Source organism: Ursus americanus, chromosome 5 (genome assembly GCF_024610735.1).
Source record: "Ursus americanus isolate L20-20 chromosome 5, mUrsAme1.1.p, whole genome shotgun sequence".
Taxonomy (NCBI): Eukaryota; Metazoa; Chordata; class Mammalia; order Carnivora; family Ursidae; genus Ursus; species Ursus americanus.
The window spans coordinates 31,824,596-31,968,774 of record NC_142131.1 but is presented as its reverse complement, the minus strand read 5'-3'; the positions used below and the strand labels follow the sequence as shown (position 1 = coordinate 31,968,774).

Sequence of the window (144,179 nt, the reverse complement as noted above, 5' to 3'; positions counted from 1 at the left end):
CCCTGCCTAGAGAGACTGTGGACCTTTCAGCCCAAATACGCCCATCCCCTCTCGGCCACACACTCAAAGCCCAAGAAGTCATCAGTTCTCTTCTTCCTGTGCACCCCTGCAGTGAGATGGGTGCGATGGACACCGTGCTGCCCCCACTCTCACAGGTAGGACGCGGGCAATCTCAGCCTCTTTGCAACACTGTAGCGATGCCATCCGAGAATGGGGTGATCTCAGGGGTGGGCCCTGATGTCGGGTCCCACACACATGGTCACACCCCAGCTGCACTACCTGTGAGCTGTCAGGCCCATGGTGGGGTCTCCCACCAGCTGGGCAAAGCCTCTCCTCTACCTCTTGTCCACCCCAGTTCTGCCTTCTGGGGGGCAGGTGGGAAACAAGTCCATGAGGACAGGCTGAGCCCCACCCCTCCAGAGCAACAGCAACTGTGTATAGATGAGGGAGCAGAGCCTAGATAGGCCCTTCATTCCTCTCTTATAAGGCTCTAATGGGCCATGCCTAGGGTAAATTCCCAAGAACACTGCCGCCTCTGCCTGTGTGGACAACTCCTGGCAGGAAGGAAACCTTTGGAAGGTTCCAACTCGGTGCTTCTGGACTCTGAGCTTTTTCCTCATCTTTCCCGCACAAGAAAAGGGGATGCTGGGCCAGCTTTGAAGATCTGGCCTGATTGTGGTATAAAGGGGTTTGTTCCCAACTGCAGGAGTGCCAATGGGGCTGGAGGGGCTGAGGAAAAAGAGGATGGAACTGTTTATCTTTCAAGAAAACCCAGAGGGCAGCAACAATCAAGATTAGACCAGGCAGCTGTGCTGCAGGAGATGGGAGGGTAGGAGGGGGACCTGCCTTGCAGGTCACCATGATCCAGGGTTTTAAGACTTTTACAGACATTTGTCTTTACTCCTTAAAGTAGCTGTGGGGAGAGGAAGAGTGAGTGCTTAATATTTCTATCCTTGCCAATCTTTATTTCCTCCTCGAAAACCACCCCCACTGCTGCCCACCGTGCCTAGAAGAGCTGCCTAGTGTCGATGGGGGCCAGGCGGTGGTTCATGAGAAGCAGCTGGAGCACTGGCCCCAGCTGACGCTGCTTAATGTAAAGAACCTTGGGAGGTATATAAATGGGAGCCAGTTGGCTGACTCCTGGGCCAGTGGTGGGCTGGGTACGGAAGGAGCAGCAGGAGCTCGGGGAACGAAAGCAGCCAGAGATCCAAAACAAGCGAGTTAGGCCTGGGAGAGTGGTGAAGGAAAGGGCCAAAGCACACAAGCAGAGAGAAAGTGAAGAGCCTGCCCTCAGAGGAAAGAGAGAGTGGGGGGGGGGGGAAGGAGGAAGAGCGGAAGAGCAGGTAACAGGAGAAGAAAATGTTAGAAACAAGGAAGAGAAAAAACAAGAGGCTTGGGAGGAGAGGAATTAGAAAGAAGTGTGACATTAAGAGAAACCGGTGAGGAAGGGAGAAATCCCCAAATGATAAACAGCTGAGCCCTGTGAAAGGCTTTTTTGTGCAAGACTAAAAACCCCTGTCTGTCTAAAACGTGGAATCACACGTTGACTAAGTTCCTAATACGACCCCCAAACCTGGGCCGATATGCACCACGAAAGCAAGCACCACCTTCAGTTGTGTCCCTAGAGGCCCCCTGTGTCTCCCTCCAGTCCTGGCCCTGCCCCAAAACCCCAGGGCCCTCCACCCTGTCTGCTTTAGAATTTCCAGGGAAACTTATTAAAAGCACCCATGCCTGGGCTTCTGCTTGGAGCAGTTTAATCCAACTCTGGGGAAGGGCCCCAGGCAGGGTTTAAAAGCACCCCCACTTAGGTGATTCTAATGTGGAGTCAGAGTCTAAAACCAGGAATAGAACTTGTAACGTTTAGCTCTAGGAAGGTAAAGTGGGCTTTCTGGCCTTCACAGATAATCTTGTTGTAAGGGAAAATGCACCGAGATCTTAACTCCAGATGTCAGGCACACACCAGCCCCCCCAGGGTGTTGCACCCACCCACACACTACAAAGTTTACTCAGCCAGGGAGGGTGGGGGACAAAGAACGTCCCCCACACCCCATCTGGGACCCACTAGCGGGCCATTCAGTCCCGCGGGGAAACATTTCATAACTTGTTTACAAGTTAGGAGGTTTTATGCAAGTCGGGTTCAAGCTGAGTAGAAAGGGGGAAGAAAACGTGTCAACAATAACAGAGGGAAGGAGCTCTATAAGAAATGGCAGAGCCTTCAAGTTAATAAATAAAGAAGACATATGCCTGGAAACAAAGTTGAAATGTGGCTTAACAATTCCATAGTCAGAAATCTGCTGAGCCAAAGTGTCAGGGAGGCTCGTTCTTAAAGCTGCATTAACGTTGTGTCAGAGCCGCTAGACAGGACGAGATCATCCCAATCCAACAAGCCCCGCCATTTCTCCTGGGGAAACAGGAAGGGGTCCGGGTGTGCATGCGAAGTTCTGCAACCTGGGGGGCCCCTGAAGGGGTTTCTCAGGAACCTTCTGTGGCTCGCGCTCCCCACCCGAGGGCCCGCTACTGCAAGGGTAGGTCCCCCCCAACCTACTTCCTATGGATCCCTCGGAGATAGGCGCCTGGGAAACAGGATGACGCTTGTGAAAAACACCCAGGGAGACAGTTGGCAGCAACACAAAGCTTCGTGAAATGCTTAAAGCCAACAAGACAGAACAGAACAGGCCAGAGGGTACAGCCAAAAACCTGTTGTTTCTTCACCTCTTCCAGCATCACACAATATCAAGTCAATCAAGTAATCGAATTACCCAAGCAACAGTTGAGGGAGGACGGTACATGGAGCCAGTGTTGGGGGGTGGAAAGTGGGTCTCTTGAATTCCCTTCCAACGACACTCCCAGTTCGTAAACGGGGGGCCCTAGGGTCCCGGTGGCCGGGCTGATGAGCCACTGTGACTGTACAAAACAGAATCTCTGGCGTCGTCAGAGAGGTTTCTCCCACTGAGAGTGGCTGGTCCGTAACAGGTAACTGGTGTGGGAGATAATGTGGAGGGCTGCTCGAGGGTCTCCCTCCCTCTTACTCCATTAGGAACAAAATAGAACTTTGATGCCTAAATTATATGAATTCCTTTGTGAGCCAGGCTCTGCAGTTACCAGGATTGGAGACTTTCGTAAGGTACCCCAGAATGGGGGGTTAATTAGAGGGACATGGGGAAGCGAGGAAGGTGGTACCAAGCCAGGGTACAATTGGGACACGGCTCATGACATAGGGTAGCTCCAGGGATCTGGTTGTCTTGTCCCTCACTGTGCGGGCTGCTGTTGCCATCACGGTTGCCCCGCCACGCCCTGTTCTGCTTTCACAGCTTCTGCAGTGACCTCAGCCATTGACCTCCTATGCCCTGCACCTCCTCATGGCTTCTGCTCCTCGCGGCATCTGCTTACTTGTCCCTTCTCTGTGCCCCTTGGTTTCTGCACAACTCTAGAATCTTGCATTTAAGGAGTTACTCTAAGATGGTGGGGGTGGGGGGGGGCTGGGAGGATTATGTCGGTTAATGACTACCCTGTGTGGAGGTTTTGTACTCAGCAGAAATCTCACTGCGGCCTCTTGCTAGCTGCCTTTGGGTCAGGCACCATTCTCTGGTCCCTACTCCTGAGGCCAGGGTAGAAGGGCGCATTGTGCAAAGCCTAGCAACCCACCCACGCGTGAGGAGTTCCCTGTAGCTTTGTCAGAAGGGGGCTCTGGGTAGGCAAAAGCACAGTCCAGGATAATCTCTGCCTACTCTGCTACTCAACATTTTTCTCATCAAAGTATGCTGTGCATGCTCCTGCACGACACACTAAAGCTAGCGCGAGCAAAGCACACGCCGGAAGTAACGCATAACTGCAAGGGAACGGAGTCCAATAACTTCCTAGGACCAAATACCAATGATTCTGGATTCACCTACTATATATATGGTTGAAAATCACTGTAGTGAGGCTGAATCAGGTGCAAAGGAAAGAAAAATAGGTTCTTAGAGAGTCCTAGCTAACAGTTACCATGCTGGCTCTGGGTCCGGGTCTGTGCTAAGGGCTCAGCTAGAATGCACTACGATTCCCTCGTGACCTCCTGCCATCGCTGTGGGGCAGTGTCACACCTGTTTGCGGGCAGACCCCATAGCACCCCCCACCCCCTTCTCCTTTAACTACTACCACAGAAGCTGAAAAAGACTTTGCCAACTTCCCTCACAGATGAGGGGCTTTGTGGCCCTGTTCTGGCCAATGAAATTCAAGGAGAAATCATTTGGGAGCTTTTGGGAAAGTTTTTTTCTTTTTGGAGAAAAGGAGGAAGCAGTCCTGAAACATGGACCTTTCCACTATGAATACCACTTTTCCCCCTAAATCCTGCCACCACCCCCAGCCCCCCACCCCTGCTGTCTATTATGAATGAAAACGCTATCTGGAGAGACCTCTGCTGTCTTGCAGAGGCAATAAATATGAAGGGAAAATTAAGAATGGTGAAGTTGTCAGAAAAAGTCAGGGTCCCTAAGAAGTTTGAGCCCCTGAATCAATACCAGCTGCATATCCAAACCGATACAGGAGGTTATTACTATTCCCATCATGCAGAGAAGGAAACTGAGGCACAGAGTAACAGTCTAAGATCTTAGCTGCAAAGGGCTTAGTCAGGATTCCAAACCAAGCCTGCTGATTCCGGATTCCTAGTCATCATGACACAGGACTCTCCAGCCAGAAGGAATCTTAAAATTGAAAAGACTGTATTTGGAAGTACCCTTAAGGACTCTATTGTTCAATTCCTTTTAATATTTTTTTAAAGATTTATTTACTTGAGCAAGGGGAGGGCAGAGGGAGAGAAAATCTTAAGCAGCCTCCGCTGAGCATGGAGCCTGACACGGGGCTCCATCTCATGACCCTGAGATCATGACCTGAGCAAAACCAAGAGTCCCATGCTTAACTGTACCACCCAGGAGCCCCCCTTTTAATTGATAAAAGCCCACATTGGTTAAATGCTGGGCCCAGGTTCTGTTGGCTTCCCCCCTCCCCCACACTTCAGTATGAGGACTGAATCCCCATACAGGGTTCTTGACCTTAACTTAGGCTTTGCAGCGCCCTGCGCTTTCTCTCCTGAGAAAAACAATAGACTACACATCCTGTATGGAACCATGGTGGCTTTTATGTTGCCTTAGCTAAGGATTTATCATCTTGACTCGTTGTGGACCTTTGACACTACAAAAACCAGGACAGCAGTGAAGGGGATAGCATTGTATGTCAGAACACTATCATGATGACCACATTACACTTCAGTGTATTTAGACTATATTAATCCAAGCTATTTTATAGCAGAAAATGTTACCTGAGAAGGACCATTATTAGTAGCTTTTGCAGTATTCACTCTGGAAGCTTGTGGCACAGTCCCTTAGGGAGAACAGTATTGCCTGGAAAAGCAATGACAGACCCCCTTCCTGAGGCAGTTTCTATTAAGCTGCTTAAAAAAAAAAAAAAAAAAAAAAAACTCTCCAATTTCCTCAGGATCTCAAGAAAACGAAAGTTCTGTTTACACATAAACTTGCCATCTTTCCAAAGGGTGTTGGGCATGATGGAGACTGGGGTTTTGAAAACCAACTCTAAGAATCCTTTTATTCGGCACTCTGGCTTCTTTTCCAAACATCTCTTAACTCTCCCAAAAACCTGCCATCATCCTGTGATGGATGTGTTTCTGGAGATTCGGCTGAACTTGTCTGTTCACATTATCCAGCTGTTCGGTGCCTGTGGTTTTCACTAATGGTCGTTACATTTGATCATTCCCTCCTTGCCCCTAAATTTCTGGCAGTGCTCAAGAAAAATGTAAAATGCAACTGGTACGGAGAGCCTAGCAAACATAGCAATGTTTAGGATAAGAAAATGTCGTATGTTGGAAATAATATGGAGAGGTAGGAAATCTGAAGAACCGTATGGTCATTTATTCCAGTATTCAGTGAGCACTCACTGTGTATTGGGCTCTGTGCTTAAAACACTGACGTGTGATCCCATTTCACAGTGCCTCAAATGTATGAGTTAAGCACTAATCTACTCATTTTATTGATCAGGAAACTAAGGCTTAGCTAGATAGAGTAACCTATAATCTAAAAATGAGCAGATAGTACACACACTCATATGCACATATAAACTCCAACACAACGCAGGATTGTATTAATTTGATGATCCAGATGTCCGGGCTCAGATAGAGAAAAGATTCCTTTTTAATGAGGGTCTAGAAGATGGATAAAATTGCAGCTAAAAAAAAAAACAAAAAAACCCTGGAAATCCAAGAAGCAATGATATAGGAAGTCAAAGCAGAAAAATATAGAACACATTTGGAAATGGTGAGCCATCCAGTTTAATAAGAGCAAAAGGCACAGCAGTGAAGGTGTTGGGGTTGGTCAGATAGATTGGGCACAGGTCATGGAGGACCTAGAATGTCAAGCTACATCTGGAATTTATGACTAGCCTAAAGAGGAGCCACTTTGCCACTTTGGGAAGCCAAGAAACTCTCAGTCTGACCTCCAGTAAAGTGTACTTCACAGTAATTTGAAGGCTGGGAAGGGGGAGAGACTGGTGGCTGGTAGCCCAGCAGCCACCAAACACTCTGGCAAATAGTGAGGATCCAAACCACCCGTGGTGGAAATGGTGGGCATGGAATGACGACCATGCAGGCAAGAAAAATGGCCAAAAAGACGTGGCAAGTGCTACATGGGGGAATGAGGTGTCTGGAATGGTGGTGCTGCCAAAACACCTTCAGGCAGCTGCAGTGTCCAGGAGGCAATGTTGAGTGGAAAATGCAATGTGAAGAATTGCTAGCAGTCCCTGCCTCAACCTCTCCCAACTTCCCACTAAATAGACCTAGGATTGCACTTGTTGAAGAATGGAACTCAAAAAGAGCCCCCAAATGAAAAATGAATTGCCAAAATATGGAAAGAATCTCCACGGACTCCTGTGTGGCTGAGGGTAGATGAGGAGAAACGAGGAGTGGCCAGGCTGTGGTTGCTCCCCTCAAGTGGAGAAGCTCGCACATGGCCAAGAAAGTGAGGTGGGCCCTGGTCCTTTCCCCCTGTCTGCCCTTTCTCACAGGCCCAGGTCCATGCCAAAAGGACAACTGGGTGACTGTCCCCCTACTGTGCAGGTGGCTTTTTCTAAGGTGCCCAAGTGAAACACCAATCATCTCTTCCCCCCATCTCGTCCTCTTTCCCTAATTCCATCCCGCCCAAATTTCGATCCCATTTGTGGACTGAAAACAATAAGCAGGGAGTTGACAGGGTCTGTCCTGCTGCCTTGTATCCTAGAGGGTGGAGCTCTGACAAGGAAGTTAGATTTTGCCGGTCCTCTCTGTTGCTAACCGAGCGGCACTGCAGGCTGAAGTCATACATTTCACAAAGCCCCTTGGTTTCAGGGTATCGGAGAACCCAAGCAGTGCCGTGAGACGATCCCATTTCTGTACAGCAGAGCCACAAAATCTGTTGGCAAACCCCAAATCCGGAGGGAACTTGTCTAATGTAAGGATTAGTAAACAATAATCGCAACAGGAGGCCTAGGAAGAAAGGGCCAAAGCTCAAGAGAAAGAGCACCGTACCCTATAGTTCCAGAAGATGAACATGCCTTTGAAAAGGATTCACTACTAACAAAAAAAAAGAAAAGATTATGAAGTGTTTTGTATCTCCAATAGGATCTGAGAAGGCCTGGCCTCCTAGAAACAGGAGCCCAAAGCTCAACAGTTCAACTGCAAGAGCATGAGGGGATGAAAAGGCAACTGGAAGGGGCATAGAGAGACCACGGACCCAGAGGCAGGGAGCCAGGAGAGCTGGAGGCTGCAATTAAAATGGGATACCCAAAGTCATCACCCAAGATGGTGAACTAGACGCTGGGAAATCGAATCAGTAATGTGTCAGATGAACTTGGAAAGCTCTCCCAGAAAACAGGAGGAGAAGGGAGGAGTAGAAGAGGGAGGCAAAAAAAAAAATGTGTTCATATTTTGAGGCCAAAAAAGGTGTATGTTAAGACAAAAAAATGGGATGTGCAGAGGATGAAGAAAAGAAATTTGATCCACAAATAAGAGGCCAGCCGCGCAGCACGGAAGCCGGGAGTGCAGGTGTAACTTGGAGGGTGTGTAAGTAAACCTCTGCTATAAGCTATCTGCTCCATTTCTCCGTGTCTCGGGGTCGTTGTCTCTACAGTGGGGTTTGAAAACCATAACACAGAGTTCTGGGGAGTCCCAAAGGAGATTTGGCCTGTCCTGCGCCTGGCTTCAGTACTGGTACCCAGTAAATGCTTAGTACCATCAGTTGTCACTTACTCGCTACAAATCGCTCCAACAAATTGATAAGCAAAGTTAAGTAAATAAATGACTGAAGGCCTGAAGAGGGAATCCATGAAAGAAGAACTACAAATAGCATATCAGCATGCAAAAAACCTCCACCTTATTAGGAATCAAACCCAAATTAAAGCAAAATCTTCTCTAATCACCCATTAGCTGCTGTTCTTTCTTTAACGATCCTGCTCTGCTCTGCGTTGATAAAGATGTGCTGAAAGCTCGCCCCACCTTGCTGGCGGCACTGAAAATTGGTTCAACCTTACAGTGGGTATTTACAGATCAAAAAGATGAAAAGGATTTATATTACGGGTATGGACTGAATTGTGTGTCTACCACCAAAGTTCACATGTTGAAGCCCTAACCCTCCTCCCCCACCCCACCGTGTGGCTGTTTTGGAGACCGGGCTTGTGAGGAGGTGACAAAGGTTTAATGAGGGTATAAGGGTGGGGCCCTAATCCAATAGGATGGCAACCTTATAAGAAGAGAAAGAGATATGTCCTATAAGGACACATCGAATACCCCACCATCTACAAGCCAAAAAGAGTGCTCACTAGAAACTGATTCAATCCGCACTTTGATCTGGGATTTCCCGCTTCCAGAAGTGTGAGAAAATAAGTTTCTGTTGTTGAAGTCCCCCAGTCCAAGGTATCTTATCATGGCAGCCCTAGCAGACTCCTAAAATCCTTCAAACAGAATTTCCATTTATAGGAGTCTGTCGTAAGGAAATCAGTGAGGTTGACAAGAATTTGTGGATGCGTCCTACAGCATTACTGGAATAGTTACAAACAACCTAACAATAGAAGAATCTTTTTAGAAAAATGCAAAATGCATATTTTGCAACCGTTAAGTCCGGGATTTTAAGCCTATGTAATGATGTAGGAAAATGATTCTCATACACATACAAAAGCAGTAGAGAAAACAATATCTGTCTGATCCTCCTTTTGTCAAATTATGTATTTTTCAAGTATATACTCACAGAGAAACCAGTGAGAGAATATACACATTAACAGTAATATTCTTTTTGAAGGTGGAATTACAAGTAGGTATTTATTTTTTGAGTTTTCTAAATTTCCAACAATCATCCCATATTATTTTTGTAATCATAAAATAATTATTTAAAAAAACAAAGTATATGAATCCCACTTCTGATACTAGCTTACGATAGCCTTTAAAGAAAGTCTTGTTTCTTCTTCTTGTGCTTGTTTCCTGGAAATATAATCAGCCATTCACCTGCATTCATAAAATAATAAAAATTATAAAGAAATTATCACTACAGGATGCTGGCATTGTTACTTTGTTAGTAACTCCTGAGTTTTCTTTCACCCACTGTCCCCAAACAAATATGTGTGGTTTCCATCCAGGGGTTCTGTGATAGAACCTAACAAAATTCTTGCTTTTGGCTTTAAGATGCATCAATGCAAAATCGCACCAGGCTCCTTGGAATTTCAAATGTTGAATAAAGTAAACATGTTTGTTTTTTTAAACAAATACACCCAACATGAAAAATATTTTGTGGAAGAAAGAAGAAACTTGCTGTTATTGTTCAATGACAGTCAAACGGTGCAGGCTAGGAGAAGGAAGATTTTCAAGTAGAACCAAGAATTCCTTAAATATTAGAGGTCCTATGCAAAGTAGTGAGTCTCCATCAATAACAATGGGAACAGCAAACGGAAGACCACTTGTCTAGAAAAAGGAAACAGCAGAAAAGTAATTTCTACATTAAATTTGTACCAAACTGAAAGCTGGACTCGATAACATTTCAGGCAAAATAACCACCTAACTTACGGTCCAAACTGAGCACATTTGAGAGAAAAGAGGCAATCCTAATAATTGCTCTTAGACAATGGGCATCCGAGTTAAATGTAAGGTCATCCTGCTCTTGTGTTTCTTCTAACTCTTAAGCACTAACTGAAATTTTACATTCATGCTTTAAGTCTGTAATCCATGTTTCAAGGGCTAAACTCTTTCAGTGTCTACATTTTAATGGCTTAATGCAATGGTCAGACATTCTGGTGTGTAACAATCTTTCTCTGAAGGGCTGGGGGTGGGGATGAGAGGTAGAAAGGCTAAATTTCCCCCAATAATTGGCCCTTGGAGAAAAGAAAGAAGTAAGCAGAGTTAATTGGAAGCCTACAAGGCACATGGCACTGGCAACCCCAGAATTATTTTGAGCTGCAGTTAGCATACCTAGATGATTACTACTTGGATATTTCAGTGTTTCCTAAGCAGAGCTGGAATGTGTGGCTCTGATTTGTTTTCCAGCTGGAAATGTTACAGAAACAGGAAAACTTCTGCTTTGGTGTGTCTTGTTGTATCCTGCCTCTGTTTGGCAGGAGTTCTGGTCTGACAGTCCTGTACATCACTTCCGCTGTGCTCTGGGCTCAACAAAGGTAATTTAGAATGAGCCCCAGCAGCACCCATAGAATCTCCCCATCAACAGACAAGCCCATTCACAAGCTGATTCCATGCGGTTTATTGTCTATCATGACTACAGGTCTTCAGCTGGAAAGGTGTGAGAGAGAAGAGGCACAAGGTTGGCTTTTGTAGACCCCCACTGATGTCATGTGATTTTAAGGGTTCTTGCCTCTTCTGAATATCCCTGTTGGCCTACCAAAAAGTACCATTAGGCTAAGTCATCATATTTCTGATTTCCCCCATGGAAATGCAGAAGTGTTATATTCTCGAAGGAAGACAGGAATCTGAGTTATCAATGTTTACATATCTACCATCAGACTATAAATTCTCCCAGGGCAGAAATTCATGTTATCTTTTTGTGTGTCCTCAGTGCTTGGCAAAGAATAAGTGCTCGATACATGTTAAGGGGAAATGGTGATGTAGTAGTGATAGTAGTAATAATTATAATGGCTATTTTTTTAAGGGAGGTTATTGTTTGTCATTAACAGAAAAGGAAGGACTTCCAAGAGAAGGAGTCAGGTGACCTTTGAGGGGGAGTAAGTCCAGTAATAGCCCAGAGATGCTATCAAAGGCAGACCAAGCTGGGGCTGCCCAGCAATTCTAGTGAGCAGGTGGGAAGTCCTGTGCCCATGGTAGGGAGAGGGAGAGTCTAGGGAGTGGAGAAGAAGGCTCTGAAGTGGAGATTGAACAGAGCTGAAGACAAGTCATACCTGTTCACAAATTTTGCCTGAAGCTTGGGAAATACACAGAGGGAACAAAGGTGATCCTCTGCCTGAGCCGAGAACCAGGTCACATTTCTAAAAACCAAGAAGATGAGCTCTTTTGTATATGTCAATTAACCAGCTTTAATTGCAAGGAAAGAGTCTATGTCCTTGGACATTCTTATTAAGCTCTGGCAAATGGGAAGCAGGAAGAATAAAATGTACAAGCTGTCTAAAAACGAATAATGGTATCTTCTATCTTTGCACCTTTAAGAAAACCAGCACATCCTCTGGGTGGTTGTAGTGTCAATCCAGCCTCAAGCTCCATACCAGTCAAAAGCAGAGAAATCACTGTTTTTACACATGAGCAAAACTGAGCTGTCCCACAGTCACCCTTGACCATTTAAACCTGCCTCCTCTCTGAAGCTTTCAAAATGTCAGCAAGTAGGAAAGCAACACCAAAATTTCCTGAATGGAGCCAAAGGATCAGTGGAGGAGCAATGTCCATCCCTGAACTCCCCTGCAAGAGCTGAGCTGAGAAGCAGCAGCCTCCAGAGCGGAGCATAGGGCAGGTGCATGTGGCAAAGCCAAAGGTGCCCTTCCCAGGTTCCTGGAAGTACCGCTTCATGCAACTCAAAGTAGCTAGATGCTTCTGGAACCTGAGTGCCACTGGCAGACTTGTACAAATCTCCAGAAATAGGTCATGGATAGGCTCGTTTTGAACAAAGGCTGTAGATGATCCAGAAACCCCAAAAGACAAGGTAGGAATAACCTGTCATAACCTGCTGTTGCAAACAGATGCTGTTCAGACAAACTGAGGAACAAGCTACACATGAGTGTCTACTTAGGAAAAGCTCTGTGTACCACCTACATTGACCACAGATGGAACAGTCTTTATGAACAACACCAACGGGTAATGAGCATCATTTAATACTGCCTTCTCTGGTAGGAAGAGCACTGTAGTGGGAGTCGGGAAGTTTTGGCTCTAGTACCCACTTTGCCACCAACTTGCCTTATGACTCTGGTTACTTTTCTCTTAATTTACATGCCCACATCAATAAAATAATCACACCTTCCTTTCCAGTTCCAATTAAGTCTGGCATAGAGGAGTAGTCAAGTATTGATTGAGATAACACCTGTGAAAATTATGTGGCTAAAGAAAGTAGAATTCAAATGGAAGGTATTGCTACGATTTCTCTAAAAGCAGTTTTGTAGGATAAAAACTAAACTAAATAATGATGTCATATGCTCAAGAGGCAAAACAAAATCCTTTCTAATGTTTTAAGACAAAAGAACTTCAAATTGTTTTTTTAAACAATGCCTACTGCTATGAAAAGAGATTGCCAATTTGTCTTCAAAACAACCCTATTTTTACCTTATTACCTGAAACTCAGGCAGTAAGGCTGGAACTGATGAATCTCTGGGATTTCCATCCCTACCTTCCCTCCCCAGTGCTGCAAACAGAAGTGGGTAAGCTTAAGTGTTGGCAAATGAACAGAAGGAGAAGTGCCAGATTCTGGTAGGCAGCTACGCTCTCAGTACCATACCCCCCCCCCAAGCCCAGAATCCAACATTTCTGTAACTCGCATTATGAAGCAGTATCAAGACATCAAACACAATTTTTTAATGCAGTAGTCTTCCTGTAATCTTCAACATTTTTACTCCTTTCTTGTCCTCTTCCATAACTGAGTAATAAAGAAAAAATTTATAAACATTCATGCCTCAATGGATCTGGGGATACAAGTGGGGATACAAGGTTGTAGGCATTAGAAGAACCTGAATGTATGAGTTCCGCCTTTACAAAGACCAGCTGCTCCAAGCCATCCATTGATTGGCATAACTTGCACCGAGTCCCTGGCACAAACATTTTAGCTCTAAATTTTCCTGTGGTTATATCTTTAGGCTTTATCACCCATTTAAAAGATCAGGAATCCAATCACATAAAACTGAACTCTGCAAATTTGAAACTAACCAATATCGTTTTTTAAAAGCTCTCAGGAAAATAAAATGGGTTAGGCAGGAAAATTTTGTAAATGGAAAATATTGCATACACAGAGTCTGAAGCAATCCAGGACATTTTAAACCAGAAAGCAGATGGAATAAGAGCAATATAAATTAGTGTAACTGTATTTTGCCAAATGCAAAATGACTCTAACTCCAAACAGAACTTTTTCTCCCCAACTTGTTGATTGCATATGTATTTGTTTTTAATTACCACTGGGTAGAATTTGGTGAGATGTTTGGAGTTAGAGTCATGGAATCTAAAGGTCTCGGGGACACCAAGTCTGGCCAAACCACCCATGGAATATCAAACTAAGAAAACAAATAAAATACAAAGTATTTACATTGGAAATAATACACGTGCATATGTTCTATAGGTCAATTAACAAAAACTATGCATGTGGCAGTTTTTAGGAAATGCCCTGCAAAGAGCAGGTATATTAATACTAGAGAGAAGGGCAAAACTTCATGAGCAGTGCTTCCTGGCCTTGGTCCTCTCAATGTGACTTCCGTCTTATCTCTTGGACATTTTGGCAGCTTTCCAATGGAAGAATCTTAGCCTCTGGGTGTCAAGTCAGAGCTGGTCTTAATCCTGATTTAGTCCGCACTGGCCATCAAGCCAGGCTCAGGAAGGTTTGTCAAAATTACCCTGACTGGAGTATATCAACTCAGTTATAGTAGAGCAAACTAACCAGGTAACTAATTTATGAAGGAATGAGGGAGGGATTGACACAGATTTTTCACTGCAGTGCAGGTAATCTGATTACTTCTCAATGAATATGTCCCTTCTCCAAATTTCTGCCAAGGTGCCCAGGCCCGGAGCCATTTCCTTGAGCATGAATAGCATTTGACCAGCAGCTATCATCAAGCAGGGGAATGGTGCTATAGTAAAGTTGCACAGATGACTCCCCAGGCCACCAACCAGCAAGGCTTCTATTTGGACAAGGAATCTTGCTCAATGTCCTATAAGCCATGACTGGCTCAGGTTGTCAAAACCCAAGTTTTTAATGACAAGCCACTTGAGAGTATGTATGATGAGAATGGAATGAAGATTTCCCCTGCACATGCAGTCTTTCTTCCCAACCATATTATACAGAATAGCCTAGAACTGTATATTCATGATAAAATGGACAAGCACTACAAGGTGTTTGCTGAGTTCTTATTTTTCTTTGACATCCGAGACCTCCATACTCTTATCTCTGCCACAAAGGCCTCTCCATACCCCCTGCCCAGTCTCTGATCTCCTGTCAGCTGCTACTATCAGGTAGAAAAGCTCAGGAAGCAATCAGCATCTGGAAATATGTTAATTTTGCATGAAAGTAGGGGATGAGAGCAGAAATCGGAGGCTGCAAACTAGAGATACCTGCTCATTACAGCATTTAACACATAACAACATTATGATACAGCATGAGTGAGGAAACAGGCATGAAGATCCACCGGAGTGACCAGAGAAGGTGCTCTCCACCCCAAACTCAAAGACGGCAGGCGCCATTGGCGGGAATTAGGAGAGACAAGCCAGGAAAATGATATTAAATGAACTCAAATGTTGAAGGGCACATGCCTTAATATCACAGGGAAGGTGGGAGCGATCAGAATCTCCAACCCCTGCAGAGCACAGTTTCAGTCCTCATTCATCCCTGGACAGATGTGAAAAAGGATAAAAGGGCCATTCTTTGGGAATCCCAAGAAGGAAAAGTGGAAAGACAGCAATTCCAATATAATATCCATGTGTGCAAACCCTCAGTTCTGTGCCCTGCGAATGCAAAGATATGTGTTCCTTTCCATTCATGAACCAAAGTCTAGTGTCCTGGGACCATTTCTGAATGTCACTGAGGATTCCTAATTAGCACAGTGGCCAGAGTTGGCCATGTATCTCTGCCCATCTATGCTCCACCAGCTCCTATGCAGCTGTTTCTGGAATCAGGGGGTACAGTCCACCACAGAAGCTTCCAGAAAGCCAGGCAGCTTCAGACACTTCAAATGGCTTCTCTTTCCAGGATTATTCTCACCACAACCAACCCATACACTTCAAGGCGGGGCAAGTGTAAGCACTACCCTAGAAATCAGCAGTAGCCTAACAGAGGGACTAAACCTACCACTGAAGATTTGTAAACCACATTTCCTACAAAGTTTCTGAGGTGGGGAAAGAAAAGTGGGTGGGATTGCAGAGAGCCAACACAACAGCGTTCACTTAGCTCAGAGGACAGTTGAGAGAAATGGCTAATAAAAATTATTACAAATCACTACACACACATAAAGTGCTTTATAATAAACACTGATACTTTAATCCCATATTGCTTGTTTGGTAGGCTTGAAGCTTAAGTGCAAGTTGAACTGAAAGAGTGAGAGAGGCAAACCTCACTTTCTGTCATTTTCTAGTTTCAAGCAAAGACAAAAAAGAGAGAGAGAGAGAGAGAGAGAGAGAAAGAAAGAAAAAAAGAAAACCCCAAGAAGTCCATTTTTAAATTGCTGCTTATGTAACAGGAGCCTGTGAACTGTACCAGAATTTAATTGAAGGAAAAGTAACTGTAGGGGAATTGCTTGGAGAGCTGCCAGAAGGGTTTTAACAGCTGGAAGTTGAAAAGTGATTAATTTTGACAGCAATAAAAGCCTCATGTTCATACATAATTATGCTTAGATTTGTGGACTGCTGGAATTTTTTTCTATGCACTATTAACCTTTTGCTGTCCAAATTGCAATTTAGATACTTGAAGTGAGTCTCTCTTTTTAAGCTGAGTAATACTTGATTTCCATGGCTCTGACTCATCTTAACACAAGGAAGACGGGGGAGAAAGTGTAGAATAACTGGGGTAGGTTCAAATACTCTTCTATGTATTTTTAGAACTTAATGGAAACAAAGTCTTCCCATTTTACTGCATGCAGGCACAGTCACAAAAGGGGTTCAGGAAAAAGGCATTCAGAGCAAAGAAAAAATGAGATTGAAATGGTGGTCCATTGTCAACTCCATGATTCAGCTGCATTCCTGGCAATAGGAAATAGAAATGAATCTATAAGTGGACACTATAATGCTACATTCAAAACTACTGCATAGATCAAGAAAGTAATGAGTTAAACTGAGCTCTAGAACGGCAGTGTTGGTAATTAGGTCTAAAAGCTTATATAAGTCACTGCATTTTTCTCTAACTTCTGTTACCTACATAGGCAGAGAGGGATAGGGTAGATGCTCTAGAAGACCTAAAACCTAAAATCTAATTCTTTTAAGTCACCAACTTTAGGATTAGCCAAATTTTACTTCGGACACTCTACCATTCCAGCCTCCTTCATTGTAAAGGGCAGGAGTTGTCTAAATCAGTGGTTCAAGGCGTGGTACAGGGGACCAGTAGTATCAACCTCACCTGGGAACTTGTTAGCAATGCAAATTATTGGGCCCCACCCCAGATGTACTGAGCATTCGTTCACCTGCGTTTTGACATGCCTTCCAAGTGATCCCAGTGGCCACTGAAGTTTGAGAACAATTGGCCAAAGGGATCACTAAACTACCTTCTCATTCTGACATGCTATGATTCTATTTATGAATGTCTGATTTCGGGTTGTTGGATTTAAAATGGCGGTGGTTTTATTGTATTTAAATTCTTCTTCCCTGATTCATCAGACACTTGGGCCTCTGTTGCCAGGGGATGGGGTATCTAATGTTGGCTCACTGGAAGGATTGTTTCCTGAGTCATCATGAGAGCATTATGAAATTAAACAGCAGAAAGGAGTCCTGAATCTAAATGGAATGTTATTGTGAATGTTTTGTTATCTCAAGCAAAGGTATAAGATTGAAGTCCACACTCAGCGCCTCAGCATAATCAGAGTTTGAATCCAAAGGCAAGCACCACATGGGGGCTTCACGAACCCTTGTTGCTGCCTGAAGCAAATAACATCCAAGCTGTGATTAGCAGCTGGAGGAGTTGGCCTATGGTTGCTCCCATATTACCAACTGTGCCAAAACCCAGAACTACCTTTCTCCTTTGAGTTGGAAAGGAGGCAATCCCAGAGAAAATGTTGGATTTACCTCTTACTACTCTTTTGCCATAGGATGACTTGGCAGATAAGCACCACTCACTAGGAGTCAGAAGCCTGGACCCCCATAAGAAACAATTATGAGCACCAAATTCAAATGGGTCTTTGCCTTTTCTTTTCAAGTACCCACCTGTTCATGAGAAACAGCATGGGAAGACCTCTGAGTTTTGGTCAACCAAGATATGATTGTCTAATGCCTCATGCTTAATAAACGCACCTGTAAAAGCAGAACATCAGATGACCTCATGTCCTGGTGTACAAGACTAAAAACAGCAGGAGAGCAAAGACTGTCTCCCTGCTTCCTTTGCAATTCTCATGACACCTCATTAACATAAGTTGTTTGTTGATGAATCTTTCAAAAGTTCTAACCAGAAGAAACAAAGGGACAGGAATGCAAACTCTTTCAGAATTAAAGAAACTTCTAGAAAAAAAAGAAACTTAGGAAGAAATACCATATTGAGAAAAAAGGTGGCCACAAAAATATGAACTTGTTCAGAACTATAGCTATAAAACAGGCTCGACTCTTTAGAACAGATTAAGGCTAAGACTTACATGTGGAATAGCTCTGCTTTTTTATTTTATGAGAGTGGAAAATCCCCAACATTCATTCTAGACCATCCCAGAGACTAACGATTTTACATTTGGCCATAATAATAAAAAATGAGAAGAGTTGAAAACAATTTACAAACCATTTCTCAAAACAAGTTTACTTAAAATGATGTGTTACCAGAGATTTTGCCGCCTTTGATTAAAAATAATCCAGGCACAATTTTCTGACTCTGGACACCTATGTATTGATCCCATAAAAAAGTCAAGCTGATATTTTGTTATTTCTTCTGGACTACAAGGCACAATCTGTGAAGTAGGCACTCTTATTATCTCCATCTTACAAATAGAGAAACTGAGGTATAGAAGGTTTCACCCAGCCAAAGTTTCAAACCTAGCACAAAGAGCTTGAATCCAGGCAATCTGGCTCCAGAGTTTCATGCTCCTGGATCCTCAAGTCACTCTTGTTTTATTTATTCCATGTACCACTTAAGAATGCTTCTGGTGGTGTAACCAAAAACCAAACTTAGCATAGCCTTAAAACATAGGAATTCATTTTTCGTACTTAACAGCAAGTACGGAGATATGCAATTGTGAGAGGGTTTCATTTGCTCCCACTGCCCTCAGGGACCCAGGCACCCTCCGTTTTGCTGATCCATCATCTTAGCATCCTCATACTTACCATTTCAAGGTCTCTGCTCTTCAAGGCATCACCTCCCCCTCATGGGGATGTAGCAGGGGTAGGAGAAAAACATCTTCTTAGGAGACTTTGTCTTTTCGTTTGGAAAACCAAGCTTCCTTCAGCAGACTTCCCCTTATACCTCACTAGTCAAGACAGGATCGCATGCCATCCTTCAACCAACCAAAGGCCAAGCAAAATGAGATTATTGTGACTGGTTTTACTAATCATGATTTATCTTTTGGGGCTGGGAAAGGGGCTGAACCTTTGGGTCTCTAGATATATAAACTGGACTTCTTTCAGTGCATCAGGAGTGGTCCGGAAGGGGGATGAGTGTTGCCTGACAACAAACACTGCTGGCCATACTCTCCTACTTTGGAGTTTTGTTGCTCCTCATTGTTTAAAACTTATTTGACCTGTGGGAAGGCACTCTTCTAAGAAATGGGGGTACAGATAAAAGACATATCTGTATAATTATCAGTTACTTAAAGGCTTCACTTGGGAGAACCAATCTCCTTGGATTTCAAATAAAGAAGTGAAAAAATTTAAATCCTGCATGGCTGAGTTGGCAAATGGCTGCCAATAGAATCTGAGAGGCCTTAACCTCTCTGTGAGTACACAGCAGGTAGGAAAGAACAGGCCCCCAGATACCATTCATAGACTATAAAACTACAGACAGGGCAAGGCCTGTGTATGTGCTTAAAAACAGAGTACGTATTCAGTATTTTTGAGATATTCGGCACACAGAGTTGGTTCACACCCACATGTTTCTCCTTATCTTTCCTGCCACTGGGTATAGATAGGATTAGGCAATACTAATGACTCACACCTCCCTGGCCCCTGCCCATACCAGCCCCCAAAAATGCCCCTCTTCTGTGTTTGTGGTGGTGCCAGTGGGGCTCTCACGCGTGCCTACAGACAGGCTCAATTCCTTTGGGGGTGCCCCTGCTCAGATCGCCAACCCTGGGACCTCCACAGTGCTACATGTCAGCCCGAAGCTGAGCAGGGGGAAGCAGCTCGCTCTCTTCTCCTCCTTCCTTGACCCCACTGTTGGAAGGGTTTAGAAAAAGTACTGCTTGAAGCTTCTCTCTCCTGGAACCCAAACATATATCCATAGGGCTGGTCTGGGCACAGACTCAAGTGATAGTGACTGTGATAAACTCACAATCTTTTCTCTTCCCCAAATATTATAGCTTGTTATTGCATCAGATCATCTTGTCTGGCTCTTTCTTCCCTTAGGACAGCTGACTAATTATCTCTGTTCTAGGAATTCATTCTTAGGAAATAACCAGACCCACGGCCAACTGTATGCATAAGGAATCAATTACAGAGTTCTTTATAACGGTAAAGGAAAAAAATCTTAAAATTTATCAGTAGGAGACTGGTTAAATTAATTATAGTGCATTCATTTTGAAGAATAACATGTATCCATTTAAAATGATGAGGTAGATCTACATTTATTAACGTGGGAAGATGTCCGTGATATATTGTTGAACTGGGAAAAAGTATGACCTCATTTTTGTAAAAATATAAATCAACACGGGCTCGTGTGAATGTATGTGCATTCATGCGTGCACACACTCACATGGAGAAAATACAAGTTATCTTTGGATGGCAAGATAAGGTATTTTTACTGTCTTTACATCTTTCTGAACAGCATGAATGTTTTCACAAGAAGCATGAATTGCTTTCACAATCATAAAAAAATAAAGCCATACTCATTTTGAAAAATAGTTTTTTAATAAAACAGGCTTTAGTAATGGATGCATTCTTTAGAGTGAAATTGTGGATGGTTATAAAATCTCCACTTAGTGATATTACTGAAGAAAAGGAAGGTCTGATCACTTACTGGAAACTGCTGGGTACTGTGGAAGAAAAAGAACCTTGACAGGGGATTAGTACTGTACATTTCCCCCAGAATATGTCACACTAGCCAGCACTGTGGTACCCCCAACATTGCTGCTCCTGGAAGCCTTAGAAATTGAGATTTCTGAAAGATAAAAAAGGCACATGGGGCAAAGCAAACAAGGCTGGTGTGTTTTGTGGTTGCCTCTTTATAGCCTTACCCCACTTTTTCAATTGGCTTTTTATCTTTTTCTAATTGATCTATAAAAGCTGAAAGTTAAACACCTGGCATTTATGTTACATATTTTTTCTCCATTTGTTTGCCTTTCAAGTTTTTCATGTGTAAACTTATACCATACGGAATTTCTCATTGTTTGTGTGATCAACTGGAACAATCCTTTCTTTTATGATTCTTGGCTTTGATATCACACTTGGAAATGCCTTTTCTACCCCCAAAGACACCCAAAATATTCACTCATATTTTATTTAACCTATAAATTCTTTCTTTGCTAAGAGGAGGGGAGGAGTACAGGGAGAAGGAGAGAGAGAATCCCAACCAGGCTCCACGCTCAGCATGGAGCCCGATGCAGGGCTCAATCTCATAACCTCAAGACCATGACCTGAGCCAAAATCAAGAGTCAGGCGCTCAACTGACTGAGCCACCCAGGCACTCCCTAAATTTTCATCTTTTACAATTAAACATGAGTTCATCAGAATTTATTTTTGTGTGAGACATGTATGAGGTGGTGATATAGTTTGACCCAATGGTTGGTCATTTTCCCCAATAGCCTTTATAAACTATTCAGCCTTTCCCCAGTGATTAGAAATAAAATGTTTCTCCTATACCAAAACAAAACAAATGCACAAGGTCCTATACATACTTATCCTTGGGTCTGTTCTGGTCTTCTCTTCTGTTCCATCCTCTACCTGCCTATTTGTAAATTAATGCTATATAATTACAATTATTACAGTTCTAAGATGTTTTATTTTCTAATAAGACAAAGACTCCCGTTTTCAAAAGTATATTAACTATTCTGAACTGATGGCTATTCTGAAAAATTTAGGATTATTTTGTCAAAATCTGAATGTTTCCATTAAGATTTTTATTGAAATTACATAAAATTTACAGATCAATTTATAGAAGAGTTTAATGTTTTCAGTGGGAAGCCTTCTTTTTAGTCTCCCATTAAGATTTTATAAATTTCTTCATATTGTTCCTGGATATTTCCTGGTAGGTTTTTGAAGAGTTGATTTTCTTTCCCTCCCCCCACATCAGGTCACAGGCACAGTAATGGAATCTCCTTATCAGATTGACAGTTGTAAGACAGGTTTTCATATTTACAGCTCCCAGGCAAAGTTCCACTTCCCACGGACTTTACCTCGGTCTTCTTGAGGTGGCACCTTCCTCTGACCTCCAATATCTGGCTCCTGGTTTCTGATGACCCAATTAGTCACTCTAATTCCCAGCATGCTCTGCTCCCAGGTTTCTTCTTTATTCCCCACACAATGCCTTCTTCATACACTGTAACTCCCTCTATTATTCCTCTTTCACTACACAACAATCACAAACTTAGCAACTTAAAACAAACTACATTTATTCACAATTTCCTTGGGTCGGGAGTCTGGGCCTGGCTTCCCTGTGTCCTGTGCTCTGGGTCTCACAAGGATGGGATCAGGGTGTCAGTGGGCTGCATTTCTTTCTGGATCTCAGGGCCCTCTTCAAAGCTGACAGGGTTGTGGGCTACATTCGGCTCTGAGTAGCTGTGGGACGGAGGCCCGGTTTTCTGGCTGGCTGTCCGCTGGGGGCTGCTCCACAGGTCCTTGCAGGTGGCCCTTCTCAGGCTTTCCCACAACATGGTGACTTCCTTTTCAAGGCCAGCAGGAGCCCCTCCCTCTGTAATATCGTCACGTGGGTGACATTCATCACCTTCACCGTACTCTGTTGGCTAGAGGTCAGTCAGTGGTACTGCCTGCACTCAGAGGGACAGGATTGTTCAAGAGTGTGACTCTTTGGGGGGCGCCTGGGTGGCATAGTGGTTAAGTGTCTGCCTTCGGCTCAGGGCGTGATCCCGGCGTTATGGGATCGAGCCCCACATCAGGCTCCTCCGCTATGAGCCTGCTTCTTCCTCTCCCACTCCCCCTGCTTGTGTTCCCTCTCTCTCTGGCTGTCTCTATCTCTGTCGAATAAATAAATAAAATCTTAAAAAAAAAAAAAAAGAGTGTGACTCTTTGGGGGTCACCTTAGAGTATGTCTTCCACAGGTCTTGGACCATTGCCAAAATGCCATTATTTCCTGGACACTTCATTTCTGAAATGTGGGGTATTGGCCTAAATTATAAAAAGGTGCAAACCTGAATGGGGACAAGAGGCAGAGGGACAGGTGGTAGTGGGAGAAGAAGAGGGAGAAACAGAAAGAGGCACTCTGCTTCCCTCATGGCACTAGAAAGTTTTCTATTTGATATAGGCACTGCGGCTCCACATCTTGGAGGCAAAGTAGACCTATGACATAAGCTGAAAGTGATACTGGTTATTCTTGGCTGTCTCCATCTGCCTTGTAATTATCTTCAGTTCCTTCAAAATTCTGGAATTTGGTGGTTCCAATGTTATCTTTTCAGTGTTTTCTTGTCTTTTTTTTTTTCATGTCTTTGTATATATGTTAGTACAAAGTTAGGGAAAAGTGCTGGCTTCATGCTGCTTTGAACCAGACCTCTCAGCCAAGCCAATTTCCAGCAAGAATCCACTTCTGTCTTCTTGAGAGGGCCTCACTGCCTGGTTTCTGGCCCTTACAGAGCAGGTGCAAGGTTGAATGCAACACATTTGAAAGGAAGCTTCTTGGATCCACTGTGACACCACAGGGAAACCAAAGAGGGAGCTAGTCTATGCCTCCGGACGCTGTGGATATCAGAAGTATATCTGGATTATTCATGGCCATTTTGTCTTCACGATAACCTACTGAAGGTTTAATGGAAGAGGGAACAGAGGCTTTGACTAGACTAATAACTTCCCCCAATGTCACACAATCATTAATAATAGAGCGTGGATTCGAATTCCACTCTGCCTGACGCCAAAGCTCCTTCTGTCCTGTCATGCTCTCTGGATGGGGGAACATCTGCTGAAATATTTAGAGGCATTTAATAATAGTCAACATACTTTTCCCATTCTTAATTCAGGATAACCTCACAACCCTAATGTAGTAACCAACTATAACTTTCTGCAGTTGGGAGTTTTTCATAATGAAAATGGACAAAGTTCCCATTTCTATGACTATACCACAGCACCTTTGCCCTGCAAACTGTAAAGCCTCAAAAACAAAGCAAGTAAAGTCCATTATTAAGGGATTGAGTAGTCATTCAGAGTGGTTCTCACACTTGTGCTTTCTATTCAGCCACAACTTTAAGACCTCATCTGACAAGCCACAGCAAATAGGAACATAAGCAAGTCACAGGTAGGCCCCACCCCCTTGGCTCCCATCAGGAAACTCTTTAGGGAGCAGTGCAGCCGGATGAAGGTGGACATGGATGCTGGCATGAGAGCACCTGGGTTCGAATCCTAGGCTCTTGCCTGTCCGGCAGCCTTAGCAGGAAGGTTGTATATGGGGTGGTAGGGCTGTAACAAACACACAGTAGGTGTAAGTTCTGAAATTTCAAATGATAGCAAAACTTGGGGTGATGTCTTACAAAACAGGAGACCACACAGCATGCCCTCAGGTGGAGGTAGACTCCTTGGGTCCCCACAACAACGTACAGAAGCTACCATCCACAAACCCCTCCCCACTGACTGCCTGAGCTCTCTGACTGCCTGCTGACTAAGTACAAAAACCAACCCCAGCACCTTCTTAAGTGTTTATAGAGCATTGAAGGTCAGTTTCTCGGGCATACTAGTCTCGCAAGGCCCAAGATTTAGTGCCTCCCCCCCACTTAAGTCCATTCTTGCAGAAATCTTGGGTAAATCACAAAATCTTGCCCATTATCCATTTCCTTTAGTTTAGTGGACCTCAGATGTGGTTCCCAGGCCAGCAACGTCCATGTCATCTGGGATCTTAGAAAGACAAATTCTCGTGTTCTACCCCAGACTTACTGAATCCGAAAAACTCTGGGGATGAAACCCAGCAGTCTGTTTTAACAAGCCTTCCAGGTAGTTCTGATGTGAGAACCCCTCCTCCAGAACCTCCTAGAGTTGTGAGAATTAACTGAGGTGATCTGTCCTGTTCCTCCACCACGTGTTCGCATGACTCTCCCCCTCAGTGGTGGCTATTGAGGATTGGTGTCACTCTAATGTGAAAACTGCACGTTATACTGCACATAATTGCACATTAAAATCTCACATTGCAATGTGAAAATTGCACATGGGTTTTCACCATATCTCTGGGGGACTTTCCTAAACAAGAGGAGCTGGAGTAGCCAGAGCAGAGCCATAACCTTCAGTGGGAACAGAAAAGGACTAAGGCCCCGCTGCTGCCTCATTAGCAGCAACTATTTTGCTGTGTCCCGGGGATTTTTAAAATAAGCATCCAGGGCTCTCCCTTCTCCGGTAGGCACACCCTAGCCTCAGGGGCTCTTGCTTGTGTGAGGTTGTCCTCCCTCCTGTGCCCACCTTGACAATAAACAGCCCCACTGACTCTGAGGTCATTTCCATTTCCCGATCTCCACCCACGCCAGCACTGGTCCGATTCAAGGCTTACCAGTTTTCATTTCAATTGCTTTTGTGCATTCTAATATTCCTGTGGCAGCTTTTAGCACTCACCTGCTGCCAAGGTGGTTCAGGTGACCTCAGGGAGCAGCGATCGTTTTGGTTCCTCAGAGTTGCATGAGATTTGAAAGGTCTGCTTTGGTTCTATTTTCCCTGTAAATCCTGTTTTTATACTGAGTTTTGCAGATGACAAACTTTCCTGGGAAGTGTTACTGTGTGTTACGGCAGAAATGCCTGTATATGTAAAGTCCCTGGCACATGGTAAGGGTTCAGTAACGCTTTGATTAGTCCATGTCTGCCATACCTTGTCCTTGAAATGCTGACCAAAAAGGAGCTGAGAAAACCTTGCAGTGACCATTCCAATGCAAAGCAAAAGAGCACCATGATAATTTTGATGATGAAATGGTGCAGTTCTTACCCTCCTTGGCCAGTATTTTTAAGGACATTCATTTGGAGCTACTCCTCTACTTCTTCTTTTTTCTTCTTCCAGTTTGAGCAGCTTTGTCTAAGAAATGAGGCTATTTTATCTACTTCTGTGCACTTAAATCCTTAATTACATTCAGTCTCTTTCTTTGTGACTTTAGAAGATCAGGCACTTACTTTTGGAAATAGCCAGGCAGAAAGTAATTATCTTGGCCATAATTCTCTGATGTTTATAAAGTATGGCACTCAGACTTGAAATTTCCAATCACCTTTGCTGGCAGAGACAGTTCAGTCTCCTCATCTGACAAGAAGGGGAACTGAGATCTGGCTCCAGGTCTAACAGCAAGATAGTCTAGCCATGAAAGCCCGCCAGGTGTCCTGGCATCTTATCAGGACTCTGTCTCTTCATGTGTGCTCTGTAGTCACACCCTGCCTTATGAGGTCAGTTCTAAATCGTTTCCTCAGACATGGGGTCACTGGTCAAAACTGGTGGTCTGTAGGTCAAATTCAGCCCACAGACATGTTTTGTTTGCCCATGTAGTGTCTTAAAAACTGGGAGATTTCACATTTAAAAAGTCCAGCTTCTCTTAAAAATTTAGAACATCTGGCAACACAGAGCTAATATCCCCACATGGATCCAGAAACAATCAGCAGGAGCTGAAGAGCGCCTTTTCCTTTCAGCCAGGACAAACTCACTTAAAACTGCCACAGTCTCTACCACTCCCTTCTGTTTTACACACATACACACACACACACACCCCGACACACACACACCTGCCCACACAGAAGCACACACATTCTATAGTAGTCTTCTAGGGCTGCCATAACCAAGTACCATAGGCTGGGTGGCTTCAACAACACAAATTTGTTTTCTCACAGTTCCAAAGGCTAGGAGTACAAAATCAAGGTGTCAGCAGGGTTGGTTTCTTCCAGGGAGGCCTCTCTCTTAGGCTTAGGGTTGGCTACCTTCTCCCTTTGTCTTCACAGGATCTCTCATCTAGATGTGTCTGCATGCAAATTTGTGAATTCCCGCTTCTTACAAGGACACCAGTCTGATTGGATTAGTTCCCACCCTGATGACCTCTTATTAACTCCATTTCCTCTTTAAAGACCCTATTCTAAACATAGTCACATTCTGAGATACTGGGGATTAGTACTTCAACATAGGAATTTGGCGCAGTGGGGGGCAGGGAGACACAACCCATAACTTACTCCTGCCTCTTTTTATATTACCTACTTGATCCCCAAGGCATTTGAATATGCAACTGTGAGAAGCAGTGGCAAACTTCGGTTTGTTATCTAACTTGTCATAGCTTTGTGTCTTATTTCATCAGTTAGCCCATAGAGAAAGTGACTTAAAAATGAAATTCATAAAGTACATTTCAAAGAGCTAAAATATTTTAAAGACAGAAAGAACTTCAGCGACTATTTCATCCAGTGGAAAAAATGGTTTTCAAACCATTTTAAGCCATAGAAACTTCTAACAAAAGTTAGGATACCGGGCCTTCCTATGTGAAATAGGATTTGAAGATAATGATCTGATTCAAATTCTCAGTGTATATATGAGAAACCTAAGGCCCACCCACATGTCCAAGGCCACACGGAGCTGAGAGCAGAGCAGGACCAGATCCCGTGTCTCCTGCCTCCCACAGTTGCATGGTTCTATCGGGTCAGAACATCAGTGGAATTGGCCAAGACTGTTTGAATAATATCATTAGGACATGGAAACCCTGATATTTTATCAATGGGAGGAGCAGCCTGGAGCCCAGGTGTAGGATTCAGGAGGCCTAGGTTCTAACTGTGCTTTGCCAGTACTGGCTGTGCAACCCTACGGACAAAGGGCTTGACCCTCTGTTCCTCTTCACGTACAACACAACAGGATCAGACGCGTAGGCTTTAATGTCTTTTCCAATGCCAAAATCCTAGGATTCCAGAATGTTACACTTAAAGGAAAAGTAAAGATGAGCAGAATTACTCCATTTGTGCAAAAGAACTCTGTGATAAGTCTTGCCCCAGATGCATATTTCCAGCAATGGGCAGTCTTGCCTTCCCCATGCACAGAGTTCCCTGAAGAGAGGTGCTCAGATCCTGTTTGCTGACCATCAAGGTCACCTTGACATCCATCTTGCTATCCTAGAAAAGAAAAAAACAAAAGTGACAGAAGACGTTCTGTAGAAGAAGTAGCACCATGTGACCCACTCTTTTCTCAGTAATAGGAACCACAGGGAAAGTAGGAGCAGGAGTGTGGGAGGAATTGCTATGCTGTTCAGAAACTGTAATTATAGAGCTCCGGAGTAGAAATGGCAAGAATTTGTTCTCCAACCAACATTCCAGTGACAATGAACTTAGTACTTCATCAGTTTGCCCATCATGAGCCATGCTAATTCACACAAGTAATTCGTATCATTGTGAGCCACAACCTAAGGCCCCAAACATCCAAACTTGGCTTACCACTGACACCCATGTTCTCTTCCTTTTCCTGGACGTACAGTGAGACGACATTTTCCAGCCTCCCTGCAGTTAGCTGCAGCCAGAGAATGGAGTTCTGGCCAATAGAATGTGAGCCAGGTGTTTTGTGTCTTTTCCAGGCCTGGTACATGAAAACCTCCCATGTGTAATCCTTCTTCCTTCCTCATATTCCAGCAGAACAGAAAGGACTCTGGGGGCGCCTGGGTGGCTCAGTCGTTAAGCATCTGCCTTCGGCTCAGGGCGTGATCCCAGCGTTCTGGGATCGAGCCCCACATCAGGCTCTTCTGCTATGAGCCTGCTTCTTCCTCTCCCACTCCCCCTGCTTGTGTTCCCTCTCTCGCTGGCTGTCTCTCTCTGTCAAATAAATAAATAAATAAAAACTTTAAAAAAAAAAAAAAAAAAGAACAGAAAGGACTCTAGAGCCAGAGTGGTGGGCTGGGCCTGTGATGAGGGAGCCTAGGTCCCTGACTTCAGTGCATGTGACAGAGACATACCCCTACCCGTATCCTCACTGGCTTGTGATATGGGAAAGAAGTAAATCTGTATTCTATTTCATCACTGGGGTTTGGGCCTTATCTGCATCATCAACTAGCATTACTTTAATATATGCATCCTTTTAAGTACATGACAAACCTCCTTGCCTACTTGTGAGACCCTGAAATATGTGAGGATAGCTCTCATCAAGAGGTCACAGAATGACCATTCTGTCTTCTCCTTCAGTATTTTCCTCCTCTTGAATTTCCCTGGTTTGAGCAATTCTTTAATATGCTGTCCTGAACACATTGTGCCAGTGCTGGGTTTTGCATGGAAGAACTCACAGAGAATCTTTTTCTGGCTAAATTTTCTAAAAATCTAAGCTCTTGGTACATCAGAGAAGATTCTCAACATAATCAGCAATATTGATTGCAATCAGCAATGTTGGGAGCAATGTCACTGGTGATGGGGGAGTGGTGATTGAAAGAAGTGGAACTTCTCCACCCCAACCCCCAACTGGAAGAATATTCCACAAGCCCCAAAGTCTCTGTCAACTAGAGTTCCACAGCAGAATTAAGCCTCAGTGCCCTAAGAGATCCACTGTATCTAATGCATTAACTTCTCTCCTGTGCATCTAGAATAATACTAGTTATTTATTGCCGTTGGGAGAATTTTAGAAATTGCCCCTGAGTACTGTGGTTTAGATGAGGAACGCCACCTAAGAAAGGTTGGCTAGAGGGAAGGATAGGCAAGTAGAGGCACTGAAGGGTCCTAGCAAGCAGAGAAAGTCTCTGGGGAGGCAGCAGAATGCCAGGTGGATGCCTCAAGGGAACCTGGCCTTGCTTGAGCAGGGAGAGCCCAGGGAGGTGGCAGGATGCAGGAAAGGAGTAGCAGCATGACAAGTCACAGGCACCTTCCCAGACCCTGGCCCTCAGGGGCTCTGAGGCATTGAGAGAGCCTTTCTTGAAGGAGTGAGGCTTGCAGAAAGAGGGTCTCCCAAGCAGTAACCTGCAGGACCGTATAAGGATTCTCTGGAACAATGAACATCTCTGTGGATACCTTTGAATACAACTTTCAAGCACTTCCTAAAATTCACATGTCTTTTCCATTTGCCTGTCATACAAGATCTCCCAAAGGCCTCAAATGGTTAAGTGAGGTACTTGTTCAGTCAGTGCTTCCTAATGGCAAAATCTTGCGAGGAAACAGCCTCTTCCCCAGGCCATATTCTGTATTGACCGAGAACCTCTCCAAGATACCAGCATAATCTTTCTTCAAGTACAAAATGAGTCCTTGGACCTTCTAGAAGACCTTGCTAGACCACCAGCGTCCTCCTGACAGGATGTGGTTGTTCCTTCGTTTGATGTTTTGCCAAAGGATTCTCTTCCCTTAATGTAATCACATTCTGGAACTTTATCCAAACAGCAATTCTGCACTATGGGTCATGAGAAGAGGAGTCTTGCTATTGAAACTCCTGAGAGAGGCCCTGGTAACTGTGGACCTGGCTGGCAAATAGATCGTCAGAAGTATATACATAGTGGGGAGGTGAAAAATAATGAAGCAAAAAATCAAGGTTTGTTCAGGAAAAGTAGGCATTTAATGACTATAAAGTGTTAAATGTGGGAATTACAGTAATCTTTAATAAAGTGTGTGCCGCACACATAAATATATAATTATATGTATAACTTGAGAAAGAGTCATGTGTTGTCTATAGCCTGGGGCTTTGCATTCTAAGTGGGATGTGGGAAAACAGCAGAGAGTGCAGAGTAACCCAAGCTATGTCAGACCCTTGAGGGAAGATTAAAGGAGTGGAGATGGTTTATTCTGGTGATGAGAAAACTGAAGGAGGGCTACATAGCTGCTTTCAAAATTCTTAAAGTTTGGTCCCAGGACACAGGCCCGCTGACTCTGGTCCTGGCCCTTCCCACCTCCGAGTGCTTGAACTCAACTTCTGGCTGAGAACTGCTGTCTTAAGTGGAAAGGGGAATCCTATGCTCTCCCATGCGGTGGGAGATTCCCCCCTGAAGTCCCCATATTCGCTGTCTACATCACTGTCTCCCCATCCAGTGCACTGAGTGAGCGTCATCCCTGCCTAGCCAAACCATTCTACCTAACTACTCCTGGGGGCCCTACGAAATCTAATGTCCAAATGACCTGCTCTCCTGTCGTCCTGCCCAGCCCTCTGGAATCCTCTTCACTTCCTGCCTGTAGCTTTGCAACAGCTGTTGAACCCGCCTTCCTGCTCCAAAAGACATATTTTAATGGTGTCACTCACCAGCATAAACACCTACAGTGGACTTTGTACAGGCTTAGAGTTTTTCAAAATAGATAGTATTTTTAAAACATCTTCCTTGGCTCCTTTTTGCATCCAGTCTCCTTAGCAGTATTCTCAAGGCCCTTTACAACCTGGCCCATGCCCACCTGTCCCCTCATTTGCCCCTACTTGCCCCCCCCCCCGCCCCGAATCCTCTAGCTATATGAGAGCCTCACCACTCCCGGAACACCCTTCTGCTGTCCTGGGCCTGCCTTCTTGCCAGTTCCCACACCTGCAGTGCCATTCTTGTCTCTTCCATGTGGTGGGATAGGAGTCCTCTCTCACGATGCAAGTCAACCTCACCTCCTCTCTGAGGCCTTGCCAAACCTAAGCAGAATTCATTACTTCCTCCTATGGGCCCCATAGTGCTTGGTCGTGAAATAGCACTTGTCACACAATTATTTCTATGCATTGTTGTCTCTCTCACTGGACGGTCAACTTCTTAAAAATAGGAACCCTATCTCATTTATTTGGGTTTTCTTCTCATCCTTAGTGCAGTATCTAGTCTATAGTACATGTTTGATATGCGTTGAATGAAAGCAGCAGCTCCCAGTGCAAAGATTCTCTTTCTAGTTAACCAAACATACTCTGTGTGGCTAGGAGCTGGGGGTGTGAAGCTGGGAGGAAGAGGCAGGATCCCAGGAGTGGGTGAATAGGAAGAGAGCTATAACTGCCCATAATGGCCCCTGCTGGGCATAGTTTTACATAGTTTGTGGCCACACCACAAACACATGGGTTAGAAAGCAGAGGCTGCCTGGTTCTCTGCAGGTTCCTATGGATACAGTGCCACGAGGATCCACTAGGATTCATCTGCGTGGGTAGCTGCCACTGCTGGGCTGTGCATACACAGCGAACAGGCGGGTGTGTGGGGGGAGTAGAAAGGGCAAGTAGGGGGAAGGCAGGAAGAATTGAGAGGGAGCACATGGGCGAAAGTGTGGAGGAAGGCGGGTTTGGTGTTTGTTCCTACAGAAGATAAAATGTATTTGATAGCTTCTTGAAAATCAGACTTCAGTCCCTCTTACTAAATGTGAAAATCACCAATGGAAGATTTCTTTCTTTCTGCAGCCAGTGCAGAGGTCCTGGATATATGTTGATCAGAAACTTCTAGACACATTCTCCAGAAACATAATTAGGCAGACATACATTCTGAGAAATGCTTAATTAAGGGAAATTAGGCAGCCAATCTGTAAACATGTAATGTGGTATCTTCCCTTTTGGTCATTTCATTGATAGCCCTGTACAACTATGCACACAATAATAGTACTTTATAAAATCTTCATAGTTTATAAAAAAAAAAAATTTGCTTAGAGCTTTCAACAACCCAGTGAGCCAGGCAAACTGGATATTATCTTGTTTCCTGACAAAGAATCTGAGGCATTGATTAGATAGTTCGTTGTCCCAGAGCTACTAAGTGGCAGTAGAGCCAAGACTCACACCCAGGACTTGAGTTTCCAAGACCGGGATCCCCACATCCTCTACCTCATGCCATGCCTGGCTGCCAGCTAAGCCACAGGCTGCTTCTCAAGCAGAGCTCAAGAGATCGAGAAAGAGAGAATGGATGGTTTGAGGAGGGTGGGCATGCTGACAAAGTTTTTATAGTCTTCTGGTTTTTTAAAACCCCACATTAGAGGAAAGTAAATAAATGGATGTCTTCTAATCAAACCACTGGCTTATAATCTTTTACTCATCATTTTCTCTGAATTTATAAATTTGGCTTTCTTGCCAATACATTCAGGACTTTTGAACGTGGTTCCTTCAGTGGCTCAATCTTGAAATCATGGTTTCTGTCCCCTGGGGGGCCTGTAAGTTTAGTTCTGTGTGGTGGCCCATAATTGCCCTTCTGTCCCCATGAGCCATAGGAAGTCCCTGGATGCAACTGGTTGTCTCCTTTTTAACTGAGTTTTATCTGTTTCTCCAAGATCTGTGTTTGTGGGCACAGTGATGACAATACATTATGTTTATAGGACATTACAGTTGATGAAGAGCTTTACTGTTGCACATGTCCTACCCCCTGCTCCCTCTCCCCACAAGGTCCCCTCCCTGGCCATGAGGTTGACAGAGCATGTGTCACTATTTTAATTTTACAGATTGAGACCTGGAATGTGGAGAGACTAATGTGTCCATTTAATACAACTATAAAGTGGTGAACCAGGAACCACTAAATCCTAAGCTTCTGATCCCAAATCCCAAACTCTTGTCAGTCTGCCTGTTGATTTTGTTGCCCTCTCCCATGCTCACCATGAAAACTCTGATAAGCCAAAGAAAATCCATCACCATTGACAAACACAACTCCGGGCGCATGCCGGACTATTGGTAAAGCATTAGGGTCCTCCTTCTGGATGAAAAGTGGGGCACTTCCTCTTCTGGGATCCCATAGCACCTGGACACATCTCAGAGCTAGAACCTACTACTCCATGGTGATTTACATTTACTTATCTGTGCCTCTCAAGGGAATAGAAGTCGTTAAACCTGTCCATTGATACTCTATGAATCCCCTGCAATTGAACGTTTTTTTCTTCAGACAGGAGGGCCACAGTTTTTATCAGATTTAACTCCTACTCTGAAAGGAGTATGAGAGTGGTTAAAAATCCCTACTCTGGGGGCGCCTGGGTGGCTCAGTCGTTAGGCATCTGCCTTTGGCTCAGGTCATGATCCTAGGGTCCTGGGATTGAGACCTGCACCGGGCTCCCTGCTCAGCGGGAAGCCTGCTTCTCCCTCTCCCACTCCCCCTGCTTGTGTTCCCTCTCTCGCTGTGTCTCTCTCTGTCAAATAAAAAAAAAAAAAAAAAAAAAGATCCCTACTCTGCTCTGTAAGCTCATCAAGCGTGGTGTGTCCACTCTTACCGCAGGACCTTTCCTGTTCCTATACCTGGATGGATGCTTGCATGCAGGGCTCTAAGCTTTTTGTAAAGCTCTTGTTCCACAACTGACTGAACTATTGCGCAAACTAAATGACACTAGACAGGACCCAATCAATGGGACAGAATTTTAGGGAGAAAGATTTGAAACTGAAAAGAAAAAAAAGTTTGACTCTCAATGCTATTATCTGCACTAAGACTGACTCACACCCTCCATTGTTCTTTCAGTCTCCCCACCCCCTATCAACAAGCAAAGAGGAGGTTTCACACATCCCCAAGCTCAGTAGAGTGCACAACGAAATTAGATGGCATGTGTCCCAGCCCTGACTGGTTATACGTTTTACATTTTATAGCTATTTCCCTGTCAGAATTATAAACCTACCAAAAAAAATCTTAAATGAAGCCTATCAGAAAAGCGCAGTTCAGCAAAATGTGTCTTTTTCTTGACAAATACTGAATAAGTAATATGTACACACTGTGGTTTTAGAGAGTGTCCAAACTCTGGGGTGATTTGAGACTTCAGTCCCTCATCCCTGCGTGCTGGACTGATTTCAAGAAGATAATTAAAGTCAATAGTACCTGGCACGTGAAATCGAACACCCATCCTTTACTCTCTGGGTTTCATAGGTCAAAGATCACAAATCTGTCATATGTCAAGACAAAGGGCCACCAGGGAGTGACAAACACCTCTCAGGTTTAAATGTTGTCAGAACAGTCAGTGTAGATACAAGACTGGTAAACACGCCAATCCTTCCTCTAACCTAGACTGAACAGCCTTGAAGGAAAACTGGCCAGGCCTTTCAACATGTTGGCCAGAGCCAGCCCCTGACAGCTTGAAAACAAGCAGAGAATTGGGGAAATGTGCTGGAGAACAGTGCTGCTCTGTCCTGCCAGCGCTCAGTGTCACTGTGGCCGCAGTCTGTCGTTGGAGATGTTCGCGCAGCTATCAATAAACTATACGTGAGAACTACCTGGAGGCTGACCGTGACTCTGGGATTTCGTGTTAAATGCCAGAGGGTATAGTACCTGCGAAGGACAAACTTTTACGACCCTGCATCCCCTGCGCGTGATTTGTATTCTTTTCCTTGTTAGATTAGAAAGAGGCGGTGGAGTACAATCAGCGGATTGAATGTCACATCAGAAGTCCTAAGGTTGAGTATCTATTTAACCGGTGGACAAAAGACATCCTAGCATTCAGGAGGTCAGTTTAACTTCTTTCTTACACCATTATGATAAGAAGGAGGATAATTCTTTGTAGTTTATCATCTCATTTCTACATTATCTTATCTTCCAAACTCTGTGAGGTAAACAGAACTAGAGTTATGGTTCTGAGTGTACAGATACGAAATTGAAGATCAGACTTTGAGTAGCTTGCCTAGGTTCACATAGCAATTTCTAGAGCTGGGTCCTAAGTTTTCCAACTTCAAGACCAGGATTCATTCCAACATAGTCTTTCCCTAGCAGACTACTGCTGCGCAAATGGTCCCTTACACCGGTGAGTCACCTTACACATGAAACTCCTTTACAAAGAGGACCTTTTAGCAATATGTTAGATAAATCCTTTGGGTGGATCTAAAAGGTACTCATTTGGTATGGTACTCTGTTCTCTCTAAAATGGTCTAGAGTAAGCTTTATTTTTAGTGGTTTAGTTATAAAATATAGCTAGCCACATTTATTATTAATTTGTTACTTCAGCCTTTAGAACAATAGCAAGTCCCGTCGAAGGCATTTGAAAAAATTTAAAACATTCAGAAGTCCTTATTTAATGAAATCTTGCATTATTCATGCAGTCTAAAAATAACTATTAAGTGCCTATCAAGCACTGCCCAGGGCATTAAGAAGAGACCTAAGTGGTCAAGACAAGGTCCCTTCTACCAGGAGATTAAAACAGAGAGGAAGTCAAATAAGAACAGGTAAATGCATATTTTGCACAAAGAACTACATCGGGACAAGGGCAGAGGATTCTGAAAGCACAGAATAAAGGGCATTCGGTTCAGTACTGGTAGTGAGAGAAAGATTTCCAGGAGGAAGAATGTCAAAGCCAAGGATTTGGGAGAGTAGGATTTGGGGGAACTTTTCTAGCTTTGTGTGTAACTCTAGGACCCCTGGAGAACACTGACCAACATTTAAGCACACCATGTCCTTTCTCACTTCTCTGTTTGACCCACACAATTCCCTTAGGCGAAATGCATTCTCATGAATTCGTTTCCAATGTCTTCTTTCTCATCCTTCAAGGCTCAACTCTTGCCTTTCCTAGGAAGCCTTCTTAGTTTCATTTCTGTTTCTCAAAATAAGATCTAACTTAAAAAGATTCTAAACACAAGATTCAAGTTCTATTACATTTCCCTTGATCTTTCAGAAACCCTAGCCTCCTCCGCTATATTTAGTCATTAAAAGATCGCAATGTCTGCTATGTCCATTCTTTATTCTTTTAAACATAAGACACTGTATGCTACTTGAGTGTTACTGGGGAAGCCTAGTGGGGAGAATTATGGCCATTTCAGACTTCTTCCAAGGCTTGTGTTATTACGGCCTCTTGATCTTTAGCCAAAGCCAGAGGAGTAAGAGATGAAATTGCCCTTTCTCTCTGTTCCATTGGATCCCACTTGGGGTATGTGAAGCAGTCAGAAGGGTAACCACCATCTGGATCCTTGGTCAACTGAAACAAATTTAGGTGAAAACATGTCAACATTGCATGACAGAAGACCTCAGTTTTTTCACTCTAGAATTATACACTGGTTCTTTGGCCATCAGCAAATCTTTACAAATGGGACCTGAACAACTTTCTTCAGAGATACCATGGGGACTATAGAGAGAGACAATATTTATAGTATAGAGTTTTGCACACTCTCCAGATGTCCTAACAATAAGTTACAGATGTTTAATCCTAAATTAAGCTAAATATAATGTAGACTCCACAAATGGCAATTCTCTATAATTTGAGGAAAATATTTGGTAGCTCAATGTCCACTAGAAATGGCTGGCAATGGTTCTGCTCTGTTCAACACCTCTGTCAGCTCTCTTAAGGACAATCATTCAGAGAAGAACAATGGATTTTCCTTAAAAAATAGAATTGATCAAGAAACTCTAATTTGCACTTCGCTCTGGACATGTAGGTATTCCTTTATAACAGGGATAGTAATAGAAAATCAAGGGACCTGTGTTCATATTTGTAATAATTCCATTGAACCATTTCCTGGCTTTTCATATTTTGTGTTATTGCCTTGTTCTCCTTTATTTTGAAAAGAAGCTCTTTTCCTGTGGCATGCCATTTTATCTCTTTATTCACTTGCAATAAGATATCAGCCTAATATTGGCAGAGCAAACTACCACAATGATTCTTTGTTCCAGGGGGGGAAAATGCATGAATAGTACATTATTAAAATAGAGAAGGAAGTGTATTTCATTTCACATGTTATTTAACTAGTGAATATTGTCATGGTACCAGGTGCTTTACAAAAGACAAATAAAGTGAAGAAATAATACAGTGCACTTGGATTTTGCGTCTAATGTGAAGATCTCAGAGTATTTACCAAACACTGACTCATAAGTCAACTTACTTCAGGTACTATGCAAATGTTGCTTTAAATTTATAGTCAACTATATGGAACCTCCATGCTGCCATGCACTGTATAGATCATCTCACTGGGTCTCTGAGGAGAGGTGAAACTGAAGTGGGGGTGGGCTTAAGAAAGATACTAAGAGTGTTTTGAAGAAAAACGGGGAAAAAAGGTAACAGAAAAGAAATGGGGAAACTGAAAGCTAAAACAATGAATTTCATAGACAACTGACAGATAACTCAGGATTCTAAATCAAATGCATACTTAACGGCTGTCAGTGTAAATGTTTTACTTATCTTAAACTTGGCTCTTATCTGTGTCTAACACATTCATGACATCTGAAGCAGCTTTTTTCTGCATAGGAGAAAATTCTTCTAAATTTCTTTTAGATATTTATAGCCTAGATTGTATTTTTATATTCACGAAGTTGAAATCTGCTCCATCCTAAATAATAATTACATATAATTTGCTACACAACCTCTTTGTGTGAAAATGGAAATCACTAAAACCTCATCAACTCTGATCTCCCGAAATTCTGAATTTGTGGGGATAAGCAGAAATCAGTGGAAGATGATGCTTGTGAGGTTTGTCAGATAATGCTCAAAGAGGGCCATGCCTGTGATGGGGCAGAGACTAAAGGCGATGGGCAGCAGCCATCTAGGGGGTCCCAGGCTTCAGAGCCTCACTGTTGCCTCCATAGACCTTCATGGAGAGAGTACTCATACCTGATTTCTTTTGGGGAGAGTGTGGTGAGCCCAGTACTCAGAAATGAGATGGAGGACAGAATGCCCACAGACAAGTCTTCCAGTGACTATTTCAGAACGAGGAACCAGAGACCATGGCCGTACAGAAGGATCTGAGTGTTAGCCTGAGATCCACTGCCATCCACTGCCGGGGTTCAGAGCTCTCTAGATCTGGGCTGGTGGCTATTGCCCAGTGAAAATCTATTGCCTGAGGGCTGAGCAGCTTCCTGGGAACAGTGCTGGAGGGGAGAGAGTCTGGGCACACTGCAATCTGGTGGACTATCAGGCAAAATTCCACTCGAGAGGCTCCAGAGGAAGACCAAGGAGCTCTGGGAAGCAGCTCATTCTGCAAGGAAGGAGCCAGGAATAGGGCCCAAGAAAGTAACAGAGTCTTAGGATTCAAAGGGGCTGTGGGAGGTGTCCACTTTCTGGTAGCGCAGCCATTATCCACGCCTGGCCCAACCCTACGAGCCACGTGTTTAGATAGCTCCTAGGGAAAAAGAATGATATGACCAAATTGTAAAACAGCTGTTTCAATAAATGGTTTCGCTCAGCGGAGGTCAGGCCTCACATTCACCACAGTGCAACCCAAGGAGGGGAGCCTTCTCTCCCATTCTACCATAGATCATCACACTCTTCGAGCATGGCTATGCCTTCCAGGGTCAGCATGAGAGACTCCAGGGCCTGGGAGAACAGGGCATGAGAGATGCAGCCCTGGGAGTTAACGACTCTCTGGGGGCCCCCAGAATGACTTGAGGGAGAAAATGGAACACTGTTAGAATGCTCATGAGAGCTGTTTGAGAAAATAAAGTATTTGGGGTTCAGATTCAAATAACTGTATTTCTGAACATTTATAACTTCTCCACATTTGCCATTTTCACTATCATCTGTTTCACAACCAATAAATGACAAGGGATTGCATATTTGTCTTGGGAGAATATGAGGAACTGATAAAACCAAGACTCACTTCACAAACCCTATTGTGAAGAGCAGAACAAAAGAATGCAGTGAATTGTTGGTGGAAAAGGGGGTAACAGGCTAAGATTTTAAATTCTGCGCTAAGGAAAAGAGCAGAGTTTGCAGACCCTGAAGATCCCTCACAGGGCTTGCTAAGAAAAATAACAGAAATGTTTTAAAGGTCCAGGTGGGAGAGGGATTTTTAAATTTCATATAGAAACAGATGGTATATAACCATTTGCCTAATTTATTCTCCCATTCAACTAACGTGCTTATTTACAAATAAATAATTCTTGTATATATAGAATTTGACCAGGTACTAGATTTTTTTCTTTTAATCTCCTACATATAAACAGCTACTAATGCTTTTTGACAAAACGATAATTCCAAGGCACTATAGGCCCTCTACTGACGATACTTTAGAACCATTAGTTGAGTTGAGGTACTATGTAGGCTTTAATGGACTAGAATCTTCTTTCTTCTATTTAGACCCTTGTGGGAATCCAAACAGCTCCTTCCAACCGTCAGGACCAATTAGGGAGGTGTTACTCTCTCTGAATACAGACTGCAAGAGGTTTCTGTAACAGGTCAGGAAAGCCATAGGGTCCAAACAAAACAGAGTTTCCTAAGAGTTAAAGGGGCTGTACGTGTGTGTGTGCGTGTGTGTGTGTGTGTGTGTGTGTGTGTACAGAGCAGAGCACTCAGAAAATAGATAGCCTCCTCTTGCCCAGTTTGGTTTTCCAAGAACAGTAATATTCTTGATGAAGATACACTTTACACTCAATGCAAATGCACCTTATTCTTCTTGCCTACATCTTTATAACTTGGGACCTTCTGGTTGAGTTCTTTGCAGGGTCTATGCAGTGGTCTGTGATGGCCACTGTTGGAGAATGGGGACCCTACATGGCAGGAACCACAGTAGGATTACCTCAAATGTGTTAACTTCAAATGTTGAGAAACGAATCAACTATTTTACAGATGTTTTATGTGCCAAATAAGATTTTTCTTTCCATTCTGCTTCCTTCCACTTCCTAGTTCATTTCCATCTGTTTGGGCCTAACTTCTCTGTTTATGATAGTCGTCCTTTTCGTTGGGCTGCCCAGAACCCACTGTAAGCTGCCTGCACGCTAACAGGCAGAGGAAAGGAAGAAACGATGAGAACTTTCCACCTGCCTTTTGACTCCTTTGCCTGACCTCTCTCCCTCCCTTTTTTATGTCTCTTGACTTCCTCCCAGGGAAGAGTGTTTTATGTTTTCAAAGCACTTCCACCTGCCTTATCTGTATCCAGTGAGTTAGCCTTTAGCACTGTGAGTCGGAGGTTAAAAATTAATGTGCTCATGTGGCAACATTTCCATGTTGATTATGTTGCCTGTTCCTTAATAGGCCACAAAATCTATTCAGAAATGCACAAAGCTATTATAGGTACCCTTGCAACTTTTTAAACTTTTTTAATAATCCCAGTTCTTCTGCAGTTGTGTGAAATATAATCTCTCTTCAGTTCTCTTTCCCCTGATGACTTTGCAACTTTAATAGAGAATTTGAGCAAGAACTAGAACATGAGCGCTTCACTATGAGCAAAAAGGAATCTGGTCAAGATCCAAGAATCCCCTGAGGATGGGGTCTACAAAAGCCGAGCTACAGATTCCATCTCTCCACTATTCCATCTCTCTGCCCATTTACCCACCTCTCTATTTCTGTTGCACATAGAACAGAGTTCCTGCCATTTGCCTATTGGATGGACACAGTTGAATTTTCTTGGCCCTCTGCAGTTGGGTCAGACTCTTCTCCCTGCTGCAACTGCAGCCTCTGCGGCTTCTAGTGCTCCCTGTCCGTCTGCATTGTACTGGTTGCTTAGGAGCCACTGTCCCTATAGAGCTTAAAATTCTCAAAGGCAGACTTTCGCTCTCTCTCCCACACCCCTGAACTCCAGCCTCTTCCCCTACCCTTGTAACCTCAAAGGACACAATGAGTACTGCCCACGGATCCCCCACTGTGATGGGAGAGGCTGTCGGAGAACACAGGCAAATGTGAGGAAGTGACCCAAGAGATGGAGAAGAGTAAGGTCCTCAGGAGGGCAGGGACAATCTGATGCGCTTGTGTTTTCTTCAATATGAAGATGATCTCCAGAAAAATCTTACCATCAACTTTAACCATCTCATTTTCAATACCTGACAGTTTGGCACCTGTTTCTACATGCCTCTTCTCTGTTTACTTCTTTTTCTTCTTTTGTTGATGTCGAGGGTGAATCTAAACAGGAACACTGCTCAAGTTAATGAACTAGGCTGTCTGCCTCCCTTTCATACAGTCTTGCAGTCTCAGGCACATCCTGATCTCTTTCCTATAAAATACAATCTTCTAGAAAACAAAGGCAACTAGATTTCACTGGCAACCTCAGAGACATGCTCATCAAATTCATTCCGGTTTAATATGTGTTTCTTAATTACTCATCTGCAAGACCCAAAACAGTTTGTTATGAGAAGAGGTCTCATTTGGGTGTTAATTTGCAAATAAGGGTCAGGAAAAAGTTTGTATAAATAATTTCTGTAAAGGCATGTACGTAAAATACCTTCTAAAATTTTAGCAAACCAGCAATAAAATCTTCTTGGGAAGAATAATCCAGAGATAATCACCTTGCCTTGGAATAATTTTATCACAGTCCATCTTTGTGAGCTTCTTGAGTAATCTAAAGGGTGAGGTTAGACCCTTATTATGAACTATTTACATACATCATTTGAGATGATGGGAAAGTAATTTCAAGAATTCGGAGACTGGTAATGAGTTTCCTTTGAAGTTGGGGAGGGGTGGGCAGTGGGAACAGAATTTGCAGTAATTGCTGGTTGTCTCCAAAGAGCCCAAATGTTGATGAAGCATCTATCCTAATAACTGAAGATGCTAGCCTCAGAGAGAGACAGAGGGACGTCGTCAGTAACCCCCTGGACATTTCAGAAGCCTGCATCCCAGTCTGACAATGTACTATCTTAACCCCTCTTCCCTTCACTGTTCCCATCTCTGTACTTGCTGTGTCTTCCACAGGAGGCACTGAGAAAAACAGCCAAAAGCCTAAAGCATGGAAGAATGAAAGCTTAGGAAACTTGACTCTGGCAGCATCCCATGCTGCAGTTTTAAAACCTCCACCTCTCTGCCCAAGGTGCCCTTCTGAAGAATAAGGGTAACAGGGATACCTCTCCCAGGCATGTTCAGGAAGTCAACAAATGTTTGCCCCACTCTTTGATGTTTATAAGCTCCACATCTGGGTTAAGTCCAATTAAGGCATCCATAGGAAACCCTTTTCTTGGAGAAAGGTACAACTCTGGGCATGCTTTTTTCTTCCCATTCATTCAAATCTCTGCTATTAGACTCGTGAGAACTTGACTCCAATTAATCCTGCATGCTTGGAATATTCTCCCAGGATCTACTACCAAGAGACCTCAAAGCCCATTTCCAGCATTCTACATTTGGCCTGGGTCAGCCTTCGTCCAATCAAAGTGCCTTTTGGCACAGCTGTGGGGGTTAGGGGAATTCTAATGGAAAGTACAAGGAGATGTGGTCATCTCTCATGCCAATTCCCCAAGTATCTCTGGTCTAAAGGCATTTTATAGCCATGGCAGCAGAGCACCTAGAGGTAATGGAGAATGAAAAGCGTGGCCATGGATTGCCCAGAAACCAAGTCAAGGACATGACCTCATCTTAACAAAATAAATCTGCAATGACTCTATTTCTAAACAAAGTCACATTCTGAGCTACCTAGTGGGGGTGAAGATATCAGCACATGAAATTGGGGTAGGGGTAGGACAATTCAACCCATAACAACCTCTAAATCAGTGATTCCCTAATTCTGGTCCAGGACTGAGAGAGATGAAAAATGCAAGCTCCGTGTCAGATAAATTTCTCCCAGATAGTCTTGTCTGCTGTGTTCTAGGCTTCACTATGTCACCGTGCCTCTTGCAGAGAGGTCCCTGCCTCCCTGCATCCCTGCACATACTTTGCACTGGCCAGGCACTTGGTCTGCAACTTCCTGTTCTCCCCCAGCCCAGAGAGAAGGCAGAAGAAGCAACTGGTCAGGTAGCTCTTGCTTCTTTTTTTTTTTTTTTTTTTTTTTTTTTTAAGATTTTATTTATTTGACAGAGAGAGACAGAGCAAGAGAGGGAACACAAGCAGGGGGAGTGGGAGAGGGAGAAGCAGGCTTCCTGCCGAGCAGGGAGCCCGATGCGGGGCTCGATCCCAGGACCCTGGGATCATGACGCGAGCCAAAGGCAGACGCTTAACGACTGAGCCACCCAGGCACCCCAGGTGGCTCTTGCTTCTTGATTTTTTGGGGCCTACACAGGATTTGGACCCTGTGAAGAAGTGGGCCAGCATAATGTCCTTCCCAAGTGACAACCTCTTGTGCCACTCAAAATCACTTAAGATGAAACAATACAAAGAAAATTGTATTTACCAGAAGGAACAGGCTGGTGCAGCCCTCTGTGAGCATGTTCAAATCACAGGAGATGTCTCCCTGATTGTCTTCATAGGAGAGTAACCGATCCTGCTACCTAAGGATTTGGTTTTGTGGAATAGGATTTTGTGGAGTAGGCAGCATTTAATTGCTCAAATCAATCAAAGCAAGACTAAGTTCCACCACAAATCTTTCTTCTCCATCCTTCTTTAACTCAATGACCACCCCTGTCCCGCCCCCCACCTTAAAAAAGGGTGAGTGTAAATCTTACAGGGGGAAGGTGGTTCCAAATTACTTCATGGCCTCAGGCACCCACAAGTACCACCTTGCCCAGGATATTCCAAGTTCAGTGAAATAACACCAGGAACAAGGTTTCCATTTGCACGGACGTCGTTTTGAGAAACTGGATTTTGGCACTGAATATGGTTTTTAAATGTAGCTCCTAGAAACTGGATATTGGGGTTCCATTTCATATTGTGGAACACAAATCTTCAAGTAGACAAACTTGTAACAAGTAAACAGGGATCTGAAAAGTTACATGAGTAAAATGTTCCTTCGTCATTTTACATTCCAAAATTTTAATTCCATGTTTCAAAACACATGTATGAGTTTAGAGCTGTTGACTGCGTCTCTCAGGAAGGATGGGCCTGCTCCCTGCTCTTCGGGATTACATTGCCCTTTCACATATGAAACAATGATGAGATTTTCAACGACCATCCTTGGCGAAACAAGAACTAGCAATCCTAAAGAGCTCCGCCCCCTTCCTTTCCGCGCGGGCACACACACACACACACACACACACACACACACACACCCCACTTACTTTTACTTTCTTCTTCACAAGACTGTGATGGCCTGACATCTGGAAGTACTGGTCGAAATGACCAAAAAAAGGAAAAAAACCTGAAGCAATGGCTCCGATGCTATCGTCTACTGCCAAAGATGCTAACGAGTCTGACGAAGGAACAGAACAATAGACCTGATTCTAACAAAGGCCTCCCAACAAGCCAGCCTTGCCTAACGGCAAAGAACATTGTTTCTTAATCCCCTCCCAAACTGAATCTGTCTCTGAGGCCAGGCTCTTTATTTCTGCTGGTGGTCCTTGCCTGCTACCATGGGTTTTATGCACACTACAATATTTATTTCTCTCTGTCTGTGACTGCTGGCTGGTGAGCAGCCTGTCTCGGACTGTCTAGAGAGCAGGAAGCAGATGGGAAATAAATACAGTTGCTGAGCTCTGGGGGCAAAGCATCAGACAGGACAAGAAGGCCAAGAAATAAACAAATAGGGAGGAGACTGGTCTTTCTGCCTTTCATCCCTGGCTCTGAGAGATAAGACCTAAGCAGCGAGAAGTCAACTGGGCTCAGTTTCAAATTCTACCCAGCTTCTACTCCAGGGTAGTTTCTCCCTTTGAAAAAATCTTTCTGTGCATTTTTAAAAGGGATGATTAAAATAAGCTCTTAATAAATGATTACAAGTCACCTCAGATGCTATAATCATTCCATTAGAGATGTACAGTATGTGAGAATTTGAAATCCTCTTCAACACCTATAGTGCACATGTACGTATCTAGTGCACATTATGGTAAAGGTAGAAACACGTCCTTTGATGCACCTTAGGGGTATAAAACAGAGCCTCAGGCCCGGGTCTAGAACAGATCTTTAAGTGATGGGAAACCATGACGGTGCTGCCTTCATCATTCTCCCAGCGCCCACTCTTCTTCCTTCTTCCCTCTCCCCTTGTCAAACCCAGGTTTCATGGCAGAATCTAAAACCAGTCATGGATAGCTCATCATAAACTTAAGTCAAAACATTATCTCTGGGGGCGCCTGGGTGGCGCAGTCGTTAAGCGTCTGCCTTCAGCTCAGGGCGTGATCCTGGCGTTACGGGATCGGGCCCCGCATCGGGCTCCTCCACTGGGAGCCTGCTTCTTCCTCTCCCACTCCCCCTGCTTGTGTTCCCTCTCTCGCTGGCTGTCTCTCTCTGTCAAATAAATAAATAAAATCTTTAAAAAAAAAAAACATTATCTCTGACTGTAAGTCATTATTCTTATCGTAAATACTTTACCCTCAAAGTCCGTTTCATTTCATTTTCCTCACTGAGGACTTCTTCCTTACATTGTCCAGTTACTGGGTAACCCATCTTCAATACTCCCCACCTCACCCCTGGACCAAAGGGCACCTCCCTGGGGTTTGCTGAGGTGATCGCTATGAATGTCCACTAACACTCTGGAGCTGGGGTGTCCAGCTTCTAATCCTGATGTCCCCACATACTAGTTAATGAACTTACCAATGTTTTTTAGTCTGAGCCTCAGTTGCCTTATCTGCAAAATTAGGATGGCAGCTCTACCTTCTCCATTGGGTTATCGTAAATGGAAAGTTTTTTGATCAATGCCTAACACTTTGGAGATTAGCTGGTGTTATTACTTTCATGGTATGGTCAGAAATTATTAATGTGAACAGATTTTCCTTGATATTAAAGAAATGAAAATTTAAAGCAACTGGTTCAGCATAAAATAAAGAATAATTTTAAGAAACCTCTTGTTGAGGCACCTGGGTAGCGCAGTCGTTAAAGCATCTGCCTTCGGCTTAAGAAACCTCTTGTTTCTTAAGGTCAGCATCTTTTTACAGAATTCTGTCTTCGTGATCATTTTATGTCATGTAAGACTGTCTTAGTCACATTTTTTATTTTATTTTTTAATTTTTTTTAAAGATTTTATTTATTTATTTGACAGAGACAGCCAGTGAGAGAGGGAACACAGCAGGGGGAGTGGGAGAGGAAGAAGCAGGCTCCTAGTGGAGGAGCCTGATGTGGGGCTCGATCCCAGAATGCCAGGATCACGCCCTGAGCCGAAGGCAGACGCTTAACAACTGCGCCACTCAGGCGCCCCTTAGTCACATTTTTTAAAAAGTATTGTATTTTACAGAATCTTCAGGTGAAAATACATGTAGATAAAGTCTCAAATTTTCATCTTTTTTCCAATATAGGCAATAATCACCTATTCTTATGAATCTAAAACTTCAGTATACTTATATATATTTTTTAAAGCTTTCACTTATCTATTGATTTTTAGAGAGAGAGTGTGCGTGAGTGAGCAGGGGGAGGGACAGAGGAAGAGAGAGAGAATCTTAAGCAGACTCCCCCTCAAGCACGGAGCCTGGGGCTCGATCCCACCACCCTGAGATCATGGCCTGAGCCGAAACCAAGAGTCAGATGCTTAACCAACTGAGTCAGCCAGGCGCCCCATACTTAGTATATCTTGATTCAATATGTGCCTTAGTTTCTACAGAATCTGTTTCAATCTTTCTCTCTATTAATTTAAAGGCTGTTGAATGGGAAGTTTTTTGAAGGGAAGGAATGCCATTTAATGAGTTAGCAAAGGGTGAAAACAATTGACTTCATCTTAAAATGCTTACATTTCACAGCTACAACATAGCACAGAGGCCACGAGAGAAGGAAATCATGTCTGTTAGACAAGATTGTCTGGCTTTGATGAGTCATGTCCTACATTTTCAGGTCATATTGTTACTCTAGGCAATTTAACAAGATGCATTTTGGTAGCAAAGTCTTACCTCAAACCACTGCCTTGAACTGTTAGAGGAATGGTAATGACCGTGAGGGGCAGGAGCTTCAGAGAAGCTGCTATGCCTCGGGCATCACCCAATGTGTGCAGCATTCTGCCCTGTCATCACAAAAAAAGGCTGGCAAAAGGCAAGGATTCACTCTGATGTAAATTAACTGCATTTTTATTTTGCATCAGATATAAACTTGTTAAAGTTAAAATCAGTTTTCTTCTTGCTTATGTTTGATTTTGTAACTGTGAAAGAGGGCAAAGTTTGAGCAACCATGCAATGAGGCTTATGTGTCTGAAGAACAGCCTTTCACGGAATGTCCAGTTCAACCATGGCTTCCGGTCAAGTCCTGTAGCTTCCTGGGTGTCCCTTCTGCAAAGTCCAAATATTCCCTTATCTGCAAAAGATGTTCTGCGGATTGAGTGTCGAGTTGTTTTGAGAAGCTGGTAGTCTCTGTTCGCCTTACATGTATTATTCTATCTGCTCTGTAACAAGACCACCTTAGGTTTCATTATTTACAGAGACTGATTTTTAAATTGTATTGCAATTCTATAATGTCCTCCAAATAATCATCATGTTTTAATTATAAAGTCTTGAGTTTTCAACAGTAGCTGCTGAGTCAAACCTCAGGGTCTGTGTTATGATCAGAGAGACAGTAATCTGCCTAAAGCCTTGAGTTTGGCTAGTAATCACCAAGGCATCATAAGCCTATGAGTTGTAACAGAGACATTTTAATAGTTACTTTAAGAAAGGAAGATCAGATGGGAAGCTGGGAAGAAAAGCCAGGCTGAAGGGAAAGTAAGGATGAGGACTATACTCTAAGCTCCAAATTAAATCCAGCCGTTGGACCAAAGACCTTACAAGCATTTTAGAAGAGACTTTTAAAAATATAGACTTTGCAATTTCTTTGATTTCCGTCTCTGTGACTCTAAACATATTTGGAACACAGGAGAAAAAAAGCATCGCAAGCCTGTCTGTCCTAATACAACATTATGTTAAGTATACTGGAATTAAAACTAAAAAATTATAATTTTTTAAAAAGGCATGCTGCATTTACCCAATTTTTCACTGGGAAAAAGCAAATAAAGACTACAAAATGTCCCGCTACAAAATGAGCTACAGAATGTCCAGCTCCAGAATGCCTGGGTGGCTCAGTCAGATAAGCATCTGCTTTCAGGCTCAGGTCAGGATTCCAGAGTCCTGGGATCAAGTTCGGCATTGGGTTCCTTGCTCAGCGGGGAGCTTGCTTCTCCTTCTGCCTGCTGCTCCCCCTGCTTGTGCTCTCTCTCTGACAAGTAGATAAATAAAATCTTAAAAAAAAAAAAAAATCCAGCTCCATTCCCACCTTGGCCTTGACCTATTCAGAGTTCCTGAGCAGGTCCTTCAACCTATGTCTCGGTCACATTCCCCCACTACCAGAAAAAATGAAATTAAAACAAACTCTCCAAGGATGTGGAGAAAGGGGATCCCCTCCTACATTGTTGGTGGGAATGCAAGTTGGTACAGCCACTCTGGAAAACAGTGTGGAGGTCCCTTAAAAAGTTAAAAATTGAGCTACCCTATGATCCAGCCATTGCACTACTGGGTATTTACCCCAAAGATACAGACGTAGTGAAGAGAAGGGCCATATGCGCCCCAATGTTCATAGCAGCAATGTCCACAATAGCTAAATCGTGGAAGGAGCCGAGATGCCCTTCAACAGATGACTGGATTAAGAAGTTGTGGTCCATATATACGATGGAATATTACTCAGCTATCAGAAAGAACGAGTTCTCAACATTTGCTACAACATGGACAGCACTGGAGGAGATAATGCTAAGTGAAATAAGTCAAGCAGAGAAAGACAACTATCATATGGTTTCTCTCATCTATGGAACATAAGAACTAGGATGATCAGTAGGGGAAGAAAGGGATAAAGAAAGGGGGGGTAATCAGAAGGGGGAATGAAACATGAGAGACTATGGACTATGAGAAACAAACTGAGGACTTCAGAGGGGAGGGGGGTGGGGGAATGGGATAGACCGGTGATGGGTAGTAAAGAGGGCACGTATTGCATGGTGCACTGGGTGTTATACAGAACTAATGAATCATTGAGCCTTACATCGGAAACCGGGGATGTACTGTATGGTGACTAACATAATATAATAAAAAATCATTAAAAAAAAAAAAAAACTCTCCAACTGCACAAGGAAGTTATAAAGATTAGAGTTAGAACATTGGACTTCAAAGATGAAAGGCTTGATATAAATTCCAGCCTTATTGTCAAGACATCAGTGTGAACGGACAGTATGTGCTGCTTATGCAATTCCCACCTGTCAGCAGATCTAAACAACGATGACCTTGCTATGCAAAGGGAAGGGCAGGAGTGCCTCGACTGGGAAGCACATTATCTCAGAGCCAGTCCTTGTTATCATACCGCTTAATTGTCCATACTGGGCGGCTCGCCACAAAAGGTTGAATGCTACAATTTAATGCATACCTGCTACTCTCCCCACCCCCAGCAAGAAGTAAACATTTATCCTGCACCTATAATGTGCAAGACTGCCTGAGGCACTGGAAATATAGAAATGAAATAATACATAGCTCTTACCTCTTCCCCATTCAGAGCTCAGACTTACAATAGGAGACCTGTGCATTCTCTATGTAGCCTAGAGAGAGGTGAGTCTGCCAGGCGCTTAGAGCATCCCCAAGAAAGATCCTCCACAAAAAAAAAACTACCCAATAATTTTGTAGCGGACTTTCCCATTAGCAATGACTACATTAGGCCATGTCATGTACTGTGACAAATCCAAATTTTGCACATTTTGTTTCTGTTCTCAAATGAAAAGGATGTGAGTGCTATTGTAATCTATAAGCCCTCCAAGTTATCACTGAAGACATTTTTAAAGGCACTAAGATGATAGCTCCATTGCTCCGCTCTCAGAGTCCGTAAGCCCGAAGGGATCCTTCAACACAGATGACAAAGGCTTATAGCAGTGTTTGGCAGGTGACTAGCCTCAAGATGAGTTTCAGCATGGCCAGAGATAGAACAGAATATGGTGTGCGCACATGTGTGGGTGCGTGAAAGGCTACCAAATTGCCATACCCCTGCCTTGGGTCCCTGCTTTCCTTCTCTTTGGTAGTGAATAAATGAATGACAAGTTCAGGCGTTGCCTCAGAAAGCTCATCAATCTCAGCCTTCATCATTTGAAGCAGCTATCCCAACCTCCCCGACCTGCCTTGGGAATGTAATTCCAACCTCTGCCCTGTTTACAGGTGGGAAGGCCTTTCCTATGTGGAAATAGAGAGTAACCATTCAGCTTACTTTCTGGTAACCTAGAGATAATTGTCATACCTTTTAAATTTCAACTTCTAACATTAGAGTTCAGCTTTCCTCAAGGACATCTAATAGTTTTTTCTTCTCCAAATTCCTTCCAGTTTTTCCCATGTGTCTTTTTAAAACCACAGATTTAAGCTAACTGGGTATCCATTTAGAATATGGATAAGAATGTGGGTATTCATTTCCCCATCTGTAAAATGAGACAAGATGATTCTTAAGATTCATTTTGTTCAGGGAACTAAATTCTTGAGAAACTCTGCATGATTGTCTAAAGCAGGAATCAGCACATTTTTCTGTGAACAGCCAGTCAACATTTTCGGCTATGCGGCCATAGGGTCTCTGTAGTAACAACTCAACAGTGCCATTGTTGGGTAAAAGCAGCCACAGCCAATACAGAAGCTAATGAATGTGGCTGTGTTACAATAAAGCTTCATCTACAAATCTCGGTGGTGTGCTAGATTTGGCGTTTGGGCCATAGTTTGCCAATCTGAGGTCTGAGAAAACAAGCTGTTATTCTGTATCTCCATGCCACCCTCCCTGTCCCAGCATCTAAACTCAGATTTTATAGAATGACCCACAAATATTCATTAATCAGGGGACTCTAGAAATCCTTCAATTGCCTCTCTCTCTCTCTCTCTCTCTCTCTCACACACACACACACACACACACACACACACGCGCGTGGAGGAGGGTGGTGGGGAGCCAAACCTAAAGAGCAAAATGTCTTTTGTTTCGCTTTTACATCAACCCATGCCTGACTCTCAGGATAAGTGGAAGCCTACATTTTTGTTTACTGGGTTTTGTAGTGAGAGTCAGTATTTTCCTCTCTTGGGCCATGCTTGCCAACAGCTATGACAGTAGGGTTAATGAGGGAAGTGCTATTGTTTCCTCCTTCTGAAAACACACTCGCCAGACCAGCAGCTTCAGCATCATCTGGGAACTTGTTAGATATGCCACCTCTTGGGCCCCACCCCAGATCTACTGAGTCAGAATCATCTGAACCAGATCCCAGGTGACACATACGAACATTCCATTTTAGAAGCACTATCATTCGTGATAAATAGACATCAACCACCATGGGTGGAGCAAAAGGAGAGGTGCGATGAAGCGGCCTCCTAGGTAGGTGTGGCCACACAGAGAACTCGCAGGGATGAAGAGGAATCTTTGGACCAGCAACAGCTGTTACTATTACAACCCCAGTGGCTGAGGGAACATGAAGACAAAGTCGTGATACCTGGGCACATTTTGGGCTAGAACCATTGAGGAGAAGCTGCCTGGTGGAGTTGACTTCCAAGAGAAAGTAATAACTTCTGGAGACCTCACCGAAGCAGGGAGAGAGCAAAGAAGAAATACCCCAGCCTCTCCTGCTCTTGACCAAACCCAAGTGGAAGACAGAGTGCAAGAGAGCCCAGAAGGGGTGGTCTTCAAGACCAGGTTCCCAGGGCACAGAGCAGAAAATGAGGGAAGGCAGCAGAGGATCACCAGTACAGCCAGAGAGTGCTTACAGTGGGGTTCACTTCCCCCTGGGGCTCTAAGCTGGTTGCTCTCCAGCTGATGGCTACCATCTGCCATTGTCTGCCTCACTGGTAGGTCTGTGTCCTTAGTTAACACTGTAATATTGGCTTTTCCTTTTATTCAGAATTCAAAACTGTACAACTTCTGTTATTGCCCAAGCTAAAACATCATTCAGAAAGAAACTTTATGATCTCCTTACCACCTCCAGAAAACCACATCTTAAATTGTTTCTTTTTCACGGTCACCCCACATCCCAATAAAATTAAATCAAATCTGTTTTATGCCAGATTATGGGAAGTACTTCCTGCTTTAACTGGCAATAAGTTTGACTCAGACAAGCTAGCTCTCCTCACCCACCTGCAGCAAATTCCCAGAGGTAGCTTTCAACCAAGACTTTACTTTGTTTCTTGATGTACATGGTGGATCTCGTTATTTCTTAGCAAAATATAAGAATCAACAGTGTTAAGTAAAAGGAGGAGGCAATAAATAGACTTATAATGAAAAGTCTGCCTCTTAGTCACCCTGTCCTTAGGCAAATAACTTATTTTAGTTTCAATATGTAAAATGGAGATACCGTGTATAATTTGGATAATGATAGTACCTATCTTACATGTTTGAAAAGACAACAGGAATGCGTCCTACAGCTGAAATGAGATGATGCAGAAAGAGCACTTAGCTGGCCTATTAGCTGTAAGGATGATTACTCCTACTGATATTAAGCAACATTTCAAACACTGCTAGAAGAGTTTTTCATCACCCAAACCAAAACCTCCACTTGGGTCATTAAGAAAGAGCCAGTCAAATACGTCATCTTCACTGAGGGATGGCATGTCTACCCCTTTTACTGTTCTGCCAGTCTAAGTCATATGGACAACCTAGAAAGAAACCAGACAGCCCTCTTCCTGTCTCTCCTGGAAGTGGTAACAAAAGTCCTGGAGAGGGAGCTCCCTTTATCCTAACCTTCTGGTCTCATTGGATCCACTGGCTCTTCATAGGCAAGGTATCCACCAGGTAGAAGCACGATGCCCTGTCCCCACCTAGGCCACCCAGCCATTTCAAGGAGAAAGAGAAAGCACTACATTACTTCCCATTCTCCTTTTGTCCCATTCATTTCCTGCTAGGAAAGGCTTTGGTGTGCAGGAGTTGAGGAAAAGCATTGACAGGAAAGAAAACACTGGTCAGGGAGGATGCCTCCACCACCCCCCCATCTGCTCTATTTTCAAATAGGTCTTACCAACCATTAGGCCAACTTCTTCCAGCACCCTCTACATCTTCCATTCCATATTATTGTAGCCACCTCTAATTCTCACCTAAAGACACGACAACAAAGTAGGACAGATAGTTGTATTTTGGCAGCGTTGGATGACACGAAAGGCAGACAAAACAGTACTCTGGGTGCATGCATTACAAAACAAAGCAAAGAGTAAAGAAAGGAGGAAAAAAGGAAGGGAAGAAGGGTGGAAGGAGGAGGGAGGCAACGAAGGAGGGAGAAAGGAAGGAAGAATAGTATAAAAGAGTTACTACTGGATATTTCAAAATAGTTCTGAATTAATCACTAGGGCAAAATGCAGAATTTTGGGGGGTTCTTGAAATCAATTTTATGATATTTTTATTTTAAATTGCATTTAAGAGGTGCTTCCATTCTCACCATGCCTGTACCCAAATTATGAAAAGGAATACAAGCCGGGTTGCCCCGGGAAGGCTGGGCAGCTATGATGGCAACCCCTGCACATCGCAACCGCCCCATGCTGGCACAGACTTGCTGGCATCACCCAACAAACCCACAGGGTCCTCACGGCATCTGGCCATCAAATCTGTGTTTATGCCCCCCAAACAACAAGCTCCCACTCCTGGGGTAAGCAAATGGTATTTCTCTTTCAAAAGTTCCACATAACAATCGGCCACAAAATTACCTAAGCCAAGAAGAATCAGACTGCTTGCTTTGTTTCAGTCAAAGCTGTCTTTCAGAGCACCGGCTACCTGGAGGTCACGTACTTCCAATGTGAGGTAAGGGAGCCCAGGACAGAAGTGTTCTATAATGCGAGTGCATGAATTGCAAAATCTAGGTTACCCAGCACAGCTCCAAGGAGTTGCCACGGTCACCAAATTTATTTGGTAACTTTTGCAAATACACATTCGACTCATTCAACACGTTTTCTTTCCTAGATTAGTGTGCTAAAGTCACAGGAAAAAATTACTTAGTAGGAGGGCATACTTGAGTACTGGTTAAGGAAGCTTTTCTCACCAGTACTTGGGAGGAGGAAAGTACACAGAATGGGAACCACATGGATAGGTGATCTCTTTCAACAATTTCGGTGCACTGACATTTTTATGTGTACCCTTAACCAAAAAACTGAATGTGAATTGTGGAAAAACCACCAAACCATGATTTCCATATTATTTTTAAGATATTTTTCATTGTAGTCAAATATACCTTAATTTTACCATTTTAACCATTTTTACATGTATAGTTGAGTGGCATGAAGTACATCCATATTGTTGTGCAATCATCATCACCTTCTGTCTCTGTCATCTTGCCAAACAAACTCTGTACCCTTGAAACAACAGCTCCTCATTCCCCTCACCACCCCCAAACCCCTGGTAACCACCATTCTACTTTCCATGAACTTGACTCTTCTAGGTATCTCATAGAAATGGAATCCAACAATAATTATCCTCTGGTGTCTGGCTTATTTCACTTAGCATCATGTCTCCAAGGATGAAGCACATTATAGTATGTATCAGAATTCATTTTTTAAAGAAGAAGAATATCACATTGTGTATATATACCCCATGTGTTTATCTGTTCATCCATTGATAGAGATTTTGGTTGTTTTCACGTTTGGCAGTTGTGAAGAATATTGCTGTGAACATGGGTGTACAAATATCTGTTCAAGTCCTTATTTTCCATTCTTAGGGTTACCTGGCCTCCATTTGATTTTAATTATATTTACCAAAAATGTCTTCCTCTATCAGAGAAGGCCATTCTTTCAATCTAGCATGTGTCTTTGAAAGAGCTGCCATTAGCCTGGTGAGAGAGGAGGTGGGCAGCCCCTCCTCACCATTAGCTAACTCTACCCTGGCAATCAGCACAGTGACAGGAGTTGCAGCCAAAGACCCCCATGTTCTTTCTTTAGTACTTGTAAATGTGACGAATTTTTAACCCCCTAGGGACTTCTTTGGGGAAGATTGAAGCTTCATTGTGAAAGTGTGTGGTGTGTCCTCCCAAACAGTCACATGGTAGCAGGAGAAAGGAAGACAGGCTGGGTAGACCAATAGGTCTTAGGTGGGCCACCTGGGTGGTTGGTGCTGAAAGGGAAAATGCTAGAAAAAGCTGAATGTAGTTTCTTTGATAAAGTCATCCAGGAAAGAGAAGGCAAAAAGAGGGCAGCAAAGCCGGTGGCTCCCAAATGGAAGAGAAACAGGATTAGGGCAGGAATGAGGAACAGGCCCTCTGCGGCATCTATAGGGCAGGAATCCAAGAATGGCAGACTTAGAATCACCAAAAGTATGGCATTCACATGCAGCCTTTCAAGTGTTGTCCAGTGCAGAGGAAGAAGATAGGAAGCAAAATCCCCAGTGAGACCCCAGCAATGCAGAAGACAACTCTCACAAGAGCTCAGCCAAAAGCTCAAAGAAGGTGCCACTGGGGTCCAAACAGAAAAGACTGTCCTTGCTCTAGAGGTCAAAGAAGGTCCGAAGGCTGTGCTAAGGCCCAGGCCAAAGGGCAGAAGTTAAGGGCAGTCTTCAGAAGGTCTAACTCCAAGAAACTCAGCACAGAGCATCAAAGAGGAACACATACACATAGGGCCATGTGAGTTAAGACCTGACAAAGATCTTTCTTGGATGGGTCACCTCAGAAGGGCTCACAGCCCACTCAGGTTCAGTCACCCACACAAGTCAACTGTTCATGCCAGACTTGAGTAGACCACAGTGTGAGGCAAGAAAATGGCCAGAACCAAGGAGTCTGGGGATAAAAAGACACTTCTTCACATTCCCTCACAACATTCTCACCTTCAGTTGGTATCACCAAAGGTGATAAGATCTGACACCCAGATCTTACCAAGCCAGAAATGGCAGATCTACTTCCTTTGATCCATCCCACCCTTTGGATCCATTTGAAAATTCCCTACCTGACACTGATTGTGCCAGTTCACTCAACTAGTGGCTATGTTCTTACTCCACGGTAGGCACTGTACCCAAGAGCTGAGACACAAGGGAGTAAGACATTCCCTGCCCTCAGAAATCTCACCTCTAATGAGGAGACAAAAAATTAAAAGGGCAATTACAAGAGAGTGACCAGGGCTATGAGGAAAAAGAATTCAGGGTGAATAAAGGGCATGCAGAAGGAGTTTATAACCCAGGAGGATAGAGCCCAAAGGACCAGGACCACTTGCCAGCTTCGTATTCGTTTCCTATCGCTGCTGTAACAAGTTACCACAAACTTAGCAGCTTAAAACAACGCAACTTTATTGTCTTAGCACACCAAAGATCAAAAGTCCAAAAAGGGCCCTGAAGGGCTAAAATCCAGGTGTTGGCAGGGCTTTCATCTTTCTGGAGGCTCTAGCAGAGAATCCATTCCTTGCCTTTCTCAGTCTGGAGGCCATCTGCTTCTCTGGCTCAGCGGTTCGGGCCTGCTTCCAACAATGGCATCACTCTGCCCTGCGCTTCTGTCCGCACATCTTCTCCTCTCTGACTCTGACGCTCCCACCTTTCTCTGCTAGGGAACTGTGATGACACTGAGCACACCTGGGCAATCCAAGAGAATCTCTAATCTCAGATCCTTAACTCAATCACCTCTGCGAAAGTCCCTTGGCCCACACATTCACAGGTTCCAGGGATTAGGACCTGATCTCTTTTGGAGGGCAGGGGACCTTATTCTGCCTACCATCAAGCTAATTCCTAAAAAACAAAAAGTCCTTTGCATGAGCAGGTCCTATCAGCGTTATCCTTGTGAAAAGACTATCCTCCTTTTTTCTTGACCATTTTTTTTAATGCGGCAAAAGAACTCACAAATTTCCTTCTATTTGAAAACTTGCCACAAATTATGTAAATGATGTGCTAAAGTCATTGTGGATAACATCAGCAAGCATCAGACATCTGCAAAGCCTATGCTGCTTTTACCACATAAAGTTTCTCCAACCTGCTCCTACGGTGAGTCACTCTGATTCTCCACATGCTGGTTTTGTCATTTTCAGCTCTCCTCTCGCCTTCTCCCTTAAGGTAGAAACTAGTGAATCCCCGGAGCAGACTTCACTTTCATGAACTGATAAAACGCACGTTCATCAATTTTGTTTTCTAAATTAGGAACAAGAGTAGAATTTAGAATGATTTCCTGCAGTTGATTTACATCTATAAAATCATAAATTAGAAGTCTTAAGTTTCTAATTTATTAATACATTTCTGTAATTGTGCTGGCAGGGGTAGGAAGAGAAAAACTATAATGCAAACTGGAACCAAGAATAAACTTTGCCCACAGTCACACAGTTATTAATGGTATAACCTGGACAAAAACCTCAGTCTGGACTCCAGACGCAGCGCTCTTTGTGCTAGCCTCACTGTCTTTTCTATGCCCTTTTCCCCTTTGAGATAAAAAATTTGGTGGGAATTCACTTTTAAATAGACCGTGAGTTTACATGCTTGTCCCGATTTTCCTCTTCTTTGAAAACTTCCCACCAATAGTAATAATTGTTGTTCCATAAAGAGTCCTTCCTGTTGGTTGACGTTTGACTCTGTGAAATATAAACAAGTTTCAACAAGAAGACAGAGAATATGTAATCAATATACCTTGGCTCCTGTTCAGAATGGCCATGCGTCTGGCACTTGATATCTTTGCAGAAAATGGATATTGGAAAGGAAGATCACACTTCATTTAAAAGCAGAACAACAGATGTAGGGGCGATGGTATCAGTGAGAGTCAGTTACATATCTGATGAAAGTCTTGTGAATCTCAAATAATGACAATATGGCAATCCTTTTGTTTCTCTCTAGAATTCCCCAGAGCAGCTCTGCCAGACCCTCCCCCTCCCAGTCTTCCCCTCAGCCAGATGGCCAAAGCAACTACTGTGTGGAGGAAATCAAGGCCAGCCCCCACCCACAACCTTGACATTCCACCTCACCACCTCAAAATCACTCTTACCTTCACTCAGCTTCTCCTCCTTCCCCCTCAGTGACCATCCCCCCATCTTTCTTCAATGGGCTGTTTTCCCTTGATCTACAGACACATTAAAATCCAAAGTCTTCAGCGTAGTAGGAAACTCATAAGGTGTCTCCTGCCTCAACATTACGCTCCTTGTGCTCTCCACCCCAGACATACAACTCACTAAGATCGCTCCGTTCCTTTGCATCCGCTGTTTCTCTGCCTGCAACGCATTCCTCCATTCCTTGCCTAGAGAACTCCTAATCATCCTTCAAAGCCCAGCTCAGCCTCAACTCCTGTGACGCTCTTGCCAACCACTGCCCCTCTCCAGTAAAGATGAACACTTCTTGCCCTGTGCCTTGCCCAGGGCCTCGACCTTTCCCCTCCCAGAGCTCTTAGCACACAACATTAGCATTATCTGTCTACCTTTCTGTCGCCCTCACAAAGTTCCCAGACTGAGAGTTTTTTAAGAGCAGAGACTGCTCCTTTTATCTCTTAAGTCTTCAGCACTTACCACAATCCTTGGTACTTAGTAGACACCCAGTAAATGTTTGTTGAGCAATTGAAAGAATGCTCAAGTCTTTCCATTAAAAAAAGAGAGCACAGCTATCCCTCTGCTACCTTCTGGAACTGCTATCTACCCCCTGCATCTCGGCTTCCCTGCTCCCTAGAGCTCTCATCACCCAGTCTCCACCCTCTTCCCCCTCTGCAAGCAGATTTCTGGTGCCATCTTGATGGTTTTACTGACACTGGGTGAGTTCCCCATCACCTAGTCAATACACACAGTCAATACGGGCTGCTCCACATTCCGGTTACCCGCCCCTCGGCAGGGGGCTGATGCCTTTACTTTCCTGCCTTTTGTGTCACCACCGCATCCCCCCCCCCAGCCTCCACCAAGTTTATTTTTAAGTCTTCAGTTTCCTCCCCGCCTTTCCAGCTTCCCATACACCCTCTTTGAGCATCGTTCTCCTCTGCAAGTCTCCCACTGCCAACTTCATAAAGGTTCCAGCCCCAGCCACTCTCTGGAACCCCGGTGTAGACAGCCTGGGAACATATGTGAATTGAAACAAGCGGCCTCCTCCCCAGCCTCTGGAAGCTAGTAATTACAGGAGGTAATTGCCTATGCACTTAGCAGAGGGCCTTAAATACTCAGTGAGCTTGTCCTCCTCCTTCCTGGCCAAGCTGGCCTCCAAACTGGCCACCCCACTCCCACTCCTCTTCCCTTTCATTCCCTCTGAGCAGCACGACTCCCATGATATTTCTTTCTTTCTTTTTTTTTTTTAAGATTTCATTTATTTATTTGACAGAGAGAGGCAGCCAGTGAGTGAGGGAACACAAGCAGGGGGAGTGGGAGAGGAAGAAGCAGGCTCATAGCGGAGGAGCCTGATGTGGGGCTCGATCCCGTAATGCTGGGATCACGCCCTGAGCCGAAGGCAGACGCTCAACCGCTGTGCCACCCAGGCGCCCCTCCCGTGATATTTCTAATGCAGTGTTAGAAGCCTCCAATGTGCTGCTCCCACATTATAAAAAAAGAAGCTTTTAAAATAAGTAAAAATAAAACCTAAGAAAAAATAAAGGTTTGCCAAATGTCCAGCAAGGCAAAATGAGAAAGATGAAGGCAGTGCAGGGAGCTTTTGACCACATTACATTTCTTCAATTTAGGAAATCCTACAATCCTGCCTTCTATCTTAAAATGCCCTTTCTACAAAGAAACAGTGGTCCTTTTCCTTTATTTCACTACCCTTATTTGGGAAAATAAAGAGTTCATAAAGTGTAATTGGCCTAAATTTTCTGTTTTGGAAATTAGATGATCTAGTCTGTTTTTCTGGATTTCTACAAGTGGCCTCTGCATTCTTACCATGTTGGAGAGTTTATGATCACTTAACAGCATTTTAAAAGACAAACACAGGCAGAGACATAAAGATGTTTATTAGCGTCAACACCTACTTGAGAGGTCCACAACCCTCAGTTTCTTTTCAAGAAGGTATGTTTCATTATAATATTGAAAACTCAAAGGTTGGAATTTTTTTTCCGCTGTGAATTGCCCCCTGTTGTATATTTGGAAATAATGCATTAAGAAATGAGATTTCCTTGACTCTTGTGTCCATCAAGAGGGCACAAATGACCAAACGACACCATGAGTCTTTTAATTTATTCACACCTTCTAGTTTCCTAAGGATTATTTGCCTTTAGTTTGCCTTTAGTTTTGTAGACACACATACTAATAGTGATTGTCATCAAGCATGCACACACACACACACACACGTGTTAAAGCAGACAATTAATCATTTTCTCCCCAAAGACCATATTTTACAGTCAGAAGCCAATTGTCAGCACACATGGTCCTAAATAAATCGACACACGTACCAGCTAATAGATTAATTCACATGGAGAAGGCGTCGTGGGAAGAAAACCTGCGGTCCCAGATTTCCTAAGCAGGTGCTCTGCCTGTTAACATAAAGATCAGTCTTCCTGGCTCCGACCCTCCGGGCACACTGCCCAAAATTACTTACAATTTCTAACACAGCTGATGCTAAGATAGTTCTGCAAAATGAGAGCCTGGTTTACACAATGTAACCTAAGAACAGCTCGGCTCCAGAGGAGCCAGTATGAGCTTTTAGTTTAGGGGAGGTGGGTTTTTTTGTTTTGTTTTGTTTTTTGGCCTTGTTGCGTTTTCTTACATCTGACTTTTCTAACAGGAAAGAACTTCCTGCTTTCATATTTCCCTGCTCTGTTGTTCTTGCGATTCCCCCTGTCCGTGGGGAAATATTGTGGGGCCCCAGGAAACAGACCTGCTGGCATTAGTGTGCTCAGAGGAGAGAAGGCTTGCACATGCATGTGCGCGTTCACACGTGCACACACACGCTCCCGCTGACCCCTCCCTTCACATGCAGAGCTCCACTGGGATCCCTTCCCACTTCTTACCTCGTAGCTCCTAAGCTCATCCTTCAGCCCACACAGGCTGCCCTTCTGAATGGAAAGTTCAGCTCCTCTATAAATCACTTTATTGAAGGAAGGGACCATGGTAGAGGTTGCTCTGAGCTCCAGAAAGGGGATTTTTTTTTTTTTTTCACTTCACCAAATTGCATTTTCCAGAACAGTGCTATAAAGGCTAGCATAGGAGTGGGGAGGATTTGTGTGACAAAATATTAGACTTCCAAAATTCTGGAAAAGAACCTCTCAACAGTATTCTCTACTTAACTTTAGTTTTCAGAAACAAGGATCATCCATACTCTTTTCCAGACAGGATTCACAAAAATGTCGAATGTGGTTGCTGCACACCTGCCCTGTTTCTCCCCTTCTGGGTCCTCAGTGAAGAGAAGGGAATGGGCTGGAGGCACACACAGGATGCTCCCCTGGGAATTCGTCCCCCCAGCTCAGCCTAGAGGTCCTGCATCCCAGTGGGGTGGTGACTTTTGGTTTTACCTATTCCTCTATTGTAATCCTTCAGTAATCCCTCCTGTTTTCAAAGACACCCTCCTCATTGTTCTTGCTCCCACCAAAGAAAGAAAGAAAAAAAGGGGGGGGGGATTAGGGTCCAGCTAACCCAGCAACAATCTTGTTCTGGCACCTTAAGAAGTAAAGGATTTCACTTCCCTTCCGTAACTGGAGCAAAGCCTTCCCTCCCTGCAGGGGATATGGTCCCATTCTGTAGCACATTTCCTCCAGAGAGTCAGCTTTTCTGAACAAAGACCCAACTGTCTGTGCAGTATGGGAAACTATCTATTGCTGGAGCTTGGAGCACACCCTCCTACAAACCCAGACATGCACAAAAGTTCTGCATTTCACCGCAGGAAGCAAGACTGGTGGCTTCAGGCATCATTAATCATTTTGAAGTGATTCTTCTTAAAAAGAAAAAAAAAAAAAAACCAGAGATGCAGTTTGAGTTAAGTCATGCCCAATAAAAATTAGCACTTCTCCTCAAAGTAGCATTTTCCTGATTCCTTGTGGAACGTTAGGGTTTGCTGTACTGACGAGGGCTGGAGTAAAATGGAGAATCACTCTCCCTTAGTTGGAATTCCAACAAATACCTAGGACATGACTTGGAAATCTCTGAGATTCAGATTGAGGAAGAGAGGGGTAGGGATGAGGGAGTGTCTGCTTCCTTTGCCTTCCTGCCCAGGCATATATCCATTTAGGGGAAAGATAAAACCAGAACAATTTGCTTCGTATAGTGGAGAACGCCCCTCCCTTCCCCCATCACAAGGCCTTTCAGCCCAGCAGGCAGGGGCACAGGGAAGCTTTGCTCCCTAGAAGGGCTGCCCTGTACCCCCCAAGGGGGTTCTACCTGAAAGGAGCAGAACACCGGCCAGTTGTTCAAATCCAGTCACATAAACAGGGAACATCCCTTAGTCTATGCCTTTGAAGTAAAACTGTTTCTCTAGCATGGGAGAAGTGATAACTAGAAAATGAGATCTTCAACACCATCTTTCCTGGGAGATTACATTTCCTGCTGTTCTGGGTTGAGAGGAAATTCACTTACATAAAATTGGATTAATTTTTTTTTCCCCTGAAGTCTCCTGGTCTACCAGAAGCCTCTTCCGTCAGTTGCCCCTTTCTGAACCCTTGGCTATTTCCCTATCTTCATTTATCCCCTAATCAGGACATCTGGCTCTGGAGTCAAGATCAAAACTCAGAAAATAAAGGCAGAAAAGAGTCTGCCCCCTTTTATCCTGGTCCGGTCACCACCTCATCCCCTGGGTTTGCATTCACTTGAGTCAGGTGTGAACCTAGCTAGACTGGCCTTCATTTCCTTCTCCACCAGTCAGCTACTGAGGCCTCACAGCTGAGTCCTGTCAGTCATTTTAATTTAGAGTTTAGAAATGGAAGAGAGGGGGCGCCTGCGTGGCTCAGTCAGTTAAGCGTCTGATTCTTGATTTCGACTCAGGTCATGATCTTAGGGTCATGGGATCCAGCCCCACATCTGGCTCTAAGCTGGATGTGGAGCCTGCCTAAGATTCTCTCTCTCCTTCTCCCCTTCCCCACCCCGCACTCCTTCTCTTTAAAAAAAAAGAAAGAAAAAGAAAAATGGAGGCGAGGAGGAGAATCAAGTTTCATCTTAGTACTCTTAGCTATATATTTTTAAATGTAATACATGTGATTACAAGGAGGTGTTGTTTGTTTTTATGAGCTTGGTTTTTTAAATTCAGTTCAATATACCCAAGAGGAGCCTTTAAAAATATGCTGTAAGTCTCACTGTAAATGTCTGACAGGAAGCCTGACTGAGCAGGGCAAGGAAGGCCTCTACATAGGAGGGGCAGCCTGGTGTGGGGTGCTGGGGCCCAGGCCTGTGAAGGAGGATGTCCACATGGAGGCATGCAGGGTGAGCCAGGCCTGGGGAGTCGGAGCCCCAGCAGGTGGAATCATAGTGCGCAGTGGGGGGCAGAGCCTAAGCATCTAAGGGGAGAGCCTCTAGAGCAGTGGAAATGGGAGATTGGTTACACATAGGGGGACTAGACCAGAGAAGTAAACATTTGAAGGATAGCAGAAAGGGAGGAAACTAGGATGGGCCTGTGTATTAGTGGATTGGAATGGGATGTAGTGATATGGATAAATGGTTTTCAATACACATAAATATAGAAATAAATATAGCTCTGTCCACTCGGTGGGCCTGGGAACAATGACCCCACAGTGACAATGAGCACACCTAGTGTGCCTAGATATTCATCTCTAATTACCATCCTCCACAAAAAGAAACCTGGGCTCCTTGGAGAAACACCTGATTCCAAAGCTAGAACAGGGAAAATACAAGATAAGTGGAATTATCCTGTCATGCCAGAAAACCAGAGCTCAATGAGTGGGGTAAAGATGTCAAGAGCACACAGAGGCCAGTTTTCCGCTGGGCAAATCAGGGACAACTAAACACTGAAAGATTATAATGACAAGAGATTATAATCCATTGAATGAAACAGGAAACAATGAGTCCATTCTGAAATAAGCAAATTGAAAGCTTGATGAGGAAGAGAATTTTTATATCATTTCAAAGTATCTCCTCTCAAAGTACTTATGAATTACAGAGAAGCAAAGGATCACCTTATAGTGGGAAAGCCTGGCAGACACCGTCTTAATCAAGAGATCACCATGGACATCATAGGATGGAACAACTTGAAATCTTGTGCTACTCGATAAGGCACAATGAAAAGAACACAGAATCTTTTCCATGTTGTTTCCAAAAAGGCACAGCCTAAATCTAATCATGAATGATTGTCAGACAAATCCAAATTGAAGGACATTCTATAAAATAACTGGCCAGTAACCTTCAAAAGTCATCTTCGAAAGGTCATGAAAGGTGAGGGGGGAGAAAAGGTGTGACCAAATTCAACATGGAAATTCAACCTGGAAAACATTACTAGAGCAAATGACAGAACTTGAATGGGGTCTGAGGATCAGATGGTAGCAATATGTCACTGTTATTTCCTTATTTGGGTGGTTGGATTGTGCTTATGGAGAAGAGTGTCTTTATTTTTATAGGAAAAACACCCTAAAGTATCAGGGGTGATGGGCATTAAATGACAACTTATTCCCACATAGGTCGGGGGACAAATTATTTATATTACATTTCCAACTATTTTGTAAGCCTATCATTGTTTCAAATTATTTTTTAAAATTTTCTTTTAAAAAAAGAAAAGGCATTATCTCATGAGCACCTGAAAGGGCAGAAACTTCGGAAATTCATTTTTACCCATACCCGAACATGCCCAGTCCGGTGAGTGCTCAATAAATATTTTCTTAACTAAAATGTTCAGAAAACTCTCTGAGATACAGAAGGAACACAATGGAAGTGCTTCCGATAAGGTTTATGTATTTATTTTAAAAACACAGGGCTTATTATGTGCCAGACATTACTATAAATATTTTGCAAAGAGCTCTATGAGATAGATACTAATGAACATCCCCTTTTACAGAGAAGGGAACTGAAGGACAGAGAGGTTATGTGTCCTGCCCAAAGTCACACAGCTAATGAGTAGTGCAACTAAGAGTTGAGCCCAAGCAGTAAGTCTCGAGAGTTCCTGCTCTTAGCCACTTTACTATGATGCCTCTTCAAGATCCCACCTGCAGAAAATTTAAGATCTCTCCCATTCAAAATACTCAGTTCTCAATCCAACTGTGTTTTTTGTGTATTGTAGATTCACAAAGTTATGTCCTGTTCTTTCTTGCCTAACGCATGGCACGAACCCAAGAGAAGCTCATTCCATAGCTGGGCATTCATCTTTGTGGGCAGTGTTGGTCTACCAACTTTGACCTTCACATAAATCTTGGTCACTCAAGTAGACCTTTGGTTCTTAATTATCTTAACCACAGCTTATGTGGCCCCAATTTGTTAGGTTTTTATCTGCTATGGATTTCCCTTTCTCCTATGTGTGTGGGGGGATTTTAACATGGAGTAGATCTATCTGGATGTATCATGGTACAGCCGATCGTCCATATGGCAGGGGAATCCCCATTAGCCACTGACCGAGGCCCCTACATGATGACTCCTCACTGTCCTATTTCCCTCCCTCACAGGAGGGCAATGAAGCATTGAATCAAATGTGTCTGTTAATGGAATGGATATTTCTATAGCCCCTATGGAAAAAGCTGAAGATATTCTGCCCCTTAAGAGTCCTCTCTGCCTCACTTTCTCCCTCCTGTGAAATGTGAAAACATGTTGTTTTATGTTCATTTATTGTCTAGGGACAGGAGCTCTATCAACACCAAGGTGCATTCTCTACTAGATGCCCCTTTATAGCAAATGGCTCACAAAAACTCCAGCAAATAAATACTTTTCTTTATAATTCGGAGCAGCAAGTTCCCTAATAAAACTAGAATAGGCATTAACAAAGTGAGTTCGATTTCATGAGAATGATTTGACTCTTTTTGTAGCTTACGGTGTTATCACAAAAACATATCACGAGTTTCAGGCAGGTTTAGAGCAACTTCCACATTGCCATATCATCATTTTTAGTATTTTTATCTTCAAATAATGTTTAGTCATAAGAACGAGATCTCCCATTTGTTATGCCCCATTTCCATAGGGGTGAAAACACCAGAGATAACAGGAAAAAAAGCAAGCTTTTATTTAATCTCAAGTGCTATTTACTTTTCTATAATAGAACGGTGATCTTTCCCTGTACTCTGTGCCAATCTCCAACCGTCGATAGGCATTATTTCCTCAACAAATAAAAATTTACATTTATGTATTTATGTAAGTGCAAATCTGTGTGTGTGCGTGTGTGTGTGTACGTACGTGTCCTCTGCTATCCCATCTCCACTGTAAATTTCTTTCAGGTGTGGAATCACAGTTGCAGTGTTATCTGTGCATGTCCTGCCTCCCCTCAGCCTTACCACTCACTACACCTGCCCAGCTTCCAACTGCAGCCCTAGCCTTCCTTTGCCTAAGAGGCCTCTCACATTGCCCGAACCCGCTATGCTACTCTGCAGACAGGCAAAATATTCTAGAACTAATGTCCCCAGGAGTAGTGAAAACTTTGGTGCATAAAACCCCCAGCTTCCTTGCCCCTTGGGTAGAATGACTTCAAGGGAGTATTTTCCACACTTGCTGCCCCAGAGGAACTGAATTCCAGTCAACCACAGCGGTGGCTGTCTTGATAAACACCCTGAACTGGTTGTCTTCTTACGTTCCTGTCGCACGTCCCCAGTCCCCTACTGGTGTTGCCCACGGTAACACATGCACTTTAATCCTTGCCTTAGCATCTTCTCCTGAGGAAATCCAAACTAAGGCAATCACTCTCTAAAGAATATGGAAGTTGACCAAAAGCCACGGGACAAACAGCTGTCCTGCTGTCCCTGTTGTTGTCAACTCTCCTGTGGAAGAACTTCAAAGCAAAATATGTACCCAGGCCTTTATTTTTTCCCGACCTCCCCTTTCTCCATCTTCTGCCAATGTTCAGGATGCTGAGGATAGTCCCTCTGCCTTATTTCTCAACACCTCCTACCCAAAAGTTGCATCTTCCCAGCAGTCTGTTGTCTGAGATGTCCACCGTTTGTGGCATCGATCACACTGGCTCTTAGTGTGCCTATTCTTCGTCTGTGCACAACAGATAGAACCTACCATATGTTTATTTCCACCAGGGTCCCTCTGCCATCTGGACGGTGGAAGCTTATGCCCCGGGGAAGACATAGCCATAAGCCAATTTACATTAAGACACAGATTCTAGACATACAGTCTAAGTTCGGACACAGAGCTGACTCCAGCTGACAATGCCACCAGACTCTGATTGATTTCATCCACAATACATGGAGGTTCCCGTGTCTCATAGATGGAGCCAAAGACCTTATTTAGGCCGCATGACTAATCTAATTGTTTATTCCCTTGCTGTACTCATCTTTATTTGATCTGAGGGCACCAAGTCCAGGATAATAGTTTCAGGTGCCCCCTACCCCACCCCCGCCATTCAACCCTATCCAGTTCCCTCAAGCTTGGTTTGAAAGGGACTAAAGACACTGGGCCTGCTGGTCAACATTTTCTTCATGACTGTTCTTGGCATGGCTGTGACTATTAAACTTTTTGTAAAAATTGAAGGGCTGGTTACACATATAAAAATTAAAATCACTAGCAACAGTTTTTCACAATCTCTCTTGCACCCCAAAATACAGTGGCAGGAGGGAGATTAGCTTTTGGTGACCTAATTTCTGTCTCTTAGCCAAAGCAGAGTTTCTGCTTTCTCTGTTTTTTATGACGCTGTCAGGATTTTCACCAATCACTCCCTTTACCGCCCTAGTGCTTCATCCAATGTGACCCCAAATGTTGCTTTGGAGCCCAGAAGCAAAGAGGAGTAGACTGCCCTCATCAGTTAGTTGGATTCTCGGAGTCCCCTCTGCTGAGTGAAGATTGGAGTCCTGCTGGAGGAATGCTGGTATTCCCTGTGCCTCCGTGCTGGTCAGACGCAGACCCCTGCTGGCCCAGCTTTCTGGCTGTCCAGCAGCCCTCTGCAGGCAAAGCACTGCCCAGAAGCAGCTTCACTGATAGTTTTTTCACATGCACATGCGCGCACGCACGCACACACACACACCCCCTTCATTTCTTTTAATCAGCCTGAGAAGTTTTTACAAACATTTTCCAAATCTAATCTTAATGAGAACTCTCTAGTGCAGCATTCTGCAGGGTGAGATACATTCCCTGTATCCACAGAGTACCTGACGTACAGCAAGTGCTACAGGGAGACACCAGACCAATTAAGAAGTACCCAGCAGAAAGATGCCAGCCTTAAAAATCAAAAGAGAATATTACTTAAGACTTCTTAAAAATTTAGTGTAATAGTATATTAGTGTATTCAGCAATAACTAAGGAGACGTGACAACAGGTCATGAAAAGAATCTAGGAAAGAGACCTTTCAGCTCCCTAGTGATGATATGTGGAAATTTAATCTGTGGGCCCCAAAGCTGTACCTTCCATCAGTAGGTGGGCAGCATCCTCTTACAGCTCTATTATTACAAGAATTGATGACTTCTTTGTTTCCTCAACTCCTTGGCAAACAGGACTATGTTGGGTTGTTTCTGCATTCCCAGTGCCTGGCACAATTCTCATGCATAGGAGGCATTCGACAAAAGTCTGGTGAATGAATGAATTGATCTATCATAGGAAATAACCATGTAATGTATGTCAATATTTTTTTAAGACCTAAGCACTTACTTGTACAAGGAGATCTTTTCATAGACAGGCTGAAAGATCTCTCTGATCCGAGGACTAAATTAAAAAGCAGTTAGGAACCTATGGGGGAAGCGCTTAGCCAATGACTGAGGGGCTTAGGAGTGTGAAAGCCCAAATTCTTTGTCTGGAATTGAGACACCTTCTGAGGACAGCATAGTAGTTCCCTTTGGGATCAGGCTAAAGGTGCCATCTGAGGGACATTCTGGAAATATACTCTTCTCCCCTATCACGCTTCTACCACTCCCACGCCAATTTATTCTGGGAACACCTCCTTAATGAACTGGTAACACATAAGCGAAAAGCAAGTTAGGAGAAAATGATGGATTCTGGGTCGAGAGATCCATGCACAGACTGTCCAATTTCCTAGAAATGCCAGCTCACTGCTACCCCTTCCATCATCAGCAAACATGGGTCCTGCCCAGTTGGTCCCTCCCCAATCTCCTCTGAGTCACACCCACTCCCCATTTCTGGTTATTCTCCCCCAAACCCACCCCTTGCTGCTTCCTACATACATATTGCCACCTCTGCATTTTGACTTCTCCTCCTGCCTATAATATCCTTTCCTACCACCAGCAAACGTCTGTGGCTCATTTGATAGACCCAGCCTCTAGGGACAGGCTGAGCCTTTACCCCATTCAGTCTCCAGGAAGAGGTAGGAGAATAAAATGTAGCTCCGAGCGGCACATCTGCCTACAGGAGCAGATATCAGACAAACAGGATACCCGTTAAGGAAAGGCAGAGGACCCCTGCTGTGTCGGATGCATGATAAAGCTTCCAAACAGGGAGAAGGTACAAATGGGCAAGAAAAGATACAAATGCAGGGGCTCATGTTACGCAATGAGAAAGTGTGCTAAGACTATTCCAACTCTTATTTATTGAGAGAGGCAAATCTACATGGACAAACTCTAAGTTATAAAATGACTTTCTCAGTCTGTCTCTGTCCTCTTTCTCTACAAGGAACCTCTCCTGGTCAGTTTGTAGAAGGTCCGCACTATGTTGAAGGCAGCACCGTGGCTGCCAGTTAGTCACCTGAACTTGGATAATAATTTTCCCTGAACAGTATGGGCCCTAATCTCCAGGAAGATGGTGGCTTAGATTTGATTAATTCAGCTTGGTGAGTCATTGCAGTGTCATCATGGACGGAGACAGTTATGGGATCCATTCTTCCTAGGGTCACCTGATACAGTCCTGCAGATCCTTCTGGATCCTCTGCCTGTTTGGCTCCAGGGGTAGAAAGCAAAGCTATACTGGAATGGATGTTTCTTTCTGAACAGTGTTCAATATTTGTATCATTTAGCACTTCCTCCACTTTATATTCATAATGGTGGCATTTAGAGAGAAGTGTAGGCAGGTGGCCCACTGGTCATGTCTCTTCTTAGAAAGTGTGATTCCTCTGCCTGTGTGGTTGGACAGCAGGCCCCAGACTCTGGACCCAGAAGGGAGGACCCAAGCCAAGGCAGGCCTACGCCGGCAAACAGGACTTGGAAATATGCAATGGGTCCTGCGGCTCTGGTTCATCTCTCTTGGGTGCTTGAACTAAGAAGTGATGTGAAGGTGAAGCTGGGGCAACTGTGTTAGCTCACAGGAAGATGAAGGGGAGTATGCTGGTGATGGAGAAAGGAAACAAGCATGCAGAGAGAGGCAGAGAGGAGCAAAAATGTGGCCTCAGTAGGACAGAGCAGTCATCCAGCCGTACCAGTCTCTCCGGTGTCTGGCTAAAATCCCTGCCCTCAGGTTCCATGACACACTCCGTATCCTTCTGACAAATTCCCTTCTTTGATTAGGTGACTTGAGCAAGTTTGGTTCTAGAGAAGAAAAAAGAAAAAAAATCATAAGATAGGAACAGGAAAGTATTGGGACGTGGTTTTAGTTTTTTGAACACCGCTTCCAAGATCAGAGAACGCTCCATTAATCAGTGATTTTTCTGGCTTCTCAGCATTATACTTTATCCTCTCTTTGTAGATCTGGAAAAAGGTCCCCGACATTTAAAATAGATTTTGTAGCATCTTGTCATTTTAGGAAATATTCTTGGATTAGATAACAGAATTCCTGATTATCCAGACAACTCAACAGGGTCACATAGACTCTCAAATCAACATATCTAGTAACTGTTACTGCACCATGTCATGAACTGATAAATTCATAGAGCCTAAAACACTGCAGATGAGGGAGGAGGTGGAGAAATATGCTTATCTCCCTTTTGAGTTAGCCTCCATTTCAGAACTAACTTCGTAGTGCCAAGAATATCTGATTATTTTCCCTGTGATGAAATGTACTTTCCAGCAATACTGAGTCCTTCCCACCAATACTGGGTTACGATGTCAACATGGCTTACTTATTCTCATGCCAACACGAAAGTTGACCTAATTATTCAAGTGCCAACGTGAGAGCACAGTCCTCAGTTTCTCTTCCAGAAGTGAGGGCATGACCACCCTGATAAACAAGATACCTCTTACTGCCAAACATCCCTCCACAGGAGACTGCTAACCAATGCCATCTGAGCCGTCCTGCTTTCTCTTCCGGAATTCGATGTAGGATTTCACACATAGACTTGAGTTTTTTTGCCAGCTTTTGGCAATTTCCAATTTCCCACAGATTAATGAAAAATCCAGCTGTTTCCAACTATTTGGAACAGAGCAATATGTGATAAAATGAGGATAGAGGGGAATCTTTATCCAATTTCTCCAGCAGCCAGAGAGATTTGGAACATATTGAGAAGAAAAATTGCAAGCTCAATTGTTCAAAGATTAAAAAGAAGAAGAAAGAACGCTTTGTATTAAATTTCTGAGAATGCCTTTTATTTACCAAACAGAGAAAGCTAAAAAGCTATTCTTTGATTAATCAGGTATGAGCTCATTCTTCCTTCCTAATCCAGCCTGTGAATAATTGTAATGTAAGGTGAGTAGCTATGGCTCGCACGAAGGACATTTGGACATCTTGACAGTAATCTGAGAGTGGATCTCAGGGCAGCAGCACATGAAACTGTTGAGTAAAGTCGGCGCTCCTCAAACTATTCTTGTTGAAGGACAACTCTGTTTGCTAATTTAAAATTTTTCACAGAATGTTTTCAACAAATAGTGCTCAATTGGATACACATATGCCAAAAAAAAAAAAATCCATACTTCCCACCCTTTACAGAGATTATTTCAAAATGAATCCTCAATCTAAATTCAAATCTAAAACTAAAAATCTTTAAGAAAATTGACTAGGATACTGAAAGCATGATGCATAAAGAGAAAAATAGGTAAATTGGAATTCATCAAATAAGAACTTCTCTTCAAAAGGCACAGTTAAGAGAATGAAAAGACAAGACGGTCTAGGAGAAAATGCTTGCAAAGCACTTAGGTGATAAAGAACTTGTACCCAGAACATATAAAGAACTCTCACAACTCATTAATGGGGGGGGGGCTTTTTTTAAATTGGCAAAAGATTTCAACAGACACGTCACTAAAGGAGATACACAGATAGCCAAAATCACATAAAAAGATGCTCAACATCATTAGTCAAACAAATTAAAACCATAATGAGATCCTATTACAAAGGCTGAAATTTTAAAAACTGACAGTACTCCATGCTCGTAAGGATATAGAGTGACTGGAACTCGGGTACATTGCTAATGGGAGGGTGAGGTGGCACAGGTGCCTTGAAAAATAGTTTTGCAGTTTCTTATAGATTTAAACACAGACTTGCCATAAGAGCCAGCAATCCCCTCTTACATATTTACTCAATGAAACAAAAACTTAAGTTTACACCAAGAACCACATACAAATGTTTATAGCAGCTTTATTCAAAATTGCCAAAAACTAGAAAAAACTTGAATCTCAACTGGAGAATTGATAAACAGACTACGGGTATCCATGGAATACTACTCAGCAATCAAACAAACAAAGAATAATATGCACAATAACATGGATGAATCTCACATGTTTATGCCAAGTAAGATAGGCCAGACTCAAAAGACCACATAATGTATGCAAGTATCCTATCACTACACTGTACACCTGAAAATAATGTTCCATGTCCACTATATCTCCATTCAAAAAATAAAATTTTTAAATAAAATAAAATCAATTTTTGTAAAAGACTGCATGATGGATGATGCCACCTAGATGGTATTTTTACAAAGGCAAACTCTAGGGACAGAGAACAGACCAGTGGTTGCCAGGAGCTGAGAGTTTTGGGAAGGGTTGACTACAAAGGAACAAGAGGGAGTTTGGTAGGTGAGAGAACCTTACTGTAAGTTCACTGTGGTGTTGGCTGCTACACTGTATATATTTGCCCAAACTCACACTAAAAAAGGCGACTTACTCTATGTAGATTATACTTAAATTCTTAAAATGGGGGGGGGAATCCTTCACAGACTGATAGTATTATAAAATACAATAAAAATTAATTTCTAGGAAAAACAATTTAAAAAAAGACCTACATAATACAAGTCCAAATTATTTACTATTAAAGTGAACAAACATAAAATTTCTTTTGTCAGTGTCATTTCTAAACACTGATTCTCAAATTCTGAACTTACTTCCTCACAGACTACAAAGCTTTGAAGACCTATCTCAGTCTGCAGACTGCACTTTGAGTAGCACTTGTGTGGAGGACGTTGGTTGATGGTCTTCTTCAAATCCATTTCCACCTTCTAACAGCACCCCAGTTTCCTTATGAGCAATTCCTCCCCACTGCATACAGCCCAGCAGGACTGTACCTGGGCAGAGATAGGAGACGATGGCCTTCCTGTTCTATGCCAGCATTATGTCCAACCCAAACATATGCTGGTATAAGGCTCTCGTCTTGGTTTTCTCCATCTTGACCTCTGCAGCTCTTTTGTTTCTACATATTTCCATGCCTATGACATCTCCATGGTCTACTCGTGGAGATGTATTCCCTTCCCTTACTAGAGGAGAGAGGCCCATTTTCATAGGGACCCCCAGGCCATATAAACAACTTCCCTCCACTTGCTTCTCCACATCAGGGTGGACTGACTCTTCAAATGACAGAATTCTAACTTCAAAAGTTATTATTGTCTCAATAGAGACTCAAAAGTTTTAAAAAGTGTAATTTGAGATTTATCATGCACCTGTATATGTTAGAATACTTTTATCTCTCAGTAACAGAATATGCAACTGGCTTAAAAATTTTTATTCTCTCTCATAATGAGAAGTTAAAAACGTAGGTAAGTTTGAGAGTTGGCTCAGTAGCTCAACGATGGCATCAAGGATCCAGTGGCATGGTGTCAAGAACCATGTTTCTATTCAGCCATTCCTAGAGGGCTGGCAATCCTCCCTTTTGGTTGTAAGATGGCTGCTGTGGCAAGGCCTCGCTTGTCGGCATCAACGGAAGGATAGGAAGAAGACAGGACTTGCCGCTCTCATGAGCAAAGAGACCCTCTTTTAATCAGAGAGAAACTATTTCCCAGCAGTTCGTGGCAATGCTTCCTCAGTTGCTTTGGTCTGAACTGACTCGCCTGCCCATGACTAGCAACAAAGGAGGCGGACAAAGTGAGTTCCCAGCATTATCCGCCATTGTCACGGAAAGTGGGGCTGCCAGAGAGAAACTGAACAGACACACTGTCACCTTGTATTCCAGGCTGTCCCTTCCCTCTCCTTCTGAGGCCAACAAAACTCTTTGCTCAGCTTTAATAACCGAAGAGCTGCAGGGGCGGGGGGGGGGGGATATCTGAATACTGAGGGGGGAATGCATCAGGAAGTATTCCAAATATCTTTTCTGTTTGAACATAATCACACATATATTTAACCTCTCCAGACTTTCATTCCTTCATCTGTAAACTGAACACTGACTATGCTAATGCCTACAACATAAGCTTATTTTGAGAATTAAACCAGATACTATGTGGCAAGCACTTGTTACAGTACCTGGTCCATAGTAAGTAGTCAGTAAGTAATCACTCAAAAGTGGCTATGTTTTAAAATTGAAAACAAGGAAGCATATTCAAAAGTATTAAATATCGAAGGCCTAGATTTTGAAGTATGCTAGAGTTTAGAAAAGGAAGGCCCCGTTGTCCATTGAGGTCTTCTGAAAAAGCTGCTCTGTGGAGGCAGGATGCAAGCTGGCTTGAAAGGATGGCTAGAACTGGGATTGCGGGAAGGAGAGGGCAAGTCACTGAAGGAGATCAAACAGCATGGAGGGGTCGGGCCTGGAGCAGAGGGCAGTGTTTATGCTGTGGGAAGGACAAAGGTACTGATAGCCAGCAAGAACTCACTTCATGCCAGGTACTTTGCCTTATTCAAGTTCCTCAACGACCTTGTGAGGTGGTGTGTTGGTCAGAGCTCTCCAAAGAACAGAACCAATAGGACATTTGTTAGTCAGCTCAGGCTGACCTAACAAGATGCCGTTGACCAGGAGGCTCAAACAACACAAGTTTATTTCTCTCAATTCTGGAGACTAAATGCCTGAAATTAGGGTGCCAGCATGGTTGAATTCTGGTGAGAGGTCTCTTCCTAGACTGCCTCCTAACTGTCCTCACATGGCAGAGAGAGGGAGGGAGGGAGGTCAACATCTTTCTCCCTCTATCTTTTCTTCTTTTAATAGTGTCAATAATCCCACCACGAAGGCCCTACCCTCATTACCTAATCTAACCCTAATTACCTTCCAAAGGCCTGATCTCCAAATACCCCCACAAGAGATTAGGGCTTCAACATATGAATTTGGGGGATACACAAACTTTCTTTTTTTTTTTTTTTTTTTTTTTTTAAGATTTTATTTACTTGACAGAGAGAGAGACAGCCAGCAAGAGAGGGAACACAAGCAGGGGGAGTGGGAGAGGAAGAAGCAGGCTCCCAGCAGAGGAGCCTGATGTGGGGCTCGATCCCATAACACTGGGATCATGCCCTGAGCCAAAGGCAGACGCTTAACCGCTGTGCCACCCAGGCGCCCCGATACACAAACTTTCTATCCATAAGTATGTGTATGTGTGTGTGTGTGTGGATAAATGATAGATAGATAGATAGATAGATAGATAGATAGATAGATAGATAGATAGATATGAGATTTATTTTAGGATTTGCCTCACACAACTGTGGAGGCTCAGTGAGCCTAAAAGGTGATGGAGGAGGCCCACAGCCTGGAGACTCAGGAAGAAGGTGCAGTTCCGGTCCACAGGCAGTTGGCTAGAAAACCAGGAAAAGCCCATGTCACAGATAAAATCCAAAGGCAGCCTGATGGAGAATTCCCCTTGCTCAGGGGTGATCAGCCTTTTGCTCTGTTTAGACCTTCAACTGGTTGAATGGAGCACACCCCCATTATGGAAAGAAATCTGTTTTACTCTAAGTCTACCAATTTAAATATGAATCTCACCCAAAAACACTGTCACAGAAACAACCAGAATAGTGTTTGACCAAATATCTGAGTTTCATGGTCCAGCCAAGGTGGAACACAAAATTAACCATCATAGGCAGATTTTAATCCTAGTTTATAGATGAAGCAATCGAGGCTCAGAGGGATTAAGTAACATGCCTAAGGAGATGGAAGAGTTGAGGTGGAACTGAGACCAGGTCTGTTTGAATCCACGGCCCCTATCTCCTCATGCTGTTTTGTGCTGGGTCTGTAGAGAAATGCATTTGAACAGACATCGTGAACCAAGAGAGGGGCTGGGAATAGCATGTGCCATGCATCTTCCATAGTAATCACAGTGCCTTGCCATAGAAACGCTTAACATACACTTTAGAGGTCAGCGGGTAGGGGAGCGGATAGATGGATGAAATAAAAAATCATCACCGGGTAATCATGGCTGCAAAAAAGGAACCAATTCCCAGTATTTCTTCACATCTGGCTTGGCTTTAGAGCTGGGCTGTTCAAAACAGTGATCATTAGCTACATAATACCTATTAAAATAAAAATGTTTAATTAATATTAAATCAAATAAAAACTCAGTTGCTCCATTGCACCAGCCACATTTGGAACGCTCAGTAGCCCCATGTGATGAGTTGCTACACATTCAATGGCACAGATACAAAGCATTCCATCATCGCAGAAAGTTCCACTGGACAGTGTTACTCCAGAGAGACTGTACTGGTCCTCCCATCACAGCACTTATGCACGTCTCTGTGAACATAGTCCTTGTTTCTGGGAGATGAATTATGAGAAAACTTGTAACTATAAGCCCAACCAATCTCCCCACTGGCCCAGACCTTTCGTACACAATGCGGATCAGTGGGGACCTGGCCCTCGGGTGCCTGTTTCTGCTTCACGGAGGCACTGTAACTGCTTGCTCCGCTGATCTCTGCAGAGACCAAAGGTGCCATTGACATTTGGCTCCCTTCAAACTATAAACATCTAACAAGCTCCAGATGCACAAGTAGTAGATTTAAAGTCCTGTCAATATGGACACTAGGGCCTGAAATGAAACACTTGGCATTCAATTTGACTAAAATGCTAAACTCATAATTTATTGGTTCAATAAAATATGAATGCTAACAGCCAATTTTTAGGTTGGTTTTTTAGCAGAGTTAAAAAACTGCTCTTTCAAATAGAGCTTTGGTGACAATAATCATTTTTAATGGGCCCAAAATGTTATTCATAATAGTGTGTTGCCACACAAAAGCCTTTCCTAAGTTGAGTGATAAAATAAAACTGCTGACTAACCACAATGTCTATGAGGAGTGAAGACATGGACAGCAGAAGAGACTGAAAGTGTCAGAACATAGGACCCTTCCCAAAGTGACCTCACCACCCAGCATTTCCCCCTGGAAGGGCTGGCTGCAATGTGCCAAGCTGCAAATGACTGGCTTTAATGAAAAGGGAAACATGATGAGCTTTGTAGCTATGGAGGGGGTTTGGAAAGCAATAACAGCTATACCAAATGTTTGACTCAAGGTAAGCATGACAGCTAAAAACAAAACAAAAGTTGCTTTTCCCAATCAACAGGAGTCAGTAAAAAAAAAAAAAAAAAAAAAAAAAAAAAAAAAAAAAAAAAAAAAAACCACACAAAACAAAAAACCACACACACGCACACACACCCTGAAAAAAAAAAAAAAAAAACCACAGCTTTTATTCTCTGACCTCAATTTCATCTCTTCCCCTCTGTTTAAAACAAAAGCATGGGAAGGTGGCCTAGACTTACTTTTCCCTATTCTTCCCATTAATTCTAACAAGAAAGAAAAAAAAAAAAAAAAGCCTAGACATTGTATATAAAATAAACATGTAAGACTTTGAAAGGTAAGGAGAAAGGAAAACCATTAGGGAGCTGGAGACCCAAGGAACAAAATGGCAGTAAGATTCCTGGGTTGTCTTTTGCCTTCTATATCTCAGCCTGGGAGCTAAAGAAGCTAGCCTCTTAGAAACACCAACTAGTGCAGGCCAAAAACAACAACATCAAAGCCTGCTCTCTTTAGCCAAAGGACCAGGAAAGGAGTAGCCTAGGAAGACAGAAAACTTTGAGGCAGTAATCCAACCAAACACCAGAGAAAAATTTATGGCCCTCCCCTACCCACACCAACAAAGGCTGAAGCAAGCCTAGACTTTCACCTTCTGGAGGGTGTAATGAGGTGCCAAGCAGGAAGCCAGGACTTTCATCCCTGCTGAATGATAACAAGTCCCTCCTCACTCCCAGAGAGACCACATGGAGAGCCTGAACTTCCGAAAGCCCCAACCAGCAGTAATGAGGCATTCCTCCCTCCCCTGCTAGAGTGGTGGCAGGGGGACCTAGTTGAGAGCCAGGAATTTCATCATTACCACTGTCATTAGCAGTAAGAAGACAATTTCTCCTCTCATGCTGTTTCTCATGTGGAGACCATGTGGGGAGCAGTAACAAGGCATCCCTACTATCCTTACCAGCCAGGGAGGTTATCCATGAAGGCAGGATGTCAGAGCTCCCGTGCCTGACCAGTAGTTATATGGAGAGCCCTGGAGTGTCAAAAGAGGCATAGTGGAGAACAAGGACTTCTATGAGCTAATAATGAGTTGCTTCCTCCTCTCCCCCTGCTGGAATGGTGACAGAGGAAACCAACTAAAACAGAAGGTTTAAATAAGATTCAGAATCTGATGACACAATATCCAAGATGTCCAGGTTTCAATCAAAAATCATTCATCATACCAAGAATCAGGAAGGTTTCAAACTGAATGAAAAAAGACCATCAACAGGGGGCGCCTGGCCAGCTCAGTCAGAAGAGCATGCAGCTCTTGATCTCCTGGTGGTGAGTTCAAGCCCCATGTTGGGTGTAGAGATTACTGAAAAAAATAAAATCTTAAAAAAAAAAAAAAAAAAAAAGACCATCAACAGATACCAACACTGAGATGATAGAGATGTTTGAACTGACAAAGATTTTAAATCAACCATCATGAAATGCTTTAATAAACAATTACAAACATGCTTGAAACAAATGAAAAATAATTCTCAACAAAAAAAGAGAAAGGCTCATTAAAGAAACAGAAAATACCAGGATAAACCAAAATTTAGACACCCAGATATACTTCAAATTGTGTTGTATCCACAGTATGGAATATTACTTACTAATAAAAAAGGAATGTACCTTTAAAAAAAATTATTTATTTATTTGAGACAGAGAGAGAGAGAGCACGGGCAGGGGCAGAGGGGGAGGGAGAGAAGCAGACTCTGCTAAGTGTGGAGTCCCAGGTGGGACTGTGCACAGCCTGAGACAGACATAGATGGGTTACCAGGCAATGAGAAGGTAAGAAGTATTGGGAAATTACCATTTCTCTTTGTACTCATCTACTGCCTGGAACCAATCTGTGTGTCGTACTTGGCAAAAAGAAAAAAAAAATTATGGGCCACGGAAGTTGTTTTTTCATGGCTCTGGCAACTGTATGCAAGACTTAGGGATGGAGAATAACGTTTTCTAAAAAAACATGTGCTTTCTGGAAAATCCTTTTGGGGATTTTTACCAAAACGATTGCCTCCAAGTCAAATGCAAGGAAGACAGTGAGAACTTACTTTGTGTTGTTCAAACCATGCCATAAGCATCACAGATTTGGAATTGGGATCCCATCCTAACCATCCCCAAGTCCAAATTTCTTTGTGAGAAATGGAAGATTGAAATCGGTGTTACATCTTACAAAGAGAAATGTTTATAAACTATCTTCAAAGACTCTACAAGATATAACAGCTCTTACTCAATACAGCTTCTGGATGAATTGAAGTGTAAATAAATATTAAAATGACTATGAAATTCTCATTCAAATTCATACACATGGGTTTAATACTAATAATTAAAGAAGGAAAACTGGCAAAACACATGTAGAATTTAGCCAAACCCAAAATGCTTGAAAAATAAGTCAGACTTTCTGAAAACATAGAGCACTGCTGGGTTTGCTCATCCCTAGTGACAAGAAACTGAAATATTGAAACTAACTCCATTTAAATATACTCTCTACTCCCAGCAGATGCTACAGTTCATTCCTGCCAAGGAGCCCTGTAGGCTGGCTCTTTATGCCAAGAACAAAGCATGGGTCTCCACATGCCTCCCATTCTGTCAGGGCTCAGATGCCATCGGGGCAGAATTTTCTCCCCTCCACCTCCAACCAGATGACATGTTGAGGCAGAAGTCTCACTTTTAATACTTGGTTTCTTACCTCTAGTTCTTTAAGGGTATATCAGCCCACACTTGGAGGTTGAAATGATGACCATCAAGCCTCTAGAACTCTGGGTTTGTACATACACTGTTGTGGAGTCCCTTTGGTGACATTATGAGACGGAATATAATTACATGATAAGACTGCTATCGAATCAACATACCGAGTAGACATCAGGTGAAAGCGAGAGGATAGGAATGTCTGTGGTCAACCCCTCTCAGTCCTTAAGCACACTGGCTTCTGGTAGAGTGAACACCATGGCAAACACTTGAAAGAGCTCTACACTTTATAAAATACTTTTCTCCACATGATGTCTTGTCATCTCCACAACAGCCCTCTGAGTGAAGCATAGCCATTCTCAGATGAGAAGACGGTGACTCGGCCAGAGGCTAGAAAGGGGCTTGTCAGGACCAAAGTCCAGGGTTTCTCTGTCCAAATTCAGTGCTCTGTCCACAATACCACCCGTGCAAAGATAGGGTGGAGCCATGCAAAGACTCCAAAGCTGATAGGTGACCTTCAGGCAGATCCAATGCTTTAAACACAGAGCTTATATAAGTTTAAAAGACCCCATGCTCTCCGGGGACTCTGCGCTCAGATTTTACACTGCTAAGCCAGCATCTCAGCATCACCAGGAATTGGGTGGTATTTTAACTCTTGGACTATATGGACCATAATGTTTTTATGTGAAGAACTTAGAAGCTCCTGAATGTTGTAACTCTACTTTCCACCATAGGAGATCCAAAATACTCCGTAGGCAGCAAAACCATCTCTGACAAAAAATCTACCACGATGCTTTAATGAATCATGGTACCTGATTAAAACTGAGACTTTATTGCATTTTTTACAGACAGAACAAAAGAAATAACTCTCTGAAGTTTTAAGGAATGTGTGCAATATTGTCTTTCATTAATCAAAAGATATCTAGTCCTTGAATTCAAACCCTCAATAAATTGAGATGCCACTATCTAGCTGCTATACTTTATTTCATGATAATTAGAATACAAGATTATAATCCATTAAAGTGTTTTGTCTCAAATGAACTGATAAAACAGTTCCCCAGAAGTCCTTTGAATGAGGAACACTAACCTCGTTATTATCAAAAAGTCAAACCAGCTGATTTTATGGGTATCAAAAACAGGCTTATTTGGAAAATTTATTAAAAAGTTTTAATTGCCCTCCACTCTTGCATACTTGGGGAATATTTTACTGAAACTAAGATCCAAATATTGAAAAACAACCAGACCTGCAGTTACTGTAAATTCTGGCCCAAACAAAAGCAGTAAGATCAGCAAAACTCATGAGAAAACAAGCTCTGGTGAAATTTTCAGCCCATTAATCTATTTCTATGACAGAGTAATAGGCCCAGTAGATTGAAGAGAAGCAAACAACATAATATATCTTGATTTACAAAAGGTCCTTTTTTTTTTTTTTCATTTTGCCTTGTACCACAGGGACTAACTAACTAGAAAAATATTCCGAACCCAAAACTACTTGGTAGATACACAGCTAGTTGGGTGATTATTATGGCCATGAAGTAGCTATGAATAGATGGATGTCAGCCAAACAACGATGTTTTACATTTTAATCTATGGCATGAGTGTTTTGTATGATGGCACTCTCCTCAGGTTTGAGAACACCACTCCATTCAAAAAAGAAACCCACCCCTTGGAAGAGGTACCCCAGAGTGGTGACAGTGAGCCTTTCTGCCCTTGAGAGTTCACCTGGCAAACATTGGAGAATGGGAGAGGAGGAGGAGCAAGTGGGAGTGAGCGGGGAAGGGGAGAAGAAAGCTAATCACAAGCAAGGAAAGAGTTACTGAGAAGGGAAGAAATGAATAAGGATGAAAAGATCTTTGGGTCATGGTGGTGTAAGTTAAGTATAAGTCAATGTGATATCTGAAAGGGACTCTAAAAGGTTACTTGGCTCAGTAGCTGTGAAATGCCAGTTTTTACAAGTCGTTGGTAAAAAGAAAAAAATAAATACCACATTGAGTTTTTCATAGAGTTTTTTTAATAGAATGCAAGGACTGTCCTTCACTGTTAATCTCTCTCTCTTTCTGTCTCTCTGTCTCTCTCTCTCTCACACACACACACACACACACACACAACACACAGTGTCATAGTGGGTAATACCTTGATACTTTTTTAATAGCCTTATGTAGCAAAAAGAAATGATAATTCTATGTTAGTCTTTAAAATCATTTTAGACGGGGTGCCTGGGTGGCTCAGTGGTTAAGCGTCTGCCTTTGGTTCAGGGCGTGATCCCAGTGTTCTGGGATCGAGCCCCGCATCAGGCTCCTCCACAGGAAGCCTGCTTCTTCCTCTCCCACTTCCCCTGGTTGTGTTCCCTTTCTCGCTGGCTGTCTCTCTGTCAAATAAATAATAATAATAATAAAATCATTTTAGAAATTTTAATGGTCCGTGAAAGCCAAGAGTCTAGAAGTCACTAGCCTCGTCCATCTGTTTATCCCTTTCATTAAGTAAATTCATCTAAGTATCCAGGTCCATTTAATTTGAAAGTTCCCTGGCAACTCAGACAAAAATTCAGCCAGTCTCCAAATGTTCTGGCTAGTGCAATCTTCCCTCAGAGCCAAGTAGCCCACTTGCCTAATGTTTGTAAATGAATGGAAAAGAAAGGTGGCCTGATGCAGGCACATTCTAGATACCTCAGAAGACCAGGTTCTCACACAGGATTGAGAAGGGAGGACATTAGCTGACATCCCTACATCAGAAAGCAACAAATTAAGGAGAGGCCTGGCCCAAGGAGGAAACAGCAGGCAATGATTATTTAGGATTAAGATTCTCATTTCTACACATGTGCGGTAAAATATTGCCTGGATCAATTTTATTGGCCTCCTTTGATGAGGCCAAATTAACGTTAGCCAACTGTTATAAGAGCCGCCAGTCATGGGCACTAATGTCACATACTCTAAAATATTCACCCTCGGGGCTTATTGGTGAAAACATTTAAAAACCCTTTCAATAATTACGAATTCTTACAATAATTAAATGTGTTAGGGATTATAGTTTGGTAAATCCTAAACTAATTATTGTAGAATTTCAAACAGAGAAGTCCTACCCCATCCCCCACGTCCAGTCTCCAAGCTACTTCTGCTTCTACCTCCTCAGGTCAAACCAGGCAGCGAAGAAAAGCGCTAAGGGGGTTGGAGTCCCACTCAGGCAGTGTCTTCCAAGGCGGACAGAACTTTTAGCCCCACACTCTTCTATTTCCCCCATGCTACAGGAGCAAGGAGCCTGCCCAGATGGGAGAAAGGAGGGAGAGCCTCTTTAATCCAAGCTGACTTAGGTCACATCCAGGCAGAATCACCCTGCTAGACCTCTAACATGTACATGTGTGTAGACACATTACACACATGCTTCTAATCACGTTCCTTGTGTATTCCCATTTCCCTTATAAAAGCCTCTGCCCCCCAAAACCACACTGAACTACACATGCACATACAGAGCTGCCAGTCAGCCGCCCTACCGGTGGTCAGCAGGTGTGCACAATATGCTGTCCCGCTCACTCATCCAATAACAAGGTGCCGCTGAGAAGCGAAGAGCACGCGCTGCCTATAAAAAGGGGACTCTCCCACTCAGACGCTCAGTAGCTGTGTGACCTCCAGCCAGTCATTTACCTCTCCAGGCCTCTGCTTTCTCATCTATAAAAAGCCAGAAGCAGAATACTGGTACCAGTCATTTCTTTTGCAGCCTTAACATGCAAGGTTCCGTGCAACTACAAATGACTTAATAACCACCAGCAGCCGAACAGAGCGCGTGCATCCGAGCCAGGGGCTAAGCAGCATCTGTGGCTGACCGTAGCCAAACTTAGACCTTAATGTGGGGTTCTTTTTACAGTTAGTTTTGGAATACACTCAAAAACCGAAAGGAAGTTGGATTCCAATCCCTCAGCGAGGCCAGCAATCATTCTCCAAGGGCAAAAGATAAACCTGCAAGCCTTAGGGAGAGCAAGGAGAGGTATGGCTGCTGTGTTCCAGCAGTAACTGTACACGAGTCCTGTGGATAGGGAGCCCCAGCTCCAGGCTCCAAGAAGCCCGACGATTACCCAGCTGAGTCTCTGAAAGACCAGACCGGGCACCCGGCTGCCCTCTGGGCACCAGAGGCTACTAGGCTCACCACCATTCAGAAGGAGGACACACAAGTCTTGAGCTACCTACCCCCACCCATATGCTACCCAAATCAAGTTGCCCCCCGATGAAGTAAAAACGTCAGGATTTATCAAAATGCTGATGGGTTTTCAGAAACAGAAAGATTTGCTCAGTAAATGGAAGAAAGCAGTTCTTTGAATAATACGACACAGCTTGAGGGCCTGCCTAGGGTGAATGGAAATTAAAATAATCAAAATCAATGGTAATAATGTGCTCAAGAAGTAGTTCTGAAATGCAGATTACCCACTCAGCAGTCAACTCACTAATGACATTAGATAATATGAAATACAAACAGGAGAAAAAACAATCTAAGCCAATTATACTGATTATGCTTCTGACATCAAAAGGTATGGCAGATGAAGCTAAATTTCCATATATTAATATTTAAGCCAGTATAGAATAGAAAGTAATGCACATAATGAAGACCCACTAGATTTGAGTACACATAGCTAAAATCTCTAATCAAGCAAAAAACAATTTTCTAAATGATAATTAGCAGTAATCATGTTCTTTAAGTGCAGGATATTATGAAGTACAAACTGCAATATTAAAAAAAGATGGGAAAAACAGAATTCTATCTCCTAGCTACAGCGCACCGAATACAATAAACAGAACAACTGTACAGTAGCCCTCTCCAGGTCTTATCAATAAACGCACCTGCAAAGAAAAAGTTCCATGTATGTCTGGTGTGATCAAAAAGCAGATGAATATTTACCTAGAAAGACAATAATGAATAAGTAAGTGGTATACTCTATGCCTGAGAAAGAAAGGAAGAAGGAAGAGAGGAAGAAGAAAATTAATAAGAATGGGAATAAGGAACTAGAAACCTACACCTCCCAAGATATTTTGTTGAAACAATATACAACTCCGTCCAGGCCTTTAGCTGGCTCTTCTTTTTATTTCTCAGTTAACAAATAATCACACAGGGCGAAGCCGACTTCCTGCCAAGTGAACAATGAAGAATGTGAGCATCGTTTGCTGTACTACCTCTGTTCAGTTAGGAGCTGAAAAACTAGTGGAAGCAACAGCATACATTCACAATGACCTCCCCCCCACACACACACACGCACGCACACGCACCATCCAGAAAGTATGGACAACACAAGATGCTTTTAAGAACAAAGCAGGGATAGCCCATGTGACAGTGCCCCTGAAGACGGTGTGACTGTATCACACTGCTCCTATAAATCTCCTTACTCCTTTCAGCTCTTAGGTAATGTACAAAATTCTGCCATTATCTGCAGGATGAACCACAGCACAGAACAGAAAGGGGACTCTCCTAAAATTCCGCAGCCAGTCTCCAGGGGCACCGTGGAGGGCATACAGCAACAATGTGTCTTCTTTCGCTCACTGCTTTTAGGAGATACTTCAGAAGAGCTGCCATTTGAACCCAGCACCAGAATGAACCTCAGTCTGGAAAACCAGCTCTGGTGTGCGGCAACAAATAACTGATTCTTGAGGTCCCAAAGACTTCTCCATCTGAATTATCACACCAATGAAGTTCCCTTTAATGTCCTATTTGATAACAAAGCCAGGTTTTATTTTCATTCAATGCTGAGTGTCCATCTGTTTGCCTTCCAGCTGCCTCATGGGCCTGAGGCAGGAAATCTAGAAGAGAAACACTTTGGTGTCAAAAATAGGGCAAAACCATGAATGTGTGTCTGTACCACTAAATTGTACGCCCTCAAATGGTCAAGACAGTAAATTTTATGTGATGTGTATCTTACCACGATTTTTAGCAATTAGGGGAAAAAAAGTTCCAGGAAACTCTTAAAAAGTTATCCCTGAAGCCGAACGTAGAGAAGCCAAAACCAGTGGTTAGAATAAGCAAATGGCTGCGCGGGATGTGAGAAAGTCGTAATGATGCAGAGGTCTCCTCTGGGGCCTCATGTTCTTTTTTTTCTTTCCTTTTTAAAAAGATTTTATTTATTTATTTGGCAGAGAGAGAGCGAAAGAGGGAACACAAGCACGGGGAGTGGGACAGGGAGAAGCAGGCTTCCCGCTGAGCAGGGAGCCCGATGTGGGGCTTGATCCCAGGACCCTGGGATCACGTCCTGAGCCGAAGGCAGACACTTGAGGACTGAGCCACCCAGGCACCCCTGGGGCCTCATGTTCTAGCATGTGACTTTCCACTTTGCCTTTTTTCATGTCCGTAGCCAACATAGTGGGTTGGTGACTTCCTAGTCAAAGCTGCTTTGCAAACAATTACATTGTGCTGCACGCAACACCTGACCTGTGCTCCTCAGACCTCCTGCTGATGCCTCCACACTGCAGAACCCCCCCTAACCCCCCCGCCGCTGGAACTTCCCTGTGATTTTACTACTCTTCACCAAATCGCTCTATTCATGCTGTGTTGCCTAGTTTGTTCTAGCCTGTCCTAGATGCTCTACTCTCTGCCTCCTGTCCGGAGCAGAAAAAGACAGCAAGATGCCTACTTTTCCAGCAAGTCCCTTTACAGATTTAAGGGAGAGCCAGGGCTGCATTGAGATGAGAGAAGCAGCTTCTGGACAACTCCTATCTTAATATGACACAAAATAGCAAGGTAATCATGAGCCGAAACAAGATTCCAAAATCAGGCTTTGAAAAATAGCCTGTGTATTCAGATGAGATTTCACATAGTATTTAGAATACTTATTCTCAGCCCACATGTAGAAAAGCATTTGGTTGAAAACAAAAATCCTAGAAGACTAAATGAATAAATAAATAAAAATCCTCCTGTTGTATACAAAATTGCTAAGAATAGCAATCTGCAAAAGAAAAGAAAATGATCATCGCTAGGGTATTCCCTGAATATGTGCTACCCATTGAGCGATTTTCTAGGCACTGTAGGAAATAAGGTGCAAGAACACAGCCAGGTCACTTAAGTTTGCCTTCTTTTTAAGTCAAGACTAACCACCAAGCCTTCATTGATACAAGGTAGTGGTTTCATCACACATTCTAGCTCCTGCTCTTCAGTGCTGTGGGCGTGTGGTGGCGGGAGGAGTGTCCAGTGCGCCATATCCCTGTGCAGATTCTTTGACAAAGGCACGAATGCTATTTAAACCCTGGGGAAGGGATGTTGTCTGGGGAGGAGGTTGGCGAGTATTCACAACGGGGTCTCAAATATTCTGATTGATTCAGTGAGTCTATCCCATAAAGTATGTTTAATTGTGTCTGCCGAGAGCTTTCTGTTTTGAAGACCTATTATTCCCACACCTCACATGGTCTTCTCGTGGTCCTTTCTCCCCCAGACATTGTTCTTTCCTAACAGACTGGGTGGACTCAGAAATACAAGGTTCTAGGTCACAGTCAAGCAGGAAAATAGAAAGTTACTAATGACAGCGCTCTATGAGGCAAACTAAGGGGGAAGAACTGAATTCTTTAGGAAATAATGCCAGGAAAAAATAGAAGAGCTTCCTCAGTATAAATAAAATGGAACAAATCTTTAATGTGCAAGTATGACTTTATATTTGTTTTATCTATGAATCATTTTCGACTAGAAAAAAATATATAAGTGCCCATATTTCCACCACCCATATTTAATAGATCTTTGTATTTGTCTACATAAAACAATTTCAATTTAAATAACTGTCCACCCAAAAATGGCATAAACAAAATTAATATCAAATGATAAGTAGGAAAACGTATTTGCAAATAATATAATGAAGGTTTGATATTTTTAATATGTAAAGAATTGTCATAAATTCTTAAGAAAAACAGTAACGTCTACTATAAAGATAGGCTTGTGCAATTAGACATTTCTCAGGAAAATGGAACTGGTTAATGAAAACAGTAGAAAATGATTAGTCTTACTAATTACAAATTATTAATAACCACAGGTATGCAAATTAAGATAAGGAGCTACTACTTTTAAGTACTGGTAGGAGTGCAGAGAGGTGGCTGGTCTCATAAGCTCCTAGTTAGGAATGTAAATTGGGTCACTTTTCGGGAACGCAATTTTAAAATATATGCATAAACATTTTAAGTATATACACTTTGAACCAGTTAATTTTACTTCCAGGAATCTTCTCTAACAAAACAATCACAGACTCGGGAGAATTTAAGTACAAAAAAAAAGTTCATTGTAACATTATTTGTAATTGTAAAAATTGAAAACAATTTAAATACCCAAAATAGAGGAATGGTTAACTAAAATTCAGAGCAGTAAGCTTTAAATGTGTCAGTGCATGCTTGCCTGTGTGGGTTATACTGGGTGCTAAAGATTTTTTAATCAATCAGTAAGTCAATTAATGATCAATTGATAATATGTCTTTAAGAGAAAACTCCCTGTTTTTTCTAGCTCCCTTGAATGGGTTTATTATCCTTGCAATCACACAAATTAAAAAAAAAAAAAAAAAGATAGCCTCATTTTACAAATTTTAAAAATGAGACCACCCCGACCCCTTTCCCAGGCTCTGACAGCTAATAAATGGCTTCTATGACACTGGAGGCCACCTTCCTGCAACACTGTCCTGCCTCTGAGAGAATGTTGTTCCTAACCACAATCACCAAGGAATAATGAAGCTTCACATTTGCTAAATAATGAGGCTTAACACAGAGAAGAAAATTATATGCTTTAATGTTTTGTAGCAATGAATCACAATATTTATTAACAATAATTCCTTAATAATGAGGAATTAAAGCAATGTGCCTTTTAAGATTGCATCAGAAAGATAAGGTAATACATTTTTATGTTAAAGAAACTGATGGAAAAGAATGTCCAGAAAGGTAGTATTTATGAGTATTTATGAGTAAAGGAAAGTCTCAGGGAAATTAAAATCTGAAGGCTTTATTTATACATTAAAAAGAAGAAGAGGAAATAAGCTATTACAGAGAGTTCAAATGAGATAATGGTGGATGGTTTTTCCAGCTATTTAATTAGAAAAATCTGCAGATGAGGATACTTGTTTTGAGGCTCTGCATGAATACAAATGAGCACATTGCATTGCAGCAATGTCAATCCAAGAGCATAATATTTTAGTATTTCCATTTTTTTCGGGAGAGAGGGAACTGCTTTCTAAATACAATGACATCCCACTTATTAATATTTAGATGTCGTACACCCTCCGCTTTCCAGGGAAACTGTGAAAGAGCATGAGTAGCAACATAAGAGAGTCTAAGGCAGAAGGTGTGCTGGGCTCAATGAGCTCACTGCTGCAGAGAAAGGAGCCCTCTCACTGGCCTGGCTGGGATGGTTCTGAAAACCGGCACCAAAACCAATGAACAAAATGTGAGAACAAACTAGAATATTTGATATAAAATTCAACAGTCCCCCCCATCTCAGCTTTCCCTCAATCCACACCGAGGCACACACAGATTAGCACCATAGTTTATTCTTTTTTTTTTTTAAGATTTTATTTATTTATTTGACAGAGAGAGACAGCCAGCGAGAGAGGGAACACAAGCAGGGGGAGTGAGAGAGGAAGAAGCAGGCTCCTAGCGGAGGAGCCTGATGTGGGACTCGATCTCAGAACACTGGGATCACACCCTGAGCCGAAGGCAGACGCTTAACGACTGCGCCACCCAGGCGCCCCCTAGCACCATAGTTTATTCTGAATGGTTGTTCCCAAATCCTTAATAAGTGATGTCTTAAACATCAAAATGGGATCTCCTGGAATAATCAGTTGGGGAAACACTGTGTCATTATATGTCCTTATGGAGTGTCTCCTGAGCATAATGAAGTCCTAGAACAAAGAAACGTAGTTAACATTTCAGACTCCCTTGTTGTGGATTGAATTGTGTTCCCCCGAAATTCCTATGTTAAAGCCCTAACCTCCAATGAAACCTTGGGGGTGTCTGGAGATAGGGAATTAAGGAGATAATGAAGGCTAAATGAGGTTATGAGGGTGAGGCCCTCATCCATGAGGACTGGCCTCCCTGTAAGAAGAGGACGAGATACCAGGAGTGCCCACACCCAGAGGAAAGGTCATGGTGAGGACACAGCATGAGGGAAACCATCTGCAAGCCAGGAAGAGAGGCCTCACTCAAAACCGACCTTGCCGGCATTTAGATCTTCAGCTTCCAGAACCGTGAGGAAATGGGTTTCATTGTTGAAGTCATCCTGCCTGTGGTGTTCTGTAAGGCAGCCCCAACAGACAAACACACCAGTACTTCCCTCACTTACTTGAACACAGACACACAAGTCCCAGGGCTCATAGCAGCATCTCTCAAAATGGTTCAGAAAACATGGTCCAGTGTAACTCAAAGAATTAAATTACGGCTATCTCCACACACCTTGGTAGGAAGCACTTGAGCCTTCACGGCTGGGCAGCACAGGATATAGTACAGGATTCCCAGACTCTCCAAAGGTACAGCGTTCCTCTGAAAACTTTGGTAAGCAGAAACGGCATAAAGCAAGGGAGCAGTTACCATTAATTTACAAGGAAAATGTTTTGAGCATCCCAGACCCAAAAAATAACATCTCTGAGGCTTTTCTAATACCTTAGGCCACATTTTGCTAATGATGCACAAAATAAATCGAGTTAAAGCACAGGTGCTCACAGACATCATTCAAAGCTGTGGTGGCCCAATGCTCAGGTGCTGAGTGTAGTTCCCCGGGAAGGCGCTCGGGGGCGCCACTCTTGCTGCTGGTGGTGCGCGCGGCCTCTGTAATGGCTGCCTGCAAAGCAAATGCTCAAGCTTTTCACCTTTTTTCATAAAAGTGAAAATTCTCCTTGGATTTCTTTGCAAACAACAACAGGGCAAGTCCTCACGTAGGCCTTTTGTAAAAGCAAAGTGGCATAACACAAACTTTCACAAATCAGGGGATACCTCTATTGTTTTCTTAGTGCTCATTATCTTTGTTAGGAAGGCAAGTAAGAACCGTATCTGTCAAAATTGGGTGCATTTGCAGCAATGCCTAAAAGATTAACCTTCACCCGTCTGCAGCATTCCATGACACAGCATTGCTCATTATCGATGGTGATACTTGTTAGTACTTATTCTGGACACTTACTGAGGCACTGAACTAAGCACGGCACAGGCATTAGTCATGTGATCTTCCCAACAGCCCCAAGTGACTGGTACATACTTCATAAAAGACTGTAAAAGAGGAGTGTGTTGACCAAGGCCACACAACTAGCAAGTGGTGGATAAGGAATTTAAAGCCAGGTCTTCAGGATGCCTGGGTGGCTCAGGCGGTTGAGTATCTGACCTTGATTTCAGCTCAGGTCATGATCTCAGGGTCGTGAGATCGAGCCCCGGGTCAGGCTTTGCAATGGGCATGGAGCCTGCTTAAGATTCTCTCTCTGTGCCCCTCCACCCCTCCCCACTCCCTTGCTTGCTCTCTCTGCCTCTCTTCAGGCCCTCTGAAGACACCATCCTCGTTCACCCACATACTACTCTCCACTGCCTTCTTTCCTCTCTTGGCGAACTGATCTAAATCAAACTGGTCACTCAACAAGGGTCAGCTCTTTTGGTAAACAGTGACAGCCTTTGGAGATTAAAGGTGAGATGTCACCTATCCAATTGTGCCACCTGTATATTATTGACCAAACAAACAAAAAAACACCAGTCTTACAACCTGTCACGGGAAGCTGGGTGAATCCCTTTCTCTGTTCTCGGGCTCATCAGCTAATGAGCAAACACTTCACATGAGAGGTTCACTTGGGAGAAGACACAAGAGACTCTAGCAGCAGACTCAGCTAGATCCCTAGTTGGACCAGGCTGTGGAGGTCTCTGTGGAACACGTGACCAGGCCCAGTAGTGTTCTAGGCCTAGGGCTATGGGCCTTGACAGATTCTTACATCTCATTCTGGCAAGGGTAATAGGGACAGAAAAATCATTTTAGCCAGCCATACATCTTGAATAAAATCCACACCACCAATTATATAAATATACATTTCTATCATTCTTCCTCTCAATTAACAAACTTTCTAGAGTAGATTTCTGTAATGATACGTGAAAATGCCAGTGCCATCTCTGAAGTGGAGATTCCTCATTTGGTGCTTCAAATGCTGATAACTACTCATACCAGTCAGGCTTGTCCAAACAGATCCAACAGGATATGTCTGTATAGAGATTTATTCTAAGGAATGATTGTGGAGGCTTGAGGAGTCCAAGGTCTGATGGGGGAGGCTGGCAGGCTGGAAGACTCAGGAAAGAGTCAAGTTTGAGTCCAAAGGCAGTCTGCTGGGCAACCAGGAAGAACAGATTTTGAATTAGAAGCTGTTAAGGCAGACTGCAGGCAGAACTCCTTACTGCTTAAGAGAGGTCGATCTCTGTTCTATGAAGGCATTCAACTAATTGGATAAGGCCCACCCACATCATGAAAGGTATTCGGCTTTACTCAAATTCCACCTATTTAAATGATAATCTCATTCAAAAAATACTTTCACAGAAACATCCAGAATAATGCTTGACCAAATACCTGGGCACTGTGTCCCAGCCAAGTTGACAAAATTAACCATCATACCACCCCAATAATAACGACCCATACATTATACTATTTATACTATGGTATTTTTTATAAAGATTTTATTTATTGAGAGAGAGAGAGATTATGCACGAGGGGGGGAGGGGCAGAGGGAGAGAGAGAGAATCTCAAGCAAACTCCCCACTGAGCGTGGAGAGCCCAATTTGGAGCTCAGTTCCAAGACTCCAAGATCATGACTTGAGCCAAAATCAAGAGTCAGACACTTAGCGACTGAGCCACCCAGGCTCTCCTATACTAAAGTATTTTAAATATATTTCTACACTGCACTCCTGAGATGAGATTAAGCTCCCATAATAAATACCCCCTAAAATTCCAGGGCTTAGAAGAAGAAGTCTATTGCTCTCTCGTAACAAAAAGCCCAGCATGAGGGCTCTCCAGGCCAGCTGCTTTCTGCAGAATGACGTCACTGAGAGACCAGTCCCATGGCAGCTCTGTTGTCTTAAGCACCAGGTTCAAGGCTACTCTTGAGTAGCCCCTGAGGCCCACAGGTCTGGAGCAGCAGCATGGTCTATCAGGGTTCTATTGGCCAGGCTGGGGCGTAGCCCATGCCACCCCAAGGGAAACAGGAGAATGCCGTCTGGCTGTGTGCTCAGGCAGAGCAGGATAGCTAGTGGTCTCCGCCACACACACAGTGTAATACCTGATGTCACCAGAAAGCAGAAGTGCCATCAGTATATGAACTTCACATTAGTATGCCCCCCTTTCATTTTCTTCAGAACATTTACTTCCTTTCAAAATTATCTTATTCATTTAATGGCTTACTTAGCTGGTTTTCAGGATGGAGGCAAAATGATGGTTCAGAGTGTGGGCTGTGGATCAGACTGCATGGGGTCTATCCTGTGTGACCCTGGGCAAGTTGTTTAGCTCTTGGAGTTTGTTTTCTGCATCTGTCCCCAGCTCTAAGGAACACTGACAGCTGATGTCTCTTCAGGTGCTGAGAGCTGGCCTTGCCCAGAGTCACACCTCCTCCTGGGGGCATCTGACATCCACTGACCATTGAGGGTCATAGGAGATGTAAAAACCTTGTCCAGTTGCCTCAGAGGGGACAACTGGGAAGTGCCTTCCCAGCTCCAGAGCTCCCTCAGGAATCTATAGAGACCTTTGCTGCAGCTACCTGGCTTTGCAACCCCTCCCCCTCCCTCCGTCCTAGTCCCATGGCCTTCACTTCCCGCAGATGTGGATCCCAAAGGCATTCCCCCATAAACTTCCTGCACATACCCCTTCATCTCAAAGTCTGATACCTGGAGAATCGACCTAAGGCACAGTCTCGTAGGCTTGTGAGGATTCAAGGAGATAAGCCTTGTAAAGCACTCAGAAAAGAGCATGACTCACAGGAAGCAATTCAATGAATTATTTGTTGAGGTCATGAAATGAACCATGTTTTTTGTTCACTTTCTAAATAGATATATAAAACAAGAGAACTTAAGAGAACATTACTGCATAAACTTATGTCTAACTTATATTGAGAACACAATTAAAAAGAGTAGGCAGAGTTACGGTAATATTTTAGCACCATCACTTTTTATAACCAGAAAACTCTATCACATGTGGTTCTGGCTGCAAACTGTGTGAGAGGAAAAAACATGAAGTCAAGAACCACATATACTGAAGCCTTTCATTTTGCCCTAATTTTTAGATCAATTATGTAATTCTTCAGAGCAGGGGAGCAAATGCTGAGATGAGACAGGCAGATTTGTCCCCCTCCCTCCCACATCTTTCTGAGAAACCTAAGACCTGTGTTTGATTTCTCACATTTCCCCTTAATTCGGATTCTTACTGCAGATGGAGCCGGCCAGGACAGAGTGCCTTCTATCTCTGCAGCCTCACTAGCACCCAGGTGACAGACACACAAAGGTCTGGGACACCCTCTGCATTCCCAGGCCTCCATGGCCATTGCCTCACCCTTCAGCCCGCTGGCTTCTTCCTCAAGAGCACCACCTCCACTCTCCACCCTGTTCTCTGTGGGCTTTTATTTTTCACAGTAGTATGCTGTATTCTGACCGTGAGTAAGAAATGAAATTCAGAGTCTAATCTCCACCAGTGATTTTTAAATCATTTACTCTCCAGACCACTCATAGCAACTCTTTAAAAAAACAATCACTAAAAGAGGTCACCTGCAAGTTCCCAGGACTGAGGGCACTCTCAGATAGGCCTTTGCATTCATTTCCCTTCCATGCAAATATGCATACAGCCCACATGGAAGGAAGCACAATTACCAGCCTAAACCAGATCAATCTCCGTAAATTGAATGTCAAAGAAACATCCGGGGAAGTCATAATTTACATGTAACCCACTCATCTCCCCTTTTCGGATGGACCACATTAATTCACAGGAGAAAGTAACCTTCTCAGAGACACTCATTTACATTTACATAGAGTAGAGTGGAAAATAATTGTGTTTCCTTGAGAAAAAAAGGTTGTCTTCTACCTTTTTGTGTGTCAGCCCCAACACTGCTTTTGAAATTACATCTGTGGAAAGGACACTTGGAAAGGCAATGCTATTTGTTACAAGCACTGTTCAAATCATTTACAAGTGCCTTCAGCTTTTTCCTTCTTAGGAGTATACCTTGCTTAACTTTAGTGTATGTTACCCTTCAATAACAATGTATCATGTGATAACTTTCATTCTAAAGAGGTTTCTCAGAACATTTCCCCTCTGAGAGTCTTAAGCAAAGATTGTACATTAAATGGTTTTATAAAAGACCCGGGATAAAGGCTATTATCCGCATGTAACATTCACTTGTACCGTATCTCATGATCGATTGACATAAAGCAGTTTATTGGTCAATATCGCCGGCCAAGGGCAGAGACAGAGGTCCAATTCCAGCCATCTGGAAATCTATTATCACAGGGCTAATGCACAGGCTTTCACCTCTAGAGATCTGGTTTCAGCTTCATCAGTTAAAAGTGAGTTGGGTGATCTTCTTTTACCACATTAGAGACGCATTATGCAGTTTAGCCTAAAGAAACACCATTGGTCACGGGCATCCATTTAGTACAAGTCAACCTCGGGGAAGAGTCCAGTCTCCTCACCATGCCTCCATCATTGATCACTTATTCCCTGCTCAGGCTGACCCTAGACAAAATCATGACGTAGGCAGAATTAGATGGGGTGACTCTTAGTCTGTTAGTCAGTGGTATAGACTAATGAAAGAAATAGAAGAGTGGAAGAAGGGACAAAAGACCTGTGTCCTAGGCCCAGATGGGCTTGAGCACGTCACGACTTTTCTGTGGTTCATTACCTTTGTCTGTAAAATGCGGATAGCAACCACCCTTCAATCCTGAGTGCTCTTGGAGGATCAAAAGAACTCGTGGCTATGAAAGCTATAAATTATTTGCAAATGACAGGATGACTGCTATCATTTTGTGCCCTCATTTTTCCTTAAATTTTCCACATGCCCTCCCCCATTTACAGAAGCCTACTGCCCTCCTATTACCTCTGCTTCTCCCCAGACCAGGCTACATCCCCAGGCTTTACCAACCCCTCTATCCCAGTAACGATTTCCCTGTTGTTTCCCCTTCCCGCAAGGTCTGATCTCAGCTAGATGCCAAATAGTCTAGCAGAGAACCTACTACTCCCTGTGCTTAGGCGGGAAAAGTGCTGCCCCACCCAACACTTATTAGAGACTCTGAATTTTCCAGAGCAATTTCAATAGTGACACAAGATGATTAGGATCTCAGAGGGGTGAAGAAAGAACTTTTACCAATTTTCAAACCTAAAGGAGGGCATGGTGCCTCGGTCAGTATTCTGCTGGGCACCAAGCCCGGGAAATCCAGGGCCAGGCTGAAGGAAATAAAGATAGCTACTGTCCATCCGTATCCCAAACTCATGTGACTTTTCTACATCCCCAGACCATAAGGAACTCTGTAGATGATACAGCTCACCTGTGATTCGAAGACACAGGCTTCAGTTTAGAACTTCATTCCAGGGCTAAATGGGACGTTACTCCCTCTACTCCTCTCATATTACCTCAGATATGTCAGTTGGTTAAATTGGAACCGAAGACTCTCTTAAGCTAGCTCAAAACCGTCCACTGCTGGATTATTAATGAATATATACTTTTTAAAACCCAAATAGAGTTCTCCACATTTCTATCAGTGTTTCTGGGTCACTTTCCTTCAGCCACAATTTGGTTTCCTCTCAGGAAGTGCAAGCTAGGATTCATTTGGTCTTAAACCAAATTATTAGATAACTATGCTGCCCCCAAATCATATCAAGATAAGTATCCATCTCACTAAATGCAAATGTTTTCAGATAAGGCCCTGCGCGGAATATCCGGGGCTACTGTACTCCTACCCCTTCACCCTGCACCCCCACTCCCCGGGAAGAGCCAGTGCAATCAAGGTCCTCCTATGAGGGCAGAGCTCTTGGAACAAAAATACACAACTTTCCAGCTCCCTCATTTCAGCTGTACTTACCCACACATTCCTAATCCGTATTTTGCAAATGACATCATTCCTAATCTATATTTTGCAAAAGAATTAAGGAAAATATTACAAGGAGTAAACTGAAGGGTTTAGGGCCTGGTGAGGAGGCAAATGATGGGGTCAGGTTCAGGGGCTAGGTACAGGGACCAAGAGAAGAGTAGGTATTAGGGCTGCTCCTGCCTATGAGGTCTTGATAGCTTTTTAAGGGGACAGTCCCCTACCCTGAATCTTCCTCAGTGGAGGGCTTTATTGAGTGTCAAAAAAATAAACAAATAACAGGGAGCCTATTCAAAATTCAGATTATACATCTCACCCCCTGAAATGGATCAGTAGGTCTGGATTTGGGGCTGCTTTTTTTTTTTTAGCAGATACAAGTTATTCTGAAGCAGGTGGCCAGAGGACCTCACCTGGGGATCTTCCAGCTATTGATTTCATTACTTAATGAAACAGAGCAAAATATAAATGAGCAACTTTGAAATGAAGGCACTGGGCTTTATGAATGGGGCTCCCCATGCAAGCGTGATCCCAGGGGAAGGTGTGTGTGAAGATCCTCGAAGAGAAGGGTGAAGCTTGAGAGAATTCATTCAGCTGACATGGGACAGGCACACTACATACCTGCATAAAAGGAGGCATTATAGTGCTTAATCGCTACCTCTCCAGGGTTTTAAAAATGTACTCTATGGTCCTTGATTGCTTGAAAATCTAGGGAAAGATGTCGAAGAGCAATACCCACTAATAATGGCAAGAGACAGCTGTGAAGAATGACTTTATCTGGCCTCCAAGTGAAATGATACAGACATCTCCCCCAATCTTATAAGAACATCGTTTCTGTATTTTTATTTACTCCTGCAAATATAAACAGTGTTTATAGTATGCTTCGTGTTGTACAAGGAAGGGATGCTTAAAACAGCCCCACAATTTCTGCGTATAAAATAAATATCTGTATTGTCCATTCTATTCTGGCCATCTCAACACAGTATTTCAGCAATGATTTTGTTTTAGGGGATCTCAATTTTGAAAACTATTTTCAATATTCCAAAAAGGAAATCTTTTATCTCTCTAAGAACATACAGTTCAAAATCAAATATTTTCAATTTTTTGAGTATGTTAAAAATCTTCTCGAAAGATGTAAGCAAAAATAATAGCAGAAGTCCTTGGTAGCAAAATGGTTGGGGGAAATCTCACTTCAAAGAAGTATCTCACACTTCAGCTATATCCTGGCAACTAAAGGTAGCTTCATCAAGAATCAAATTCATTTCAGAATTAAAAGCCTTTATAAATGTTCTGCTCCAGAACTCACTCTGGAACGCAAATCGCTACATCTGCCATTGAGTCACATGCAATGTCAGGTTGAATTTTTGTTTTTTAATGATTTTATTTTGGTCTCAAAAACAGAAAAAATAAGGCAAGAAAGATAGCACAAGAAAGAGAAGCTGTCAGAAAAATGAGCACATTCCAAAAACCAAATAAGCTGTCTCCCCAAAAAAGCATCACTTTCTTTGTTGTTTATCATATGCTGAAGTGATTTGCATGCTGTTATTTCAGGTGGAACTTTCCATTACATTTTCATTCTCTCAAGAGCCAGTTGCTACCCCCTCCTCAGTCTATCTAGTTGCTATGGAAACGATGATGTACAGTAGGACAGAGCAAAGGTAACAAGGCTTTCAGCAGAAATATTAACAAAGGAATCATCTGGAAAGAATGTGGAAATTGCTCTCCATCAGGCAAAAAATATATTGAAAAAAATACCTACATTTATAATCTGCCCTAAAAGAATAATTATCTAGCAGTAAGCACTTTAACCGTCTTTGTTCAACTGATTTTATTTTTTTTTTATTTTTATTTTTTTAAAGATTTTATTTATTTATTTATTTAACACAGATAGAGACAGTCAGCGAGAGAGGGAACACAAGCAGGGGGAGTGGGAGAGGAAGAAGCAGGCTCCAAGTGGAAGAGCCTGATGTGGGGCTCGATCCCATAACGCCGGGATCACGCCCTGAGCCGAAGGCAGACGCTTAACCGCTGTGCCACCCAGGCGCCCCTCAACTGATTTTATTTTTTAAACCTGGATAACATGATATTATGTTACAGCTTGAATTTTATTCACTTTCTTGCCCTCCCAAGTGTTGAGAGCTTTAGGGTTTTATATATATATATATATATATATATATATATATATATATATATATATATATATATATATATATGAAAGGATCCTGGGGGCACCTGGGTGGCTCAGTTGGTTAAGCGTCTGCCTTTGGCTCAGGTCATGATCCTGGAGTCCCAGGATCCAACTGCATTGGGCTCCCTGCTGAGTCTGCTTTCTCCCTCTGACCCTCCCCCCTCTCATGCTCACTCTCTCATTCTTTCTCTCTCAAATAAATATATAAAATCTTTTTTAAAAATTAAAAATAAATAAAAGGAGATTGGTTTAGGGGCGCCTGGCTGGTTCAGTCAGAAGAGCATACAACTCTTGATCTCTGGACTGTGAGTTTGAGCCCCATGTTGGGGGTAGAGTTTATTTTTTTTTTAATTGGGGGGGGATTGGTGTAAATTTGGCAGGCTAACTTGGTGGAAGTCATTTCAGATTCCTCACACTCACAGAGAATCTTCCATGGCTCACGTTTTCAAAGGCAGTGGTTAACCTAGAACTCATACTCAGCTTTGAAATGTGCATGTCACCTTAGACAAGTATCTTGAACTCTAAATCTTTGTTCCCTCCTCTGGAAAATAAGATGATACCACTTATGTCACAAAGTTGTGTAAAGATTGGATCTAATGAAAAGTTTGGCACATGATAGGCATTCAATAAATGCTCGCATGGAGGCATTATAACCGATTTCCTCAGCACACACCAACTGAATGGAGAAGGCGGTTTGGAGAATCCTCGTGGGTCGTAAGACAGTTCGGAGAAAAGGATCCAGGCTTGGCCTCAGAATTTCTGTGAATAATCCATAAAGTGGGTTATCCACACAAGCAGATCATCAAGCGTTGGCTATCCATGGAAAAGAGCTTCCCCCATGCATCCAAGATAAAGGCCCTGGTGGGCACGATAATTCCAGGCTGTGGTTTGACACTGAGTGCTGGCAATGTTAGCCTTCCCCACAAGCTCAACTATTCAGAGCACAGATATATCACATTATAATATCCACCCTGTGGCAAAAGCGATTTGAGAGCAGTGCAAACTCCTCCCTTCTTCTCTCCACCAGCGTCCAGACTGCTAAATATTTGGTGCCAGTGGTTACGGTTGATTCCATTTCCAGAAATGCAATGCAGCTGGAAAATATTTTTTCTCATAGTGGAAAAAGCCTCCACTGTTATGTATCTCTTCAACAAACACAGGAAATTGTTATGATACATATAGAAATTGACTTTAATGCAAGGTAAAGCACATGATTTACCAAGCCCCACACAGGAAAGAAAGGCCATGTTGCTACTATCAAGTGAATTTATCACATTTCATATTACCATTTGTGATTATTGGCTCTCCTGAAAAGGGGTCCCTTTTCTACAAGTGTAGCTAGGTGATTTTAGAATTGTGTTGGATATATAAATTTGTTTGTTGGTATAAGTCCTTTCAACTCAATTCCTTTAATTGTTTTACAAAAAATGAGAAAATAAGCTGACATTGACTTTTAAACTTTCGTTGCTTTCTATTTTTACTATGTTAAATGAGTTGGCGACCCTAACTTTAGGAATTCATTCAAAAGATTTAAATAAATCACGCAAAGCTCCATTTCTTTATTCATCCAGTCTTGAGAAATCTACTTTCAATTTAAATTAACAGTATTTGCAAGAAAACCTCCATTTACAGGTACTTACAATGAGTCCTACAATGTGGTAGGCATTTTAGTACATTACACTGTATAATCCTCACAACCACTCAGTGAAGTAGGTATGTTGTTATTTTACAAAGAAACCAAGGGTGGGAGAGGCTAACTCGTCTGCTCAAGGCCATAAAACTAAGAATGCTAGAACCAGGATCCCTTGTTCGATTCCAAGCCAATTCTTTGAATTCTTCTTTCCAATTCTTCTAGCACTTGAATACGTAACTGAACTTCTCTAAAAGTTGGAAACCAACTCTTCTAGAAATTTAATTAAGAATCACCCTTACTTGGTCTTCGATTGTGATGATGATATATTATTCTTAACTCCATTAAAGTCTATGACAATGGTTCCAACTCTGGGGAGCTTTTTTAATACAGATGTGTAGGCCCCCACTCCAGCAAATTTAATAGACCATCTGGGGTGAGGACCAGGCATCTTTTATATAGTTTTAAAGTGCTCCAGATGATTCTAATGTGTAGACAAGATTGAAAACCACATCTTTAAAATATAATATCCTATTGAATCTAGGAAGTCATAGATTGTAAGTCACATCCTGATTTCCGTGATGTTAAAATGGGAACCATAGTTGAAAGTGATATCAAGATACCAGGAATTGTGTGACCCATCCCAGTTCCAGGGATGTTAAAATATGAACAAACGTACATTTCAGAATCATTAAAAGAGAGTTCGCCACATAAGGTGAAGAAGAGTAAGACATGCTCTTGGGCTGCTCAGTTATATAAAACAAACAAGTTAGAGTAAAAAATGCCCTTGAAAGCATTTTTTTTTAATATAAGGCTTTGTGGTTTGATTATTTTCTATTTGCGCCTAACAGTTATTACTCATCTCCTTAATATAGAAGGTGAGAACCATATAGTACATTATCCCCAAAAAGTTTGCTCTGCCAGTCAGCCACTCACACACCAGCAATCCAGAGGTAGAGGTGAAAGATTATAAGCAGACTCTTTCAACTCAGGTAGAGCCCATTTGAGGTGAGAATCCAGAGTAACTGCTCTTCCTGCCCCCTCCTCCGAGCTCAGGAGACTTTTCTTCAACATTCCCCAGCACCTGCTCCTCCCTCCCTGGTCCCATAAAGATCAGCAACAGATAATTCCATTTTCTATCTCATACAAACGAATGTGGACAGAGAGTAAGAAAGGGAGACGGGTTAAATGAACATTTGCATTCCTTAATCCATATGTAATAGAATAACATGGAGCCATTTAAAATCACGTTGTAGAGTACTAATATCACACCAAATTCTCACAGTACACAGTTAAGTAAAAAATTAAAGTTGCAAAACAACAATCAAGACTGGAGAAATTACACAAAATATTACTGCATCAAAATGCTGTGATAACAGATTTCCTTTTCTTTATACTTAATTTTCCAAATTTTTATAGCAAATGTATGTTAAAAATCAGAAAAAGTGTTAGGGCACCTGGGTGGCTCAGTTGGTTAAGCGTCCAGCTCTTGATTTCAGCTCAGGTCATCATCTCAGGGTCATGAGATTGAGCCCCACATTGGGCTCCACACTGGGCATGGAGTCTTCTTGAAAGATTCCCTCTCTCTCCCCACTTCCCTTTCTGCCCCTCCCCCTTCACGCTGTGCTCTCTCTCTCTCTAAACTAAATAAAATATTTGTTTTTAAATCAGAAAAAGTGTTACACATATATGGAGTAAATGTGGTTATTATACAAATTAGAATAACTACATGGAAAATTCCTAAGAGCCAATATTAAATATGAAGTAAAAGAATATAAAACTGTAACTGTCATAAAACAAAAAGTCTTTCTATCATGCGTAGACAAAAAAGAGTAGTAAAAGGAAAAATACCAAAATGTTATTAATTAATTATCTTCAGGTGGTGGGTGATCACTTTAAATATCTAGTTATTCAATATTATTCTTTATATTCCTAATTTTTTTAAAGAGAAAGTGTGGCTTTAAATTTTCAAGCATATAAAAACTATCACATCGCATACTCACTGCTTGTATTTAATGGAATTAAGATTTGCCATATTTAATTCAGGTCTCTCTATTTTTAAGGAATAAAATATTATATAGCTAAAATCTAATCCCTCCTTCATTCTCCCCCCTTTTTTAGAGGTAATCATCATTCCGTAATTATGCATGTTGTAGAACTTTTGCTACTTATATATGTATGTATAAACCACATTTACTACATTTTAATGTGCCAAGCAGTATCATACTATACATATCCTTTTGTGGGTTTTTTTCCCTTTAAGTTTTTGCCATGTTAATATGTAGTTCTAATTCACTGATCTTAACTACTGTACACTATTCCATTATCCTCAAACTTCAGCATACGTCGGAATCATGTAGAGGCCCCACAGTATAATGCTTCCATGAATGAACATGGCTGTGTTACTGTATAACTTTACTATGGGCACTAACATTCACATTTCATAAAATTTTTACATGATATAAAACATTATGTGTCACAGATATTTTTAAGCTTCTAAAAATGTAAAAACTATTTGCCAGCTAAGCAGAAACAGACAGGTAGCTGGATTTAACCCAGGAGGCTGCAACCAGTCAAACCCCCACTCTCATCAATAGAGGTTTGGATCATTTCTACATTTTTGCCATTACAGACAGTGCTCCTTGAGCATTTATGAGAAAGTCTTAGAGTAAATACTTGGAAGTGAAATAACTGATTCATAGAGGAGAGTTATCTCCCAACTGTACTGGGAATTACCAATTCTTTCTACAAATAGCACAAAACCTGCCCTCCACCAACAATGAGTATGAGTTCTGTTTTCTTAAATCCTCGAGCATAGATGGTTTTAGCAGGCCTTTTGATGTTTGCCCATCCGGTGGCTGTGGAATGGTACCTCACTGCTGTTTTATTTTGCCTTGCTGTGGTCATTCCTGAGGTTGCTATCTTTTTAGTTTTGACCATTTGCTTTTCCTTTCCTATCTTCACTTTCACGTAGCTCACAATAATAGAAAAGGAGGAGAATGCCAAGTTAATTATTCAGGACTCACTTGCTCCAAAGCTCGTCAATATAATGGAATTTCCTACTCAGGTCCAAAGAAGCAGCTCACTGGTGCTGGAATTACTGACTCTTCCCTCCCCGTGTCATTAGCACACTGGCGAAACTGGAAATTAAGTTTCCCTTAGACTAAACAAGAGAGGTCCCTTGACTTACAGACTCGTTGACTTCTCTCTCCGACTGATCATGGTTATGGTCTCAAGAAAGTGGTTCCAGGCATTCCTTTCCCTAGAGCTCACCTCACCAGGACATGCATAATGCTTTTCTTAGAAATGCCATCCTGTTCTCTTACTCACGCTCTGCTGCTAGGTCACCCAGGAAATGAGATAATAAAACTACTGAAATTAATTAAAAGCATCTGTTATACTAAACAAATAAAGCATCTTGTGTCTTTCAGAAAAAAATCAGAGCAAATTTTTTCCTACCATGACGTCTAATGAAGCCACCTTCTAAAACCATGTTCTTCAGTCTGGCTCTTCCAACTATTTCATACCCAACCTGTGCCTCAAGAGTCACTTGGTTTCTCTTTCCAGCTGTCAGCGGGGCAGTCGGCTTACACTCAGCCACATCCCTGTTCCTCTAACCATATGCGTTTCTTATATTTCACTCAATTTCCCATTCTGAAACTAGGAAATCAGATTATTTTAGTGTATCAGGGAAATATGAGGGGACCCAACGGGCTGTGAATCTCTTTGACTAGAATCCCAAATTACATGTATTAGGTTAACTACAATCACTCTCAGATCTTGTTTCTTTCTTCTGTTCCCCCCGCCCCCATGTTTTCAACATTGTCTCAAGCTGCTTTCTTAGGGTCACACTTACTCAATGAGAATATCATAAATGAAGGAAATTGAGTTGGAGGGTTTTAGAATCTTCATCTCATCATCTAATGACTTGACTAGCATTTATGAGCAGCCTAACTCCAGCTAATTCACTCTCTGAATCTTTAGCTGCCATACAATTTGAACATCAAACCCTAAAACCACAGGGTGGGTGTTTTCCTGCTCTGGTGAAATAGTCTTTTCAAGTTTTCCTAAAGGGAAAGGTTTTTAAAGCTATCCCTGGTAGCCTGCAAGTCCTCAAAAACCACATTCAAATGACTGCTTTTGTCCCCACTGCTTAGAGCTTTCCAAGTTTTTCATCACTCTGTGGGTCCAGATAGAGCCACTCAAGTTAAACATGACTTGGGAAGAGAAAGATTAGACAGGACATTAGAGAGCTTCTCTAGTCTCCCCAAAATCCGGCTCTCGGACACCCTCATCACCCTGCACTTCAGCAGCAACTGTACGACTGAGAGCCTTACGGTGAGAGGAGAGTCATCCTTTCATCTATCCACCCACTTATCCATCAAATTCTCCCACTCTCACACTCCTCAGCAGCTTGCCAAGCATTCTTCCCCACTCTACACCTACAGTCTTCATGGGTGTCCTGCTAACGTACTACAGTGTCCTTTCCGTAAGCCCACAACACAGACCAGGAAGAGCCACGCTCAGAGCACTGGCTTACCTGCGGCAGGGAAGATCCTTGGGTCACACCTCATAACTCAAACTGGATGAAGCAAAAATCCATGGGTAGAACTTTAGAGGTCAAATGATGTCATTAGCATTTGAAATCTCAACTCCCCACTGTGCGGTCTTCATTCTTAGCTTCCTCTTAGGAATCCCCCCCCCCCCAGACAGGTCTCTTGCACGGTAAACTGAGCCCCAGTCTCAAAGTTTTTTTATCAGGAAACGCAAGACCATCTCCCTTTCTGTTCCATGACTCCTTCAGCCTCATGTGATTCCTCACTTTCCTCAGGCAGAGAAACAGCTATTAGGAAAATGGCCAGGAATGAGTCATAGCACAGGGCAGAGGGCTTGGGTTGTCATCTCAACTCTGTTACTTCTCTGTTGTGTGTTCTTGAACAATTTGTTTTTTTTCTCTCTGGCCCTTAATTTCCTCATCTGTAGAATGTCATGATCTCTGTGAACCCTTCCGCCAAGCAAGTGCCCCTCCCCCCATTGAACTAGTCACTTCCTCCCAAATACTCACAACACACTGTCCTGCATTTACCCTGACACACCAGATCCTAGAGGAGTAGCTCCTGGAAAGCAGAAATTTCTCTTGTAGCTCTAAGCCAGGACACAATGGGTACGGAGTATTTCATTCATTGGTAGGATCAGGAGACCCCAGAGCTCCCCTAATCTTTGAAGTCACATGATTTATCTGGCCATTGTACCCCAATCTGGATTTATCCCTAACTGGCTGGACCAATCCCCTCTGCGTCCTTTCCTTCTCTGAAGCAGCTCCCAAAACCCAATCTCCACTTTTGAGCTTTTCCAGACTAACTAACCTCTTCCAGTCTTTACACCCCATTCAGATTCCTCTGCGTTACTTACTACAGGCCATATGACCCCAGGTAGTCCTTCCCTCTGCTTGTGTGCTTTGAAAATGCCATCATTGTGACCCAGTCTTGCCAGTCTTTCCATTTTCGAGCCTCCAAGCCTGATTATTGCAGAACCGTCTTGGCTTGCAAGGTGCCAGAAATCAAGGGCTGTCGATCCGTCTAGACAGTGCCCCAAGCATGTAGCTGTCTCATAAATGCTTTTAGGGATAATGAATGGTAATGACATTCAGATTGATTATGTTATAATGTTCTGCAGTGTATGTTCCAGATGAGCACAAGGGTCAATTTAAAAAGTCCAATTCAGTGACTATCAATGGAAGATGGCAACTCACAAATATGGGAGGGGGCTTATAGTTTGAAAGAACATATTCAATATGATTATATTATTTTATATATTTGGAAAATGTAAAAAAAATGCTATTTAAAACACAAACTAGGGGCGCCTGGGTGGCTCAGTCAGTTAAACATCTGCCTTCGGCTCAGGTTATGATCCAAGGGTCCTGGGGTCAAGCCCCGAGACAGACATCAAACTCCCCGCTCACTGGGGAGCCTACTTCTCCCTCTTCCTCTGCCCCTCCCCCTGCAGCCACCCCCACTCCCCGCCCCCCATGCCTGACCTCGAGCGCTCTGTCAAATAAATAAAATCTTAAAAATGTTTTAAAAACATTTAAAACACAAACTATAACTTTGATTCATGGGTACTTGACATATTAATCCTTCTTATCTTCACAAGCCTACCTTTCATCAGATATGTCTACTAAAGTTCAAGGAGGTGAAGTTACTTCTTCAGGGTCAGGTAGGACACAACAGAGGTAGGATTTGAATTCAGGGCCAGTGTTTGTTCTACTACATTGTTTCTCACTGAAAGAGGCAGCAAGTGTGGAGGGCCCAGACCTTCCCTGATTTTGTACTTTGTCATTCTCCCTCCCTGATTGATATAAGTGGGAAAGGGTAGGATCCTTTGAGATTTCATTAAAACTTGGCCCCACATGATGGGGTGAGCAAGACTTTCTAATAATCAACAACAAATTCTCTAGGCACCAGAGCTCTACTGACACCCAGTCTCACGGCACAAGAATTAACACCCCATCTCCTTCCTTATGCTGAAGAGTCAGCGTGCCTCCAGTTTCTTCCCAGGAAAATGAAGTGGGTGGGTGGTCTGGCAGCTCAGCTCATCTCGTAGGCTTTGCTGATTGGCCTCTGAGAAGCTGGACAGTCAATCCACACTTTCTATTTTTAAGATTTTATGTATTTACTTCAGAGAGAGAGCACGTGAGCACAAGTAGGGGGAAAGGCAGAGGGAGAAAGATGGAGAAGCAGACTCCCCATGGAGCAGGGAGACCAATGTGGGGCTCCATCCCAGGATCCTGGGATCATGACCCAAGCTGAAGGCAGATGCTGAACCGAATGAGCCACCCAGGTGCCCTTCAACCTAGACTTTTGAACACCTTCTGTATACTGGGCATGTTGCAGACCTATATTACTATCTAGATTTTCCTTACAATGAAGCTACTAGACAGCTTGTTCTGTTTGACTCCCAGTGGTGATCTGGTAATGGTCGTATCATTTGAATAAGCCATCACATTTTTACAAACGCATCCCAGCATTGTGCTCCCACCTTTGTGACTGCCAGTTCACGTCTCATTTCATACTGCATTTTGCGTAATGATTTTTGAAGAGCAGCTTAAATCATCCACTCCTCGATGTTTGGAATCACTTTCAAGAAAAGGCTTTGGGGTGAGATTTCACACTTAGCAAATTTAAACACTACCATGGAGGCATAGAAAGCAGAAACAAAAATAGTTTTCAGCGCAAATTAGGTCATAAATTTGGGGCAGATACAGAACTGGCCTTAATAAAGACCTTGCTAAGAAAGTTGTAAGCAAAAGAAAAATGGCACACCACTGAGGTTTTTGAAGAGTGTGCTCTGCCCTGAATAAAGAAAACCTGAGGTTCCACAAGGTAGCTCCAATTCTTAAGTTAACACAGAGATGACATTTTTTGAAACACTTTCTGAAGGGATTTTGTTCTCAGTAAATTCTTCCAGTCAATACGCCTTTCATTTTCCTGCCCTTACAACCTTCCCCACCTGCCTCCCCCATTTTTCCTCCATTAAAGCTAAATTTGAAGGGTACCTGGCTGGCTCAGTTGGACGAGTCTGTGACTCTTGATCTCAAGGTCATGAGTTCAAGCCCCACACTGGGTATAGAGATTACTAAAATAAATAAATAAATAAACTTAAAAAAAAAAAACTGAATTTGAGACTGGTATCTACCACCTCATGACAGATCAAAATACAGTGAGAATGAACCAACCACATTTCTAAATTTAATTTTTTTTAGTATCAATTTTTTAAACTTCTAATAAAGACTAGTCTTGAAAACAAAGACCCTTCTGACTTGCAGAAACCAGGCTTTTGAACAGATAAAAGATTTTCTGAGGTTCAAAAACTTGGTTTTAAATATCAAGTGCTAGAGGGGCATCTGGGTGGCTCAGCTGGTTAAGCCTCCGACTCAGTTCTCTCCCTTCTCCCTCTGCGTTTCCTCCAGCCTCTCCCTCTCTGTCTCTCTTTTTAATATATATAGTTATGTAGGTGAGGTCAAGCCCCGCACTCAGCACAGTCTCCTTAACATTCTCTTCTCTCTCTCCCTGTCCTCCCCAGTACTTGCTCTCTAAATAAATAAATAAATAAATAAATAAATAAATAAATAAATAAAATCTTTAAATAAATAAATAAAATCTTTTTTAAAAAATCAAGTACTAGAGTCCTAAGTAACCTGTATATAAAGCTTATCCATAAATTATAGTTGGGGGGGATTTTTCTCTCCACTGGAAAGGGTGGAGATTAAAAATCTTTCTGGGTGGGAGTAGAGTGCTGTTCACTGCTGGTCTATTCTGCCCCACCCCACACCTGCCCCACCCTCTGCCCACGTGCCCTGCCCCCACACCCTGCCCCATACCTGCCCCAAGCACCACTCACATGCCCTGCCCCACACCTGTCCCAAGCCCCTTCCACCCATGCTGCCCACATGCCCTGCCCACGTGCCCTGCCCCACACCTGCCCCAGGCCCCACCCCCACACCCCACCCACACGCCCTGCCTCACACCTGCTCCAAGCTCTGTCCCAAGCCCTGCCCATGTGCCTAAATACCCTTCAGGGTATTCCAGAGTAGAGAGCCTGTGCTTGAAACCCCAGTAGGGCAAGTTTTCTCTAAAGGAAGCTCATCTATCAATGCCTCAGGGGGTAAAGCTGAAAGAGCCAGTGATGTGTCTGTGAGGAGTCCCAGCCCCAAGCCAAGGCAAGGCAAAGCAGAGGAAGGGCCAACACATCAGAAGGCATCTCCTGGTTGGAGCACGGTGGATACAGAGTATGGAATGGTGTTAGGAGTCGAGGGCTAGCAGGGAGAAGCCCTGTGGACATAACTGCAGAATCTAGGAGGGATTGAAGGCCAATAGACCTTAAAGACCATAGGGCCAGGGCGCCTACGTGGCTTAGTGGGTTAAGCGTCTGACTCTTCATTTCAGCTCAGGTCATGATGTCTCGGTGGTGGGACTGAGCCCATGTGGGTGGGGCTCTGCGCTCAGGGCAGCCCCTCCCGGCTCGCACTCCCTCGCTTGCTCTCTCTCACACACACAAATAAAATCTTAAAAAAATACACACCAAAAAAAAAAAAAAAAAAACAACCAAAAGAAAAAACCCGTAAGGCCAAGAACATCTCATAGAGTGCCAGCCAGAGCCAGAGGATTTCCCTAACACATTCTGCAAGCACCACCAGCACCTCCCCTGAACTTAGATGCAGACCCCAGAACCAGGGAGGGGGCAGAAGTCTGCTCATGACTGGATCTAGGCAGGAAATGACTGGGCCATTGCTAACTGGACTATTTCCCTTGAATTGGCAAGACTAGATTTTCAGGGCCCAAGGAGAATAGGATGTAGCAATAGAGATTAAGTTTGACCGTGAATTTTTACCCATTATTTTTACCCATTTTGGGGGTGAATTTTTTACCGATTACCCAACTATTAAGCCAGCAGAAAAGCGACATAAGTCAATCAGAAAAATACAATTATATGATCTCACTCATGGTGGAATTTAAGAAACAAAACACAGGATCATAGGGGAAGAGAGGAAAAAATAAAACAAGATGAAGTCAGAGAGGGAGACAAACCATAAGAGACTTAATCATAGGAAAAAAAGTGAGGGTTGCTGGAGGCGAGGGGGTCGGGGGATGGGGTAAGTGGGTGATGGGCATGAAGGAGGGCACGTGATGTAATGAGCCCTGGGTGTTATATAAGACTGATGAATCACTGACCTCTACCTCCAAAACAAATAATACACTCTATGTTAATTAACTGAATTTAAATTTAAAAAATTAAGCCAGCAGAAAGTTTAGCCTTCAGCAGAGCAAAATAAATCCAGAAAGGGGGGAAGAGGGCAGGGAGCACAGATATTGCCACCTAATCACTGTGGTATTCTTTTCAAACTTCTCTGGCACAAAATAATATAAATATAATAGTATTAGAAAGCTTCTTGGCAATTTAAGCCATAGTCCTATCAGTGAATGCATGTCACCTTTTAAATTTTCCAGGTATTCTAAGGTTCTGTTCCAGTAGTTTACTTGAATATAATAATTATCTTTAAAATTTCAAAGTAAATGAGGCTGAGCATTTCGAAATGCCTATCTGATCACGTCAATTCTCCCCAACATCCACCACATGAGAGCAGGAGCTGGCCTGCCTTTGCTCGCCACTCTACAGGGATCTCCACTTTCGGAAGTTCACGTTACATCACTTTGCTTTTACGAAAGAGGACATGTTTTCACAAAAAAAAAAAAAAGAAAGAAAGAAATCAGAGGAGGATTTTTGCTTTTATGAAAAAAGGTGAAAATCGAAAATAGCATTTTAGCATTTGTCATGCAGCGAGTCTGCATAGAGGCAGCGTGCGCCCCAAGAAGCAAGAGTGGCGCCCCCGTGCTCCTTGCTGGGGAACCACACTGAGTGTCTGGGCCTCGAGCTGCCATACCTTTGAGCTATGTCTGTCAACACCTGTGCTTTATCCCAATTTATTTTGTGCATCTGGTAGCAAGATGGGTCCTAAGGTATCAGAAAAGCCTAAGCATGGTTATTTTTGGGGGTCACACTCAGAAAGTTTCCCATATAAATTAATGATAATGGCTTCTTACTTTAAACCACCCTTGGCTCATGAAAAGTTCCATAGGAACGCTCTACTTTCCTGAGGCAAGGGAAAACCTGTAATCCTAACACCTAGTAGGGAAGGGTGGCACCTAGTAGGCCCTCATTTGGTGAATGAGTGCAAAAGTGAATTAACTAATGCGATGAGACAGGTGAATTTCTGTCTCACTGAATTCTTAAGCTACCCTAAGTCACATTTACTTTCCCAGATGAAGGATGGCAAAGAACTCCTTGAATTTCAAATAGTTTGAACTGGTGAATCTTGGCAGTAACTGAGAAATGGCTCATATGTTTCCATTCTGTGAATCGCAGACCTAGTATCCCAAGTGCATTTATACATACATATTAATTGAGTTTATTTAATACAGTTCTTGAATCCTGAAATCTAATTAACACAGGCATTACTTTATTAAAAATTTGTAAGTTCGAATTTAGACCAGGGTAAATGTTAGGGTACGTTGAGGTATAATTCTTTCATATTGCAATTAAAATTAAAATTTATAGAACTGGTCGTGTAAGAAAAAACACATATAGAAATAACATTCTACTAAACTCAGGTAGTGGGAATGAACACACTTTCTTTTTCCCAGATTGCTCTGTAGAGGAATTTATGTCCACGACAAAACCCTTTCCCCGAAAAGAGTAGCAAAAAGGTCGGCTTTTGTTTTTATTCCCTGATCATTTGTTCATCTCAGCATAGTTTGATGCACACGTGAATATTTTTTATAGATTTACGACTATCTATAAAACACCTTCTCTCCAGAAATTCCCACATTCTCAGCAATTGTAGGGATTTAAGACTCTTACTTAATTCTCCACAAAATATGAGCAAAAGTGCAAATTCTTGTTCCTCATCCACCAAAATCTCTCAGGCAGTAAGTAATTAAAGTCTTTATCAGCATCACTGTGTGCTACATGACAATCTAGTCTCCCTAAAAATGAATGTATGGGGGGAAATTCCTCTCAATGATAGGCAAACAACAATTATTATTCTCTGTTATTAAAATGCTCTCAGTTAATTGCACAGATACCAGCAGAGAGATTACCTTAAAAGGCTGGAGACTAAAAGAAGGGAGTTAGGCAGAGTCTTGAACCTTCTGGTCTAATCTAGAGAACAGTTTACAGAGTGATTTAGTAAATATTTGTGAAGAACCATTAACACTGCGTAAACAATTCAATGCAGGCAAAGAAAAATGTATTTAAATAATTGTAAAAGAACCTCCCCTGATAAATACTGAAAATGAATTATTTCTAAATGAAAGCAGCCCAAATACATTCATAGAAGAATACTACCAACCGCATTTTCTAAGCATTCTTTGTTGTATATATACACAGTTTATCATCCTGGACTGTATTTATGAGAAGCACATGTTCAAAGTAAAAAAAAAAAAAAAACTGCTATTTTCACCCAGGATTATTTTACAGAGAATTCAGCGAGCTTAGTCCTTTCCTAGCATCTTTCCTATCTTAGTCCCAACAGAAATGAGATTTCACTGTTTGCTATATGCTGATAACGCACGAACTTGCCAAGGTTTGGTACCATACTTTCATTGACAAGGTGGAAGAAGAAAGAACACGTTAAATGAGGAAGTTCTGAGATTTCTCTTCACCTCCAAATGACGGATAAAGCTAGCCAGGGAACATGAAAATGAAGTGTCTTGGAAGGCTTCCTGACTCAATTAAAATCCAACTTTGATGAAATACTCTGTTAAAGGGAAAGATGGTGTCTCTCCAATGAAAACTGTGTAGGACAGCTGCTACGGGGGAAGCAGGTGGTTGAGTCTACCCTGAGGGCTCCAGAAATATTAATATTTAAACCTCTCGCATTTCACTCAAGTTCAGGGCAGCTTCCTAATGCCTGGAGGAAGACAGAGCAGAAAACTCACAAACTACAAAGCAGGGAATACCTTCTAATTTGGCCAGAGCGCGGTCTGTTGTCTGAATCCCTCTCAGCCTCTCTCTCTCTCTGCTGTTAGCTCACAAAGGCACTGCCTTCGTTTCAAAGCTGGCTGCTTCCTCTCTGCATCGCAGAGACATAACATGTCATCAGAACACAAGGATTTGCCAGGGCCATGATTTGTTTGTCTAGACTGGTCATTGAACTCTGTTTATTACTAAACATCATGTGGAATGGGCAGCAAATCAAAGGGGTTTCTGGGAACCTGCGAGGCCTGTCTCACTAAGCACAGCCAGGGCTGCACATGGACATGCTTCCTTCTCAATTTCCATGGCCTGGAGAGGCCTACCTTTCCCAGGGCCTGGGGCCTGTGACCACTAGACTAACCTTTCCACTTTTTTGGACTCAGGACGTGACCCCAGGTCACTTGTAACCCTCAGAGCCCCTCCCCACTATTGTTGGAGTAGGCAGCCCTTAAGAACCCTATATTCTGGGCGGCTGCATGGAGAGGTCATGAGGAATGACTAATGATTAACATTTGAAAATGAACCTGAGAGGAAAATGCTACCAATCACAGCAAAATGGTCTGTCAAAGAGCAGAGGGCCAAAGGGAAAAAAAAGCACATAAATAATAGCCTCTTTTCAAGATGCAAATGTGGCATTTAAAAGACCTCTTCAGGTTTGGTTTTACAAAGACACATAATTAGTAGATACAGCTTCATTTTTATGGATAATTGTTAGCCTAATTTTTAGTGAATACAGAAGTTCTCTGAAAGATTTAATCTAGAAGGTAAAATGGAGACTCGTGGCTTTTGCCAGAAAACAATGCGCGACTTGAGCTTTTTTTTTTTTTTTAAAGGAAACAACATTTCTGTTTCCTATAAAAATTAAATTGCTTCGGACAAAAATAAGTTCTCCTGTGCAACATTTCTGATACACACTGATTATGTTACAGAAGACCTAGGAGTGATGAGAGCTACTGGAAGAATCTCCAGGGCATACGTCTCTAACTGGAAAGGCCTAGGTACCAAATCCATGTGAACGTTCCACATTATCTAAATGGGGGCAAGTTACCAGGTTCGTGTTTCTTTTCTGCCTAGAATTAACAGCTTTCACACAAAGGGATAGTAAGCAACACGAAGCCCGTCCAAAGAGGTCTAGCTTCTGTCCTGTAACAATTTAGTGGCCAACATCAGACAGAGAAACTGAAAGGGTCAAAAAACACCCAAAACCTAGAACCACAGCCAGGGCCACCTGGCCTTCTCTTTGTGGAAGTCTCCAGTGGCCCAGCAGGAGATTTGGCCCCAGGCAGTCCACTGCACACTCTCTCTCTCTGTCTGCACAGACAGACCCAGATACGCATCATCCCAGAGGGGTGATCAACAACCACTGGCCTCCAAGTCCTCTCACGATTCTGGGGAAATTCCAGGGGAAGTGAGAGCGAGGGAGGACACCGACCTAGACGTTCCTGAGGCCCATCCTGATCAAGGCCCTTGGGATGACTTCCAAAAACCCCAAATAACAAAGAAGACCTCAAGGTGCCTCCCCAGTGATCCTGAGATGATGCAACCATACACCCGCGGTGAGGAACAACGGGGCGTCCGGGGCAGCTCCAGCCCTTGCAGAATGGTGTGAGGGAAATCAGACGCCTTAATATTATTGTCCCTGTCATGGAAATGTAACAGTTTTGTGATTAGAGCAATCAGCGTATCATTTATGAGTAGGAGTAAGATTCCATTTGCCCAGCCAGGTACCAGGAGTTACACTCCTGGGGGATGGAGGGCACACTTTTGATTTTCCTCTCCCTCTCCTCTCCTCAGCCCCATCAGGTAGGTGCCTGTAATGCTGGCTGAATTAAATTGGATGAACTAGGCAGAACTTTTTTTTTTTTTAAGATTTTATTTATTTGACAGAGAGAGACACAGCGAAAGAGGGAACACAAGCAGGGGAAAGGGAGAGGGAGAAGCAGGCTTCCCCCTGAGCAGGGAGCCCGACGCGGGCCTTGATCCCAGGACGCTGGGCCGAAGGCAGACGCTTAACGACTGAGCCACCCAGGCGCCCCGAAAGGAACTTTTAAGACTCTAAATAGAAAAGCAAATAATCGTTTCATTTAGGTTCACACAACAAATGATTCTCTTTAAAGGGATATTAGACGAAAGTAGGAAGAGCAGATGTAGATGTGTGAGAAAGAATCTCCCCCACCCAGTTTGGACATTGATCTTTTCCCTTTCTTTTTCTTTTGAAACTAAATCTTTTTGAGAGAGGGAGGGAGGGAGAGGGAGAGGTGGGGGTAGGGGCAGAGGGAGGAAAGAGAGAATCTTAAGTGGGCTCCACACCCAGCATGGAGCCTGACACCAGGGCTCGATTTCATGGTCTTGAGATCATAATGTGAGCTGAAACCAAGAGTTGGACACTTAACTGACTAAGCCACCCAGGCGCCCCTAAACTGAGTCTTTACACAGAAGGTACTAAGTTATAATTTAACTCTCAAGTTAACTGTGAGTCCACTAGTCTTTCAAATCCTACAAACACAAAGGGCTTTAATGATTTTTTTTTAACTAAAGAGAGAAAAAACATGCCATATGAAAATTACTTCTCCCAGTAACACTGACACTCTGGCCACTCCAAGATAGTTCTGTGAGATCTTTATCCAAACAGGACCCTTTCATAAGAACAGCACAGGAAACTCTCAACAATCCACACCAATTTAACTTCGACAAACACAGAAAGGTTCCTGGCACAAGAGGTTCTGCTTAGGCAGTTAAATCATCCGAGCACTTTAATAATATAAGTCCCCTCCTAAAAGGTGGATTTTTAGCCAAGTCAGTTCTCAATTTCAATCAGACAGAATTTAATGCATAAACATCTTCTTCCACCACAATAAAGAGAAGGAAAAGATATTCCATAAGCAACCGTAACAATCTAGTTGGAAGAGACACACATAGTTTTTACAGGGAGCCCCTCACAAAGCCGTCCACCCTTTAAGGACTGTTCACACACACAGGGGACTAGTGAGCACACGAAATCCATATAGAGTCATTCTTTAAGGGCCGCAGAAGACTTGACTCCTTTACAAAGAAACCATCCCTAAAAAAGAGAGAGAGAGAAACCATGATCATCACTAAGTTATAGGATTATAAATAATTTTTCTTGACTCTTTTTCATACTTTCCAAGTTTTTACACAGACTTTTACCTTTAAAATCAGGAAAAAATAGACGTCTATTTCTTTAAATTAAAGAAATCCTATGGTAGAATCCAAGGTGAAGGATGGTCTCACAACTGAGACAACCCATTCCTTTCCTTTGTGTGAATTTAGGAAAAGACAACACCTTGGGGCAAACACAGCACCCCCCAGATTCCAGCCCCTCACCCCTCCGACGAGCACCCCAGGTTGTGCGGGTGTACTCAGTCCTGTCTGCTCCCGATTTCTGTTCCACTAAGTTCCGCTTCTGCTCTCACTCGCACCTGTGTGTGAACTGTGGGACTCACCAAGGGGCCACGATCCTCACACACTGACCAGGAATTTGATATCGGGCACTGTGAAATCTAAACCGGCCTCGACATTTCACTCAAAAATCCTGCCTAAAGAAGGCACCCCAGACAGTTACATCCTGAGAAATAGAGCAATTTATGTTTCAACATCCAAGAAGACCAGAAAGAGCTTCACTAAATAAATAAAGAGTATGGCTCTAGGGACAAATAAGGAGAAAATTTTTGTCCTTTTCTGTCCCCTTTCTGCACCTGCCACTTCGTTAGACGGACCTTTACTCCCTGCAGATTTGGGGTCTCAAAACCTCAACATCCATTCATATCTCTCTTTATTTCCAAAATAATGTCCCTACCCAGACACCCCCAGAACAGTACTGACACCTTCCTAAATGGCCACACAAATCCTCATGGCTGTGAGCAACACTGTCACTTTGAGTCACTCTAAAGGGCACATAGGTCTCCTCAAGAAGTTCCGTGTGTATCTGGACATTCTGCTGCCTGGCCAGATCTGGATTGTGCGGTCACAGCCCTCAGCTCTTTCCATGTCAGCCAACCCTCCGTGGTAAGCCAGAGAGGCCAGGAGAAATGAAACTCCCACACCCACAGAGGGAGGGGCACCAAGGTGACACAAGGATAGTGAGGGAGGGGAGGAAGAGAGAGCCTACTCCCTAGCCAGACAGATGAATCGGGTTAAGTCTGGCCATCCAGACTACATACGTAATTTGCAGAGCTCAGCACAAAATGAAATGTAGGCCCCCCCTTCCAAAAAACATCAAGAATTTCAAGACCACCACAGCAGAGCATAAACCAAGTATGGGGCCCTTCCCAAGAGCAGGGCTCTGTGACTGCCCGGGTCACATACAGTGTATCAACGGAGTGTGCACCATGAGAAGTAGTATGTCAGCAGATGAAGAGCTCACTGCCCAGTTCAAAGGCTAGTTCTACTCTTAACTAGCTGAGTGACCTTGGGCAGCTAACTTCCAATCTGCCTCAGTCACTGTTCAACACCAAGCTGAGAGGTTTTGAAGACTTAACGTGATTGAATACGGATAAAGCACGTGGAACAGTACCTGTGACCTAGAGCAGGTGGTAATTGTTAGAGATTATTATGTACCAAGTACCTTCTGAGACAAACCTCAGACCCCAGAAAGTTCTTTCAACTCCAAAGAGGCAGAGCCATCTGTGGGATGCCTTGAGGCCCCCAACTACGACCCCCTATTCAGCAGCCGCTCATACAGTGTGCGCTGTGACCTTAGCCCTGAGAGAGGGGAAGCAATGTGCTTTCCAACCCAGGCAGACCATGGTCCGGGAGCAGCAGCCCGCAGACTGTGTGACATGTCACCTTTTCTGTGACAGAACTCCCAATCCCTTCCCTAGGGTTCAACACGAAGAATGTTCTCATGGCAGAAGTAAGTCCCTTCTCATAGGGTGCCTCTGAGAAAAACAATCAAATCACTGACGCTGAAACTATTTGCAAATTCCGGGGAAGTGTGGTGAAGAAGGCACATTCCCCTCTCCTTTATGAGTCTAATAAAATGCTTGGGCGCTGCCAGGGCACTTGCCATGCCCCAAACCCATCCCCAGAGCTCCCCCAGGAGACAGCCACCCTGCTAACCAGAACAACTTTCCTAGTGCGAAGCCCATCAGCCAGAGACCTGGTTTTCCTCTACGACTCGCACAAAGATTAATGGTTCAATTTGCAGCTGCTTCTAGTGTTCAAGGGAGCCCCTCTCTCTCCTCTCGTTTACCCCTGGGTTGGCCTGGGGACTTGTGGTTAATGGGGCAGGTGGAGAAGCCATTTGTTTCCTCTTGACTGGGTGTGTTAACACTGATCTGCTACTCTACCGGGTCTCAAAGTCTTCATCTCAGTCATGCTTTGGTGGAATGTTCCTCTCCCTCAGGCTTCTAACAAGGCCAGGTACTGAGTATCTAGAAACCCATAGCTTCCCCGGACGCCTGGCTTGTGGCTTCCAAGGATCCAGTCCTTAGAGAGGTGAATCTCTAAAGTAAGCTTTAAAAAATGAGACCATGCAACAGCACCCCTGCAGTATGGTTGCTGTCTCTTACAGCACCCATAGCTTCAAAGGCACCTCTGCTTCGGGGCATGAGGATTCACAAGACAAGAAAGGCTTTTGTTTTGCTTGTTAGTTCCTCTGCAACACCCTTTCCCCATCCATCCCACCCAGCTCTTACTCTTCTGTTCACTCTCCGTCCACTACAGTTCCTAAGCCCCCTTTCATACTTTCTATCCCCTTCAGTAACAACTTTTTAATGCCAGTGACATAATCAGATGTTTTTATCTGTGTTTACCAAACAGAATCCAGAAAATTTGGTACACACAGGGTAGAAGTCTAGTCCTTAGGGGCTGGCCTTCTTACTCACTGATGGATCTCCTAGAACACGGGCAGCTTGATTGACAGCCTACCCTTGGACCTGCAGCTTTCTTCGAAAAAGGAAAACGGACTCTGAATCTCATAACCGTATCTGCTACACTGTTAGGAGATGTGTGCAAGTGGGCAGGGGGGCAAGACAGAAAGTCCCCAGACAAGTATTCCCACCACTTCAAATGGAAGACTTCAGCTGGCTTTGCACAGGGACCACTGAGGGCCTGGGACCCTTTAGCTGTTCATAGTTTTCATGGCCTATCTGTTGATTATTGAAGGCCTCCAATAATTTGAGATGGTGAAGACAAAAGGACTCCTCCTCCACCCCTTGGCTCTAGGGTTTATGCGTCGGTCGCCAATTCGTCATGGTTCTCTCACATTTTACGTGTCTTAGAAGCAAGCCATTGACTGCCCTTGGCCCTGGACTACATTTCCAGGCATGTTTGTACAATAGTCTTGTGAACCTGGGAATAGTTCGGGGAAAAAGAGGTAGCGTCTCTCTCCAGAACTTACTTCCCTTTATAAAAGATTCAGTTTCCCTAAACTCAGGTGTCATTTCCTGTAACACAACGACTCCCTGTGTAGCCAACAGCTAACCCTCTTATGACCGTGTAAGGATTGGGGCTCCAGGAACCAGTTCAAAACAGCTGACACTCTGGCTGCTGCTTATGCTGTGAGTGATAAACTGTTCATCTCTGAAGTAAGAGTCTCACATCTTCTTCCAGCATCCATGAAACTGAGGCAGGTTAACTGGGTAGCTTGTGAGTTAGGGTAAAGTCTCAGGCCCTTTGCAGTTCTGGACAGTACGTTATAATGACAGCAAGTACCAGGCCACATTATGGCACACGTGCAAACATTTATCAGGAAGCAGGTCCAAAAGAGTCCCATAATCTGTTCTTTTAATGAGCTGAGGTCTCATCTTCCCATCCCTTAGGCACACAAACTACCCGGCTGACCTGGTGCAGATGTGGTAATAGTCTAGTGGCACGATTCAGCTAATACTCTGTTTGGATTACGTGACAGAATCCCACATCAAATGACAGGACGTAGGACTAAATTGGAGCTCTAAACCAAGAATGCCACACTAAGAGGTATTAGTCTTCTGGACCTACCAGATTTTCTTCTATTCATGCAAATATATATATTTCTACCCAGTGCACATAAATCAAATGACAGTTATCTCTCCAATAAATTATTTCTAACATTTCTGTATAACAATTAATGAACCCTCGATGGCTGATCTAGTTGAAATGGGCTTGAAGTAACAGCCTCAGGATATGAATTTCCAATTAGGACTTTCAAATGCTAAATTACTACCCCTGGAGTATGAATCCCTGATTGGAAGACACTTCAGATGTTCAATCTACCCCAGGATCTCATTTAAATCAGCAAATCACACACAGTTCACACTGTCTGTCCTGAAGTATTTAAAGTAAATGACAACTTGAATGAAGGCATTTTGTTTTTTGAAGATACAGCTTCTGGCACGCATAGCTCTTCCCACTTTCTCGTCTCCGTATTCTCTTCACCAGAAGAATATTTGGTCAGCTCTTTTGGCTCATAGAGCCAGGGATGTCTGGCACAAATGGCGTACAAATACGTGTCAGATACAGTCCCATGTAACTCAATGAACTCCCCCCCGCCTTTAAACACAGTTTCAAACCCGAATGGCTCCTCCTGTTTCCCCTGCCTTCAGGCTGCCTGGCTCCTGTGCCAGCCCCAACTCCTGGCATACATTCGTTCATGCATTCAACAGATACTGACTTTAAAACCTATGGATACCATGCTGGCTCAAGACCCTTATTGCTGCACAATCAGCTTTTCTTCCGGTCCACAAATCCGTTCATCATTTGCCAGAGAGAAAAGCAGAGTCCTAATCCTTTCCTTTTGGAGACTAAGTACTTTTAAAATCTCAGTGATCTTGTTATACGGTAGACTCTAAGTATACCACCAAGCAGGCTCCCTCAGGGTCACGGAACAGAAAGACTCACAAACCAAATCAACATGCTCCTATTGCCCAATATATTAAATTGACTTCAACAAATGGCAAGATACTAAGGGCAACAACGTGAGTTGGGTTAACACACTTGGGATAAGAAATCAGTAGGGTGGGAGGACCATACTACCTGAATCCTAGTTACACACTGATCTTACATCCTCTCTTTCTCTCTCTTTCCCTCTCTCGTGTATGAGCCGCCTTAGCTACTACTGTGGTTACAAGGACCCAAACTAAGGTAAGGCCAGAGATGTACTCTTGCCCTCTCAGAGATTCAGGGGCAAGTACAGCTGGCCAATAGCTGAAACTTGCCAAATAGGCTGCTGATCTACTTTGGGTGTTAATTTCCTTTCTTGGGCTGAGCAGAGGTGGGTCCATAGTGGGCCTATAAAGGATATCACCAACGGATGCCAATTTAGGGGCGACACAGCTGTCAACGCAGAAGCGATCGAACAACAGGACTTGATCTTTCTATTCCTTCTTTGTCTAAAAGTAACTCTCATTTGTTCCATTATATATTCCGTTCTATTTTCAACATGTCTTACAGGTTACTGATTTACTTTCTACCTATATCTAACATATCTTATGAATTCTACTTCTACAGAGCTGCTTGCTTCCTCATTCTCTGCATGCCCGATACATCCAGTGAGTTTTGTCTGTAGCTCTCCATCTGCTCCTTACGTAGTTAGGCATGCTTAGCACATCGTGAGTCTCAAACGTCCCATTTGTTTTCCTTGTGTTATCTGAATATTCTCAAATAATAAAGATAACAGCCATTACAGATATCCTAAATGAAAATGTGGACGACAAAACAATACATAAAATGATTTTAGGTACGTAAGGATACGCATGTACGTGGATAACAATTGAAAGGTAATACATACAAAGTGAAAAAATATGCTAGGAGAGTGATACTCCCGAGTTAACTCTCCTTTCAAATTTTTCTTTAATATTGTTCGTATAATATTTTTAGGAACATACATTATTTTTAAGTAGGTTGACAATCCATAAATACCATAAAATGCTCCTTTTGACCAAGTATTCAGGTGGGAAGTATTTACCCACAAAACTTATCTAAAGTTTAAGGGATTTGATGAAGTAAACTGAACTCTTGGAGAAACACATGGACCCTAAACCACTTATTTCCCTAAGAAAAGGCTTTAACCACACAGGTTCTTTACATATTTTACTGCCCAATTTTTAGGGAATACATTTAGCTATGCTTTTTGCTTTTATTTAAAAGTAGTTACTGAGGGCGCCTGGGTGGGTCAGTCAGTTAAGCATCTGACTTTGGCTTGGGTCCGGATCTCTGGGTCCTGGGATCAAGCCAGGCGTTGGGCCGCCTGCTCAGTAGGGAGTCTGCTTGTCCCTCTCCCTCCGGCCCTCCCCCACCTCCTACTCTTTCTGTGTCTCTCAAATAAATAAATAAAAACTTAAAAAAAAAAAAAAGAGCTACTGAAATTACCTGCCCAGTAATGCTTTCCATTTATAAACTTTCACTTGAAATTTCAAGATAATTTAAAGAAAACTAAAATTACTCGGGTTTTTTTAGTAGAATTTCCCCCTTTACTTGAATGACTAAAACAAAAACTATTAGACTTTCTCTCTCTTTCTCTCTGTTTATTACCTAATGAGCAATTTTCTAATTTACCCGTAGCCCTCGGTTATAATGATCCAGGTTAATGTCTTACATTCATATTTATACTATGAATCAGTTTCTCAAAAGACGCAGAGGTTTAAAAAGGGACTTGGTACTTTGAAACTCTTAGAATTTTTTTTAAACAGATCTGCATTGTAAATTGAAGAAACACGCAATCAGTTTTCAAGACGTAGTGTTCTAAAGGAGTGAGACTCGGCGATTACCAGCTAAAGATTTGCCAAACCAATTTGCAGTTTAGTGAGAAACGGGCTGTCCTTCTATCATTGCCCAGCAATTTAGCTTCCCTGTGTGATGACATGAAGAGATAGACGTGTTCAAATCTTATCTTTTGGATTTTGCTGAACTGCCCAAGTTGAAGAGTGTGTCACAGGAGCAAGGACAGACATCCTTAGCTTGAAATTTTCAAATGCCAAGGAAAGACTGTTCTTGATATGAATAAGGGTTATCTTTTTAAAGCACTCGAATGCTTAGGCAGCTAGAAGTTCCATGAAACACAGAAATAGCTTTTCAAGTTAAGTTTTGGGTGATTCAAACAGAACCTCTCTCCTAGTATGTCACTAATAAAGTTAGTGTCCCTGCTCTAATATAGACTATGTTTCTTTAAATCTTCTCACTGTATCTGCATGTAGTGAGGAAGAGCTGTTAGTCTGTCAAACTCGTACTGACAAAATCATTAATTCTGGTAAAATCATCATGCAGTTTTGTTTGCCCAAAGCCAATCTTTTCAGTCACATTACGTGTGAGTGAAGAACATTTTAAAGAGGAAAAGAGATCTGTTTTAGAGAAACAGCCATTCTTGGAGGGAACTCTAAATTTAGTGCTAGTTGATAAATGATAGTAGGCATGGGAATTTTATATATGAGAGAAGAAGTGATGATACTTCTTTTTTAAACCAATGGACCTTATACATTAAGTACAGCATTGTCATGAAAATATTCACCTTGGGGGATGATTCCAGTTGGGCTGCCATTGCTTAGTATAATATTGAAATTTCTGTTATAATTGCTTGTAGGGCCGTTTTCCATGAAGAAAAGAAAATCAGGATATTATAACTGAGCTTGTTTGATCCCCTACTTTATACACTGGACCTGACTCCTAAGGATTTAGATAATTGGCAAGAATCAATTTATCTTCCACATATAGAGATTTGCCACCACTGAGTATTCGGAGAAAATGCCAGAGGGGCAAGAAAACCTTTAGTGTGCTTTGAAGCTACTTTGAAAAAGCTAAGACTCGCTTACTTGGATGAGTATGTCCTGATGTGTTGTGTTGATAATAAACGAGGCCCCTTATCTCCATGCTGAGCAGAATCTGCTCCATGGGACAGCTGAACTTAGGTGTTGCAGGCCCCAGAGGCCTTCCTACAGGAGATCCTGCCACTGTGGAGCTGAGATACAGCTTTCTAGGGTCCCCGGCCTGCTCCGAAACACCCTTGTTGAGTGTTCCCTGCAAAGAAGCTCTTCTAGTTCTTCTCTACTTACTCACCATCCAAAGTCAAGCCCCCAGCATGATGGAGCCCAGCATCCCCTTACCACATGTTGGGGGCCAAAAAGAAAGCAAAGACCAATGACAGTGTGAGGTTACCCAGTGCCTAGGGGGCAGGTGGATTAAGGGCTGTCATGCAGGGGAGAGATCATGCTTCTCAATCTTCAGTTCGTTATTATAACAGCAAAAAGAAAAGTCTGGAGGAGCTACTGAACAAGAACACCTTGTTCCATCTTGAGCCAAAGTATCCCCTCAAGGGTCAGGAAAGTGACAAAATTGGTTTCTTTTGTTTTGAAGCCATGGTAGCACTTAATGTACAACTGTCCAAGGACTGGGTAAATGGAGTCAGTTCACAGGGTAAACCATGCTTCCACGCAAATCTGCTTTTCATCTCAGGATAAAAGAATCCCAAAGGCAAAATCCCAGAGGCAGGCCTTGAGCCAAAGTCTTCCCCTACCAGCTTCTTGTGGGTTCCTTAGCTCCTGGCCCATTACTACCTAGAGGATTATAAAAGGATTTGTCCAAAGACCTCCACCCCAGTCTACCACTCCCCCATCTAGGACTCCACTTCTCCTCCATCCCATTATGAGTGCTGTAAATGTCCCCCATGTTTGGTGCAGTGGGAAAGCATCTCAGAGTCAAGGTCAAGAGTTCAGCTAAAAGACACTGTCCTCCAATTCAGATAACTGGACTTAGGATTCCAGCATTAACCAGTTCCCTTCCATGGATTCCCTATTCTGCCTCTACCCAGAGGATCATACTCCTTTCTGGCAAGTTCTCCTACTTCTTCTCGAGACCTACACTAAGCTCTCTCTGCTTCTATGGTGGCAAGAAAGGAAGGCCTTTTCTGCCCAGCCCCAGTCCACTTCTACATTTTTACACTCCTGCATTTCCCACTCAGCCTCTCGAGCCCAGGCTGGACAATGTGCTCTGTGCTCTGCCACAGAAACTCCTCCCGGTAGATTGTCAGGGAAAAGAACAACTTCTGAGCTTCCCTGAACTTCATCTTCCTCCCAACACATGCATCCCTCTTTCTACCCACTATCTCTCTATAGATTCTCCTTTCCGAGGCTCAGACTTTCTCACAGTCTCTTCCCCCATGAATAAACCTTCAACATCCCAACCAGGAGCGCCTCAAACCAACCAGGAGTCACTATCTACTGCACCCAACAGATATACCCAATCTGCCCAACCCGTCCACACAAAGACTGACGTATAAATTAAACCTATTTCCTGGTATCTTTTAATTCCCAAAATATCCACTGATAAATATTTATGGAGAAACAAATCTCTGGATTTCCCTCTGACCTAAAAAGCATTAGGCCTAAGCCCTGATGATGGGCACATCAGTCACTCAACAGGGCATTCCATAAACATTGGGATTATATGCATTTATTCCTCTGGTTGCTGTAGAAACCACGCTACTCCTTACCTCCCAGGCCAATTCTTCTACTTTTCAAACACACCTGACATGTGTTCCTCACCTTGAGGCCTATAGACTACACACTTTTTTCAATATCCCTCAGTGCTCCCCTACAGGATATGGCTACACTAACTGTACATGGAAAATGAAGGCTTTACACCCTAGGCTCAGAGCCTACACTTACTCCAGAACAATGCCACTCAAACCTCAGTATTTATCTGAACTATGGGGGTGGAAGTTAAATGCAGCTTCGTGCATCCCATCTACTTCAGGTCCTGAGAAACTTCTTCTGTAACAGACAGGTGATTTTTTTTTTTTTAAGATTTTATTTCTTTAAGGAATCTCTATACCCACCATAGGACTTGAACTGACAACCCCGAGATCAAGAGTTAGATCCTCTACCCCCTGAGCCAACCAAGTGCCCCAGTCTGTGATTCCGAAAAGGGCTGTTTGAGAAACACTGTTATATGTCTTAGGTATTTTAATGTAAATTCTCTGAGGCTAGGGCTCACTCCGTGCTCTTGTTTGCATCTCCCATAGGCTTTACTATACAGTATCTATCCTACAACAGGCCCATAGCAGAAGGGATGGCGCTGAAAACTGTCATTGCATTGACATTTACGACTTCACATCTCATTGAATGTGTTGCATTGACCCTGCAATGTTATTGTGCCTATTCTAAGAATGACAAACAGTGAGCCGTTAAAAACAAAAGCAAAAACAAACCTGGTATATATGGAGGGTTGTGTGCGGTAATGATAAATTCATCTTACCTCGGTGGCCACTTTCTCTTCTAAGTAAAACCGCGCGTAGAGCTTTCTCGTTAGCTTCTCTGCTGGAGGTGGTGAAATGTTAACTTTTAGCTAACCATTAGCTGAGAGATAGCAGATTACTTACCCACTTTCCCACCGTTTCGCCTCTGTCGGCAAAGATGCCCTCCTCACATTTCTTTCGAATGACCTGGCTCTTTAAAGCCCTAAGTCCTGCTCTCCAGCTGAGGATGTTACAAATAGGAGTCCAACCCCAACGCCCTAAAACAGTGAAAAAGCCCATGTGAACTCTCACTGCAGGTCTTCCTGGCCACTCGCAGCCATAGAACGTGAGTTTACCCAGAACACACCGTCCGTCCTGGGTTCCAGGTGACAAGAGGGGAGCAGACGGCCCAGTCCCAGAGACATCACTGAGGCCTGGAGAAATGCCAATGTGTTTGGTTTTTATTTAAGGTGGTTGTGACTCTTCAACTTCTTCCAGACTTCTTATTCTCTAGTAGCAGATGCATATGTTAAGGGTACCAAAATATTTAACTTTTGCTTTAAATTTGGGTGAACAATCAGGGTATCTCAACTTTTTAGTTCCTATAGTTGAGCATTTTACAAAAGAGTCCTAATGTTTCCGTTCAACACTTTATATTATATTCAGAATTAAAGCTTGAATTAATGGTGCCAGATACTGTTATAAGCATTCTACGTATACTGACTAAAACAAAACAGCACTGCTGTAAGGAAGGTGCTGTTGTGATTCCCATTTTACTTATAAGGAAAAGGAAGTTTAGAGAAAGCGGTAACAGGGTGTGTTTCTGCAGGGCCAGATTTCTATGCAGATTATGCCACCATCTCCCACTATGTTCTAAGGAAAGGAGGCTCACCAGACTAGAAGTTATTCTCTTGAGAGCTCACTTCCATTCAAAATTGCTAGCGTGAAAATCAGGAAGAGTATTTGGGAAGGCGTTTGTGTTTTAAGTGAGTGTACTTTTTTTAAAGAGGGTACCACTGTTATTCTAAGTGGAAGATTTCTTCATTGTTCAGGATTATCAGAATATTCAAAGATGTTCAGAATCCTTAGTCCCAGGACATTAATTGTCAGTCCTACTATATAATCATTGTATAGCCAAAAATACTGACCAGTATCTCCTGGGAATGGTGGACACTCCTACTTAGGATATCTAGGAGGGACAAAGGCAAAATTTTAGCTTTAGTCCTGAGTACATCACATAGTTTGGTTAAAACTCATGACCTCCCAGGAACAGCAGAAGAATGCAGTATAAATCAGCAACATTTTCAACACATAGGAGCCAGAGAAAGACTCGCTGTCAGTTTGATCCACCATGTGCATGAGTGATGGCAATGCCTGGCACTCGTATTGCAAGGTACAGAGGAAAGAACATGAGTGTAAGGGTCCAAAAGACTTGGCTCAGAATCTGTCTGATAAAGGTCCACAATTTATCAGCACAAATGAATTAACCTCTCCAAAATGTCAACTCCCGCATCTGTAAAGTGATTAGTACTCCATCGTTGAGTAAAAGTAAATGAAATAGCCGATATAATTAGAGCACAGTATTGAGCACAGAGAGGATCTAAATAAATCTGAATTCCCTCCCCTCCCTTCCCTTTGACACCGAACTAGAGGTCAAAGATGTGGGTTCGAGTTTTTGCCCTGCCACGTAGCCTTGGGCATCTCTCTTCCTATCTCCAGGCCTTGGGTTCCTTACCAGTAAGAAGAAAGGCAATCAAACTATCTATTAGGAAACTTATAATCTAATACTATGATCTGAATGTTGGGGGGGCAGGAGGAGAGACCCATGAGCCAGGACAGGAAGGCAGAAATGTGGAGGAACAAGAGGAGACACAAGCGCAGACCCACTCTAGGTCACCTGATCTCCAAGGATAAGGCTGGCTCCAGGCTACCCCAAAAACTGGCCTAACTATGAACATTTATTACTCTAACGTGAAAACTAGGAACATGTTTACTGCCCCTGAATCAACTCCTTGGGCACAATCTTATATCCTCTCCTCCCCTCTCCCCCAGGCATCCATTGCCCTCATGGTTTTTCTACCCTCAGTGCCCTTCCAGCTCTAGTACCCTCCCTTTCTCCTCTCCCATGCCCACCCCCAGGACACTACCAGAAGGCCTGAGTTGAGTGAACCACCTCAAGATGGGACTAACTGGTAACACCCCCAGGTGTGACCCACTCTTTCAGGAACTGCCCCTGAACCCCAGGTAGCCTCTCTTTCTGTTTGCAACTCTCTGGAGCCAATCAGAAGGGCTGAAGTCTGTGGGGACTCCAGAGACAAAAAGAGAGCTAATGAATACCCTCCCTCAGCAACGGCCCTCCACAACCAACCCTGCCACTCCAAGCAGAGGGACTGCCACACTCTCACTCCGGGCTCTGGGGCTCTGCTCACTATAAAACAGCTCCTTTATCTGGATCATTCTTGCTTTGTTCTCACAGGAAAAGTCCCGAGCAGTTGGGTGGGGAGGGGTGAGAGTGGAGTAGCCCACAGTCACTCTAGATCCCCAGCAGCCAATGAGGGCCACGGTCCCGGGACAGACGAAGCTCCTGACCTAAATACAGGCCTCGATGCTGCTGAGATAGGCCGGCAGCCTGCATCTCCAGCGCTGGGCGGCTGCTGAGAAGGTGGTCCTTGCCCTCTGCACCCTGAGCCCACAGGAAGTTCCCGGTCAGGACTTCTTTAATTATTCAAGCATTCCCAGGTTCTTGTAGTTCGAACCCCCAGGCTCCCCGGCTTCAAGGAGGCCTAAGTTCATTATGTCCAAAGCTCTCATTTGCAGGAGAAGGAACAGGTGGCAGGAGGTAGAATGACTTGCCCAGCACGGCACAGTTCCGGCAGAGTGAAGTCCTGAATCAGGCCTGGGCAGCTGGCTAGCCCAGGGTGCCTGCCTGCACCCCCTGCCTCCAGGGGCCAGGCTAACGTCACTGGCAGAAACAGAGACAACTAGCTAGCCCTTAGCCTCCCGAGAGTGCAGAGAAGCGCCTGAAGACAAGCAGCCTACAGAGAAATGGTGCATGCTAAGTTATTTCTCCGTCCTCTTTCGGTTATGGGCTTTCAAGGGATTTTCCCCTCCTTGGAAGATGAGAGCATCTGAGGCTTATGTTGAGCACGTTTGTGTTCTCAATGGTCTGGGGACAAGAATGGACTAGAATAGACGTGGGGAAAGGCGGGGCAGCCAAATGAGGGGAGAGGAAGAAGAGGAAGAGAAGAAAGGCTAACACACAGTGTTCACTGTGCACCTTCTATGAGCCACACACTTACAGCCACGAATCCTCACAACTCCATGAACTAGACACTCTCAGGATCTCTCACACATAAGGACAAGAGAAGTAAAAGTGGCGGGGCCAACTCACAGAGCTAGATAGGTTTGATGACAAATTTGGTGCACTGGTCAGCACATCGAAGGGCACGGATAATTACTGAAATCCATTTCGGAGAGTTTCACCGTTCCTATGCCTTCAATAAAAGGAAACTTCTAGAATTATTTTTAATCCAGAAAGGTAAAGCATCGTATCCACTTTGCAATCTGTTTAGAGACTCTCAATTATGTAACTCCCCCCAAAACTAGCCACCAGATGAGACAGTATTTCTCCATTGTAGCTGTTCGTAAGGCACCCCTAAAAACATGACCTGCTGTCCACCATACACACGTACCCAACAGGGAAGAACCTCACTCTTCAGCCATTATTTTAGTTGAGACAGGGTCTCTCTTTTGAGCCCTTAAATTCCTCCTCAGTATTTTCTGACTTGTTTCTCGAATGTTTATGGAGGATGCTAAATTTAAAGTAAAAGAGGATAGTACAGAAAGTCCTTGGAAAGAAATGTGTTTCTTTTGCGATTTCTAAAAATTCTCCCATTTACAAAATGGGTGATGGGTGTTTAGTCTCTTTTAAAAGGTTGGCAAGTTTACGCCTTAAAAATGACAGACCACAGAGAGGAATCCACACTTTAATACCCGAGACCTCAAACTGCAGTATGAAGAAAAATGTGTGTTAGTAACTGTGTCAATAAATATGCTAGTGTTTTTGAATGTTTGGAGAGAAGCTCCCCTTGGCCTTCGCTCCCTCTCCTCACTGTCCCCATCAGTGCCCACGCATAGCAACCCCTTTGTTCTCCCATCAGAGGGAAATAGCACAATAAGAGCCTTGTTTCTGATAAGAGTATCTATCACTGACATAGAAGAGGCAATGTGCTTTTTATTGAGTCGACCCTTTTAATGAGCAATACACAAAAGCTCATCAATTATAGGCCCTCCTCTGTCCATATGTACATTTGCATTTCTCAGCCCTTTTGACAAAGGTTGTGGGGTTTTTGCCAGGCTGGTTAGGAGAAGGCACACCCACAGGTGCTGCCAACATCAACAGTAGGTATGTAAGACACACCTTCAAACAGCGCCATCTCCGGAGCCCCGGCTGTGCAGGGAAGGATGTTCAAGGGTAACCCTGGCACCATTCTGGATTCTTACCCCCGGAAAAATGCATGTCAATTGGGAGAAGTGAGTTCCCTCCTTTTTGTGCATTTGTGTCACAGGACGAACACCACTACACAGAACTTTGCTGAATTCTGGGACCATGTACAAATGAAAAGAAAAAGGAACTGTCCTGCTTAGAGTAGCTCTGCTCTCCCTGGGAAATACAGATTCACCTGTGGCACTGGAACAACTTCCTGAAGCCACTTCTTTAGATGTGATTTGTGGGCTCGGCACACTGGGTCAATCCTCATGTTCATATGTGACATGACAGTCTTAGGAGACTATTCGTTTTAGAGGAACAGTGTGGGCAAGCCTGTAATCCAGCATGCACGGGATACGCAGAATATTCTAAAAAGCTAGAGGACGTGCGGAACAGGAATCCTAATCACACTGAGAATTTGGAAAAGGGTGTGGGGGCTGAAGCAGGTGGGAAGGGATCCCACCTGGTGAGCACTTTCTGGCCTAAAACAGTGAATAAATACATCACATGTCATCAGGGAAACACAAATTAAAATGACCGTGAGATACCACTCACACATCTGTTAGGGCGGTCAAAATCCAGAGCACTGACACCACCAAATGCTGGCGAGGATGTGGAGCCCCATGAAGTCTCCTTCATGGCTCATGGAAGTGCAAAATGGCGCTGCTACTTTGGAAGACAGTTTGGCAGTTTCTTACAAAACTAAACAGACTCTTACCATATGATCCAGCAATCATGTTCCTTGGTATTTACCCAAAGGAGCTGAAAACTTATGTCCACATAAAAACCTGCATATGGATGTTTATAACAGCTTTTATTCATAATTGCCACAACTTGGAAGCAACCAAGATGTCCTTCAGTAGCTGGATGGATAAATAAACAGTGGTACATCTAGACAATGGAATATTATTCAGCACTAAAAAGAAATGAGCTATCGATCCATGAAAATGCATGCAGTAACCTTAAATGTGTGTCACTAAGTGAAAGAAGTCAATCTGAAAAGGCTAGGTACTAGACAATTCCAACTAAATGACATTGTGTAAAAGCAAAAATATGGAGACAGTGGAAAGATCAGTGGTTACCAGAGGCTTGGGCAGGAGCAGGGGAAGGATGAATAGATGGGACACAGAGGATTTTTAGGGTAGTGAACTGATAGATACATACCATTGCACGTTTGTCCAAACCCACAGAAGGTACAACACCAAGAGCGAACCCTAATGTAAACTACGGACTTGGAGTGTTGAGGATGTGTTGATGTAGGTTCATCAGTTGTAATAACAAATGTACCCCTCTGGTAGGGATATTGATAACAGGGGTGTGGCTATGCATGTGTCGGGGCAGGAGGGGTACATGGCAAATCTCTGTACCTTCCTCTCAATTTTGCTATGAACCTAAAACTGCTCTAAAAAATTAAGTCAATAAAAAAGAATATTTTTCTAGGGCACCTGGGTGGCTCAGTCAGTTAAGCTGCTGCCTTCAGCTCAGGTCTCTGTTAAAAAAATAAATAAAATCTTTTTAAAAAATTAAAAATATGCTTTTCTAAGATTTGAGAGAGAGAATGAGAGTATGCAGGTGCAGGGAGGGGCAGAGGGAGAAAGAGAATCTCCAACATACTCCATGCTGAGCATGGAGCCTGATGCAGGGCTCGATCTCAGGACCCTGAGATCATGACCTGAGCCGAAATCAAGAGTCGATTGCTTAATCGACTGAACCATCCAGTGCCCCTTAACAAAACTGTTTTTAAAACCCTCCAGGAGCTGTGTCAAGGAACATCTTCTCTAACTTTAGCAGGAGCATGCCCAGCAGACCAAGGCACAATGAGCACTTGAACAGTACATGAACTCTGTATACAGAGCTGAGAACGGAGGCAGTAGGAAGCAAATAATTATTTAAAGGACCAATATTTCAGGTTTTATAATATGGAAATGGGTTTTCACTTCAAACAGTTTCATGCAAACCATTGTTTATAATTATCGTGATCCTAAAGTGTTGCGTGTACATCAAATTTGGGTAAATCAAATTTTTCCTCCAATGATGTACAATCTCTTTGAGCGCCAAACTTAATGATTCTATTACATGCCTTCTAAGGTGCTTTAACTTTACTGTACACTCCTCTGAAGTCTAATTTCCCTCAACATTCTGTCTTTCCCTCTTATTCATCCACCAAATATTTAGTCCGCGAGGGGTATGGGTCAGGCACCGTGCTAAGCACTGACTTCCTATTTAGCTGCCATTCTCTCTTTTCATTTATCGTCAGTGAACACTTAGGATGATACTGTAATAGCACATAAAAGTCACAGTGATGACTGTTGAAGTGGAGAGGGTACTGAGATGCAGCAGTTGGTAAAGTGACAGGATAACAGGATAGATGAAGAAACTGATGATCCTTCTCTTGCGGGCAGGTACATCCGGGGATACTGACCCAGTTCATCCTTGCGTTGTCCCACCCTCTTCTCTTCTCCCACTTGTCCCCTAGCGATTTTTCTGTCCTCTCTCTCTCTCTTTCTCTCTCTCAAATAAATAAATAAATAAATAAAATCTTTAAAAAAAAATTCTCAAAGGATTCTCAAAATTACGAGTCACTGCCACAGAATATAGCAAACTCTTACTTTGAGTCTTGTTCTCAAACCTAAATGTACACAAAACTCTCTTCTTCCTCTTTAGGTTCAGCCAACACATGGTACACTTTGCAAAAGAATTTTACTAGGAATCTAAGGAGAAATTCAAAATGGAAATAAAACACATATGAAAACAAAAAAGTTTTAAAAGGTGAGCATCCAAGAGCGGTGCGTAGTTAGCTGTTCTGAGACAACAGGACAGCCACACACTGGCTGGGCCTGCATGCAGGTGTGTGGACCCGCATTTCCTTCCTTCACGGCTCCTCTCTCTCTTGTCCCTTGGGAGTTAACTGCTTTCCTTCATTTAAAAGTGGAATTCTTGGGGCGCCTGGGTGGCTCAGTCAGTGAAGCATCTGACTCTGGATTTCAGCTCAGGTCACGATCTCAGGGTCATGGGATTGAGCCCCGTATGGGGCTCCCTGCTCAACATGGAGTCTATTTAAGATTCTCTCTCCCTCTCCCTCTGCCCCTCCCTGCAACATGCACTCTTTCTCTCAAATAAATCCTTAAAAATAAAAAAATAAAAAATAAAGAAAAATAAAAGTGGAATTCTTTTAGTCAATTTGCCAACTGCTTAGATTCGTTCATAAAGACACAGACCATTGCTTCTCTCTTAAAATAACTCTTAAAGGAAGGTTTACTAATAACCAAAATGGCTGGAAATGAATCTCTCAATGACTAGGTAACTAAGAAGAGATGCAGAGGAGATCAGAGAGAAAGAAAATTTAGGGAGAACCAGAAAAGAAAAAAAAAATGTCAGTGTCCTATACTATTAACAAAAGGATTTGCTTTCATAAGCAAGTACCCATCATCAGTTAGTAAGCCCTTAATGTCAATAAGTTTCAGGAGCTTTCCTTTTCTGAGGGAGGGATCAGACCTAGGTAAGGAATACAATGATGTTAGATCTACTAGAGCCCTGAATATGCTCTCCCTCCCTTCTTCTATCATTAAGTCCAAATGGATGAGGGCCTTCCAGAAAGGGAAGGGAAGGGTAGGGGGGAAGAAATCATGAAGAATAGAGGAGTTTCTGACAATTATTCTCTCCAATTCACAAACACTGGCTGAGTTTTTATTGAATGCCACTCTCTGGACTAGGCTCTAGAAAGTAGGAAAATGAATAAAATTGAGGTCATGTTTTCAAGGAGGCCTTAACCTAAGGAAAGGTATAAATGATAAATAAATATCATTCAAAATGATAAGCATGTTATTAATTGTGTGATGGGGAGCCAGAAGAGAAATAAGTTTCGAGAAAACACATCCGACTTTGAAGACCACATTGCTCTGCGTTAAATTATCTCTGGGATCTGCCCTTGCCCATCTATAACCTTACCTCATGTTCCTCCTAGATCCATAAGCCAAAGTTGACATGGAAATTTTCCTGGGATCACAGCATTTCATGGTAAACTCCAGAGATAAGCCCTCCTGAGCAATTTGGTTATAGAGACAGTAACTTCTTTCCATTTCCAAGGAAATGAAAAAGAAAAGGAGAGTTGTTCTTTTTTTTCCACAGACAGCCCTTAGAATTATAATCTTTCCCCTAGCTTCCAGAATAATTTTTTCTGTAAAACTCAGAAATTTGCAACACAGAAACTATTTTGCTAGAGTGTAAAGAAATCTCAGGGCATGAGCTCCATAGAGGTAGACAAAATATGGGCATACAGTCTGATTCCTTAGACCAACTTGGCACCAAGCAATCCATTACTAACTGGATATCTCTTCTAAGTTCTACTTCCTAGCCCTACTTCTGTCCCCAAGGAAGCCAAACCCTTTTTATATAGGTGCCAGTCCAGTCTTAAGCCAAAACCATTCTCTTCACCATCACAGGAACCTCTCAGCAGTCACTGGGAGATAGAAACCTTGGGTGCCAACCATGGCACCCAAGGTAAGGGAAAGGGAACAAGACAGGACCCCTCTGGGGTCCACCAGAGGGATAGAGAAGAGGAATCCTAGAAAAGTGCATTTCACTGGCAGGAGGTTCAGCTTCTTGCACCTGAAATTTCAGGAACTCTCACCAACCCACACCCCCTACACCCACCTCTCTGTCCAGGTGGCCCCATGTCTACCTTTCAGACCTCCTCTAGACCTGACCACCTGGAATTCCCAGCCGGGACCAATAGTCAACACCATGGTTCGTAAATGGATGTTTCCTCCTGCTGATGATGTAGCAGGAGAGAATTTTCTGGTCCAAAGTTAGCACTTAAAACTGTAACTAAGCTCTTTAACTCCCCCCACACACATACCCTCCCACTTCCTCCTATATTCCTTATCTCTGGGATGGCTCCATTGTAATGGTTAATTTTATGTGTCAGCTTGAATAATCACAGGATGCCCACCCAGGTTAAATGTTGTTTCTGGGTGTATCTGTGAGGATGTTTCCGGAGGAGATTAGTATTTGAATCTATGGACTCAGTAAAGTAGATTGCCCTCCCAGTGTGGGTGGGTGTTATGGTCTGAATGTTTATGTCCCCCCTCAAATTCCCATGTTGAAACCCTAATCCCCAAGGTGATGGTATTAGAAGGCGAGACTTCTGGGAGGTGATTAGTGCCCTTATAGAAGAGGCCCCACAGAACTCCCTTTTCCCTTTCCACAATGTAAGGACAAGGCAAGAAGTCAGTAGTATCAAACCGAGAGAGGACTCACCAGAAGTGGTCTCTGCTGGCACCCTGATCTCAGACTTCTAGCCCCCAGAACTGTGAGAAATAAATTTCTGTTGTCATAGGCCCCCAGGTCCATGCTATGTTGTCACAGCAGTCCCAACATACCAAGACAGTGGGCATCATCTAATCTGTTGAGGACATAAATAGAACAAAAGACAGAAGAAGGAGGAATTTTTACCCTTTTTTTCCTGCCTCAATGATGGAGCTGGGACATCTCATTTCATTTTCTCCAGCCCTAGAACTGGGATTTATACTATCGGCTCCCCTGGTTCTCAGGGCTTCAGACTCAAACTACATTATACCACCAGCTTTCCTGGGTGTCCAGCTTGCAGATGGCGATCATGGGACCTCTCAGCCTCCAAAATCTGTGAGCCAATTCCTCATAATAAATCTCCCACTGATCCTGTTTCTCTGGAAAACCCTGACTGGTATCCTCCTCCATCCGCTGAGCCCCCACATCTGACAGTAAAGACACACCTCTCTCCCTTACCTCCCACATCTGAACCAGCCAAGTCCTAGAGACTCAGACCTTCATCACTTCTTGCCTTGATTACTGAAATCTTCTGTAAGTATTCTCTCCCTGTTTCTAGTCTGTTCCTTCATCCATCCTTTTCCAAATAATTCACCATGGAGCTGCCACAAAAATAATATAAAGCTTCTCCTGCTTACAATCATGCCAAGGCTTCCAGATGCCTAGGGAAAAAAATTGAAATGCCTCTGTATATCATTTAAGACACTTTCCGATCTGCTCATCTCCCTAGCCTGCCAACTACCATGCCCTACCATTCCTGCATAGGTTGTGCCCCATCCATGCTGAACTCCTTACTGTCCTCCAAAATGGAAGAGTTTAATCAGTTAAAACAAAAGGGAATTTACTGAAAGGACATGAGGGTTGAGGCTTGGTCAGAGGTAGGAACCATGGATACTCAGAAGGAAATAGGACAGCAAGAGTGTTCTCATGGGAACAATCCAGTAGGTATGCCACTATTGCAGTGAATTACCTCTAAGTCTTCATTCCAGCCTTGGATCAAAAGCAAAGTTCTAGGAGAAAGCATCTGAATGGCATAGCTTAGTTTGGTGTTGTGGTTGTACTGAGATCAGGCAAAGAACATTCAACTCTCTAGGAGGACTGGACCTGTGTATTCCTTCCTGACAACAGTACAACAGTGGGTAAATAGGTAAGGGGACAGGTAAGTCCCCAAAGGAAATCAGTATGGGGTGCAGATGCTCGTCATCTGAAAAAGCAATCATGTATGTCATGACCCTGCTTTTCTTCATATTTGAAATACCACGTCTCACCCTACCCACCCACCACACCCACCCTCATCCTGCCTCATGCCTCCTTGCTTCTTTTTGTAAGCTTAGCTCTGGCATTACCTTCTCTAGGAAGTCTTCTTTGACCCCCACAGCCTATGTTAAGGGCCCCTCATCTGCATATCTTTATTATAGCTCTTATCATACGCAACTGAAATTATTTCTTTGTCCTCTTCCATAATTATGAGTTAAATAGCCCCACATGACCTGACAGGGCATCCTAACCAGCCAAGTGTAACACTGGAAAAAAAATGTAGATGAGTTTCAAACAACTCACTTACATATAGTGAACTGCCAAAAATTATTTTTTGGACTGCTTTGTGAAACCATTTTTAATGGAAGAAATGGAGGTTTCTCTGGGAACCCCTAAAAAATTCTTGCATAATTCATGCATCTCTACACTGCTGCAGTGATTTGCATACAACACAGCTAAGGGGATTCTAAAACCAAACCCAGTCTCACCTTTGGTTCTTCACTGATGTAATTCAGCAGCATATCATGACTTTTCTTTCCAAGCTAAAGCACATAAGCTCATTGAAAGCCTGGTTCGGATTCTTAATCTGTGGGAATTTTCTGCCTGTTGAAATACGCGCAAAGGATCTTAGTTTAATATGTGGAAAGAGAAAAACATATTAATATATTTCTATAACCATCCTGTGTGCTTTTGAGAATGATTCATTTATTTTTAAACCATGTTCCCTATGAAATTAGTCTGGCTGTCCTCCAGATCCGTTTTGTTAGAGGATATTGCAAATTTATTACAAAAGTGCTTGCTAAGTGAATCATTGATGGCCTTAATAAAGTCACTAAAGAGAAAATTCAACTATATCAAGTGGGCTTTGTCAGGCACTGAGCCATATTAGGAGAGTAATGCATGTTCTAGGGGAAACAAAGGACATCAATCTAGCGGTAGGAATAATGGTTGATGTCTCCAAGATGGTATCGTGAGAACTGTTGCTATTCTCATCCCCAGAACCAGAGTGTGGGAATCAAGTTGGCACTGCAAGCTCATGCTTTGAAGGCACTCTTTCCACCCTCTGAACACTTTGCAATTATAGATAACCTATTTTAAAAGAGTAAATTTAAGAGGTAGTTGGGAGAGAGGGAGTAAAACATGCACACATACATACATAAAGAAGAAATAAATATTTGTGCACTAGAAATTGAACAGAAATCTAACACAGGAATTTCCTAAAGCTGTGAGCTTGGTAGACTCTGAAGGCAAGCCGAGATACGCAAGCTAACTCCTCCACAATACCGGGGATAAAGGCGCCTTGGGTGGGTGAAGCCTGGTCCAAGCTTATTGGGTGAACTTGAATGGGGTGGGTAGTTCCTGTCAGAAAAAAAAAAAAAAAAAAAAAGCTGCAACTGAGGTGAGGGCTTAAATGAATGGGAATCTAGAAAATCAGGAATAAGCAAGCAAGACCTCGTAGTCAGGACATGGGCCACCAAACCACCAGTGACTCATTCTGAAATGTCCCAGTATCATCATAAGATAGGAGTCCATAGCCACCAGCATAAGACCAGGTTGTGGACTGGGGCCCTAAGGCCTAACTGGAAGCAGTTGCAAAACTGCCAGATAGGAAGGAGTGAACAGGGAGAAGAGAAAGGGATTGCAAGAGAAAATAAGAGAAACTGTGACCCCTCCAGATGTATACCACAAACATTAAAATTCTAACACACTTAAGAAAACTAACACTAAGAAAGGGAGCCAACAAAATCAATATTAGGAGAACTTCATTCCACATTAAAAGAGAATAATAGCAGAATCTGACAGTTCATTTAAAATAAGGATTTTTAGTGGGGCACCTGAGTGGCATAGTTGGTTAAACATCTGACTCTTGGTTTCGGCTCAGGTTATGATCTCAGGGTCCTGAGATGGAGCCCTGCATCTGGCTCTACGCTCAGCATGGAATCTGCTTAAGACTCTTTCTCCCTCTCCCTCTGCCCCTCCCCCTGCTCGCTCACTCTCTCTCTCCAATAAATAAATAAATCTTTCTTTAAAATAAGGATTTTTAGAATCTTCAGAGAGAAAAAGAAAAAATATCCATTAAAACGGTCAGTAAATTGTGTAACAAAACAAGAACAGGTGTATATGAAAAGGAACAGAGTGGAAATCCTGGTAACGAAAAGCATAGTACTTTCATTAAAAGTTCTATAGACAGGATTAATTCCATCTTGGATACAACAATAGAGACAACTGGTGAACTGGAAGATGATATTGAGGAATTTACCCAGAATGCAACCTAGAGAATTAAGGAGGGGGATGAAGCAGCCCCTAAGAGACAGAGAAGACATATTGAGGCGCACTAATGTATGTCTAAGAGGATTTCAAGAATAGAATAGAGGAAAATATCTGTGAATCAGTAGCCAAAGAGACACTGGCTGAGAATGTTTCATAATGAAGACAATGATATGTGTTCTCAGAAGAAGTAATAGTTGTACCCTTTTACTTGTGTAAAAGGGAGTACCAGATGTCAAACAGAATACGTAATAATGAATCTAATCAAGAAACATTTTATAGTTACGTTGCTAAATGTTGAGGATAAGAGAACATTTTAAAAGCTACCAGACAGAAAAGACAGATGATTTGCAAAGAAATGACAGGTAGACTAGCTCTCATGCACAATGGACGCCAGAAGACAGCACGGTAACCTTTTCACAGTCTTGACAAAGAACAACTATTAACCAGGGACTCTGTACCTACATCATTTGCAGCAGAATAAAATACATCTTTTTTAGACAAAAAGATTAAGTGTGTTCCCACTCACATGCTAAGCCCCCAAAATGGATAAAATTTTTTGACCAATATAATTAATTGCTGACTTTAAATAACTAATTTGTGTTTTAAAAAAATAAATCTAAAAATCCAGGCAGTGATACTGTGAAAGATGGAGGTGGTATTCCGTGGGTAGGAAATGCATGCTAAATTCCTTGAATCTTTCAGGAAGAAGATAACAATAATGAGTAACTCAAGATTTTGTTAGACCTTTCACAATAAATATATATTAAATATATATAATAAATACAATAATATTAATCACATATATATTACGTATCTGGATGTAATCACAGAAAGTAAAATCTAAAGAAGAGGAGCCAGAGTCTTCTCTTGAACGGACTTGAAAATTCTGTAGGGCAGGACTTGACTTGTGGAGGCGCAGTTCACCAGTGACTGCCCAGGACCTGAGGAAACAAAGTTTTGCAACATTTCTTTTTTGCTCCTAAAGAGGAATTTAAGCACTGAAAGAATTAAATGCTGTGAAATTGAATTTAGATAAAAATTCAAATTTTTGCTTCTTCAGGAACTGAAGGATTTGAAAGAAAAACTTTGTCCTCAATTCAAAGTTGATATTAATTATGACACCATTCGTTTAAAAACTGTTTTGTCTATATTAATCATTGTTACGTGGCCACCTGATTTCAGAAACATTAAGTAAGCATTTCACTTCTTTTCGACTGAGATATATTTGATATACAACAAGGTGTAAGTTTAAGGTATATGACGTATTGATTTGGCATTCATACTGAAGTAGGATCACCATTGTAGCATTAGCTAACACCTCTATTGTGTCCCACAATTGTCATTTTTATCATTTCTTCTAGTGGTAGGAACAATTAACATCTAGTGTCTTAACAATTTTAATGTCTATACTATAGTTTTATTGTCTATAACCACTGCACTGTGATTTTTTTTTTTTTAGATTCCACATATTGTAAGAGAAATCCCTGTAGTATTTGGCTTTCTCTGACTTTCCTCACTTAGAGTAATGTCGTCAAGGTCTGTCATATTGTTGCAAGTAGCAAAATTTCCTTTTTTCTCATTCATCTTTACCCACCCATCTTCTTTATCCATTCATCCACTGACATTCAGGTTGTTTCCTTAGCTTGGCTACTGTGAATAATCCTGCAACAAACATGAGAGTGCAGGGGTGAATGGTTAAGCGTCGGTTAAGTGTCTGCCTTCGGCTCAGGTCATGATCTCAGGGTCCTGGGATCGAGCTCCACATAGGGCTCTGCGCTTGGTGGGGAATCTGCTTGAGATTCTCTCTCCCTCTGCCTCCCTCTCTCTCTGTCCCAAATAAATAAATAAATCTTAAAAAAAGAAAAAAGAAAAAACATGAAAGTGCATATATCTATCTCTTCAATAAACTATTTTCATCTCCTTTGGATATATATACCAAAAAGTGCAGATTCTATGGCAGTTCTATTTTTAATTTTTTGAGGAATCTTCATATCGTTCTCCATAAAGGCTGACCTATTTTCCAATCCCATCCACATGCATAAGGGTTCCCTTTTCTCTACATCTTCGCCAACACTTTTCTCTTGTCTTCTTGATGATAGTCATTCCTACAGGTGTGATGTGACCTCTTATCATGGTTTTGTTTACACCTCCCTGATGATTAATGATGTTGAACACCTCTGCATGGACCTGTTGGCTATCTGAATATCTTCTTTGGAAAAATCTATCTATTTAATTCCTCTGCCCATTTTTTAACCAGGTTGTTTGGACTTTTTTGTTATTGTTTTTTAGTTACAGGAATTCTTCGTCAGTTTTGGAATATTAACCCCTTATCCAAGACATGGTTTGCAAACATTTTCTCCCATTCTGTAGGTTGTCTTTTCATTTGGTCAGCTGCTTCTCTTGCTGTACAGAGCTGAGTTTGATATAGTCCCACTTGTTGGCTTTTTCTTTTAAGTAAGCATTTTAAAGCAATATAATCTATAAACTTGATTTGGGGCCACGTAGAATGGTTCTCAAGTGCATAAGGCTCTTTCAGGGAAGCTCATTAAAATCCAGATCGTGGATACAATTCTCAGAGATTCTGATTCTGAAAGTTGGGAAAAGCCCAGGTATCTGCATTTTTAACAGGCAATTCTTACACAGGTGGTAGGAAGACTACAATTTTTGAAATGTTGGCTGAGTAAAGCTAAACTAGTCAGGCGGGCCCTGAAGGAGTCAGCACTAAACAGAAAAATTGAGTCCTCTATCTTGGGAGAGATCTAGGTTGGAACTACAACAGTTCTAACTAGTGAGTTCAATACCATTCTAGAAATCAAAAGACCTGGTCCTATCCCAGTTCTGCTAGTAACCAGCTTTAAGACCTTGGGCAGGAGGCCGGGGGAGGATTATTTTTCCTCTCTGGGACTCCGTTTCCTCATCTATAAAGTAAGACTGGATTAATCCCTGCCAGCTCTAATGATCTTTGGCCCTATGAGTTTTTTAAAAAAAATTTTTTTTAGACTAGAACATTTTATTAAAATAAAAAACTTTGTATAAAAGCATTACAGATCAAAAGCTCTATTTACAGTATTTACATTTATTGATTCAATATCCATTTGGGCATCAAACACTGAACAGGCATAGCAGCAGGCTACACACGCAGAGAAAACGGACGCACACTCAGATCCCACCTCTACTAAACGAGGGCGCTATGAGCTTGAAGTAACAGCAGTGTGGATCTCTCCTTGATTTCATCTTTATGCGTACTTTGCAAGAAGAGTCACCCTATTGTCCTGGGAGATAGCAGTGGGAATCGGTGACAGGGAAATGCCCAGGATGGCTTCTGTTTGGGGATGGGTTCGTTAGCATGAGGGCTACAAAGAAGTACCTTCTGGAAGCTACCAAACTGCCCCTCAGGATCAGATCTCCACCGTCCCAGTTACAAAGGCATTCTCTAGGAAGCAACTTACCAACTAATACAGCAAAGGGTGAGTAAAGAAAATGCAGCAAAGCTCCTCTAATTGGAAAGCACCTTGGCAATTGTGCACAACAGTTTAAAAAAAAAAACGGGCGGCAACGAAGAATAACAACAAAGATTTGATTCCCAAGCTAACATCTCACAGATTCAGCCCAAAGCCAACTGGCACACACAGACTACAGGTCCTGGGAGATGCAGGCCCCTGGAAGAACTGTACAGATGGTGGTGATGGGGGCCTCACAAAACAGCCTTCAGAGAACAAACAGACTGTTAGCCGGTTCTAGGAAAAAGAGTTTCTCCTTTAAAAGCCATCTTTTGTCAGGCTTGGATTCCTCCAGCAATGAACGCAGTGGCAAGCTCTTAACCCAAAGACTGAAGCCCTGTCCACCTCCTCCAGAGTTGACCGTAGGGTTCTTTATTTGTTCTGGAAGCCCTTTTATCAGCACTTGAGTTACTCCTGCAGTGTGGACTCTAAACACTGCTGTTTAAGAAACTATCTGCAATTACTGGAGTGGGTAATCCCAAAACAAGGTGTTAATTGGTCTCTTGGTGATTCCAACCCCATCTACAATATCCCGTAGTGTTGCTTTTCAAGTATAGAGGTTCGGCCCTCACTGCTCCTTCCGAGTGCTGGGCCTGCTTCCCTGCCTTTCTTTGTGTCTTCTTTTTCTTCTTTTCAGCTTAGGCTTTCCGGGAGGGTAAAGGCAAAAGAAAGT

General features: G+C 43.0%; 1 long non-coding RNA gene across 2 annotated transcripts; it reads right to left on the bottom strand.

Annotated features, from left to right (window-relative positions):
- Positions 1 to 27,493: 27,493 nt before the first annotated feature.
- Positions 27,494 to 113,635, bottom strand: LOC123800239 (uncharacterized). 2 transcript variants are annotated; one of them, XR_015724472.1, is made up of 3 exons: positions 113,502 to 113,635; positions 70,313 to 70,421; positions 27,494 to 27,745 (listed from the first exon to the last, which is right to left on the bottom strand). It is a non-coding gene; the product is annotated as an uncharacterized LOC123800239 (long non-coding RNA). The 2 variants fall into 2 exon arrangements; XR_006781868.2 differs by lacking the exon at positions 113,502 to 113,635 and adding an exon at positions 105,524 to 105,777.
- Between the last annotated feature and the right edge of the window lie 30,544 nt (positions 113,636 to 144,179).